Source organism: Humulus lupulus, chromosome 6 (assembly GCF_963169125.1).
Source record: "Humulus lupulus chromosome 6, drHumLupu1.1, whole genome shotgun sequence".
NCBI classification, from domain to species: domain Eukaryota; kingdom Viridiplantae; phylum Streptophyta; class Magnoliopsida; order Rosales; family Cannabaceae; genus Humulus; species Humulus lupulus.
Window position 1 is genome coordinate 8,849,408 of NC_084798.1, and position 144,179 is coordinate 8,993,586.

The window sequence follows — 144,179 nt, forward strand, 5'->3', positions numbered from 1 at the left end:
TGTACTCTTTATGTCATATTTAAAAAAAAACATATTAACATTATGAAATGATATATGTTATTTAATTATTTACTATCATATTTTATATTTTAAAAAATATCATATTACAATATCTAGCAAAATTCTCAAAAGATATCCACCAAACATAATTTTGTTTAAGATTATTGTAAATAAAATCATACTATTTGTACAAAAAAAATATACTAGTTTCATATTAATTATAAACAAATATATTACAACTTTATAGAATTATTTTCTAAATAATAAAGAAGAAATAGTATTTTATGATTATTTTTTTTTAAGACAAATGTGATTATTCATTTTATTTATATGTTATTGTTTTTTTTTTCTTTTAATTTAATTATTTTTACATTATTAAAACTATGTATGCGTATTAACTTTTGCTGGATATGTCTGTTATTGTATGTGTATTATTAACTTTGTAAAATTATCAAATAAAACATATTTTCTAAAAAAACATTAAAAATATATATTTTCACTAATTAAGATTTTAGCTAAAGAGTTATTGTATGTTTATACGCTGTTATGTGACATATATCTAAATTACTTTGAAATATATGCTTTACATACTAGATCGGTGTGATAAGTGTGTTAGTTTTCTTTTTATATTTTACTTGGTGTTTCCTTTCCAATATATTATTATGAAGTTTTTCCAATGTATATAGTTAGTTTTTTTTTTTAAAAAAAACTACCTAATGTTATAAGTGTGTTAGTTTTCTTTTCTATTGAATATCCTCATTTAATTTTTCCTTTACACATTATTGGAGTTTTTAAGAATAATTATATCTATAATTTATTAATTTGCAAGGTAGTCATTATTTTTTTTTAATGGGCGAATGCCGTCGTTATTTCTTCCAAATTGATAAACTGTTTGTGATGTTGTAAATAATTGAATTAAATATTTAGAAAAATATTAGTTTACAACTAAGTTATCTTCTCACAAAATATCAATTTATTAAACAAAGAAAAATTGTCATAGAATTAGAGGAGTGGCAAAATACATAATTGTTGACGCCGTTTTTCGTCAACAGTGAAAGAAGAGCACGAAAACAATAATCAGTAAATACATAATTGTTGACGCCGTTTTTCGTCAACAGTGAAAGAAGAGCACGAAAACAATAATCAGTAATGGCCAATAAAAATATGATAACACAAACGAGATTTTTTACGTGGTTCAGCAGTTAAATCTACCTAGTCTACGAGTCTTTGTTATTAAACTTAAGATGATCTCTGAAAATTCTTCAAGGATGAATTCTCCAGAGTTTTCTCTCAAGATCACAAAAATTCGGTCATTTACAATGGTGCTTGACCTCTCTATTTATAGAGAAGATTTCAGAATACTATCCCACATATTACGGGAAGTTATTCTGTATATGCAAATAAATTAAATGGCATTAAAAGCCTGCAATCCGATATACAAAGAAACGTCCCCTGAAGATCAGGGGGCGTATAACTGAACAATTAATATCCCCTAATTATAGGGGATTTATAGCAATCAATGTAGACCGTGTCTCTTATTGATCATTCGTAAAGATATTCAAAATCATTATCTTATATCGCCAAGGCCCCATTCACCCAGGCCTCTTATCGGCTTTCGAGCTATATCATCTTCCCGAGATCACATGACTTCGAGCTCATACTTGTGTCAGGCTCGGAGCCCTTGATCCGAGGCCCTCCTGAAAGCAGACGTACTTCGGTGCCAGCCTTTCGAGCTTGTGAGGATCTCGAGGTTACTATCTTCGAAGTCGCTTCTGCTTCGCAGGCCTGATGCCTAGGCTTCGGACGTGTTCCAGATATTACAAGTCCATTTATGAATCCAGCTTTCGAGGTCACAATTTTCATGGCTCGAAATCTGGGTGTAACAATAATAATAATAATAACACAGTCAATTCAATTTCCAAGCCAAGAGAAAAAAAATATTAATTATGAACTATTTGTTTATATTATCATTTACTTTCTTCACCTACAAGAATTCAAACCATAAATATATTTCTTTACTTATTCATTTTTAAATCACTTTGAGTTTTTTGGTAAGAAGCAAAACGTTAGAGAAAAAGTAACAATATTAACGGGTTGCTCGTGCCTTAGGCACGAGCCATACACTAGTATATATATAGAACAAAAAAGAAGAATGAGCAGTAGTTTATTCACGCATATATATATGTATATACTAGGCATGAGCAACCCGTTAACATTGTTATTCTTTCTCTAGCATTTTGCTTTTGGTCAGAAGACTAAAAATGATTTAAAAATAAATAAGTAAATAAATATATTTTTGTTTTGAATTCTTGTAAGTGAAGAAAGTAAATAATAATATAAACAAATAGTTCATAATTAATAATTTTTTTCTCTCAATAAAATAGTTTTTCCACAATTTTAGTGGAATAACTATTATATTAAAAAAAAAAAAACTATCCAATACAAGATTGAAAAAAACTTAATTACTAATTTTTGAACAATTTTTATTTATTTCATTCCTAATTTTTTCCTAATAATCGCTCTTATTCCTCTATAGTTTTATTTCCTTCAACTAAAGATCACATATGGGTTACATTTATTTCAAAGTCAAACCAAATATGTATACATTGAAGAGTGCAAGTTACAAACGTGTAGCCATAAGTTACTATAGTCGCAACTCTTCCATATATAAGTTACAAAGTGCTTTGTAACTTCTTATATTTGATTTATTCAATAAAATACTTAGCATGAGCTGTATTTGTCATTATGTCACATATATATAGGCGGTGGAATAGTGAACATAAAAGGAAAAAACAAAATAATAAATAAAAAAATAACACTTTTATATATAACCAATTTTGTATATAATATATAATAGACAAAACAAAAAGGCGAAACGTGTAATAGTGAAAAAAAAAGAGACAAAAGCAATATAATAAATAAAAGAATGACAATTTTAGATACTTGACAAAAAAAAAGATAAGCAGCAACTAAGAATGGGTCTCACTAACAAAAAAAAAAAAGATGACTAAAAATATTATCCATGCATATATATATTTATATATATATAGTATAGATATAGGAAACGAAAACAAATTACTTAAAATAAAGAAGAGGATCCACACGGTTATAGAGTGTCATTAATGCAATAATACACTGTTAGAGGACCTGCACTTTTCTTTAATTTTGCCCTCTTCAAAAGTTAACAATTTTATTTTAATAAATAACTTATCTTTTTGTGAAGGTTCATTAAAATAAATTTACTAAATTTTTCTAAAAACTACTGATTAAAGCCTGTAGATTTTAATGTACACTAGTAGTAATGTTAATATTTTAAAAGTTTAAAACAACCATTTCAGCTTTTGTTTTAATAGAAAATTATTAAATCTTATACTGATATGTATATTTCCCAAATAATGCCGAAAGTATGAGCAAACACCAAGTGGATGGTCCAAATTATATTTTCCTTGAAAATAAAAATAAGTAATATAGACAATTAAAAAATAAGGAACTCCATAGATTTTATAAAATAATACAATACTTTTTAACATTTTGCTGCTGTACATCTTTTATATTTGTAGAATACTATTTATTAGATATTTTTAAATATATTTTTATTTCAGTAATTTTATATTAAGAAACCACATTAATATAGAGTTTAATATACATTAATATTTTTTTTTTCAAATTATAATTTTTGAAACATATATTAATTTCATGCATTAAGAATAAAAAATAAAAAAAAGGAAATAGAAAGTCATAACTTAAGTATTACATATTTGTGATTATATCCTAAACTAGATTATTGTACCAAGGTCATTTAATTACATCTACTAATTATAATATTATACATAGTTATAGAGAAATTCTTAAGTAGAGACATCACTTTTGCCCTTATAGGCACATGGATAAACTATAACTCAATTTTTTTTATATGCTGTAGTTATAGTAGACATCCTACTAGTTTTCATGAAATTTTAAATAATTTACGATACTGCAAATAAGATTCAAACAATTGGTAGCACTAGCATGCTCGTTTTTTATATACCATGCAACTTACTCAGTAGAACATTGTTTTCAACACCGTAAATTATTTGAAATTTTACAAAAACTTAAGGGATACCTGTTATAACTACAATGTACATTGTCATATAAAAAAATTAGGTTATAATTTCAACACGTATCGAAAACATATGTTTTTACTATCGGTAGGGGCAAAAATAATGCACTTTAATCATATATATAGTTTATCAAACACTTCAATATAACTATTACAACTCGTGACACTTTAAAATCTATAATTCACCAAATACTCAACAATTTTTCTTCACAACACAGTTTCAATTGTTTTCTCCCACAACACAACTACGTTTGTTTGTCCCCCACAGCACAATTGTACCAAACGGGCCCTTAATTTCTAGCATAATTATTCCTACCCACGATAGAGAGGGAGAAGGTCATGATTTTCCCATAAGGTCCCACGCCATCGTTGGCTTGGTGCATTTAGTAGATAGCGTGCACCAAGCCAACGATGGCATTACCCACACTTGCGTGTTTGCACTCATGATGAATGAATTCCCCCCTAACAATTACCATCCACACACACAATTACCATCCACATAACAATTTTTTTTTTTAACAATACTGACTTTTGTAGTTCCAAGCTAAATCTTAAAATATAATTGTTGTCGTTTTTGTTGGGCAAACATAATCATTTTCCTGACTAATCACTAAACGTCTGTCCCGTTATTGAGCTAAACAAAACGAAAAACTACATATGTCATCTATCTTCTAAAGTAAATATAAAGATTTAATCATATGTAAATTGCGTATCGGGGTGGATAAAATAGGTTGCTCCTGTTGCTGCGACTCGCCCCCAAACTCACCCTATCTAAAATATGGTTGCTGCTGCGGATGCTGCATCGATCCTCCTGGAAAGTCAGTAAAGTTAAAATAGAGGGGAGGAGATTGGGAAAAGCATACAAACATGTACTGACTTTGATACTGCGGAGGTTGTTGCGGTGACATATATGGCGGATACTGTGGAGGAGGTTGTTGCGATGACATATATGGCGGATACTGCGGCGGAGGTTGGTACTGTTGATGTGGCGGTGTATGAAGGTCAGGATGGGCGGTGTTACCCCGAGAAGACGTACCACCTTCAGATTGTGATGGCAAATACATCTGTAGAAAGCTGTCAAACCGTGGGTCATACAGATTACTGGATTGTTGAGGTGTCACCATCTGAATCGTCTCACGCATTGCCTTCAACATCAGAGCCATAGTAATCATATCTTCTTGGGGCGTAGGAGCAGTATGTGCTTGGGACTAACTTTTATTTGTAGAGCTGGAGGTTGACGTTCTCCCTTTCCCTTTAACCCAATAACCCACTCCTCTTTGGTAGTCAGATCTCTCCCTGAGTACTTTACTTAGTATCTCGTATTGATCGACCGGGGACGAATCAACGCCAGATTCAGCACCAGACCCCTTACTCTGATGTTGAGACTGCCTTTCAAGTTGTGACCTCTCAAGCTCCGCTGCTACTTTTTCCTGTATAAAGAAAACATTAGAAATACAACACTAAGATAACTTTATGAATATGAGAACACAATAATATTGACTTAGATAATCTTGTTGGGCTGCCTCGTTGACAAAAGTTTTTGTCGATTTTTTCATATGCACATCCGTCCAAGTATCAACAACAGGCGCATCTGGGTGATCCTATACAAATCTAAAAAAAGTGTTTTAGAACGTGTTATTTTGTAAAATTAAATCAACTTCTTCACTTACATATTCGTGACACTTTTCTACTAACGTTTTTGTGCCTTGCGTTGTTACATACTTCATTTGTTTTCTATTTGCATGGTTTTTGGAGGAGCAAGCCAAAAACTTTCGCTAAAATACAACTCACAAATATCCTTCCATCTCTCCTTAGTGCAATGATCATGTGGCCTTGGAGAGTACATTCTCCCAATCTTTTGTTCTCGCGTAATGCTTTTTGAAGTGCTTATGTCTGATGGTCTTTCTCTCGCAACATCTTTCGCCCATCTCCTTATAGAGAGTTGCCAGAACTGACTCAGGTTGTGTATGACCGTCTATATTATAATAATGCTACATTAAGAATTAAAACACTTTAGATGAGTTTGTAAACAATGCCAATAAATAATATACAACATAAGATTTGTAATTTTTTACCTTCATTCGATCAACTACTTGATCCTAAAACTGTCAGGTAAATCAACAAAATCCAAATAATGTCCCGGACACAACATTGTAACTTGAGTGCCCATTAGTAATCGAACATTTTCATCTTGACAAAGCTCAACTAGCAATTCATCCTCTGCATCTGCCACTTCCTCATGTTCTAACATGTCACCTTCATCATCATCCTCTCCATTAGTGCCAACATATGCAGCAGGTTGATCAGATTGCATAATCAACTCTATGAGGTCCACAATCAAAACAAAATTTGATGAGCTTGTGTCATGTACAACATCAATAACATCATTAACCTCATTATAATTGTCCTTAATGTCCCAAATGTGTCGATGATTCACATCTTCCACAACTTTCCAATCATGACCTCTAAGTAGATCACCGAGATAGAAAACTTGCTTAGCTTCGCTAGCAAGTATATACGGCTCATATTTGTACCATTCACCATTGACTTTTATGCTGGTGATATTATTTTCAATGATTGTTTTCTTCCTTCTTGGATTTGTATTAAACCATTTGCACTGAAACAATGCCACTGAATATGCACCAGTGAAAAATAGTGTTACTACATCTTCAAGCATGCCGTAATAATTAAAACCTTCTATTCCGACAACAGACACTCCATTATTCTATGTGGTGCGCTTTTTTATCTCGGTCGTATGCAATAAATCGAACACCATTGACTATACAACCTTTGTAGTAGGTTGCAAATGATCGGACTCAGATGTTAAAGCTAGTAATTCATCACCATTTTCCAAAGACCCAAGCTTGTGCAAGTCATATATCTAAATATATAAAACTGTATTAGATTCATAAAAAATATCATTGATAAAAAGAAAGTTCAAGGTACTCTCATTTTACCTTCTTATGAAACCACGAACGAATTTTTTTCCTATGCAAACGGTCATGATCACCATTCGAGTAATTTTGTATAATCTCTTGTAGGTGTTCGCTATTAATTAGAATATTGTTACGATACTTGATAAAAAAAACTTAAAATAAACACATCTTCAAATTTAAAAGGGAATAAACTTACTCTAAATAAGCCTCAATTTCAGGAGAATTCTCAAGTATGAACCACTTAGCTATTTCACAAGTGTTATGATTGAGAGGCTTCAACAAAGTTCCCTTTGTCAGTGGACGACATTGAGATTGGAAGACTGCAAGATTTCGTGGGATATAAGTTGCATCTTCATTTCGATCAAGATGATTAAATCTTGTTTCAATGTCTTGGAAATACATTGAACAAAAGGTCAAAGCCTCATCTGCAACATAGCCTTCGGCGATCGACCCTTCTGGGCGAGCTTTATTTCCCAAGTAACTCTTCAATTTTTTCATGTACCTTTCAAAAGGGTACATCCACCTCATAAATATCGGGCCACCCAATATAGCTTCTTCTAAAAAATGTAAGACCAAATTAATCATTATGGCAATAAAAAGCTTGAGGAAAAATCAACACCATCTTGCACAATATCTGAATAAGGTCATTTTGTGCTTCCCCCATATCTTTAACATTTAAAGTCCTATAACATATTTGCCTGAAGAAATTGCACAATTCTGTAATGGTGGTCGATATAGATATTGGGAGAAACCTGCAAACACCCACGAAAAGTAATCGTTGCATTATCACATGACAATCATGTGACTTTAATCCAATAATATTTGTATTACTCTTGGACACTTTCTTCTTCAAATTTGAACAAAATCCATTTGGAAATCTAACTCTTTTTATAAACTGACAAAACTGTTGCCTTTGCACATGAGTTAACACATAAGGAGTGTGTGGCTTCATTAACTTCCTGTTCTCATCTTCATAAATCCACAATGATTCCCTCGCATCCATCTTTTTCAAATCATGTCTTGCATTAGTGGTGTCCTTAATTTATCATTGTCTAAGATGGTGCCAAGGAGACTATCACACACATTCTTCTCAACATGCATGATATCTATATTCACTACAAGAATTTTAGCACAATATAACACCTAAAAATCACAATTTAAAAAAACGCTATGGTTAAATATGAAAAATTAGGCGCGCTCTTGGTACAGTAAATTTTAAAGCCCGCCACTAGCTTTTCCATCTCCCCCTCTAATATTCTATTAGCCCTAACGTATCTCTCTCTCTCTTGTATCTTCTTCTTCACAGATCAACCCTAACCGCGTTCCCGTCTCTGTCTCTTTTTCTCTCCCTCTAAAAATAGCCACACACACTCCAATCTCTTGCCTTCTCTAAATCTCTCGTTCATCTCCCCCTCTAAAAATAGTGACTCTCTCTGGTTTGGAACCATCATTCACCTCTCTCTCTCTCTCATTCTCTTTCAGATGTGGGTGCTAAGGATCAATGATGAAGGGTCCCAGGAAAGGGCTTTGGGACGATGATGAAAAGACACAATAAGGGGCGAAGCAGATGCTCCCCAAAGTGCTTTGACCCTTTCTTCTCCCTAGCGCAAACAAGAGGCCTTTCCTCCATGGGCGATGGGCAACCGAGTCTGTCCATTATGTGAAGTAAGGTAACTTTAACCCATTTTTTAAATTTATGATATATGAAGTATGATTTATATGTAAACTAAGGTAACTGAGCCTGTCAATTTTGATTTTTTTTTTTTGGTGTTGATTTATGGATTTGAAAGTTTAAAATCCTAAACCTCAAACATTTAATGGTTCGAATTTTCTCAAATTTTTACAGTTTTTTCTTGCCATTATATATGTAACACTCGATCATGCTCTTTGATGTTTTTTTTTTTGCAGTTTATTTTAATATTGATTGTGTTCATGTTGCCATTTACAGACCAAGAGCAAGCCGTTGAAGCAAACCATGACCACACCCCTGCTGAAGACTCCCTCACGCAGCTGAAGCACACCACGACCACACCCGTGTTGAAGTCGTTGGGTCTCTCGTCCCTCCCCCTCTGTTTATCTCTCCTGTTGGCTATGAGCAAGAACAGAAGACCTCTGTTTATCTCTGTGAGAGGTATAGTTTGTGTTTTTTTTTCTCAGATTTCAATATCAAGTAAACATTTTGAATATTATCATTATATATATATATGTGTGTGTGTGTGCTTGTGTTAGAATTATTTCTAAAATCCTGACTTTCATATGTATAGGCTCGTTTATCTCTCATTTTTTAGATTGAGCGCCAAAGTATTTTATTCTTTTTCCAGCAAATAGAAAGTCTCCCGCCTATACACAATAAAGAACCCTACCCTTCCTCTTTTCCTCTTTCTCTCTCTTCAACACTAAACTCTTAGCTCATCTCCTCCCTAAAATTAGGGCCTTTCCCTTTTTTTCCTTTCCTCTTTAATATCTCATAGCCTATGTATTTTCTTCCATGAAATTTGTGTTTCTCTTCATGTAATTTGTATAATTGTTTCCTTAAATTGATCCATCTGGTCCCTACTTAACCCCCACGCACAAGCTCAAAGACATACTATCAGCTTCTTCTTTGTATGGGTAAGTTCTACACTTTTCAGATCTTTAGCCATTGCCCTCTGAAGTTTATATGAATCTATTGTTGGGGTTTTATGCCCTAATTAAAACCCAAATTCTTTGTAATCTCATTTTATTATCAATAAAAGAATAGAAATCATTTTTTGACTTGGTCAATCACTTTGCTCACATGTTTTATTTTCATGATTATTTGTTTAATATAAACTTCTATTAAATCCCGAGCATATAGCTAATCTTATTTATAGTGACGTAATCACAGTGGAATATAAATATGATTATATGTTCAAAATAAGTTAGTCCTAAGATTAGTCAGTGCACCAGATTTACACTGACTTGCCAATCTACGATATGATCTACTTACACATTACAATGTTATGTTATTTCCAGAACATTAGCAAAGTAGATAAGATCGGATGTATTTGTTACATCGGACATGACCGATATTGACAGTTGATAAGATAAGTAAACATACCGTTATTATCTATTCTAGTCATATCATACAGTTGACCATAGGTCAATTCAATCTCAATTCTGAGTGGTTAGTATTCTAACTGATTGTATTATTTGAGTTCTTTGACTTGTTCGTTACCAGCTTACCCTACGGACTAGCCCATACTTACATCTTGGGAACTCGGTAGTATAATTGAGTGGGAGTGTTAATCATAGATATGAACATCTATAGCTTCTGATGAAGAAGTGAAACGATGGTTTCCTTTTAGTTTGGTTCAAGGTGTTAAATGATAGAGATCTCATTTCAGTAATTAAATTAGTTTACTGAAATATCATTTACAAGGAACTAAGTGTTTTAAGGATATAATACAATGAGGGGTAAAACGGTATTTTAGTCCTATCTCATTATAGACCGTCTATAGAGGATTGAGTGACAATTATGGTTGTAACAATGGATAATTAATAGCGTATCTATATTTGTTATAGAGCGTTCTATGAATTCAAGAGTGCAATTCCAAGTCTATAGTGGAGTCACGAGGAATTAATTAGTTAGTAAATTTATTTGTTAGATTTATGATAACTTATTGGAGCTTGATTTCATAGGCCCATGGTCCCCATTGTACCTTGGATAAAATCATCTAGATAGTCTCAATTAATTGATTTAATTATCAATTAGAATTATCAAAGTTGACGAGGTCAATTTTGGATAGTTTCACAGAGTTGTGTAATTTTGAGAAGAAAAGAGAAATTATGACAGATTTATTAATTAAGATAAATTGGTATCTAAATTAATAAATAAATTTAAATCAAGGTTCAAATTATAAATAATTAATTTGATAAAGGATTTAAATAATTATTTAATTAATAAAATCAATAGAAAATAATACAAGCCTTGATTTTAAGTCCAATGGACTTATAATCAAATGGGAAATTTCACGGGCCTATAGCCCATGATAATTTCGACCTAGGGCTTCAAAATGGCTGTTATTTTATTGATTTTTTAATTAAATTAAATGGCCTAATTGAGTCTATAAAAGGAGTGCTTAGAGAGAAGATTTAAGGGACGACAGATAAGTCACAAGTCAGATTTTCTGATAGTTTTATATTCTCTCTAAACACAAGTCCTTTTCTAAGCCACTTTGTTATTTTCTCTTCTTCTCTCTATATCTATCTCATGTGTTGAGAATTTCCCACACTAGTCTAGGTGGTTCTAAGGATACATTGGAAGATCGTGAAGAAAATAGAAGATCGGTTCAGTTTCTTGATAATACTCTGCGACAGAAAGGATACAAGAGTTAGAGAAACTGAAGGAAGGACTCTTAATTCCGCTGCGTATACTTTAAGTATTCTATTATTTGTTTCTCTTTGAATTCAATTTTAGAAACATGCTTTAGGCTATCTCGTATTAATTTGTTTAATATTAGATATACATGAAAATAAAAAAAGATCCTGTAAAAGATTTATCCAACAACTGGCCTCAGAGGCTTTGGTAATCTTTATTTTCATGCATGAACATGTTTAAAATTAGATTATTTGATATGTTTGAATAATTGGATGGTTTTTTCATGTTTTTATGAACATATTGATTTTATGTGAATTTTAGCAATTTTTAGGTTATTTTGTTTTGTTTTCTATGCTATTAATTTTTATATATGCTTTATTTTGTGTAAAACATGTTAAAAATTAATTAGAAAATGGTTTTGGTTTGAAAAATTGTTCAAAATTTTTTTTGGAAAAATTTGGCCTGGCTCCCATGCGCGCGCGCGCACACGCGTGCGCACATACGCGCGCACCGCACCCCTCCGCACGCGCGTCACCAGCAACCAGAGGACTCGGGTGAACAGTACCCGATACGGTACTGTTCATCCAGATTTAAAAAATAAATTTTTTTTTTTGAAAAATAAATAAAATTAAAATTGTAGAAATTTATTATGTATAATCAAAACCTAAAATATCTTTTTTGTTTTATCATTTAAATTTTTTAAAATAAGATATTTTGGTTAGTTGAGATTTAAATAATTAGATATTTTCTACAAAGATTCAAATTCAAATTTAAAATTAGACTAACAACTTAATTTTAAATCTTTTAATATATTAAAATATTAGAATTATGATATTAGATATTTAAGATATTTTCATTTAAATTCTTGATATTTTTATTAAATCTTTATTTGAAAATATAAATATCTTTTTATTCTATAGTTTTTAATATTTAAAATATTTGAAATTTAATATTGTTAGTTAGATATTTTTATAGATATTTGAATTTGTTTAACTATTTGAGATATTTTAGGCTTGTTATAACTATTTGTATTTTATTATTTTTAAATGGTTAAAATATTAGATAATAGTTGTAACAACACAAGATATTTTTGGAAAATAGTTTAGATATTGATTTTAAAATTTAAAATTGGTTAAATTTTGAAAAATATCAATTTTTTTTTCAGCCAATTAATAAAATATTTTTTTTAATGGGATTTAAATTAACTTTGGTTAATTGTTGATAAATCCTATTTAAATTAAATTAATATTTTTTACTTCAAATTAACCTAAAACCAAGTTGATTGTTGATAAATGAAATTTAAATTAACTATTGTTAATTGTTGATAAATTTCATTTAAATTGACTTATTTTTTGTAAAAATTTAATTAATTTGAATTTTTTTTTATAAATTCTAGATAATTAATTGTGGTATTTTTGCATAAATTCATAGAATTGCTCATATAGTAACATGATTAGGCCCATCCAATTATAACATGTCTGTTTGTACTATATGTGGTATTTTTGCAATTGGGCTTAGATGCATATAGTGGCCTATATGTTTGTTCGATATATGGTATTTTTCCAAATAAAATATTCATAAAATGATAGGTTTTATTTGGGCCCATTAGAAAATGTAAAGTTTAAATTCCTCTCTTGTGAGTGATTCCACTTGTGAAGGCCCATTTGCTTTGCATGACTATAGTGGGCCTAATCAATTAATAACAATTAATAAAATGAAGGCCTCACAGTATATCATAAACTTCTCCTGATTTGTAGGAAGGCTCAAAATTGGAGTTGTAATCAATCTCTGCTTCAGTTGCTGGAAGTTGTTCTCATACCTGTCTGACCACACAAACTTCTGATTCTTGCGTGTTAGCTCAGTCAATGAAGTAGCAATCTTAGAGAACCCTTCCATGAAATGTCTGTAATAACTTACCAATCCAAGGAAAATTCTAACCTCAGAAGCATTCTTTGGCCTTGGCCAATCTCCGACTGCCTCGATCTTGGCCGGATCTACCTTAATCCCCTCCTTACTGACAATGTGCCCAAGGAAAGATACTTGTGATAACCAGAACTCACATTTCTTGAACTTGGCAAACAATCTGTGCTCCCTTAATCTCTGTAAAACCAATCTCAAATGTTTCTCATGTTCTGACTCTAACTGAGAATAAACCAGAATATCATTGATGAAGAAGATTACAAACTAGTCCAGATAATCCTTGAACACTCTGTTCATTAAATCCATAAAAGCAGCTGGGGCATTAGTTAATCCAAAGGACATGACTAAGAACTCATAATGCCCATATCTAGTGTGAAAAGTACTCTTTGGTTTGTCTCCCTCCTTGACCCTCAACTAATGATAACCAGAAGTTTTGTCTTTGAGAATACTCTTTTGCCTTGCAACTAATCAAACAAATCATCTATCCTAGGCAGATGATACTTGTTCTTAATTGTCAACTTATTCAGTTCTCTGTAATCAATGCGGTAATGCCCCAATACCCCAGGGACCGTTACGGTGTGCCTTATAAATAGTGCTAAACTCGCTAATCGAGTCATTTGGCCAAAATCGTGTAACTAAGTATGATTAGCGGTTTAGGGATTAAAAATTTTAGTTAAGATATAACGTTTTATTAGAACATTTATTATATATATTGGGATCCCAAAAATATAATTTAAAAGTCTATTACAAGAAAATATTTACAACAGGCCGATCTAAGAGGCAAAACAGGGTTTAATCCTAGTTCCTCTTTCAACCTTCGGCCGTGTGGTGGTCGAGCAGTCGCATATGTACACGTCATCACCTAAGCTTTCCAACTCAAGGATGGTCCAACTTTCTTTTGCCTTTACCTGCACCACATAGCACCCGTGAGCCGAAGCCCAGCAAGAAAACTCAATATGCTCTTGAACAGTAATAACATGTCATCAAATCATAAGGCACTTGCCTAGAAAATACAACCCTATCCGAGCAGACAAATAAGTTCAAACAATGAACGAGTGACTGATCAACAAGTCACAAACAGGGGGTCAATACCTTTAAACGAGTGACTAATTATCAAGTCACTAACAGGGGTCAATACCTTTAAATGAGTGACTAATTATCAAGTCACTAACATGGGTCAATACCTTTAAACGAGTGACTAATTATCAAGTCACCAACATGGGATTCCGCTCCCTCAGCCATGTGACAAAACAGTCACCTAGACCTTTGGCCCTGGCTCTGAGTAACTAGTCTTAGACTAGACAAGCGCTTATAATTTTCTTCGACCTTCGGGTCGGTCCAGCATTAATACCCCATATGAGTCATTCAATGTTGATATCGATAGATTTAATCTTTTATCGGCCCTGTGTTCAAGACGCTTATGCCATTTCTGACTCACAGGTCAGTATTATGTGGCCAGTGCCGTCCTTAACTAGTCAGTGCCATACACAAGTAAGCAATGCTACCAAAAATATATCATATGTCAAATATCTGAATACTGGGCATTCAACATGCTTACTTAATAATTACTAGCACAATTAGGATCATGCATAAACACAGAGGCTCAAGCTCTGAACAACCTCATATTCAATATACATAGCATGCCCTAATCACATGTTTCTCGTGCATTACATTTAAACATCCAACATGCATCAAGAATAACCATGCATGTCACATGTACACAGGTTGCAGTTTTCTTACCTCTGGTTCGAGCGAGAATTAGAACAAGAACGACCCTTGAGAACAATCGATCCTTAATCCTTTAGCGGTCACCTAGTCATAATCAAATACAATCTCTGATTAATGACAATCAACAATAATAGGGTCTTGATCTAAAACCTACTCTCGGGACCTCGAAACGTACCCACATGGTGAGTAAATTCGATCCCGGGCCTTAAGGAAACCCAAAAACCCTTAAAAACACACAAAACGGGGTTTTCAAGAAATAGGGTAGCGCTACAGTGCTACCCTCCTAGTGCCCCAGCGCACTTCACAGAGCCAAACCGCCCTAACATCCCCTGTAGGTAGCGCTACCTTCAGCCAGCAACTGCCCAGAAAATCCTTCCTTCGATTCCACCATTTCTAACCCAAACCAAAAGCTTCCAAACATCAAATTAAGTCCCAAATGAAACCAAATACCACCTCCACATGTCCTAGGCACCATAACTCCAAGAACCCTAACCAAAACTCCAATCAATTCCCAATTTTCCAACTCAAAAACCAGCTAACACTTAACTAGGAAAACAGAGTAAAAACAAGAGTTCTATTGGCTAAAAACTCACCTCAATCTCAGCAACACACCCTCTTCAATCGTAGAACACAACCCTAGATCACCACAGTTTGGTTCCGTAGCTTGATTCCTCAAAAAGTGCTTAAAATTTCAAAGAAAAATGAGGGAGAAAACCATTGGGAGAGAAGAGGAAATGGGACTTTATTTTTGGTAAGCTTCTACAGCATTAATGGCTGATATATAACCTTAGGGTGAAAAGACTAAAATGCCCTCAAGTCTAAAATAAACCTTAATAGCCACCAAGGGCAAAATCGTCCTTTCGCACCTATTTTGTTAATCATAATTAACACCCTCCTATTCCCGCTATTCTCAATATTCTCAAACACCAATAAATCATATCTCATTACCCATTAATTCCCAGTAATTATCTAATCATTAAAATCACTCCGAGACTCACCCCAAGCCTCGAACTTAATCCCGTTATGACCAGACCGAACACTTGCATTTTATGATCGTCTCATGCTGAATAGCTCGAACCAATCCACATACAATGTGGTCTTATCAATTAATCACAAACATGCACCAAAATACACAATTATGCCCTCAACGGGCCAAATTACCAAAATGCCCTTATAATTAAAAAAATAAACCCATATGCATGCATTTATCATCATATTATAATATAATTCACATAAACATGCATATAAGCATTTAATATCATAATAAATCAATTATGGCCCTCCTGGCCTCCTAATCAAGGTCCTAAACCTTATTAGGAAATTTGGGGCATTACAACTATCCCCTCCTTACAGAAATTTCGTCCTCGAAATTTATCTGAACCGCCCGGAATAAACATTCTACACAATTGCTTCCAGTTTCCAGGTCATTCCCTCAACCTCACTGTTTATGTATCATACCTTAATCCAAGGTAATTCTTGTTTCTCAGAACCTTATTTCTTCTGTTACAATCAGAACTGGCTATTCCTTACCGTAATACCTAGCCTTACCCTTCAGATTCTTATGACTCAATTCATGAGTTCCTTTTAACCCATGTCCATTGCATGGAAATACATAATACCCTGAATACAACTGGCAGTGCCAAAGATAAGGTTGATCCAAAGTCAATCTCACCAGTCCTATCCAGAACCCAACTGCCAATATAATTTAGGGCTTAGCTTGCCCTTAGCTCCTCACCCCTTTCCATGGTGATACTTTAAGGAAGATACATTCTCCTACTTGGAATTCCACATTCCTACTTTTCAATTCAGTAAAAAATTTCCATTTATTATGAGAAATGAGCATCTGAGCTTTAACCTCTAATAATCTCAATAGTCCCCTGAACCAGCTCAGGATCCAGATATATATTAACTCATTCATCTTATAAGATGTTCTTCCAATAATAATTAGATAACCCTCTCTCTCTGATTTACCATCAGTCTGAGAGTAATAAACTATACTGAATTCCATCTATATACTCATTGCCTTCTTAACCCTTCCAAAGCCTAGAAGTCGCAATAGAGTCTTCATCTGATAAGATAGACCTTGAATTCTCAAGAAGGCGCTCTATTCCTTTCTCACATAGAGATCTGAATACTGATCAGCTGTATTACTTGTCCTTACTGACAGAAGTGAACACACTTCAAATATTGGTCCATAATGACCCAATCCAAATCACACTAACCCATTAACCTGGGTAACCCCACCGCGAAACCCATCGCGATGCTTTCTTATTTCCAAGAAAAATACTCAAAGGTTATAATGACCTTACTGATTTCTAATACTTTGTCTTGACTTGCTAATAGGTTAAGAACTTTGCCACATATACCATTATACCCATCTCCATCTCAGGTCATCACTATAAAGCTTTCAAATTCTGATACACTGACATGATGCCTGAATGAAGAGAATATGAGAGTAATATAAGATTCATCCAGAGTCTCCCAATTAATCCCAGTGTCCATCGGATCCCAAATCCGATTTCTATACCACAATAAACTCATATCTAACACTGTATAATCCTTAGCTATTCCAGCTAAGACTTTCTCACTCAACCTTTCCTATCTGTGGGTCACTTAATTATCTTTCCTTTCGAAGTTCTTTGAGCTAGTAATCTCAAACATAAATCTGGCCACCTGACCCACCAGAAACTCTACTCTAGTTCTGGTCAAATCCTTTACTCAACATGTTGCATAGGTAATCACTTTTCTCTGCTGCTAAGGTGTCATAACCACCTCCAACCTGATTCTGATCTGCAAGAAGACTCAGAATTAATTCCCAAGGCACCTGGAATATCCTTACCATCCAAGGAAACTCTTGCTCCCAAGGCATTCCTTGACCTTGGAAAATTTCCGCAGAGAATACACCACAATACCATCGTCCAAGATGATCACAAATTCCATTAAAATAAACCTTTGAATGCTCTGTCCATCTGTCTCAATAAGACAACTCAACATTAATCAAACTCTCAAATCATAACTCAGCACTCCCAGTGCCCTTATCTAATACAAACACAGTCTTCTACATATTCTTCTCCCTGAGCTGGTACTAACTAGATCCAAGATCCACTTTTGAGAATTCAATCTCACTCAATATCTAAGCCTCGAGTTCATACAACCCTTCTAGGCCATTCAATACAGTGCCCTCAACCTGACTCCATCCCTGGCACTAATCAAACCACCATTCTATCTCTTCATATAAAAGAAACCCTGGCAAACCCCTGGAAACACATCCAGGAACTCACAAACTAATCCAGCCTGTCCTGATCCCACTGGTACAATCTAAGTGGCATCCATTACACTAGCTAAGAGTTCTATGCATTTCTATGCACTAGAATTCTAGCTCTCAATACAGATGTCATAAACATATCAAATCCATGCACAGTGCCAACTGCCACAAGGCGTTCCGCTCTCAAGCCCAACAGTTATCCTTTCCTTGTCATTTAAAATTGCTCCACGATTACTTAACCAAATCCATACCCTGGATCAAATAAAAGCCAGTCATAACCAGCTTTATCAAAATCATTGATGAGTCCTTTCCATAACCCAACTCATCTCTTAAGTTTCCAATACAATATGGCGTTCCCATCACAACATAACCATGTGATCGACATATCATCTTTATTCCCCTCTATATATGTAACAAACAAAGGAATAGCATGGCACCAGAACCAGTCAACATAACTCAAAAATCAAAACTAGAAAATTGACCTGCCACCCCTAAGGAACTAGTCTCAGTCTCAGTCTCAGTCTCAAATTCTGACTGCATCGGAATTAACACTTGAGCTGGGGTCGAGCTGCCCATCCCCTTTTGCGCATCCTTCCATCGCATTGGGGAATCCTTCTTATGATGTCCAAACATTTTACATGAGAAACATGCCCTTGCTCGGCATTCTCCTAGATGATGTCTTTTACACCGAGCACATATACCAGATATGTCTTCCGGCTTTCCTTCTTACTTTCTCCAATAAGTGGAGGTACCACTATCTGAGCTTCGTGCTCCCTGACACTTTTTTGCCCAATCTGATGTCCTGCGCTCTCAACAGCAAGAGCCTTCCCTACCACTTGAGCATAGGTAGAGATTTCATGCACTGGGGCCACTCTAATGCCCAGAACTATTCTGGGATTCAACCCCTGAATAAACCTTTCCTTCTGAGCTACATCTGTGGGTACCATATCTAAAGCAAACTTGGCCAACCCATCAAACCTGTTAGCATACTCGGTCACTGTTGCATTCCCCTGAACGAGATTCAGAAACTCATTCATCTTAGCAGTCTTGGCTACGTTACAATAATAATTCTCATTAAATAGCTGCCTAAATTCTTTCCAGTCCATCACAGCTGTGTCTCGTGTCTGGGATACTACTTCCCACCACGTCCGAGCATCATCCCGCAGTACACATGTAGCACAGATCACCCTATCGTGACCTACCAGTCCCATACTATCAAGAATGGAATTGATCATACCCATCCATTGCTCAGCTCTGAATGGATCTAGACCTCCCTCGAAGACTGGAGGATAATATTCCTGGAATCTCCCACAAAGAAATTCTCATCTATTCTCAACCCTAGACTGAGCCAAAGCTGGTGCCACTCCTGGTAAAATAAAGGAAGAGGTTCTCCCCAATAGATTTCGTTGTTGCTTCAAACACCTGATCTCTTCCTCATGCCTCTGCAATCTTGATTGCAAATCTTTGACCCAGTTACTGTAACTTTAGGGTACTGAAACTTCCGACCTATTTTTGACCCAGTTATGTTATGAATTTCGAAAAATAGTATTTCTAAAAAGTTGTAGATAATTTAATTAGCTTTCTAACGGTATAATTTTATTCTAAATCGGAGTCCTACAGCTCTAGATATGCTTATTTTACTGTAGGTTAGTTTAGAGTTACGGGATATAGAAAGTTAGAAGTTAGGATTCTATTTTATATAACCTTTATTTTCTAAACAATATATATTTCTAAACCTGAAATTCTAGAAATTTATATAACCTTTATTTTCTCAATTCTCTCTAGTTCTCATGTGTTCAGTACATCTAGAAGTCTAAATCAACATTTGAATCCTACGTGCCCGCACACGTCCTTGTGTATTAGAGGATTGACTTGGAAGACTAAGGTGTGAGCTTTCATAAGGATAGGAAGATCATTGATTTTTACGAAAAAAATTCAAGGACACTTGATAGGCGGGTAATCTCTTATCTATTTTATGTATAATTTAATATATCTATATATGTATGATCTTGACAGGTATTAATAAATTTTTTAAATGACCCATTCCATTGCGTATTCTTATTTTTTCTTATTTAATTCCAACAAATATATATATGAAAAGAAAAAAAAAATAATTATATATAAAAAAATCACAGCGGTTTTTTTAAAAAAACTGAGTGAAAAATATTCTTTCTCTACGGTTTTTATACTTTTCACTGCAGTTTTTTCGTAAATTTTTCTCTGCAATTGATTACACCGCGGTTCCCATTACTCCCAAAAACAAAGTGTATTAAGGAAAAAAATCGCAAAGAACGCTCAATTTTGTAGTAGTGTATCAAATTTCTGAATTGATATGCATGTACACTAAACTTTAGGGATATTTTAAACGAAATGAAATAGTCGTGTTGTTTCGTTTATAGTACTTTATATAAAGTGATCAACAATGCATGCTATATCACCTACAGACTATGAAATTTCTTATTGAAAAGTTTTAGAAGACTTTTCATGTCACACCATTTAGGGTCATGAAATCTTTTATATTTATGGAGTGTGGAAGGTGAAAGTCCCTACAATAAAAAATTTTCTAAACTTAATTAATAAAATGTGTTTATTATTATTTTATGTAAATAATTATATAATAATATTGATAAATTATAAAATTAATTAATTAATAAATAATTAATAATAAATTAATGAATAAATAACATTTTTGCTCCCCGAACTATGACCATTGTATGATCGTGCCCCCCGAATGATTTGCGATATTAAAAATTCTCCCCGAACTATGCACGTTACTGAAATAAGAGACTTCTATTAGATTCCGTCCTAGGTGGATAACAGATTGATGATGTAACATTTTGTCTATTGATGTGGTAGTGTCATGTGTAGAATAATTAGAAATTTTGCCCCCCGAACTTTGACTACTACCGAATTGTACCCTTTTTATTAAGACTAATTTAATTTTTTTTCTTTTTAAAAATGATAATTAAATCCTTACAAATTAAAAAACAAAATCATTTTAAAAGATTAAGAAAATTAACAATACTAAAAGTTTCAAATTAATTAAATAAAATTCAAAATCTAATTAATAGCAAATAATTTTTTTAGTACTTTTTCTTTATTTTACAATATAAAATTAATCTATTTTAATATAAAAATTAAAAAATAAATCATAAAACAAAGTTTTTCCTCTTTGTCCTTCTCCTCTTAAATTAAAATTTTTATTTATTTATTTAAGTTTTTCGTCCACTTCTTCAATTAAAAGTTTTTTCTTTGTTTTAGTATTTATTTTAAATGTTGATTCTAAAATAGTTTTAATTAATGTTGTAAAAGAAAAAGTAAAAAAGAATTATTTGTTGATAATTAAATTTTTTATTTATTAAAGATTTAGTTATTATTTTTAAGAAAAAATAAATATTTTTTTATAAAAGGAGTATAATTTGGTAGTAGTCAAAGTTCGGGGGAAAAATTGATAATTGTTCTACACATGTCACTGCCACATAACCAGACAAAATGCTACGTCATCAATCCATCAGTCACATATAGGACAGAATCTAACAGAAGTCCAATATTTTAGTAACACGCATAGTCGGAGGGGGGGGGGAGATTTTTAACATCGTGAATCATTCAGGGAACACGATCATACAGTAGTCATAGTTAGTATTAATTACTTTATTTATTAATTAAATATTAATCAAATTACCTTTTTTTTTAGTAGTAAAGGTCTTTAACTTTATGTATATGAACTAGTTTATGTATGAACTAGTCCATAGAAAAGAAGACGGAAATTAGTGTGACGATGATAGTCAATTATTAATTTATGATATTGAAAACAATAATTCTTTTATTCTCCGATTAAATTTATATATGAGCTATTTGACGAATTCATATCTATGTGGGCCAACAATGTCTCACCCATTTGCAAGGCAAAGAAAAGTATAATTTTAGACATAATATTTAAGTAAAATAAATAAATAACTTGGAGAGTCTTAAAAAGAAAGACTTTTCTCATATAATAATAACATATATAATGACTTGAAAAGTCGTGTTTTTTGTTCTCATTATATCTCGAGTAATTACAATAAAATGCAAATGCTAAATAGATACTAATCGATCTTTGATTGAAATGAATGAAAATTATATAAATATAGTTTTCTATATAAAATATGCACCGGTTAAGATATACACTGTAAAAGTATTCTCTCTCTATATATATATATATATTAAAAATTCTCATCCATACAATTCTATCTAGTTAGAGATTAAATTTTTAAAATTCTCATATAGTCTCGTATTAATTAATTACCTCTAACTTCCAATTAATACACAGTAATATTTCTCCAAAGACTTTATAATAAAGTGACAACATGATGTATATCTTTCTAAGAAATTTCTTTATTACTAATATTCAAAGTGACAACTTGGGAATGGGGCCGGGGAAGAGAGAAAAAACGGTGACAATCACAGTGAACTATTCCTCTATAATAATTTGAGCATTTATTTGTGAATGATGTTGAAAATTCATTACTCAGTCCAATTAAATTTATATATATATATATGAACTATTTAATAACAAACTTAATTAAAAGCAAACTCTTTTTTGAAAATTAGTTAATTTACACAGTAACATGCACGTAAAGCGTGTGTGGCAATCTAGACTAACATATGGTGTGAGTTGTAACAGAAAAAGATAAGACCGATCGAAAAAGAAAAGGGTCACATGAAGCTAATTACCTTCTATAATTAACTTGAAAATATTCTCTTCAATTTTGGTCATTTTTGATCGAATTTGCCACATAAAGCCAGTCTCCCATACTATTTAATAACTTGAATAGGCAATTCTCCAAGATATTATGAGCAAAATGTTGCCACAAACTATAACAAATCCAACTCCAATTCTCATATGAAAATATTTCATGTCAAACCATTTGTCACGCTATCTTCAACAATGCTATAGTTATACATATATGAAAATAAAAACAAATAATTAGAATAGAAAAGAAAATAGCAGACCTACACAGTTATAATAAACCAACGCACAAAACACAAAAGTACAAAGAAAGGATGATGGACAAGAGGAAACTCTTTCTTTTTAATTGGTTTACTTTTAAACCATATTTAGCAGCCACTGCATTAGCAGCTTTAAGCCTAAATAAGGTATCCAAACACCCAAAATGTTTAATATCCAACAAAATATTTTTTTATGCGTGTGGAAATCAAAATGTTTGAACCTAGTTTTCAGTACTGTAAACTATTCGAAATTTTCTGAAAATTTGCAAGATGCTCTAAATAGCTATAATATACACGGTCATAAAAAAAAATTGTGCCAAAAACTGTTCACGGGTCGAGAAACACTAAGAGTCCCACCGATAGGGCTTAAAGTGAAGCCCCCATAAAATAATTGTCATAATGGATCACCTTTAACCAATCCACTTGAGCATCAAGATTTATGATTTAATTTTATATATATTTAGATTTAAAAACACATGTTTTTTTTCATTAATTAAAATAGTTTTTATTTATCAATTATGTCTATACCAATTTTTAATGAATTAAAATAGGTTTATTTTTATTTTTTTGAACACACGTGATAAATACAAGAATATCAATAAATATTAAGAATTCTGTTTTTGGCACCGTAAATTATTCAGAATTTTTCGAAAATTTACAGAAAGGATGTTGTAACTACAACAAACATTACCATGAAATTTTTTTAGAAATAAATACTCGAGCATGTGTTTTTAGAGACGGATGTTGACTAAAAAGTTGAAATGGGAGGTTGATCATATCACTCACCTTCCTAGATATATATATTTTTTTTTAGAGTGATACACTATGCATGGCCTGTCACTTTAAAAGACCATAAATGGTGTCAATTCATAAAGAAGATATAATCTAATTAACGTGTTTTGACAAATAAATTAGTCTACCATGACGGATAATATCAAATGTATGGACCAAGTGAGAGAAGTAACCAAAGCCTTTTATTTTCCAAAAACAGGTGGTCCAAACATTTTTTTGTCATTAAAATATTATTAAAGAATTATGTCTCAATGTAATTTCCTGGAAAAACATGTATTCAATTAATAATGTATCTCATTTCAAGTGGGAACGACTCCAAAAGTTCCAATGGAAAGCTTGGTTATAAATAGTGTGTTTTCTTTGCTAGGTTCAGTCACTCAATTCAGAAAGTTATAACATAACAACTATTATAAGAGTGTTAGAGAACTTAGAAGAACATAGAAGAAAGAAAAAGAGCGTCTATAACATTGAGTTTTCAGGTCATTTGGCTGAAGGTACGATCTCTATTTTCGATCATCATTACAGTTTTATTCAGCATTTGGATTGTGTATATATATCTTCTTACATCTATAAATAGCAATTGAATTTTTTCCTTAGAACAGTTCAAAGCAATTCAACATGTTACATTTTTACGCAATTTACATTTGGATTTTGATATGTTTCATATTGAAGTTTTACGACCGAAGATTATAAAGTGTTATTTACACTTTTAGAGTGTCTTGTCTAATATTTACATATAAAAGATCAGATGGTTCAAACATAATATTGTAATTAGGTAAAGAATAATAAGAAGTTAAGAATATTTTATATCTCAATCAAGTAAACTAAGTAGAGATTATTTGGAAACGTCCTCATTTTAATGCCTTCTCCTTATGAAGTTAATATTTTTTGCTATATATATTGAAAACAGAAAGCATGTGTATTTTTGACATTTTGGGTCTTTATATTATAAAAAGCATTGTTATTAGGCATTGCTATGTGGTCTCCAACTCCAACACTACTCAAAATATAAAATAGTCTACCCTATATTATAAAATAGGTGCCTTTTAGTTGAGGGAGAGAATATCATTTTTTTTCAATTGAAAATTACATGTACATTAATATTTTATGAGTATGTATTCACATGGTATTCATTATTTTTTAGAAAGTATAATTTTGGTACTCTCTATTATCAATAATTTTCACAAATTTAAAATTTGGTCAACAACTTTTCAATATGACCAAATTAGTTCTGTTATAAGTAATTAATTGATTTGAAAAAATATATTGACATGTGCATGTTCTAATTGTTCCATCTTATACTTTTTTTAAAAAAATTATAATATAATAAAAACCATATTTTAACAAAAATATAAAAATAATTAAAACTTAATTAAACTAAATAATTAATTAGATTTATACTTAAAACTAAAGTAAACCAAATCCAAAATAAATTTTTTGAAAAATTTGCAGACAAAATTCAAACGAAAGGTACTATTTTAACTAATTTTTAAAATTAAGGATACAAAATGAATATTATTAATAATAAATGGTAATACATGTATACTCTATAAAAACAAAAGTATATACCTGATGCATAATTTCACATGTTATATTCAAATAATCATATTAAATAAATGAAAATTATTCAATTCTTTTGTATTATAATTTTATTAGGTGCAAGCAACATGCAATGTACGTTTGGTTAATTTTAATAATATGATAGCTTTTTAGATGACAAACTATCCTATTCAAGGTACAAAATATTTATGATATTATTTAAAGCGTACACTTCAGTGAATGGAGGAAAAACTTGTTTATTCTTGATAGAAGAGAAATGTTATTATAATTTTTTATATAGTTATACAGTCATTTTATTTCTACACACATGGCACCAATATATAATGTATTTATAATGTTTATTGTCATTTAATATGAATATATATTTATATAAGTTAGATTAAGTAATAAAAAAATAGCATGTTTTCCTTTTAAATACAAATGAAATTTTTTTTTAATAAAAATTAAGATTATGTATTATGTATTATATATTATTATAATAATTATATTTTATAACAATTAAATTTATATTAATCTAATTACTAAATATTTATTTTATCAAAATTTTATAAAAATTAAGATTATGTATTATATATTGTTATAATAACAATATTTTATACATTTGAATTTATATTAATATTATAAAGGTTTATTTATTAACTATCTAGTTTTGTGTTAAATATTATTATAATAATAATATTTAATTTATATTAATTTTATAATTACTAAATATTTATGCTGTCGTATTAATTTTTTTATTTTGTATTATATATAATAATAATAATTTATAACATATGAATTTATATCAATATAATTATTAAATATTTTGTTTTGTATTAAAAATTATAATAATGATAATATTTATAATAACTGAATTATATTAATATAATTACTAAAAATTTAAATTATTATATTATTAATTAGTTTTAAATGTATATTCAATCTGTTAAGTACATTTTTTTTATAGAGAAAGAGATATTAAAAGCAAAACAGATGTACATGTATTTTTGACATTTTTAGTTTTTGTTCTTATTTGATTTACCGAAAAGTCCTAATATAATTTGGCACTATTACACTATCATTTATTTATTAGTCATAACTTTTGGCAAACAAGTCTATATTATGCACTGTTTTGTAGCACAGAGACCAAGTGAAAGCCTGTTTTGGATTATACATATGTTAATTAGTCCATATACATATAAATATATTTTTGTACCAGAGACCAAGTGAAAGCCTCTTTTGGATAAAGCATGGGGAGGCATCGTAGCACAGAAATGTTATTGTTCCTGGTTCTTCTCTGTGCATGCATATCAAATATGAGTGGTATTACCTTTGGCTGCATCGAAAAAGAGAGACAAGCTCTCCTAAACTTGAAACAAAGCTTTCAAGATCCTTCACACAAGTTGTCCTCCTGGCAAGGTCAAGATTGCTGCCAGTGGAAAGGAGTAGCCTGTAATGAAACCACGGGTCATGTTGTCAAGCTTCATCTCAGATCCTCATCAATGGATTTCCCATATTCATATTCAAATCCTGAATATGACTGTTATTATGAACCCATTGATGATTATTATGAAGATTATGATCATCAGCCTGACTTACAAGCTAATGAGTTGAGCTCTAATTTGTTGGAGTTGCAACATCTCAACTACTTGGATCTCAGCGGAAACAACTTCAGTTATAGCAAGATTCCCAACTTCTTTGGCTCAATGAAGAATCTAAAGTATCTAAATCTGTCTCATGCACATTTTGGTGGATTGATTTCTCTTCAATTTGCAAATCTTACTAGCTTGCAAGTGCTTGATCTTCAAGGTCTTTATGATGTTAGTACTCGTACTTTCCAGTGGGCTTCAAATCTTTTGTCTCTCCAATACCTTGATATGAATTCGGTAAATTGTTCGAATGCATCAGATTTAATGCAGGTACTTACCAACCTTCCTTCTCTGTCACATATCAACCTATATGATTGCAGTCTAAATATGGTCAATTTTCCTTGGCGTTCGATCAATTCCACCTTCTCTGCTAGTGTTCGATACCTAGACCTTTCCGATAATCATCTTGGAAGATCAATTCTTAATGATCTAAAAAATATGACTTCTCTTGAAGTACTTGACCTTTCGTCCACATTCTATGCTACTAGTTCCTCAATTCCAACCTGGTTGGGTGATCTTAAGAGCCTCGTTTACCTTAATCTTAGAGGGAATAATTATGATAGCTTTGAAGGAGAAGGTGGCTTGCTTTACATAATAAATAATGCTTGTTCCTTGAAGTTATTAGATTTGTCATATAACAAAATTAGAGAAGTGTTAGAGCCTCATCAAAATTCAAGAAAATGTGTCAAATATAATCTAGAGATATTAAGTTTAGGAGGTAACGAAATGGGTGGTCCTTTGCCTGATTGGTCAGAGCAACTAAAATTTTCATGGTACCTTGACCTTGCCCAGAATTTATTTCATGGTCCAATACCATCATCACTTGGAAGACTTTCATTTTTGAAAGTATTAGATCTATCCTTCAATCAATTAATAGGGTCAATTCCAGAATCTTTGGGAAGATTGTCGAGTTTGAGAAGAATTCATCTTTCAGACAATGAATTGACTGGGATTATTCCAAAAACAATCGGGAGATTGTCAGCCTTAAAATGGTTAGATCTGTCACATAATAATTTGAATGGGGTCATTCCAGAAACATTGGGAAAATTGTCAGTCTTAAAAAGGTTACACCTGTCATATAACAATTTGAATGGGGTCATTCCAAAAACATTGGGAAAGTTGTCATTGGTGAGGGGTATAGATCTTTCTAGAAATCAATTAAATGGAAGCTTGCCTAAATCAATTGGAAAATTAGAATCCCTACAATCCTTGGATATCTCATCAAATTTATTGGAAGGTATTGTATCTGAGGATCACTTTGCTAACCTTACAAGGTTGGTAGCGTTGGTCATTGATTCCAACAATTTCTCGTGCCAAGTTAATTCAAATTGGATCCCTCCTTTTAGTCTCTATGAAATCAACATGGCTTCTTGCAAAGTTGTAGGGTCTCATGGAGTCCCCCAATGGCTTCAGACACAAAGGAATGTCGTTCACTTGAATCTCTCAAATGCTAATATTATTGGAACATTTCCAAAATGGCTTCAGAACATGTCAAGCATCCACTCTCTGGATCTCTCTATGAACCAAATCAGCGGGCACCTTCCTATGAATATTGGTTCTTTGTCTTTTCTGTGGCAACTATATCTCGGCAACAATCAGATAAATGGTTCACTTCCAGAGTCATTATGCGAGCAAAATGATTTGCTCGAATTAGATCTTTCGAGAAACAAGCTTTCTGGGATATTGCCTAATTGTTGGAGAGGGAGCCAATCCGTGGATGTCATCAATCTTTCATACAATAATTTGTCAGGGACTATTCCAAGCTCAATGGGGAACTTATCACAACTGATGCGATTGCATATGAATAATAATAACTTTAATGGGGAACTTCCTTTGGCCTTGAGGAGTTGCTCTCAAATGAAGATTCTTGATCTTGGTGATAATAATTTTTCTGGACCTCTACCAACTTGGATTGGAGGACATAGCTTCCGGAACATAAGAATTTTGAGGTTACGCAAGAATATGTTTAGTGGAAGTATCCCTTTAAATTTTTGCAAGCTCTTGGCACTGAGCATTTTAGACCTTGCAAATAACAATTTGAGAGGAGAAATTCCTCATTGCTTTGCCAAACTCACTGGAATGATGGTAAAAGATTATCCACAAGTGAATGGAAGTATGGCTGATGCGAAGGTTTCACAAGTGATAAAAGGAAGAGACTTAGAGTATACAAAAACACTGCTACTTCTTGATAATTTGGACCTCTCAAGCAATAAGCTAGTTGGGATAATTCCAGAAGAGCTATGTGTACTATCTGCCTTGCGTGGTTTGAATTTGTCCCATAATCATTTGTCAGGCAATATTCCTAACAATATTGAAGAGTTGAAGTCCTTGGAGTCTCTTGACCTTTCAAACAACAAACTTGTTGGTGCAATTCCCCAAAGTATGGCCAATTTGATGTCACTAAACAAGCTCGACTTGTCTTACAACAATCTGTCAGGCAAAATTCCAACAGGACCTCAACTTCAAACACTGAATGATCCAAATATCTATGCTGGCAACGATGAACTGTGTGGAGACCCATTGCCAAAGAATTGTTCTGGAGATGATGATCGGAGAAAAAATGCCCACGAAGATGATGATGACTACAAAGAAAGTAGGATCGAAAGAATATGGTTTTACTGTGTGGTAACACTTGGATATGCAGCAGGATTATGGGGAGTAATTGGGAGTCTGGTTTTCAACAGAAACTGGAGGCATGCTTTTTTTCGTTTCACGGAAAACACCATGGATTGGATTCATGTGAGAGTAGAAGTCAAAATTGGGAGACTGAAGAAGAGCATCATGAAGTGGACCAACTAATAAAGATATCTACAGATAACATGTATTTGTCTATGTGTATGTACGTACTTCATAGGACGATCGATCCTCTCAGTTTGTGTATTTCATCTTAATTTATGCTGTCTTGTATTGTTTAGGTTGTAACCTATTGCCACAATAGTTTGTCAAAGATTCCTCATTTGCTTCAACTATGCTCATCTGTTGGAATTGACAGAGATTCCTCGTTTGCTTCAATTATGCTCATCTCACAAGTTGTATATTTTTGCCTTCTCGGGACAACATTTGATGATGCTCCTGTGGTGAAATTTCCACCGAGATGCCAGGTCATATTGGTTGAAATTAACCTGCCAACTGATATTCCTGTGTATCAAATTCTGGAGCAACAGGGGCATTGTACCTATGCAGTTTCACCCCTGCTCCAATGCACAAGTAAACACAAACACAGAAGAAAAAAATCAAATAAATAACATGAACTTTCTGTTTACTCATACAAAAAATAATTACTCTCACATTCAAAGTCATGATTCCACAAAATCAATACCCAGACACCATAAAGAAAGCACCAAAAACACATGCATGCTACAGAGAAGGGGAAAAAAGGAAAACACCCACTAACCTACTGAAGAAGTCTACTCGGTGGCGATGGATTTGGTGTCCGGTGGCCTCTTTCGCAAACCCAGGTGGGTGCCTCTGTTCTTCTTCTTCTTCTTCTTCTTCTTCTTCTTCGTAAGAGAATACCCACTGCCTCTGCCACTGCCTGCCTTGTTTTGAGTTTAGTCACTATTATTTTAATATATAATATGTTTTCATTATCTTTTTAAAACTATTATTTATCTTTTTAAAGCATCAAAACAAATAAAAGGTACTATTTTTTTTCCTGATGTTATTTATACAGGTACTTGATAAAAAAATTTGGTATTAAAGGTTACCAAAGTTACATTTCAATAAAATTTAAGTTATTAAATGATTATATTCCGTTTAATATATGAAAAAAATTTCACTGACATGCCTAAAAAAATTTTAATTGAAACAAATTATATATTATAAAAATATTTTTCGATGACATTTTTAAAAAAATGTAAGTACTGTAACTTATTAGCATTTTTTAAATATCACTAAAATTATTTTATGATTATAAAAATAAATAAATAACAAATGATTTAGTGAAATTTAAAAATTATTACTAATTATAATTAATTGATATTTTAAATTGCCCCTAAAAATAATTTAATTTAGTGACAATACTTTAACTTTTAATAGCACTAAAATAGCAAATGTAAAATGCCACTAAATATTTATAATATTAACATTTAAAAATATCAATAACTCATATTTTCGGTAAAGTTAGATTTCTATCCAAACACATAAGTTTTAAAATCGTATTCAAGAATTGCTGAGATAGTTAGACGATTAGACAAAACCAACTACATATCGTGAATATAGATTTCTATCCATAAGTACTACTTCGAATGCAAACTTTAAATCCATAAATATAGTATTATTATTTTTTGAAAGTTCAAAAGAGAAGAAATAAGCCACATTTTAAATCCAACTAATTATGTTGTAGCAAAGTAAAATAAAAACTTTGCGAAGAACATATTTTCAGTTTAGGAATTGTATAAAATCTACCTTTGATAAAATAGAGCATAAACATCAATTTGAACACTAAATTCACGAACGAAGTTAAAAATAAAGAGAATTTTTATTATGTAACTTGAAAAGATAAAAATACAATTACAAAAAGAAGAGAATTTCGGAGCCATTGTAATTGATGAACTTCATGGAGGAGTATCCATTAGTACTACTTGAAATGCAAACCTCCACCTTGTGACATTTGATAGACACCACCAGTTGATGAATAAGCTTTTCATAATAGATTTCTGAGAAACAAAACATGGAAACAAAATTATGTAGGGGAGAAAAAGAATTGATATATAACTAAAAATAGTTAAATTCATCTTAACTACTGAAATGTTTGTGAAAAATTATTAAAAATTAATTACCTGCTACTTAGAAAGCCTTCTCTTCAATAAAGTCATTTTGACACAAATTATCACATATAAACAATCTCCAAAAGAATCAACAAAATTGAAGAAGGCAAGTCTCCCTGAAGTATTAAGCAATAAAATACCACAAACTCCAGCAAATCCAACTACAAATCCAACTCCAATTCCCATATGAAGCCCTGACATGTCAAACCATTCTTCATTTACAACAAAACTTGAATGATCTTGATGATAATTTGGTGACTCATCTCCAAGACATGAATTTGCCAGTGGACGTCCACACAATCCATCATTATCGGTGTACATCAAAGCATCAAAACTTTGTAGTTGAGTGCCAATAGGATTTTTTCCTGATAATTTGTTATTTGACAAATCTAAGAAAGACAAAAAAGATAAACTGGCCAAGCTTGTTGGAATTACACTAGAAAATTTGTTGTGTGATAAATCTAGTGACTCTAACTTCTTCAAGTTCCCAATATCCGCTGGGATAGCTCCACTCAAATTATTCTTTGAAATGTTCAGTTCAATCAATTCAACAAGATTTGTTAACTCCTCGGGAATTTTTCCATTCAATTTATTACTTGATAGATCAACTAGATTTATTAATCTCAGAATCTCTTTGAATTGGCAGTTGACTCCTTTCCACATAATAAATGTATCCATGTCATAGTTTAGACCAGTATTATCATCTAAGTTAACATGTATCTGCATGTTACTTGAAAAATGTCTCTTTTATCTATCATCTAGGAGAAATTTTTTATGCATGAAGGAATATGTCCACCTATATTATTCATGGAAATGTCAAATATTTGAACAGATTGAAGATGGCATAGCTTTGATGGTATGGCTCCAAAAAGATTATTTGATTTTAGTCGAAAGAAAATCAAATTTGTTAGTCTTTTCCCAATCCAAATTGGTATATTTCCTTCAAGATTATTATCCTCGACATCAAGAACCTTAAGTTGCGTACAATTTTGTAAGGATGAAGGAAGATTTCCAAAGAAATTATTGTGCCCCAAAAGCAAATATTGAATTCCATGTAACAAACCAATTTGGAATAGGACCATATAATTATTGTGCCCCGTTGGATGGAACCCAGGTGCAATAGTATTGTATTCTTCTCCGTATACTATGTTTGGACGAAGATTAAGCATAATAATATGATGAGTTAAGTTATCACACCTGATTCCTTTCCATGTACAACAGTCTTTTTGGCTGCTTGTCCATGAAGATAGAAAGCTGTGTGGATCAACAAAGCCTTGCTTCAAGCTGAGAAGAGCTTGTTTTTCCTTCTCTATGCAATGATGAACTTGAGAGTTGTCTTCGCTTGGTCCATCCATACTACTGCTCTTACTCCATACATGACGCGTGGCTAGCACCAGCAGAAGCACTACAACTTTGATCATATTGAGAATTTAAAGTGAGATAATTATTACAAGTAAAGATCTTTACCTCATTATAACTTTGTCGGCGAGCCAAGCAGTAACACTTCCAACACTATCTTTGATACTAATTATACCTAAAAAAAATACAATAAGAAAACAAAACTCACATGTTATCTTCTTAACCAATAAGCATAATGGAAATGAGTATAACATGGATTTCATAAATGCGTCTCTTTAAAAGAATAATAATACAAGAGGAGTTTATTTTTCCTTCAAGATGACTTTCGCATATATGGTGATTCAAGATGACCACTGCTGTGTTTGGCGCATTATCCAAAAATCTTCCTTATCTATTATATATAATTAAACAAAATTCAGAAGTTACTTAATGAGAAAAGTAATATTCCACTTAACTTTTTTATTTTATTCTTGGTATAATGGCATTTCATATTTTGACTACCTAGCTAGATTCTGGTGTAGACAACCAAAACAAACAGATTTTTTATCATCAAAGAGAAGTAATGTAAAAAAGATTCACACTCACAGAGAACACTAGAATATTGCTAGCTATATGGCTCCTTTTTAGAATCCATATGTAACTTCAGCATACATGCACTTTTACATAATTTCATCATAAAAGAAGAGAGTTAGCATTACCATTAAAGTTTGGAAATAAACTCTATTGAATGTATGCAATGCAGGGAATACAATATAAATAACAAAAGTCTAACAAGGTAAACTATACCAACGATTTACTAATATTTATCAAAACATGAAAGATACATATAATGTTATCTAGTTTCTATGCCATAGATAGCTTAATTAAACATAAGCTATTGTCTTCATACTGCCAATGTAATATCTTGAACTAGCTATATATGTCTGAATTGCTTGATAAAATCTTAGCCCTATTAGTTGTCAACTAACAAAATCTTCTATAGAAATATTGGATTGACAGTACTAGTCCGAACTCATTAATTTTGAGCCTTTTTTCATAGCTTGGTAGGTACTAGAGACTTAGAAAGAGGAAACCAATTGTAACATAACTAGAGACTTGATTTGGATAAATACATCTTTTCAGAATAATTTAATTGCAGTTTGCATTTAAGAATCCAAAACGTCTAGTCAAAGAGAGCATTGAAACAAAGAATAAAAACCATCAAACATAATCATAACTAGAGACTTGATTTAGATAATGAAAGAGATCAAAGGTTCAACAAAATAAAACAAAGTAGAGTAATAAATTTAAGAGAATCCAACAATTATCTCAGACAAATAGAGTAACATTATATATTACTTTATTACTTTTATTTAAAGCATCCAGTGATTCTGGGTAATCCATAGCTTCATTTCTGGGCTATATTCATCTGCACGTATATATACATACATAATATTGGACAGGTTATCAATGAAGTAGTCCGGCTTGCATATATTGTGCCAGGAATCTTTAGAAAAGTTGTGAGTGATGTTCAGATAAAAAGCAAGTCTTCAGAATCAAATTTCTATTATGTGATCATGAGAAATAAAATCATTTCTTCCTCCATAAATAAAAAGAAGATGAAAAATTACTCACCAAAATATATATTATTGTCGTGTACTCATTACAAGCAGTAAGAATTTATTTATTAAATATAGTGATTCTGTAATCCATGCTAAAGCTAAACTAAGAATCTGTCATATATATTTGCATACATTATATACATAACTCTCTCTCTCTCTCTAATATTAATTAGATTTAGAAAGGTAAAGTAATATCAGTAAAACAAAAAATACAGACTGAAGACACTTTACCTCAAAGCTGAAAACCACTTCTTAAATTAGCAGCAATCACTTTGTATATTAACAAAGCCGTGTCAGCTACATATCCTATATTATATTTATGTCTTTGAGATATTTTATCAAACAGTTTTCTTGCACTGTAAATACAACAATTTTCAGAATATAACTTAAACAAAGAACTCCCCAAAAATACACCTACTTCCAATCCTATTATTTAATCTAACTTTCTCATGCTCACATTTTATCAAAATTATAGTATTCAAACAATGAAACTAAATTCAATTACATTTAAGGATATCAATCAAAATCCAATAAGGAAAATGAAATTGTTTCCTCGTGCTCCCGAACAAGAATCTGACGATCATTAATAATCAATCTAACACATATGATACAATGAAATGCAGAGCAGAGCAACTAGGCCTCTTGTGAGCAATATATCAATGACTAAAAATTCAATCTCTATGGTGAAATTGAACTATGGATAGTTAGGCATTTAGCTACTTGCCATATTATATTAACAAAACTCTGATGCGCTAAATCCAAAACGTAAAATGACATAAACAGAGAATAGTGATTAATTTAAACTTTAAAGTCAAAGAACATAATATATACCAAATTCGTCAAGAAGCCTCGTTGATCTTCTGAGAACAAAGTTGTGAAAAGGTTCATCAACCTCCCAAAATATCAAAATTGTTGGTTGAAGTACTTACCCATGCCAAGGAGAGCATCAGATTGTGAGAGTGATGGCGAAGTGGTGTAGAGCGATGAGGAAAAATGGGAGAGAGAAACAGAAATCGGGAAATGAAAAATTCTTTTTTTTTCTTTTAGAAATTGTTTTTATAAATGTTATTACAAAATTACTATAGTTATTTTATATTGATGTTTTCATTTTCATGGCAGCATATTGTACTATTTATATCTTATAACTTTTCATAGCACACAAATATTTCTGTAGTACATACAAGTACTTTGTACACAACTTTCGGTTGAAATTTTGTCTGTCTCGGGGGATATTGTCAGTGGAGAACTTCGGAGTTAAGGTGTTGGGCAAATTTTATTTTACCAGGTCGAATGATGCTTGGAAGATGGCTTCTCGGCCTGTTTCTCCTCTTAGTTGGCATCGCCAATGTACTAGGTAACATAACAAGTTCATTATATCTTGTGATCCTATCAAATTCTTGTCTGAACATGTTCCAAAAACCTTGTGTATACATTGAAAAAGCCCGAGGTGTGGTATATCGCAGGACGTGTACACATTATCGAAGTATCAATTTATTAACTACTGAAGTAGAGTTGGCACAATCCTTCAAAACATTATCAGTTGACATCTAGTGCTCGAAAGGGCTATTGCGAACGAAAAGATTTATGAAATGCTTTGTTTATGTATATATATTGTAGGTGCATTTGTGGGGGTAAACATTGGCACCGATGTTTTTAGTCTTCCATCAGATACAGATATTGTTGCAATTCTAAAAGCACATCAGTTTACACATGTAAGGCTTTACAATGCCGATGCTCAACTGCTGAAAGCTCTCGCAGGCAGTGGAATAGAAGTGATGGTAGGTGTCACGAACGAGGAAGTTCTTGGGATCGGAGAGTCAGCATCAACAGCCGCAACATGGGTTAATAAAAATGTTGCAGCTTACATGCCTTCAACTAATATAACCGCCATTGGCGTTGGCAGCGAAGTTCTTACTGTGATTCCTAATGTTGCTCCAGTTTTGGTTTCTGCTATGAATTACCTTCACAAAGCTCTAGTTGCTTCTAACCTAAATTTTCAGGTCAAAGTCTCAACTCCACATTCCATGGACATCATTCCCAAGGCTTTTCCTCCCTCCACTGCCACCTTTGACCCTACATGGAACTCTACTCTTTACCAAATCCTTCAGTTTCTGAAAAACACAAATTCCTATTACATGTTAAACGCGTATCCGTATTATGGATACACGAAAGGGGATGGCATTTTCCCAATTGATTATGCTATTTTTCGGCCACTTCCCTCGGTCAAGCAGATTGTTGATCCGAACACTCTTTTTCACTATAATAGCATGTTTGATGCAATGGTGGATGCTACCTATTACGCCATGGAGGCTGCCAATTTTTCTGGGATCCCTGTTGTTGTCACCGAAGCTGGTTGGCCATGGCTCGGTGGAGCCAAGGAACCTGATGCTAATCTAGATAATGCTGAGACCTTCAATAACAACTTGATCCGACGTGTTCTTAATAATTCAGGTCCTCCGAGCCACCCAACGTTGCCCATAAATACATACATTTACGAACTGTTTAATGAGGACAAGAGACCTGGACCTATTTCTGAAAAAAAATTGGGGTGTGCTTTTTACGAATGGGACTTCTGTTTATCCTTTGACTTTGGGGGCTTCTGGTCAAGTTACTGGAAACAGTTCTGTTGTTTTCTGTGTGGCGAAATCTGATGCAGATTCTGATAAGTTGCAAGACGGTTTAAACTGGGCATGTGGACAAGGCCGAGCTAACTGCAGCGCCATACAATCTGGTCGGCCGTGTTATTTCCCTAACACTCTTGAAAATCATGCTTCGTTTGCATATAACGATTACTATCAAAGAATGCAGAGTGCTGGCGGAACATGTGACTTTGATGGCACAGCCGCAACAAGCAGTGTTGATCCAAGTAAGTTTTCACTACACAATAATTTGTTAGCATAAGTTAGCAGGAAAGGAAGATGAACAATTTGAATTGAGCTGAGACATTTCATCATCATAACTATGTTCAGATACCCCACTTGGCTATTCCATTTGTGGAGCCAGCTTATGTTGAGAGGCTTATAATCTGATAGCAATTATGAAACTTGCAGGGTTTATTCTGCTGGAGAATGAACACATAATTTGTAATTCCCTGAGAGAAATATTTTCCAACATTGGAATGTTGAACAATTAAAATTCTAAATATGTGCTTTGATGGATTGAAATAGAGATGAATCTAACCTAGAAAGAAGAGAAGAACCATATTTTGTTCACTTTGTTACTGTCACTACTAATGCCATTGAAACACTCTTTTCAGCTTATTGAGAAATTTTACATTTTTCTTGAGCTTTATCTCTTAACTATTACTTTGTGGGAAACTTCTTGCAGGTTATGGAAATTGTATATTTTCAGGAAGGTGAGAAACCCAAAACCTTACTAAATAGTATGAAACCTTTATTTATTGTTCCAAAAATCTCTGTCTCTAAACATGAATGTTTTTTTTTTAAATAGTTCTAATTCAAGTATCCATGGCGGATTCGTAACTCCCTCGGCTTTTTCGCCTGAGGTTGCACCGGGATCGTGGAGCTCGTACCTTCAAATATCCAACTTTCAGATTCTAATGCCGGCAGCATTGCTCGCTTTGGTTTTTCTTTGACTCGAGAGACGCTACAGCCGCTCGAATGCTATCTATTGTGCAGCTGAATCATCAGATTTTGAGATTGTAAAAGCAATGGAAGTAATAGGAAATGCATCATTAGCAAGACTTGATTCTTTTTTGTCAATGTTGTTTGTATTCTTAGTTCTAGTGTAGTCATTTTCTTGAAGTAGAAATTAGACTATTTTTACTTTTCTTTTGGTAAACAGATTTGAAAAAACTTGGTTTTTTTTGTACCTTTGTTAATGATATACAGCAATTGAGATTATATATGTGCCTATTCTTTTTCCAGAAAATTGTTCATGCATTATTTTTGTTAGGGAATTTACTCATTTGGTATCCTATGTTTTTGTAAAGTATAATTTCGGTACATTCTGTTTTCAATAATGCTTATATGGTACCTTGTATTTTAAAATTATATATATTTGATACCCTAGACTCAGATTTGATAGATAAAATTTTGTCAATATGATCAAACTGTCATCAGTAATTTATAATTAAGTAATTAAATTTAAATTTGGAATTTACATAATTGACAATTGTTTGATTAAATTGGTAAAATTTTATTAATTAAATTTGAGTTTAGGGTACCAAATATGTACGATTTTAAAATACAGAGTACCATATGAGCATTATTGAAAACAGAGAGTATTAAAATGATACTTTGCAAAATCACAAGATACCAAATGGTTACCTACCCTGTTTGTTATGTTAACTTTTAAAGTGACAACACATATATTTATTATTTTTACTAATAAAATGAAGGCCTGTTGAACAAGTAAGAGAAAATCATAAAATTTAAAAGAAGAGTGGAAACAAAAAGAGAGAATTTAAGAGAAAAAAGTTGTTTTAGTTAAAAAAAATATAAATTCTTATTAATTTTAGTATCAACTTCTAGACTTTATTATTAACAACTTTTAAGTCTTGACTTATTTAAGATAGTGTTTATACGTTTTTAGATCTTATGTTTTATCTAATTATTTGTTTGGACCCTATATTTTGACAAATAACTTTTTGGACCCTGTGTTTTGTAAAATGGTTCAAATAAAACCATAAACTCGATTTTGGTCAAAGTTTTATGAGCTAAAATTACAAATAATTTACAAAACTAACAATTTAAAATAAAAACAAAATCGTTTTGCCTAACAACCGTGTTGTTATATTCAATTTATCCTTTATCAAAATTGAGTAATGAGTCTATTTGAATTATTTTACAAAACACAGGATCCAAAAATGAATTTGTCAAAACACAGGAACAAACAGGTAATGAGACAAAACACATGCTCCAAAAAAAATATAAACCCTTTAAGATATTTTGTGTATTAATTTTTTACATTTTAATATTATCCTAAACCAGTCTACAATTTATAATTTTATTGGGTTTGTAATGTATTTTTTTTTTAAATTACCCACACTGCAAACGGCTATACCCACACATACATCATACACCATGAACCCCTTATATCAAAGTTTATAGAGATTTTTACAAAAATGCCTATTTTTTATATTTATGTTTTTATAATTTGTTATGGTTCCTGAATGTTTTTTTTTTAAATACATTTTTTTATTACAAAATTATGATTTTTATCTACAAAAATACAGTCTCTTATACCCAATATCTACTAAACATCAACTACACATATAGTAAATTTGTACTAAAAAAACCTGAAAAATCATATTTTTGAAAACTCACCATCATATTTATAAAAAAAAACCTTCAAAAACCATACAAAAGTAAAAAATAATAAAAAAAATAGTCATTTTTGAAAAGAGAAATAAAAATCATAAAATAAAAAGGGCCCAATTCTGGCAAAAAGCCCAATCCAAAACACAATTAGCTTAATCGCTAAGCAAAATATGCTTTTTTTTAACCATATAAATACCATTTGTTTAGCCAAAATTCTTAAAAAGATTCTTTCAAAAAAATTATATAAATAAATAAATAAAAAAATCTTAAAAAGAGGAAAAAACAAAAACAAACTCTTCTCAGTTCAGTTCTCTTCGGCTACTGACTTCTTCTGGAACTCAAAAAAAAAAAAAAAAAAGCTTCGATCTTTCCTCCAATGGCGCCCGTTGACCCACACTCATTCACCGACTCAACTCACCCCTTCGCCACCCACATTTCCCTCTCTCTCTACCTCGACTTCCCCTCCTCCACCATCCACGGCTCGGCTCTCCTCTCCTTCCCCAACCCCCACTCCGGCCCTCTCTCCCTCGACGCTCGCTCCCTCACCGTCCACTCCGTCGTCGACCCCAAATCCAGCGCTCGGCTCTCTTTCTCCCTCTCCGCACCCGATCCAATCAGAGGCTGCCACCTCACCGTCTCCCTCGAGAACCACGACTCCGTCCTCGTCGTCTTCTCCACCTCCCCTTCCTCCTCCGCTCTCCAATGGCTCTCTCCGCCGCAGACCTTCAACAAGACCTACCCGCTCGTCTACACTCAGTGCCAGGCCATCCACGCACGCTCCGTCTTCCCCTGCCAGGACACTCCCGCGGCGCGCGTGCGTTACAGTGCCCTCTTGAACGTCCCGCGCCAGCTGTCCGCGGTGATGGCGGCGCGTCACGTCGAGAAGCGCTCCCCCGTCGCCGGCGAGGGCTCGCTGCTGAGCTGCGGCGATCAGATGTGGTGCGCCGAGGGAAGGGCGGTGGAGGAGTTCGTGATGGAGCAGCCGGTTCCGCCGTACCTCTTCGCCTTCGCGGTTGGCGAGCTTGGGTTCAGGGAGGTGGGGCCGAGGACGAGGGTTTATGCTGAGGCGGCGCCGGCCGTGTTGGACGCGGCGGCGAGCGAGTTCGCCGGAACTGAGGACATGATCAGGCAAGGGGAGAGGCTGTTTGGGCCGTACGAGTGGGAGCGGTTTGATTTGCTGGTTTTGCCGCCGAGCTTTCCGTACGGTGGAATGGAGAATCCGAGAATGGTGTTCTTGACCCCAACTGTGATCAAGGGCGATTCTAGTGGAGCCCAGGTGGTGGCTCATGAGCTTGCTCATAGCTGGACTGGGAATTTGATCACTAACAAGACCAATGAACACTTCTGGTTGAATGAGGTATGATTATCATTGCTTTCTCTTGGTTTATGCATTTGATATGATTGAAAGTGATTTGAATTTAGCAGTGAATGCGTGGAAGAATTGAATGAAAGGGTTTATTGGGTTAAAGATTCTCCAAACTCTTTTGTAGATTTCTGTTTCTTATTTTGGAATTATGAAGCTTGAGTTGCAGGTTATGTATGGTGAGGAGCTCATGCTAGATGATGCTATCTCATGTTATGGCTAGAAAGACTAGAAAAATGTAGGGTTGAGCATAAAATTGGAAAAACCCAAAAAATCGAGTACACCTACCTTACGAACACCAAAAAAAACCAAAACCAATTAAACGGAATATTGAAAAAACCATTAACTGTGTAAATTGCTACTGTTTGGTCTATTTGAAAAATTCGAATGGATTGACCGGTTTGAACCGAAACCGACCGAAACTATAATATATATAGGTTATATTATGCATATAGACTTTTAATTATGTTTTCACACTTTTAAATTTGTGAACGTTCTATGTATTTATGTTTTAATAAAGCACAAAAATGGATTCCAACAATCCAAATGATTTAGTTTTTTTTAACTAAAACTTTCTAAAAAATTATAGAATTTTTTTTTAAAAAAAAAAAATGAACTTCGGTCCAAAACGGTTGGGTTGGGTTTTTTCTTTAATTGGTTTGGTCGGTCGGTTTTTGGATCGCACCAATCCATTCAGAAAATCGAATTCTGGATTTAATAATATGAATGAAAAGACCGTCCAAACTAACTGATGTTCAACCCTATAAAAATATATGTTGTGTGGGACGAGTCGTGATTGAGAATCAACATAAATTGGTTTGGTTGGTCGGTTTTGGTTTTGGATATTTATGTTCTTTGCTGCAAATGTAAGTGGGATTTTGACATGTTTATCTATTGTTAAAAGGGTTTTACAACTTATGCTGAGAGGAGAATTGTTGAGGTGGTTCAAGGGGAAGAGAAAGCTGTTCTGAATATCGGAATTGGCTGGAGGGGTTTGAATGAGGAAATGGAGAGATTCAAGGACAACATGGAGTTTACAAAGCTCAAAATGAATCAGGAAGGAGTTGATCCTGATGATGTGTATTCTCAGGTTCCATACGAGAAAGGTTTTCAGTTCCTATGGCGGATCGAACGCCAGGTGTGTTCATGTTCGTGTTGATAATGTTTTTAAATCTTTTAGATAAACAATACTGCAATGAATGGACCTAATTCTGTACTGGGGTCGTCTGTCTCAGGTTGGAAGGCCTGCATTCGACGAGTTTCTCAAGAAATATATCGCGACATTCAAGTTCAGCTCGATTGATACAGATACCTTTCTTGGCTTTCTGAAAGCTAACATTCCTGGCATTGAGAATGAAGTTGACTTGGTTTTGTGGACTGAGGGAACCGGTATCCCCTCGGATGCTTATGAACCGGTATCGAGTTTATACACACAGATTGTCACCCTTGCAAATGAGTTTAACCTTGGTAGGATGCCGAGGGAGGATGAAGTTGCCGATTGGCGAGGACAGGAGTGGGAGCTGTACTTGGAAAACTTGCCCAAATCTGTTGAAGCCTCACAGGTACTGTACCATACATATATTTTACCATTTTTATCTTAGTTATTATTCGTTTCTATTTTGGATAAAATAGTTTCAAATGATGCTTTGAAAAAACTGTTTAAAGACTTGTGCTTTCAGTTTGAATAGTGCCATAAATTTCTTATGGAGTGGCAGTTTGTTGAGTCAAATTAAAGAATCTTACACCTTTATATATCAAAACTCCAGCTCTTCCTCATCTAGATTTCTATAATCCTATGTTTCTGAAAATTCCAACAACAGATCCTTACAGAGATAGCCTTTGATCTAGTTATAGTCAAATTTTTAACAATGTTTTTATGAAAAAACCCAAATTACCCTTCAACTAACTGCATTTATGTTTAAATTTTTAATTTTAGTTTTGATTTTTTTTTTTTAAATTTTAGCTATATTTTGTTAGTTTGTTTTATTTGATTTAATTTTTAAATAAGGGTGTTTTAAAATTTTCATTAAATTAATGATAAATGATATGTGCACCAAAATATTACACAGTGTCATTGTTTGACTCAATTTTAATAAATTTAATTAGTTAGACTAAACTGTCATATCACTATGTGTAATGTTTGGCTGTATATTTTAGGTACACATATTATTACTCAAAATCTTATCTATGTTAAAGGTTATTTCTTACTAAATAATGATATGTGCACCCAAACATTATACACAATGACGTGTCACTGCATTTTAAAACAGTGAGTCCTAGTTTTAATAAATGTGATTCGCTAGGCTAGATTGCCACATCACTGTGTGTAATGTTTGAATGTATATTTTGTATTTAACTTAACCTTAAATGTATAAAAGGTTTAGTTTTTTTATTTTATTTTATTTTTTTAAAATCAACCTCATTATTACTCTTATACATTACATACCTTCCTCATTCTATGTGAAAACTTCATCACCTTTAGCGTTGGATTTGCAGATCTTAGCTTTGGACGAGCGGTACAGGCTATCAGAATCGAAAGATTACGAGGTGAAGGTGGGGTTTCTGCAGCTAGCCATTACCGCCAAGTGCAGAGACTACTACAGCGAGGTGGAGAAAACTCTCAAGGAAGTGGGGAGAATGAAATACCTTCGTCCTCTCTACACCGCGCTCGTCCAAGGGAACGGGAAAGAAGAAGAGAAGATTTTCGCCAAAAGGGTGTTTGCAGAGGCTCGCGATTGTTACCATCCCATCGCACAAGGCGTGGTCGAAAACATCCTCACCAAGCACATGTAGAACAGTGTATGTATGATGATACTGTAAATAAATTATGAACCGAAATATCCGAAGCTAACAGTTGTGTTTTGCTTCTGTGGTAGTGTTCATCTCCATAGTTGTGGGGTTTTTCGTTTAGAGTGTGCCGTTTGGTGATATGATAGACTTGTTTTTCTCACACTAATTAAGCAAAATGGGACTTAATTACCAATTAGAATAATTTTCATTCTAATTGCAAGTCAATGTAACTTCAAAACAGCACAAGATAATAGTTCGTCCATTAACTAAACGATGCCACAATTTTATTGATGTTTAACGTTCCTTGTTTTTGTTGAATTAAATTCCATGTATTAAATTTAGGGGGAATTCTCGTAGGGGCTTCACTTTAAGCCTTACCGGTAGGGCTCTTAGTGTTCTTGACCCGTGAATAGTTTTTGACGTGATTTTTTTATGATTGTATATTATAGTTATTTAGGATATTCTGTAAATCTTTAGAAAATTCTGAATAGTTTACAGTATCGAAAACTAAGTTCAGACATGTTGCACACGTGACTAATTTTTTTTATGCTCGTAGAAAACATATTTGAATATAGTTTTCGGTACTGTAAACTATTCGGAATTTTCTGAAAATTTGCAAAATATTCTAAATAGCTACAATATACGAACACTGTTCAGGGGTCAAGAAATAGTGAGAGTCCTACTGATAGGGCTTAAAAGTGAAGTTTCTATAAGAGAATTGTCCTTAAATTTAGTTTATCAACTTCAATACAAAACATTTTATGCAACACTTAAATCTTTTTTTTTAAAAAATTATTTTAAAACAAAAAAAAATGATAAAACAAACTTATTTTTATTTATCTATTTATTTTAGATTTATATATATATATGTAATGAGAAACTTGTATTTATGTATTTTAACAGAAATCTTCACATCATATAAATTTATATGATGATAAAGCATATATTATATAAGGATACATATTAAATAGAAAACGCTTGATGCCAATACAAAAGTGATAACCCTACTTAACAAACAATACCATGCCACATCAAAAGCTACATTATCCTCAACTTAATAATTGTCTCATTTATTAAATATATATATATATATATATATATAATAAAAAAAGTATGATATACTTTTTTTTTCCTTGTCCTGGCCAAAGTGGCTGAAGCTACATTTGTTTCCTTATAAATTATACATATATGTGGAGCTTGTGTGACTTGTGGGTCTACCCACAACCAATGATCATTATTTTAATATTTTATGATAAATTAATTAACTTTAATCTTGGTAAACATATACTTTTAAGATAATGAATGATAGAGATGGAGCCAATTCTAGAGGGAAGACAAAACCCTTTGTGAATGCTTATATGGTCAATATGATGTTACTATGTCATAAGATAGGGACAAAAAATATTATATTACTTGTTAAAAGTAATGATTGAAACACACTTAAATTTCACGTAAAAATTATGTTAGAAATATGAAAAAGTCGAGAAGGAAAAGAGGTTGAAGTATTTGAAGAGTTTAGGCTATTAACTTTAGAAATGCTTTCCATGAAAACATTTGAAAGCTTTTACTTAGAGCACTTCTATTGGGTGTTCTACTCCATTTTTTAAAATACTTCATCAAAACACATATTTTTCTATTTTATCTCTAAATTTTACATTATACCATACATTAGCTTCTCTACATATTTTTCTACATCATTTAAATATTATATCTTTAAACATATTTTATTACTTAAAGTAAAATAAAATAATTGAAAAATAAAAAAGAAATAATAAATATATACTAAATAGAGAGAGAAAGCTTATAAAGAAAAATAATAATATTAAAATATTATATAGAGGATATGTAAATGTAGAAATAAATTAATTGGAGTTTGTGCATAGCTATTATAAATATATGTATAAAGAAGCTGATGGAAGATGTTTTTATGAGTTTTAGCTAAATATTATAAAGAAAGTGTATTATAAAATATATCACAAAAACATATATTTTTATAATTTACCTCAAAACTTTTACATTATACTATACATATACTTCCTTGTATAAATATAGCCTCATTCGAAAAAAATATATGTTTATATATTTATAGGTACGTAGTTAATGACCATTGTTTTTTCTCAAATATCTCGTGAATTATCTTGAATAAAGAAAACTAAAAAATAAGGTTGAAATTTTGGTTCCCAAAGAATCTCATCAACTTATTAGCTTCCAATTTTTTTTGTATGGCTACAAATAATTAATATTAATAATACTATGAAAGAATTTATAGAATCTTTTTTGAACCAATTTGCTGGCAAGCAAGAATTGCCAACTGGGTTTCAATTGCAATTAAGATTTGGAAGCTGATAATGAAAAAGAAATGCTCTCATTTTCATTATTGTTTTTTTAAGACACAAAATACATATCTAAACCCATATTTATATATATATATATAAATATAAATATATATAAACACAATGTGTGGTTGACTGGTCGCCCACGAACTACCCTTTCTTTTTGCCAACGTTTCCCAGGCTGTTTATAAGTTTAATTCTTTTTCAAGTAACATCACAAAACTAAACTTCTTACAGTAATTTTTGACGAATTATATAAATAAATAAATAAAAAATTCTTAAAAAGAGGAAAAAAAAAAAAGAAACTCTTTTCCTCCAATGGCGCCCGTTGACCCACACTCATTCACCGACTCAACTCACCCCTTCGCCACCCACATTTCCCTCTCTCTCTACCTCGACTTCCCCTCCTCCACCATCCACGGCTCAGCTCTCCTCTCCTTCCCCCACCCCCACTCCGGTCCTCTCTCCCTCGACGCCCGCTCCCTCACCGTCCACTCCGTCGTCGACCCCAAATCCAGTGCCCCGCTCCCTTTCTCCCTCTCCGCACCCGATCCAATCAGAGGCTGCCACCTCACCGTCTCCCTCGCGAACCACGACTCCGTCCTCCTCGTCTTCTCCACCTCCCCTTCCTCCTCCGCTCTCCAATGGCTCTCTCCGCCGCAGACCTTCAACAAGACCTACCCGCTCGTCTACACTCAGTGCCATGCCATCCACGCACGCTCCGTCTTCCCCTGCCAGGACACTCCCGCGGCGCGCGTGTGTTACAGTGCACTCTTGAACGTCCCGCGCCAGCTGTCCGCGGTGATGGCGGCGCGTCACGTCGAGAAGCGCTCCCCCGTCGCCGGCGAGGGCTCGCTGCTGAGCTGCGGTGATCAGATGTGGTGCGCCGAGGGAAGGGCGGTGGAGGAGTTCGTGATGGAGCAGCCGGTTCCGCCGTACCTCTTCGCCTTCGCGGTTGGCGAGCTTGGGTTTAGGGAGGTGGGGCCGAGGACGAGGGTTTATGCTGAGGCGGCGCCGACTGTGTTGGACGCGGCGGCGAGCGAGTTCGCCGGAACTGAAGACATGATTAGACAAGGGGAGAGGCTGTTTGGGCCGTACGAGTGGGAACGGTTTGATTTGCTGGTTTTGCCGCCGAGCTTTCCGTACGGCGGAATGGAGAATCCGAGAATGGTGTTCTTGACCCCAACTGTGATCAAGGGCGATTCTAGTGGAGCCCGGATGGTGGCTCACGAGCTTGCTCATAGCTGGACTGGGAATTTGATCACTAACAAGAACAATGAACACTTCTGGTTGAATGAGGTATGATTATAATTGCTTTATGCATTTGATATGAGTGAAAATGAATTGAATTTAGCTATGAATGCATGGAAGAGTTGATTGAAAGGGTTATTGGGTTAAAGATTCTCCAAACTCTTTTGTAGATTTATGTTTCTTATTTTGGAATTATGAAGCCTGAGTTGCAGGTTATGTATAGTGAGAAGATCATGCTAGATGATGCTATCTCATGTTATGGCTAGAAATATATAGGGCTGAGCATAAAATCTGAAAAATCGAAAAAACCCGAGTACACCAATCTTCCGAACACCGAAAAAACTAAAACCAATTAAACCGAACATTGAAAACCCGTTAATGGTGTAAACTGCTACTATTCGGTCTATTTGAAATATTTGAAAAATTCGCGTAGATCGACCGTTTTGAACCGAAACTGATTGAACTAAAACCGACTGAACTTATAAATATATATAGATTATGTTCTGCATATGACTTTAAATTATGTTTTAAATTTATGAATGTAACTATGTTGTATGTATTTATGTTTTAAAAAAGCACAAAAATGGATTCCAACAATCTAAATTTTTTGGTTTTTTTTAACTAAAACTTTCTAAAAAATTATGGAAATTTAAAAAAAAAAAAAAGAACTTCGGTCCAAAACGGATGGGATTTTTTTTAATTGGTTTGGTCGGTCGTTTTTTGGATCGCACTAATTCAAACCGAATTCTGAATTTAATAATATGAAAAAACTGGCCAAAATGCTCAGCCCTAGAAAAATGGATGCTGTGTGGGACGAGTCATGATTGAGAATCAACATAAATTGTGTGCATATGTTGTGTGCGTGTGAGTGGTTTTGGTTTTGGATATTTATGTTCTTTGCTGCAACTGTATGTGGGTTTTTGACATGTTTATTTATTGTTTAAAGGGTTTTACTGTTTATGCTGAGAGGAGAATTGTTGAGGTGGTTCTAGGGGAAGAGAAAGCTGTTCTCAGTATCGGAATTTGCTGGAGGGTTTTGAATGAGGAAATGGAGAGATTCAAGGACAACATGGAGTTTACGAAGCTTAAAATGAATCAGGAAGGAGTTGATCCTGATGATGTGCATTCTCAGGTTCCATACGAGAAAGGTTTTCAGTTCCTATGGCGGATCGAACGCCAGGTGTGTTCGTCTCGATAATGTTTTTAAATCTTTTAGATACAAACAATACTGCAATGAATGGACCTAATTCTGTACTGGGGTCGTCTGTCTCAGGTTGGAAGGCCTGCATTTGACGAGTTTCTCAAGAAATATATTGCGACATTCAAGTTCAGCTCGATTGATACAGATACCTTTCTTGGCTTTCTGAAAGCTAACATTCCTGGCATTGAGAATGAAGTTGACTTGGTTTTGTGGACTGAGGGAACCGGTATTCCCTCGGATGCTTATGAACCGGTATCGAGTTTATATACACAGATTGTCACACTTGCAAGTGAGTTTAACCTTGGTAGGATGCCGAGGGAGGATGAAGTTGCCGATTGGCGAGGACAGGAGTGGGAGCTGTACTTGGAAAACTTGCCCAAATCTGTTGAAGCCTCACAGGTACTGTAGCATACATATATTTTACCATTTTTATCTTAGTTATTATTCATTTCTATTTTGGATAAAATAGTTGAAAATGATGCTCTGAAAAAACTGTTTAAAGACTTATGCTTTCGTTCTTTGACTGCTTAATTTAGGACTTTGATATGCCATGCAAATGGCTGAATAGTGCCATAAATTTCTTATGGAGTGGCAGTTTGTTGAGTCAAATTAGAGAATCTTACACCTTTATATGTCAAACTCCAGCTCTGCTTCATCTAGTTTTCTGAAAATTCCAACAACAGATCCTTACAGAGATAACCTTTGATCTAGTTATTGTCAAATTTTTAACAATATTTTTATGGAAAAACCCAAATTACCCTTCAACTAAATTATAACTAAATGATACTGCTAAGTATCGGTCGGATTGGACAGTTTTTTCATATTATTAAATGTTATTTCTTATTGAGTAATGATATGTGCACCCAAACATTACACACAATGACGTGTCACTGCATTTTAAAACAGTGGGTTCCAGTTTTAATAAATGTGATTGGCTAGACTAAACTGTACTATGTGTAATGTTTGAGTGTATATTTTGTATTTAACTTAACCTTAAATGTATAAAATGGTTTAGTTTTTTTATTTTATTTTTTTAAAATCAACCTTATTACTACTCTTATACATTATTACATACCTTATACTTAGCAAAATATAGTACTTTGGTTCTCTACTAGCCTCATTCTATGTGAAAACTTCATCACCTTTAGCTCTGGCTTTGCAGATCTTAGCTTTGGACGAGCGCTACAGGCTATCAGAATCGAAAGATTACGATGTGAAGGTGGGGTTTCTGCAGCTAGCCATTACCGCCAAGTGCAGAGACTACTACAGCGAGGTGGAGAAAACTCTCAAGGAAGTGGGGAGAATGAGATACCTTCGTCCACTCTACACCGCGCTCGTCCAAGGGAACGGGAAAGAAGAAGAGAAGATTTTCGCCAAAAGGGTGTTTGCAGAGGCTCGAGATTGTTACCATCCCATCGCACAAGGCGTGGTCGAAAACATCCTTACCAAGCACATGTAGGACAGTGTATGTATGATGATACTGTAAATAAATTATGAACCGAAATATCCGAAGCTAACAGTTGTGTTTTGCTTCTCTGGTTCATCTCCATGGTTGTGGAGTTTTTCGTTTAGAGTGTGCCGTTTGGTGATATGACAGACTTGTTTTTCTCACACTAATTAAGCAAAATGGGACTTAATTACCAATTAGAATAATTTTCATTCTAATTGCAAGTCAATGTAACTTTAAAAACAGCGTAAGACAATAGTTCGTCCATTAACTAAAACTATGCCACAATTTTATTGATTTTGATATTTGACAAAGATAATATCAAAATAGCATGTTTAATGTTCTTTGTTTTTATGAATTAAATTAGATTAACCACTTTTGGTTTTGAAAGCGGCAAATTCCATGTATTAAATGTTAGAATTATTATTATTATTATTATGGACTAATATAATTAAAAATATTATTTCATAATCACACTCATTAACTAAAGTGTTTATTAATTACCAATAATTATAATGAGATGGTTTACATTTACTAATTGCATTAGAGGCACACGGTGATATATGTTAGTTTATTAAATTATAGTCCACCACCACTATTACAATGAGTCCAATTGACCCACTAATACAAAGGGTAAGATGGCATAATAAATAAGAGGGCATATAGTTGCATTAACGAGTGTGGTGGTATTTTGGTAAGGGTTACTCTCCGTTGATTTTCTATAACCATTGCACTTGATCTTGTGTATTGTGTGTGACTTTGGCAGATTTCTAAGCGTGGAAATGGGTTAAGATGAGATGAGCAATACGAAAGATATGTTATTTTCATTGCCTAATTAATGTCCTAAATAAAATGTGTTTTTGGATTGATTATGAGCATCTGTTGATTGTGTAGTATCTGTTTTGACCATTAATGATACGTTTACAAACTAACATTAAATTCAATTTATAAACTTCAATACAAAACATTCTATGTAACACTTAAATCTTTTTTTTTTTAATTTGTTTTAAAACAAAAAAAAATGATAAAATAAACTTATTTTTATTTATCTATTTATTTTAAATTTATATATATATATATGTAATGAGAAACTTTCATTTATGTATTTTTAATAGAAATCTTCACATTATATAAATTTATATGATGATAAAGCATATATTATATAAGGATACATATTAAATAGAAAACGCTTGATGCCAATACAAAAGTGATACCCTACTTGCCACATCAAAAGCTATATTATCCTCAACTTAATAATTGTCTCATTTATATAATACACATATAATAAAAAAAGTATGATATACTTTTTTTTCCCTTTTCCTAATTGGTTAATAAAATATAATGGCTAAAGCTACATTTTTTTTGGGCCAAGGTGGCTAAAGCTACATTTGTTTCCTTATAAATTATACATATATGTGGAGCTTGTGTGACTTGTGGGTCTAACCACAACCAATGATCATTATTTTAATATTTTATGATAAATTAATTAACTTTAATCTTAGTAAACATATACTTTTAAGATAAGAATGATAGAGATGGAGCCAATTCTAAAGGGAAGACAAAATCTTTTGTGAATGCTTATATGAATATTATATTACTTGTTAAGAGTAATGATTAATACACACTTAAATTTCACACAGTTTTTACACAAAATAATAAGTATTATATTAATGGTGAAACCATATTAGTTAGAAATATGAAAATGTCAAGAAGGAAAAGAGGTATTTGAAGAGTTTAAGTTATTAACTTTAGAAATGCTTTCCATGAAAACATTTGAAAGCTTTTACTTAGATGGAAATAACATTTTTTAGATGATGAAAGAGTTGACCTTATAATCACTAAACAAGTAAACAAGAGACTCTCTCCACATATGAAAATTTTATACACAATGCCTAGATTAAGATGAATAAGAATATTTAGTGGTGAGGAGGATAATAACAAAAGAAATAAAAACAAAAAAAACAAAAAGTTTTGCTCTTAATGAAAAATACAATAAACACCTTGTGAAGTGGCTGAAGAAGAAGAAGGGCATAAATGTAATAAGATAAATCATTATCAAGCATGCTAAAATTTTGATTTAATCAATACAGAAATAATTTATATTTTGCTGAAAAATTAAGTCATAACATTTTTGTTACCTTACAGTAATTTTTGAAGACATAATAAATGGCATTTTATGGCTATAAATATAAACTGGTAATAGTAGGAACCACAAATCAGAGTGGCGCAGCGGAAGCGTGGTGGGCCCATAACCCACAGGTCCCAGGATCGAAACCTGGCTCTGATATATCTGAGTAGCTCATCCGCATAGCCAAAACCATTTTTATAGCTTTGCGTTTAACCTCAAACGATGTCGTTTTCGTCTTTCTTAAGTTGCGTTTCCCATCACACAACGTCGTTTTGATGCTTTAAGTTGCTTTCCACATCACACGACGTCGTTTTGTCTTTTTTCCGTTTGCGTTTCAATCACGCGACGTCGTTTTGTAATAATATTTCTTCTAAGCTAAGCTAAAGCTCACCTCCTCAGACTCGTAGCACTGAAACTGTGAAACGGCACTACTCTACTCTGCTCCTTCAAAATGGTGCGTTTTTAAAGAGATATGAACAACAGAGCGATGATGATGATGTCGTCGACGTCGGCGTCGGCGTCGTCTTCTTCGGCGTCGACTTGGGTATCGACCACCTCTGTCTCATCTTCGGGTAAGCGGATTCAGAGGGAGATGGCTGAGCTTAACAACAATCCTCCTCCTGATTGCTCCGCTGGGACCAAGGGCGACAATCTCTATCACTGGGTCGCCACCGTTATTGGCCCCCAAGGTTTCTCATTCTATTTTACTTAATTTGGGTTTCGATTATTTTTCTAATTTTATGATTTGATCTCACATTTTGGATTGATTGAGATTCTTAGTAAAGAAATTGGTATTATCTTCAGTTTTAAAGAACCAATTTTTAGTTTTTTTTTTTAAATTTATTTTTGGAATGGTGATTGAACTAAAGAAAGTGGTGGCTGAAGTTTAAGCTTGCTTAGATTTGTTTATGAGTTGATTATGGAATTGTTGTTTTGTTTTGGGTTACTCGGTGCCTTTGTATTATGTATCACACACATGCTTTTCGTTAAAGCTTTCTCTTCGAAGTGTTACATTAATATAGAAAGATAGAAAGATGAACTGGAATAGGAAAAGGAAAAATAAACATATGCCATAGACTAAGAATGATCATTATTTTTAACTTGGACTCAGAACAATATTACCAGTTCAGCTTACCAGGCCTTACTTTTGCCACTTGAAAGAGTCAGTGCTTTCAATTTTGTTTGGTTGAAGCAGATTGTTGAATTGTTTTTTTCTTAAATCATCTTCTTAGGGAGTAGCTGGGATAGATCCTCAATAACAGAAAATCACTTCTGACTATTAGTAATAGAATGTTGTTGTCTTGTCTGAGATTTTTTTATCACAGGTTTGTAGTTTGTCTATGTCTCTTTAGACAAGAGAAAAGTTAGAAGAATCTAGGCTATTGCATTGTAACTGTGGCACATTTGTTTTGGTTTATGCTTTTGTTGCTCAGAATATTTATGGATTGAAATTTTACTTCTAGTTTTTCACATCTGGCATGGGAATTAAATTTCATTTTCATATGTTATAATTTACACCCAACTTTGTAATGAATACTAAACGCGTGACAGTTCTTTTGGAGATGATTCATTGATATTTTGTTTTGTTATGTTCTTTCTGTTTCTTATGTTTTCTGCACAATGCTTCTTACTTAGTCTATTGGTACTTTATCTATTTATTTTTCTTCCACACCTTGCAAGAATATTTTAGTTTAAAAACAATGTTGAATCTGCTTAGTTGGGATGGTCAGCAGTATTTACACAGTGTGTTTATGTTTGTAGGGACACCATATGAAGGCGGTATATATTTCCTCGACATAACATTTCCCAGTGATTATCCATTTAAACCTCCAAAGGTATTTCCCTATTGTTGGTTACTTCCAACTTTTAAAGATAAAACATCTCTTAGTAGTGTTTTTTTTTTATCCAACTGTCCTCTTTTTCAGCATTGAAAGCAAATTGGTTATTTGGTGTTTAACTGTTCAGTTTTTGAATGGAAGTGCTTTCTTCAGAGATCCCTTTTTGTGTTAAACATACAATATGTCTATATTCTTCTGTAGTTAGACAATGCAGGCTAGTGAAGTTGTGTAACTTAATTTGGTTGTCGTTAGTATTAATCAATGAAGGTTTTCAGGTTGTGTTTAAAACCCGAATCTACCACTTCAATGTTGATTCTTCGGGTAACCTTAAATTGGAGATCTTGAATGATGGTTGGAGTCCAGCTCTAACAATTACAAAGGTGTTGCTTGAAATTCAAAAACTTTTCACCCATGCTGACCCTTGTAAGTGTTCTGGACTAAACAGTATTAATCCACTAATCTGTGTCTGTATTCTTTTTGTTCTCTTTCTCTTTCTCTTTTGGTTGTGATAATACTATTATTTCATTGGGATTTAGATTAGATTAAAATTATCTACCTGTGCTTTTGCTACAAAACTCTGACCTTAAACTTGTTCTAGAGAGGTTCTTACATAGTTTGGCATATCCCAAAAATCTTATGCCACTTGAAAGCGAGAATTTCTTACAACAATTTCAAGAACATTCACTTTCTTATAGGTAATAAACCTCTCGTTCCCGGCATTGCACAGCTATACTTGGCAGACAGAGCTAAGCACGATCAAATCGCTGCGCAATGGACATTGCGATTTGCAAAGTGAATCTGACATAAGAGCTAGAGCACTTTGTGTGTAGCATGCATTCAACAATTTTGTATATATACAATTTGAGGATATGAACTTTACAGTGTAAGTGTCAGCATTTCTAGCTTATAACCAAAGCTTTACTGTGTTCTTTAAGCAATAGCAATCACAAGGGAAAAGCACTTCTTGTAGTGTATCTTTACTTCAATTTTTTCTGTTTGGTACTAATCACGATTAGTGATCGTATTTTGTTATCACCTCTTTCATTTTATGATAAATTATTTTTCAATAGTCATGTATAAAGAGAGAAATTTCTCACCTATTGCAATGCAACTAATAAATATTGAACATATTTCAGTTTAGGAAATTATATATAATCTAACTTTATAAACAACAATAATTAAAACACTAATAAATTCACAAGTAAATCACGCAGAGAATCCTTTTATGTAATACATTCAAAGATACAAATACTAAATAAAGATGATGATTTTATTTGGAGCCATAATCTAATGGATAAACATCTTGATACTTCCAATTGCAAACTCTTGAAACTTCAAAGCTACACCTTCTGGCATGGGCAAGACATAAACATAATAATGAAACAAAATTAATCTAAGCAATAGAAGAAATATGAAAAACCAAATTAAGCTAATACTTTATTACCTTCTAATTAAGGAACCTCCTCTTCAATAAATTTGTTTTGATAGAAATGGTCACATAAAGCCAATCTCCAATGGTGCCCATGTAATGGAAATAGTTACGTCTCCAAGAAGCATTGAGTAATAAATTACCACAAACTCCAGCAAATCCAATTCCAAATCCAACCCCAGTTCCCATATGAAACCATGACATGTCAAACCATTCTTCTTCATCGTTAAAAGAACCTTCAGTACCACCCGAGTGATCTCGAGAACCATTTGGTGACTCATCTCCAACGCATGATTTGGTCAATGGAGGTCCACACAATCCATCATTGTCAATGTACATCGAAGCATCAAAACTTTGTAGTTGAGTGCCGGTGGGGATTCTTCCTGATAATTTGTTATTTGACAAATCCAAGAACGACAAAGAAGATATGCTTGCCAAGCTTGTTGGAATTACACCACAAAGCTTGTTGTGGGACAAATCTAGAGAGTCTAACTTAGTCAAGTTCCCGATCTCCATAGGGATAGTACCATTCAAATCATTCCTTGAAAGGTTAAGTTGAACCAATTGAACAAGATTGAACATCTCTTTAGGTATTTTTCCAGTCAACTTATTGCTTGAAAGATCAATCACTCTTAATAATCCAAGAGTGCTACTATACTCACGAAGAATACCTTTCCACATGATCGATATAATAACATCAAACCAAACAACGCCAGCCATTGTGCCAATGTCCCTCTCATCATCAAATTGGTTCCCCTTGGCTACCATAGAGGTGAAACTTTTTATGCATGAAGGAATATATCCAGATATAGCATTTATGGAAATGTCAAATATTTGAACAAATTGAAGATGGCATAGATTTGATGGTATAATTCCATAGAAATTATTTGATCTTATTCGAAGCAAAATCAGATTTGTGAGTCTTTCCCCAATCCAAAATGGTATATTTCCTTCTAGATTATTTGATTCTACATCAAGAACTTCAAGTTTTGTACAATTCTTTAAGGGTGAAGGAAGATTTCCAGAAAAATTATTATGCCCCAAAAGCAAATGCTGAATTTTAGATAACAAACCAATTGTTCTCGGAATTACTCCAGACAAATTATTGTTATCTAATTTCAGAACAATCAAATCCTTCGTATTCCAAAGACAATCAGGAAGACTTCCATTCAACATATTATTCGAAATGTCAAGAAGTCTTATTGATCCATGTATTGGGTAACAAAGAAAAGTCTTTAGATTAATGAATCTATTATTAGAAAGAATCAATGCCTCCACATTCGATAGATATGGTGGAATAGGACCACGAAAATGATTTGAAGATAGATTTAGAAAATCCAATGTCAGAGTTTGACTGAAAAACCAATTGGGAATTTCATCATGAATTTCAGAGTTTGAAAGATCAAGTGTTGAGATAATTATTTGGGTTTTGAGCCAAGTAGGAAATTGTGGACCTGACTTGCAAGACCTCAATGATAGAATATCTAGTTGAAATGGTGGGATCCAAGTGGAATTGATCCTCAATGTTAAGGAGTTATCGGATAAATCAAGAATTTTCAATTTGGAAAGATTTTGAAAGTGGACTTCAGTCACAAGCCCACTGAAAGAATTTGAGTAGAGATATAAATACTTGAGTTGTTGGAGCTTACCAATACTTTTAGGTAAAGCACTAGTGAAAGAGTTTGAGGAGAGATCTAATTCCTTGAGTTGTTGTAGCTTACCAATACTTTTAGGTAAAGTACCGCTGAAAGAATTTGAGTAGAGATCTAAATACTCGAGTTGTTGGAGCTCTCCAATTCCTTCAGGCATAGTACCATTAAGCTTATTATTAGAGGCATCCAACCGTCTAAGGTATGAACTAAATGTTGAAATATTGGGCAGTGGTCCTTCAAATTGGTTGCGGCTCAATTCCAAAATTTCTAAATTATTAGCACAACCAATAAGGCTTCCTATAACATCACAAATTGTTTCATTGAAGTTGTTCTTCCTCAATACTAATTCTTGAAGATTACAAAGATTCCTCAATGATTTCGGTAGCTCACCTTCGAATCCATTCTTAGTCAAATCAAGGCGTGCAAGAGATCTCATGTTTTCGAAAGAATTTGGAAGTGGACGAGGACCTTCTATTTTATTTTCCCTGAAGGTGAGATTAACTAGATTGGTACTCATATTTAGCAACCAAGGAATTGTTTTAGAAGGTATGGTACTCTCAGAAATATCAAGATTGGTGAGAGAATTTGAAGAATTTTTGTAGGTGAATATATGATCATCTGTTGGTGGGAATAGGCAGTAGAATAATTCTATACTTGTTAAAGATGGTGCTATTTCTATTGAATGAAGCCAATTTGTGGATTTAGTTGCATTGATGTATGTCAACGTTAAGAATCTCAGAGAAGAGAGATGAGAAAGCCATTCAAGATTTGTACTAATATAAGAAAATTCAGTACCTCCTAGATGAAGAAATTGCAACCTGGTGAGGTTCCCAAGCTGGGAAGGAATGGACATAATAGGATTCAAGTAAAAGTCGAGAGATATGAGTCTAGTTAAAGAACCAATAAACTCAGGAATTTTAGTAAATTCATTGAAACCAAGATCCAAGTATCTCAAATATTGCAAATCAACCAAGGAATGACCAATTTCACCACCCAATCCTTTAAAAGAAAGATCAAGACTTGTAACATGATGAGTTAAGTTATCACACCTGATACCACTCCAGGCGCAACAATCTCGTCTAGTGCTTGTCCACGAGAATAGAGTGTTGTCATTATCAACAAAGCGTTGCTTCAAGCTGAGAAGAGCTTGTCTCTCCTTCTCTATGCAATAATGGACTTGATCAGAATCTCCAATAGTAGCACTACTCCACACATGACTCGCCACTAGCGCCAACACAAGCACAACAACTTTGATCATATTCAGAACAAATTAATTTAAAGTGAGATAATTATATTAGGTTAATGCAAATCTAGTTACACCATATATCACCAAATATATAGGAAACGAAAAAACACAACTCAATGAAAATAATATCACATTTTTTTTAATTGGGAAGACTTCGAAAGTCAATATTTTATTTAGTGCTATTTTTTGATTGGCTAATGATGTTTGAAAACAAATAACACACCCCAAAGTTGACTACATTTTTCTTTTTTGAAAAAACTTTAATTAGGTACATTCTTTTTTTTTTTGTTGTTGTTTAACTAATAATAAATTATTGTTTGAATGCGTGTTTGTGGCTAATTTGATTTTTTGAGTTGTTGCAGATTTATTTTATACATGATAATATGCGATACAATTGTAGAAGGGTAATTAATGATTATTTACCCAATTAAGTCTTCTGTTAGTGGAGTAGGACCAACAACACATTGAATATATATATATATATATATAAAAGGTTATAAATTCTTAAAATAAATAAACAAAGTAGATTAGGGTATTTGCAGTCAAAATATCTTATCTTTACACTTGTTATAGTTAAATACTCAATATATGTTAAAGATAAATACTTATTATTTTTTCTTTGAAAAAAAAATACCTAAAATTGCTAAAATATTAATTTTGTCAGTACCTCCTGTATTGGAACTGTTAAACATGTTGACTAAGCAGATATTTATCACTCTGTAATTGGTCAATTTCATATTTATTTTTTTTAATATTTTAAATCATAAAAATTAATTAAAAATACATTTTAAATTAATAAAAATACATATTTTGAGAACAAAAATACATAAATTACAAAGTGATACATATCTGCTGAGAAAACACTTAACAACTCCAACAGTGCACGTATTGAAAAAAGTAATGTTTTAGCAACTTTAAGTATTTTTGCTACAAAGAAAACATATTAAGTATTTATCTTTAACATATATTAAACATTGATTAATTTTACCATAAAAATAAAAAAAAATTAGGTATTTAACTATAACAAAGGTAAAACATTAAGTATTTATGCCGCAAATATCCTTTATGTTTATTATATACAAAAATAAATTAAATTAAAAAATAACATTACTGTAAAAATAAAGGAAGAATACATTTTTTGGTTTATTATCCTTGCCAAAAAAATAAAATTTGATCTTCCCAACCAACAACATAAACTATTATGTTAATGCTAAAATTTTATTTAATGCTAAACTATACAAAATAAATATTACAGTAATATAAATTTTATTTAATGCTATTTTTTGATTGGCTAATGTTTGAAAACAAATAACAACAAGACTTACTTGAATAAATCTTTTAGGAGCACATCCAAATCCCTATAAGCACTAATCTGCTTGAGTCACTCATCACAACAAGATTTATGATTTTATTTTATATATATTTGGAGTTGAAAATATGTGCTGCCATTTCATTAATTAAATTATTTTTTTATTAATTATTTCTACATCAATTTTTTATTATTTAAAATATAATTATTTTATTATTCTTTAATTTATATCAATTTTTAATTCATTTTTGGTCATATTGATAAACTTTTTTATCAACATTGAGCTCATAGTATTATTTTGATCTATTTTGCACAATACATGATTTGATTAATTGTTATTTAACAAAATACGAGGTCCCGTTGCGTAATTGAAGAAAAACTAGTGTAGTAAAATTTAAAATTTTCTTTATTTATTTATAGAATTACTATTTTTATTTGGTGGTTTCTACTTTTTTTCTTCTCTTTTATATTTAACCTCATTTTGTACTTTTATCTGCTTGATTAGAGTGTAAAATTGCATTCAGGATTTCATGTTTAGAGTTTTGAAATAACCCTCAACTACAAAGAAATAAACTCCATAATCACATTCATATTCACAAACATAAATATTCAATGAAAATAAATAAGTTTTTGAGAAGAAAGAAAACCTAGATTGAAAATTGTAGATGCTAGTGTCTTTTCTCATCCTCTGCTGCTCTAGCCTCTAAAATTCGCAACCCAAAGTTATATTAAAAGTTAACTCTAATCCCTTTTATAGCCCATTAAAAATGACATTTAAAAATTAAAATTTAAGAAAAATTATATCGCAAGCTGCAGGCACGGGACTGTTCTGGGTAAAATACGCGCTCTGGCTGCGACCAGGAGTTTATGGTGACTGCTGCCACTACTCTCTGACTCCCAGGCCGCGGCCATTTACCACGCGTGCTTTTTTCTTCATTTTTTCGTGTTTCTTCAGCTGCAGCCACTGACGATATTTTAACCCAAACTTCCTCAATATAGCTTGATATTGGACGATTCAAAAAGCTATGGACAACTAAGAAAAAGATCTAAAACTTGTATTTATTGAAATATTTTCAAAAGAGAATTGGAAAATTATCAAAATCAAGTGTGAAGTTTCAGACTTGTAATTTCGAGCTTAATCATTACTTGTAAAACATTCCATATTTATTATTTTTCACTCAAGTGTGTTGGAAGTCCTAAAACACAAAGCAAACTTATTAAACATATATAAACAAATGATCATGTGCATAATCATAAAAGAATAATGAATTAAAAATAGACTAATTCGACACTTATCATGTGGGTTGACCCAATTATTGACTCATGGCCCAATCCAATTGAGCAATACTAGTCATGAAGTGATCTTGACTCCATAAGACCCCTTAGCCCTTCAAATGAAAGAACAAGCTCAAGTTCAAGTCCAGTGAAACACTTCATCCGTACGTATACAACAAAGAAGTAGATGGGCCCACATGCTGATGCATTTACTTGTTTTAGGTGATAAAAATGAGTGAATTATTTTAGAAATATTGGTGAGATTAGAGTATAGTTCTTGTACTTCTCATTCTTAATAGTGATATTGATTCTTTTTAGGGGCTGTTTGGTATGAGGAATTCACAGTTTTCATATTACTGGGAAAGTTGAAGAGGGTAATCTGATAGTCTGGAAACTTACATCATTGTGTTTGGTTGTGCACTGTAATCTTATCTATGATTCCTGGGAATATTACTTTCTATGTTTGGTTGTGCATATGAATCTGTTAAGTTTTCATATTTTCATAAAATTATTATAATAATATATTTCATCAAAATAATTTATAAACAATTTTACTCATGAAATATTTTTTAACAGAATTAAAAAAATACATCTATTGAATACTAGAATCAAGTATAATTTTTTAAATTACAAAAATACCCTTATTTTATTTTTAATAATATTTCATTTGTTATTTTAAACTAAAGTAATGATATAAAGGCTTTACAAATTAATTTCTTTAAATAAACAAATATTATTTATCATTTTATAGTTTGATATATGTATATATATATATTTTTTTTTCATATTTTCATAAAATTAATATAATAATATATTTCATCAAAATAATTTATAAACAATTTTACTCATGAAATATTTTTTAACAGAATTAAAAAAATACATCTATTGAATACTAGAATCAAGTATAATTTTTAAAATTACAAAAATACCCTTATTTTATTTTTAATAATATTTCATTTGTTATTTTAAAATAAAGTAATGATATAAATGTTTTACAAATCAATTTCTTTAAATAAACAAATATTATTTATCATTTTATAGTTTGATATATATATATATATATATTTGTTTTTATATTATAAGTTTCAAAAATAAAATAAGTCATTAGCTAAAAAATTATTGGTTTAAGATTTTTTTAAAAAAATAATAATAATAATTTTGAAGTGTTTCACATTCCTGGGCATCTGAAAACCACTTGTCAGATGGTTTCAGATGAGTTTTACTTGAACCTAGAATCTGGAAAAGTTAAAACCCTGGAGTACAGATTCCCAGGTTAGAAAAACTCAAACCCAGTACCAAACATGGGAAAGTGTTCAGATTCCTATTCCCGTGTCCAGACTCCTGCATCCCAAACGACCCCTTAGTGTTTCATCTTCATATCTCATTAATTATTTTATTTCTCATCTTCTAATTTTTTTTCTAAAATTATTTTACATTTTTTACATAAGTTCAATCACTTTTTTCTTATGTAACTTAGATTTTTAATTAATTTTGGTTTATTGATTATATTGTATGTCTTTTATTGCACATTCTGCCAGTGGTATTTTGTCGTTCTTATATATATATTTATATATATATAGTATGATATGTTATGAAATTAGAAGTTAAATTTAATTTAATCTAGATCAATTAATTTGTGCTTTTAACATATACATTTTTTAATTGCAATTGATGGTGTAGAATTGCAATTGTGTTTTGAATTAATATATCAATATTAGTCTCTTTATGTATTTTTTTTCTCACTTGAATATGTTAATTATTGTCTAGAAAATGAAATAAATACCCTCACAAAAATATTATAACTCTTGTTTGTTAAATTAGATTAGAACATTTTTCATCTAAAAATAGATGTAGAATTGGTTTTTTTTTTTTTTTTTTTTAAAAAAAGTGTTCTATACACACATACATTAATATATTAAAATTTATAAAAATATTTTTCTTAACCTAATAAAAAGGAATAGGTTTAATATATACACACTTCACACTGTAATAAACACTGTTAGGTTGAATTGATCAAATAATTACCCAAAATTAAAACACAAATTATATACCTATAAGAACAATCTGATTGCAGTAGCATGTATAAGACATAATTTAATACATATACATTTTTTTCGAGTATTAAAGAGAGAAATTTCTCAACTATTGCAATGCAACTAAAAAATATTGAACATATTTCAGTTAGGAAATTATATATAATCCAACTTTATAAGCAACAATAATTAGAATACTAATAAATTCACAAGTAAATCACACAGAGAATCCTTTTATGTAATACATTCAAAGATACAAATACTAAATAAAGATGATGATTTTATTTGGAGCCATAATCTAATGGATAAACATCTTGATACTTCCAATTACAAACTCTTGAAACTTCAAAGCTACACCTTCTGCATGGGATAGACATAAACAGAACAATGAAACAAAATTAATCTAAGCCATAGAAGAAATATGAAAAGCTAAATTAAGCTAATACTTTATTACCTTCTAATTAAGGAACCTCTTCAATAAATTTGTTTTGACAGAAATGGTCACATAAAGCCAATCTCCAATGGTTCCCATGTAATGGAAATAGTTACGTGTCCAAGAGGCATTGAGTAATAAATTACCACAAACTCCAGCAAATCCAATTCCAAATCCAACCCCAGTTCCCATATGAAACCATGACATGTCAAACCATTATTCTCCATCGTTAAAAAAACCTTCAGTACCACCCAAGTGATCTCGAGAACCATTTGGCGACTCATCTCCAATGCATGATTTGGTCAATGGAGGTCCACACAATCCATCATTATCAATGTACATCGAAGCATCAAAACTTTGTAGTTCAGTGCCAGTGGGAATTATTCCTGAAAATTTGTTACTCGACAAATCCAAGAAAGACAAAGAAGATATGCTTGCCAAGCTTGTTGGAATTACACCACAAAACTTGTTGTGGGATAAATCTAGAGAGTCTAACTTATTCAAGTTCCCGATCTCCGTAGGGATAGTGCCATTCAAATTATTCCTTGAAAGGTTAAGTTGAACCAATTCAACAAGATATGTTAACTCTTCGGGAATTTTTCCAATCAAATTATTACATGAGAGATCAATCACTCTTAATAATCCAAGAGTGCTGCTATACTCACGAAGAATACCTTTCCACATGATTGATATAATAACATCAAACCATCCAACGCCAGCCGATGCGCCAATGCCCCTCTCATCAACAACCTCGCTCCCCTTGGCTACCATAGAGGTGAAATTTTTTATGCATGAAGGAATATATCCAGATATAGCATTTATGGAAATGTCAAATATTTGAACAGATTGAAGATGACATAGATTTGATGGTATAATTCCATAGAAATTATTTGATCTTATTCGAAGCAAAATCAGATTGGTGAGTCGTTCCCCAATCCAAGATGGTATATTTCCTTCTAGAATATTGGATTCGACATCAAGAACTTCAAGTTTTGTACAATTCTTTAAAGATGAAGGAAGATTTCCAGAAAAATTATCATGCCCCAAAAGCAAATGCTGAATTTTAGATAACAAACTAATTGATCTAGGAATTACTCCAGAAAAATTATTGTTATCTAGTTTCACAACAATCAAATCATTCATGTTCCACTGACAATCAGGGAGGCTTCCATTAAGCATATTATTGGAAATGTCAAGAAGTTGTATTGATCCTTGTATTGGGTAACAAAGAAAAGTCTTTACATTAATGAATCTATTATTAGAAAGAAACAATGCCGTGACATTAGATAGATATGGTGGAACAGAACCACGAAATTGATTTGAAGATAGATTTAGAAAATCCAATGTCAGAATTTGACTGAAAAACCAATTGGGGATTTCATCATGAATTTCAAAGTTTGAAAGATCAAGTGTTGAGATAATTATTTGGGTTTTGAGCCAAGTAGGAAATTGTGGACCTGACTTGCAAGACCTCAATGATAGAATATCTAGTTGAAATGGTGGAATCTAAGTGGAATTAATCCTCAATGTTAAGGAGTTATCGGATAAATCAAGATTTTTCAATTTGGAAAGTTTTTGAAAGTGGACTTCAGTCACAAGCCCACTGAAAGAATTTGAGTGGAGATCTAATGCCTCAAGTTGTTGGAGCTTACCAATACTTTTAGGTAAAGTACCACTGAAAGAATTTGAGTAGAGTACTAGATACTCGAGTTGTTGGAGCTCTCCAATTCCTTTAGGCAGAGTACCATTAAGCTTATTATTAGAGGCATCCAACCGTCTAAGGTATGAACTAAACGTTGAAATATTGGGTAGTGGCCCTTCAAATTGGTTTGAACTCAAATCCAAATTTCTAAATTATTAGCACAACCAATAAGTCTTCCTATAACATCAAAAAGTGTTGCATTGAATTTGTTGTTGCTCAATACTAATTCTTGAAGATTACAAATAAGATTCCCCAATGATTTTGGTAGTTCACCTTTGAATCCATTCCCAGACAAATCAAAGCGTGCAAGAGATCTCATGTTTTCAAAAGAATTTGGAAGAGGGCCTTTTATTTCATTTTCCAATAAGGTGAGATTAACTAGATTGATACTCATATTTAGCAACCAATGAATTGTTTTAGGAGGTATGGTACTAACACCAACACAAGCACAACAACTTTCATCATATTCACAATAATTTAATGTGAGATAATTATATTTGGTTAATGCAACTATACTATATATCACCATATATATATTTATATAGGAAAATAAAAATACAATTAATTGAAAATGACCATTTTCTTTAATTGGGAAGACTTTGAAGTCAATATTTTATTTAATACTATTTTTTGATTGGCTAATAATGTTTGAAAACAAATAACACACCCCAAAGGTGAAATTAAAGGTCCCTTATTTTATTTACTATGACTTACTAGCTCATACACTTGAAATTTAATATTATGATCAATCATTATTTTTTTAATAAATAATGGCGCCTTAAAATTTCCACAAGAAATAAAGCCTTTAATTAAGCCTTAAAAGAAGGCACTGTTGACCAAGACCAATACCAAGACTGACCCAAGTCTTCTGGTCAAGCACTTTATGTGTTTTGATTTTCTTGTGTTAGAAAATAAGAAAGGGCATATGTATAATATAAATATATTTTGAAACCACTTTATATAAACCACAAGATTGTTAATTTTTTTTTTTTTTGTGATTAAATGAATATATGTGTTTGATTCATTGTGAATTTAAGTTGCCCAAAAAAAATGTCTATATTTGATTCCAATAAACAAAACATTTTATAAAACAAAAATGTATACGTGAAAGTTTAGTATTGAATATGTATAAAAAAATGTTATAAATTCTTAAAATAAATAAACAAAGCAGTATTAGTAATATAAATATATAGGTAAAGGAAAACGTTTATAATAAGAAATAAAAAGACATAAAAGTCTAGCATTGAGCAATAAAAGAATATTATGTTTAGGAATATTTGTGGCAAAAACACCTAATGTTTTATACTTGTTATAGTTAAATACATATTCTTTTATTTTTACGGTAAAAATAAAAGATGTTTAATACATGTTAAAGAGAAATTTCTAATATTTTTTCTTTGCGGCAATAATATCTAAAGTTATTAAAACATTACTTTTGTCAATCAACCTATGTTGGAACGGTTAAACATGTTAACTAAGCAGACATTTGTCACTCTGTAATTAGTCAATTTCATATTTGTGTTTTTTTAAATATTTTAAATTAGAAAAATGAATTAAAAAGACATTTTAAATTAATAAAAATACATATTTTGATAACAAAAATACATAAATTACAGAGTGATACATATCTGGTGAGAAAACACTTAACAACTCCAACAGAGCAGGTATTGAAAAAAATAATGTTTTAACAACTTTATCTATTTTTGCTACAAAGAAAACATATTAGATATTTATCTTTAACATCCATTAAATATTGAATATTTTTACCGTAAAAATAAAAATTAGGTATTTAACCGTAACAAATGTAAAACATTAAGTATTTATGAAATATCCTTTATGTTTATTATATAAAAATAAATTAAATTAAGAAAAAGAGTTGTATAAAAATAAAAGAAGAATAAATTTTTTGGTTTATTATCCTTGCCAAAAAAATAAAATTTGATCTTCTCAACCAACGACATAAAGTATTATGTTAATGCTAAAATTTTATTTAATGCTATTTTTTTATTGGCTAATGTTTGAAAACAAATAACACAAAGAACTCTCTCTTTCCAACTAGCTAATGCTTAACAAAGTAAATCCGCTTGAGTCAATCAGATTTATGATTTAATTTTATATATATTTGGAGTTAAAAATATGTTTTTCCATTTCATTAATTAAATTAATTTTTTTATTAGTTATTTCTACATCAAATTTTAATTATTTAAAATATAGTTTTTTTATTATTCTTTAAGTTTTATATCAAATTTTAATTCAATAATATTTTATTTGGTATGATTTAATTCATTAAATAAACAATATGGGCTATTTTAGTCATATTGATAAATTGTTTGATCAAAATTAGGCTCATAATTTTATTTCGATCTATTTTGCAAAACTATAGATTTACTATTTTTATTTTGTGGTTTCTACTTTTTATTTCTTATCTTTTATATAACTTCCTCTTGTACATTTATCTTCTCATTGTTTCATCCCTTCATATTTACTTTGTATATTTTTAACTTGGTAATATAACTGCACCTCGTGAATCTTTATCACAATTAAAATTCTGTAACGCCCTACTAATCTAGGACCTTTACACTGAGTGTTTAAAATAGTGCTTAACTCATTAAGTGAGTTATTTGGACTCAAAAAGTGTAATTAAAAATAAAATAAGGGTTTAAGTACTAAAATTTTTTGCCAAAAAAGTTTAAACTTTTCATTAAGGTTATAAAAAGGTTTACATGAGATCCCAAAACGTTTAACAAAATACATAATCATAACTAGACTTTACAAAATAGTCAGCCTATACCGGGCGGGTGTGTACAACAATCCCATAATGGCCCTGCCATCACGACCTGCATTTTGCATGTTTATCGTCGAATACGACCCATGCCAATCAAAATCACAGATAATTATAACGCAATCAGATGCAACAAGCACAAATATAAAACGAGTTACATAACCCTAACTTAAACATTCAAGTATAATGTCATAACCATTCGCATATCAATATTGGAGCCAATGCCATGCTCTATGTACATATACTAGTTTTCTTATCTCGAGTCACATGCACATGTTACTGTTATGAGAAACTAGAATCGACATAATACCATTGACAATATGCAGGAAAAGTCTATCCACAAAATAATAAATTAAGATCTCATGCTAATACTATTGTTATGAGAAATCCTAAATCGACACTATACCATTTTGACGATAATGCAGTAAAAGACTATTCACAAAATAATAAAATTAATATAAAATATTTTTATATAATTACATAAAAAAAAAGCTTGACTGAATCTATATAAAATTAATAATAAATATTAATTGCATTAACAAAATTATGAAAGAAATAATAAAACTCAAATATTAGGCTTTGAAAAATATTTATAAAATAAATAGAGATTACAAAATACAAAGTTTCACCCTTAGTCTCACCAAAATAAGCTCTAGCCTAAGTTAAAAGTCATTCTCACATTTTCCATTGAAAATGTGAGAAGACTACGCTTAAAGAGAATGGAGAGAAAGAAAGAGAGAATTGAGAGGTGTAAGAGAAGGTGGTGGTGAATGGTGTCTTTTACAAATGAAAACTACATCTTATTTATAGATGTAGAATACAAATAAATTATGGTGGAAATGACATGTGGCAAGCTACCATTGGTTGAGAGGGAAGCATATGCATTGCTAATTTTTGTTGAAAAGAAGACACTTCTATTAATTAAAAATGAAACACTACAAGAAATCTGACATTTACCTACCAATTTCTTATATATCTATATATATTGGTAGGTAAAGTTACTTTTACCTACACAAAATTTAATGGTACGCATTATTAGTAGATAAATATTAAAATTTTCCAGAATTATATTTTCTGTACCAATAATATTGGTAGGTAATGGGTTTTTCCTACGAATATATTGGAGGGAAAATTTTTCAGCTTTTGGAGCTCATTTTTCCCACCAATTTTATTTAAAGTTTTAATTTTTTTAATTAAAATTAATGCTGATGTGGACAACATTAACATTATAATATTCATTTTTTCTTCATAAAATCACAATCATATACATTTATATATAAAAAAAATAACATAAATATTATTATATAAATATATTTTATTTAATAAAAACATAAATATAACTTTTATAAACCTAAACCTAAAACTATCTATCTCTCAAATCCCTCTTTCTCTTCTCTCTTCTTAGTCACGAACCAGTCCCTCCCAGCCGCCTCCCTCTTCATCGGGCCTAGCCGCCACCTCCCCATCGATGAACCCAGCCACCTCATCTCATCTCTTCCAAACACTCAGCCAACCCTCTCTTTTCTCTTCTCTGAAACACCTCATTTCTTCAACCTCTTGTTGGAACCCAAACGCCTCTTAAGCCACTCATTGCAGCATCTAGAACCACCCATCACTGCCTCTAGAGCCACCCATTGCTGCCTTTTTTATCTGTTTGCACGACCTTCGATTTTCGACTTTATCTGTGGTTGGTCCTTAATTTTTTTTAATTTTATGTTTGTGGTGGGTATTGTTTTATCCAATTCTAATTATTGTGTGGTTTTGAGTATATGTGTATATGTGTTTATTAGATTGCATTTTTGGTTTTTTTTGGAGGCAGGGAGCTCGGGCCTGGCTTTGGATTGCAGTTGCTGGGTTATGGCTTTGGATTGCAGCGATTAAGGTGCGGCTTTGGAACGAGTTTGAGGTTTTCATATTGGTTGGCTGGTGGCTTTGATGTTTTTGTATTCGTTGCTTGGTTTTCAAACCTAATTATGGTTTATTTTGGTTAAGTTTTAATATGAGTTTCGACTTGTGGCTTTCAGATTTTTGGATTTGTGGCCTTGGTGGATTTGAGATTTTTCAGATTGGTTGGCTAGTTGTTTGAGGTAATATTTATGACAATGCTGATGACATCCCCAATAATCTGAAGGGCTTATGATGAGTCATTGTTCTCAGATTGTTTGTGTTGTTTTCTTTATGATCATGTTATGTGTATTTAGCTTTACAATATGTTTGTGTTATAATGTTAGATTTATATTTTATTTTAGTGATTCATTTTTCTGATTAATTGATTTTAACACATACATGTTTTCGTTGGATTCATTTTATATGAATTTAAATGTGTGGGATTTATAGGGATCAAATTTATGACTTTGATGCATTTCTGTTTTGGCGATTTATGTGTTTCATTGTTGTTCTGAGGCTTGAGTTGTGTTTTATTGTTTTGGAGGTTTGTTTCATTGTTTTGAAGCTTTATTTTTTTCATTGTTGAACAATCTAAAATATATAAAGATCTCCATTGTTGTAGACCTATGTGTTTCTAGGTTGGGTTTAGTCTTTATTTTGCTCCTCTGATTGTGATGCTATGTTAGTATAAGATTCAAATTTCTAGTATTTTTTTCTTTCAAGATATTTAAAATCTGTTTTGTGGATTTATGTCTTTTGTAATATGAAGAATTGATGATGGCGACTTTTTACACTTTCTCTTATATATATCTCTGTTTTGTTGTTATTTGGTAGTGAGTTTTAGTTAGTCTAAGTACACTTGCTCTATTTTTAAAGTCTTGCATTATAAGTGTTTTTCTGAAGCATAAATGATATTTATAATCTGGTTTTTTAAGTATGAGATATTTATATGTTTGAATCTGATTTTTTAATCTAATTGGAGTGTGTTTTATGATTTGTGTCATGTTTGTAAATTTTCTAACATACTTGTAAATATTTCATTGAAAAATACCTTAGTCATTTTGTTTGAGTGATCTTATTTGATGTTTGCTATCTATATATGTATATAAGAAACTAGTTTTTATGATTCTTTTGCATATTTAAACTTTATTTATTGTTTTATTGAGATAAGGTTTGACAAATTTATGTTTTGATGATTAGTGTGTTTTGGCTTTGAGTTGTGTAGAGTTTTTCAGTTATATTTCATTGTTGTAATCTGGTTTATGTGTTTCATTGCTATATTCTAGTTTATTTGTTTGATTGTCCTTAAGCTTTGAGTTGTGATTTATGGTTTTGGGGTTTTGTTCATGTTCAGGGAGTTTGTCATATCTGATATTGTTTTCCCTATGCTTTCATTAGTTTTATTTTGATGAAAAGTTAGTTTTACATGTAGTTCTATATAAATCTGATTGATTATACTTTAATGCAGTTTCAAACTTTTATTTATTCATGTATAAACTTTAATGGGAAACTTAGGAAATGTATATTTATTTATAGAGTAACCAATATGTTTCAAGTATTAGTGTGTTTCACTGTCCTAAATCTGATTGATCAAGCTTTCTTTTATATATTATAGCTGATGTAATTGACTAAGGATGAATTTTTTTTAATAGTTAAGCACTGATTTGTTTGGTACTTTGTTTCTGATATTTGTATTTAGCTTTGGTGTTGTTATTTGAGTGTAGGGTGTGGTTCTGTTTTGAGGAAGGAATCTGTTTTAATGCCTATATATGAAGGGATCTATTTTAAGCTATATTTTAGTATATTTTGTTTGATACTTTGTTTATGATATTTGTATTAAGATTTAGTGTTGCTCTTTGGCTGTAGGGTCTGGTTCTGTGTCTATAATCTGATTTTTATAGTTTGTGGATTTTCGCCATTGTTACTTTGAATTTATTTTGCCTATGATGTTCAAGAATAAGTGTACTCATTCTATGTTGGTGATTATGAGACTTGATGTGCTCATATATTTGTTTTTAATATATGCTGGTATGTCAAGTGTCATAAATGCCCATAATAATAAGTCATATATAATCTAAAATCCTTATGATGATTAAATTGAGGATATTTTTTATGTTGAAGTTAATTATAGTCATTCCCACTATCGCCAACCCAAACCTCACCTCTCAAAGCCATCATCGACATTCTCAAAGTTCAGTTAGAGGAAATAGGCTCTTGTGCAATAATTCCAAAGTGAAGAATATCAAGAAAAATGTAGTTAGAGAAAAGAGAATTGTATAGAATTGTTGATATTTTATTTTATGAAATGTAATTAGTGTAACACTCATCATTTAATAAGCAATGAATATTTTATAATATATGTTTGTTTATTTTGTTATTCATGTTAAATAATTTATTTGAGGAATAATGACAAATATTTTTAAAATTAATTACTTTCATTTATTGTTGATATTAAATTAAATTTAAAGATATAATTAAAATTACCTACATATAAACATTATCTTTACTCACAAATAAATAAATGTAGGTAAAAATAGGTATACCAGCTCATGCCATGTGGACCAGTTATTTAGTGCTACGTAACCAATAAAAAGGGACAAGTAACCCAATCATTCAGTGTCACGTGGAGTGCCACGTCACTTGCCACGTATAATGCCACGTCAAATGATGGACCCAAAACGGGTATGTTTTAAATATTTATAACTCACAAGCGCACGAATCATATTTATAGAATAGTGTTCGTGTAAGCACGAAATCGAACCCAAATGAGTTGTCTAAAATAAAAAAGAAAACTATTTTAAACCAAAATTAATAAATTCTAACCTAGTTCCAAAGATTGATGAGAATTTGTAACAATAAAAATAAAATAAAAGATAATAATAAAGAAATTAAAGACAATATATAAACATAAATTAATAATTGTAAACAATGTGGTAAAATAAGATTATTAAATATTAGAATCCACAAAATATAAGTTTAATAATATTTATAAGTACATTGATTCCCAAGTTTTAGTGATAGTTAAAATAAATCAAATTATCATTTTCTTAATAGATTTATAATTTTAAGCACAAATTATTTCTAAAATGATAGGATTTTTCTTCACTTTTCAAAATTATAGTTTCAAAGCATTTAGTGTAAATCAATCTAATGAAATAACAAATAAATCAATGAACATTATTTATAAGGCAAAACATAATATTTTTGTTCTAAGCATGGATGTGTACAATTTTATGACACATCTTACACAAAGAATATTATGTTTTAACACTAATGAAGAACAAAGTGTAAATATGTGCTAACAATCCAAAATACATGATATTTAAGATGAAAGAAGATATTTGAAGAAGAAAATTCCATAAACTTTGTTGCACAAAATGGGAAATCAACATATAAAATAGATACTATCTAGTTACATAATGTTTCATCATCACCTTAATAATCTTAAAAAGATTAGAAACACATAACTAGAATAACAAATACAAACATAAATAGGAAAATTTGGAGGAGAAACCCCCAAAATTTCCTCTAAGAATACATAGAAAATAACCAAAAAGAAGAAGAAGAAGAAGAGAATTGAGAGGTTTTGAATGTGTAGAAATTATGGTATAGTAATGTTGTGAAAATTAATATACGCAAGTATACGCAGTCACACAAGTAATAAAGTGATAAGTAAGATCGTCTCCACAGGGATTGCAAGTAAAATTTAATGCAAAATCAATTATTTAACAATTTGGATTTTAAGAAAATAAATTGATTGGATGTTGTGAACTAGAATAAAATTGATTGAACTGGAATTAAGATTGAAATATTGCTACAAATGCTGGAAAATTAACTGCAAGGAAAAGTAATCAAAGGACAAACAGACTTGAATAGCTAAATCCCCCTATGTCTAAAACTGCCCAGTTGCTACAGCAAAACACACAGAGTTAACTAGAATTCCTATATGTTCATGAGATTTTTCCAAAACTCATGAAATAAGTTCTATCATCTAACCCAATATATTCCTATATTAAATCAGATCTAAGAACACAATCCAAGCATCAATTCTCAAAGTTATGCAAGGTAGTAAAATACTCCTATTCTACTTACTAAGAACAACCTAGAAAATGGGTGTTCTCTTGCATCACTCAAGTACCAACTACTAGATTTAACCTTTCCAGTATTAAATCTAGCTTAATAACCTGCCATTGATTTCCAAACAACAACAGTAAATAAACATGAAACTCACTTGAATGAACAATGGCAATTTAGCTTAAGTAATGCATTCAAACTTGAAATACATGAAAAATAGGTTTTTAACTATTCAAGTCTCAAAAGTTTAGCTCATAACTAAAGTAGCAAACATAAACCAAAATAGAAAATTAATATCCATGAGTGCTAGAATAGCTATGCAAAATAAGAAAATACAAAATAGAGAAGAAAGGAAGAAATGAGAACAAAGCCTAGATTGATGATGTTGTAGGTTGGATCTTCTTGTCCTTATCTTCCTCATTCAATTCCTTGTGTTTCCTTCTTTTTCTTCTTCTTCTTCATGCTCTTTTTTTTCTGCAACTTTTCTCCAACGATGGCAGCCCCCTTTTGTGTGTATTCAATGTGATGGTGGCTGGTACTTAGTTGCCTCCTCTCTAGGGTACAATTTTCATTTTACCCTAATTAGAAAGCCCACTTTCTTCTCTTTGGTCCACTAGTCCAATCCACATCAGCCAGCTGATGTAACTTTTAAGTAACTGCCACATAAGCGCTGAGTTAGATGAAGAAAAGCCTGCTGGTATTTTGTCCACGTCATTTCCCAGTACCCAGAAATGCTATAGCATTTTGTTCTCCAGCAATTCAGCAGCATTTCCAGCTTAGTGTTCTCTTTAGCCTCAGATTCCTTTCTTTCCCTTAACGATTCAAAAATTCATTTCCTAAACAACAAAACAAACAGAATTAATTAATTAATTACATTTAATACTAACAACTTAAAAGACTCCTAAATTAGTACACTAACTAGACAAGAAAGATAAAAACTAATCAAACTTACAAACAACATCACATTCATTACTCTTTTCACTAAAAATCAAGTTTAAAGTTAATAAAAATAACTCTATACCATAGAGTTATCAAGTAACCTCCCCTCTCAAAATGGACACCAAATCTCTTATTTATAGCCAAAAATGAGGTATTAAAATAATCAATTTAAATTAATTAAATTGATTAAATTAATTTAACTAATTATAATATGGCAAATAGGAGTAAATTATAGGATGTAATAATGATGTTTTTGGGTAAAATGTGTAGAAAGTAGGGTAAAAATGTGGTATTTTTAACAAATGGGACAATGGGACAAATTGCTTTGTTGGGCTCCAAAATAAATTGGCAGCTTTGTGGCACAAAAATGGGAAATTTGGGGGCTTGGTGGAGCTGAAGTTGTGCACGGCTGGTCAGGCGTGGGAAGCAGGCAGCTTTGGTGAAGGCTGGAGTGGCAGGTGGCCCAGGCGTGTGGAATGGAGCAGCTTGGTTGATTGTTGTTGGCAGGTGGCATTTGCTTCGGTGGGATGCTGAATGAGAAGGCAGCAGCTGGATGCAGGGAAGAGGCCCAAGGACATAGGCCCAAGTGGCTTGGCTTGTTGGTGATGTTGGGCCAATTGTGGGCCTTTTCTTTTAAAAAAAGAGAAATTATAGGAAATGGCACAAAATAAAGCCATCAAGAAGCTAATGTCCTCATTTTTAAAATTGTAGATAAATGACTCTTTTACATTGTTGATTATCTAAATTGCCATTTTTTATAATTTATTTATTTATTTAGGATTGTATGACTTTAATATAGTGGTATATGTATATTAGTTTTGTTTAATTAGTTTTTATTTTAAAGTTACATTGATTTTTTAAGTTTTTTATAGGTTGTTGGTATATTATTTTCCAATTAATGTATATGTTTTTTTGTGGTATGGTATATAATTTTTTTTTTTGTGATATTTAATTTCTATTTTATTATACATAGTGGTAGTATATAAATTTATATCATGGTATATACATTTTAATGGTAGTATATAACTTTGTTAGCATAGTATATACATTTTTGAGTAATAATTTTACAAGTTTTGATGGTATATTATTTTTCAACTCAGTATATATATTTTGTGGTATGGTATATCATTCAACAACCCATAAAAAACGAAAAAAAATCAAAATAACTTTAAAATAAAAACTAATTAAACAAAACTAATATACATATACCATAATATTAAAATACTTAGAATAAAATAGTAATTTGTTAAAGGGTGTATTTGGTAATATGTGATATTAAATAAATGATTAGGCTATTTTATTACAAAATTAAAAACATGGACATTTACTTACTTTCACACAATATCAAGGGTCATTTTGCACCGTGCCCCTTAAAAAAATGAGAAAATTACATAATACACCGTATAAAGCAAAAAAATTTGAAATATACGGTTGCCTACTTTTATACGGTTTTTTATTTCAAATATACGGTTTTTTATAAAGTCTTTTTTTCAAATTTCAAACCCCGAAGTTTTTTTGTATTCTCTTTCTCTTTCATCTGTTTCATTCTCCGTTTCTCATTTTTTCTTTGGCCGAGTCCGAAAACCTAACTGAGTTTCTTCATTTTTTTTCAAAATCGTTTGGCATTGACTGGTTAAACAATGGTTGTCACTCGTGCGGGGTCTGCATCTCCTGCTCGGTCGGGTGCTGCGTTCTCTGGCCCAGCATCCTCGAAGCATTCCGACGATCAAGAGTCTTCCGAAACGAAGGGGAAACTTCTGAAGAGTAATCTTTCTCCTTTGTCTAAAGGGAAAGCTGTTTTGAAGTATTCATTGGATTCTCCCCTTCCTAATGTGATCGAGGATGATGTTGGTGGTTCAAATGAGTTGAAGGAGGGCGACATGCATGCGAGTGTTGACTTAATTGGGAAAAAGTTGAAGCGAAAACATGTTGCATTGTCAAAGAGCAAAGTCAGTGCGAAGAAATCTAAGAAACTATCTATTGAAGGTTCTAGTCGAGTAAAGTGCAAGGCTAACAGAAAAATTGCGAAGAAGAATGTTGGTTTACTGGATAAACCGAAGGTATTTATGTTTGTGTCGTTTAAATTCGTTTTGTTCTTTTTTTTCTGTTTTTTATGGGTCTATTTGTCTTGTTGCTGTTAACAATTGTTATTTTTTTGTATCAAAGTGTTACAGGTTTGTTAATGGTATTTCTGATGTTTGTAACCTTGTTTTCCATTTTTGTAAACATATGTTACAAGTCATAATTTGGTAGTTTTGTAACGAAGTGTTACAAGTTTGTTAATGTTCTTTCCGACGTTTGTAAATATGTTTTTCTTTTCTTTAAATTTATGTTACAGGTTCTAATTTGGTAGTTTGTGTATTTTATATATTAGGTTTTATATTCTTGAAATATGTTTTCTATGTTGTTCATGCTCTGATCTGATTTATGTTTTTAATTTTGTTAATTTTTGTTAGGTTTTTGTACCTATATGTTACATGTTTGTTAATGGTATTACTGAAACCATGTTTTTGTTTTTTTGTAAACATATGTTACAGGTCCTATATTGTTAGTTTTGTAACCAAGTGTTACAAGGTTGTTAATGTTCTTTCTGATGTTGTAAATATGTTTTTCTTTTTTTGTAAACATATGTTACAAGTTCCTATTGTTAGTTTTTGTAACCAAGTGTTACAAGGTTGTTAATGTTCTTTCTGATGTTGTAAATATGTTTTTCTTTTTCTGTAAACATATGTTACAAGTTCCAATTTGTTAGTTTTTGTATTTAAAGATAATAGGTTTTATATTATTGAAATATGTTTTCATTTTTTCAAGTTTTGATTGTATCTGTTTTAATTTCATTTCATCAATTTGTGTTTTTCTTGTCATCTAATCATTTGATTTGTCTTGTTTTAAAATTTTGTTGGTTGTCTATTATTCTATGCAGCATATGGAATGTTTTATCAAACATGAGGATCATTATAGAGCAAGAGTCAATTTTCACTGTGGTTTTGAGAAGATCAATGTGATCTCAGAAAAATTGACTGACTCTCAACAGGTTTTGTTTAGTAAGACTTGCTTTGGTCATTTTCTAAACCTTAAATCTTATGCTAATCAAGCTAAATTGGTTCACCATGTTTTGTTGAGAGAAGTTAACCAACCAAACTTAAATGAAATGTGGTTTAAAGTTTGTGGAAAGCTGATTAGGTTTTCTTTGGGTGAATTTGGGTTATTGTCTGGGTTAAATGTGTTTGGTGATATTGATAGAGGTGGAATTAAGAATAGTAATCCTATTGGATTGTATTCGAAATTTTTTGGTGACCATACAAGGGGCATTTCAAGAATTATTGTTGAAGAAAGGTTTAAGGCTGCCAATTTTGATAATGATGATGAGGCTGTTAGGATGGCTGTACTTTACCTGATCACTAACTTTTTGTATGCTTGGCAAAAAGAGAAGAACATTGAAAAAACTGACTTGTATCTTTGTGATAGTGGTGGTTTTAATCATTTTCCATGGGGAAAGGATATTTTTAATGTGACTCTCTCATCTTTGAGAGATGCTTTAAGGGAAAATGAAGTTGTTATTACTCGGCAAGGTTCTTACCCAACCTATAAGTTGAATGGTTTGCCATTTGTTTTCCAAGTTTTCATTTACGAATCAATTCCTAGTTTAGAGGGAACTTATTGTGAGAAGGTTAGTTGTGGTCTGCCTAGGATTATAAATTGGTCATCTGTTGCAATCCCATCTCATAAGGAGCTTGAGAGGAATGTGTTTTCATTACATAAGGTAATTTTTATTCTTTTTGCTTTTCTTTATATATGAATTTATTTGATTTTTTTAATATTGTAAACTGATTTTTCTGTGTTGTTATTTGCAGACCAAAATTGTTAAAGTTTTGCCCACTGATGAAGAGAACAATGCCTTCAAGCTTGAAGGTTTTTTCCAGTGCAACAAGGATATGAATGTTGCTGATTTTGAGGATGATGATTTTGTTGCTCCTCCAAAGAAACCAACCAGTGAGGCTCCTTCCTCATCATATGTTCCTTGTGTGACATTTGGTTTTTCTGATATGAAAATTATTGTGGATGAATGTCAGAAGAAGTGTAACATTATGTCTAAGGAAATTGCATTTTTAAAGTCTGCTAGTGAATCTAGACATAGGGCATTGATGGAGATGTTGGTTAATCTGAAAAACGATCAAGATTTAAAACACAAGGCAGTTATGGAAATGTTAGGTGAGTTGAGGCCAAAATCATGTGGTATTAATGATGATATTGATCATGTTGATGTTGGTTTTGTGGGAGCTGATGTTGGTGATACTTCTGGTGGTGGTGGTGTTTCAAAGGAAAAGGATAAGTTTTTTGAGAATGAAAGTTTTACCCAAGTTTTTGATGAATGCATTCAAGCAATGCAAGAAGATGCTGCTGGAGATATGGTAATTGCAGATGATAAGAATGATACAGTAAATGAGAATGAGAAGACTACTGGGAATGATGTTGAAGAAACAATGGTATGTATTCTTATCTAAATATTAATTTTATTGCTTGGTTGGTTTGTTATTTTTTATTTTATATTTTATAGATGTTTATATTTCTGTTAATATATATAATTAATATTTTCTTTTTATTAATTTTTGTTTTCCCTTTTTGATAGGAATCTGATTTTGTTTCCATTGGAATATGAGAAGTGGAAGAGAAAGTTTAGAATTCTTGTTTTGTAAACCTCTTGTTATTAATTTGTAAACTTTTTTTTTCTTAGTTAGTTTTGTACAAGACTTTTCCAGAGCATGTATAAACTCTGTTATGTTTTTGTAAACTTATGAATTTTGGAATTTTTTGTTTGGCAATTATTATTTTTTATTATATATACAACTTTTTTTTCCAGAGCTATGACCAGGTTATTTTGGTTTCATGATTTGTATTTTTTTAAGGTAATGTATTCATGTATTTCTGTATTAATTTATAAAATTTTGTTTTTCCATAGAATATTGTCAAACCTCATGATGATGTAGCTGATGTTGTTAAAGATCTAGAAGAAGAGGCTCATATTTTTAACAACATGAATGTGGAGATTTTTGATAAAGTTGTTCATGCAGCTGTTGGTGATTTGGCAAAGAAAAAGGTAACTAAACAAGGCAGATATTGTATTTTGTTTTCTCTTTTTGCAATATGTTCCAATAGTTGTATTATTGAGTTTTTCATATTATTTTTGTTTCTAGGAAGTTATTATGGCAACACCCATTGCTGGTTCTTTGATGAATCCAGTAGTTGTGTCTACTCCTGTTGTTGGCAAAAGGAATCCAAAGCCTGCTACAGTTTTGCAATCTCCTTTTGTTAACCAATTTGGATCATCTTCTTCTAAGGATATGAAACATTTGGAGGTTGTGAAGTCTAAAAGGAAGGTTGTGGGACGATATGCTTTTGGAGACAATCTTTTTGATCTGCCTAATCAAATTGACCAAGACTCTTTTAACAAGTGGTTTTCTCTGGGGCTGAGAAAAAATAATAAGTATGCTTCTATTTTTTAATTGTTTTTTTATTTATTTTGTATTTCAGTTTCTGTTTCACCATAATTCACTTTTAAATGTTTATAATTGTTATAGGTATAAGAAATTTGATGATAATAATAGTATCATTAAGGAGCCATTTCAGTTTTGTGTAACTGAGATTGAGAGAAAAATTTGGTTTTATGATTTAGTTAAAGATGGGAGGGATTTGGACAATGAGGTATTTTTTTCCCTTATTATTATTAAGTTGTTTTAGTTTTACTGTTTTCATTATTCTTATTATGGTTTGCTTCTTGTTTTTTCAGCATATTAATGTGGCATTTTATTACCTTAGAAAAAAAGCCAAGTATTGTGAGTTGATAAATGTTAGAGTTACTACTACAGATAACTCTTTTGATCAAGTTATCACTTCTCTGTATGATGTGTATCTGTCAAGTGACTGTGATCGATCTGTTATATCGCATAACAGTGTTATTTTTGAGTATATTTGTGGTTATAAAATGCTTTGTAACACCCCTTGGTCGCTAGTAGATTTCATTTTATTCCCTATTAATATGACTGTTGTTGGCTGTAATCATTGGATTCTTGGGGAGTTCAACGTGAAGCAGAGATTTTTTAAAGTCTACAACTCAATGAGGAATAGAGTTATGGATAAGAAAGTGTTGAAAGTTGTTGAAGCATATTCTACTTTGTTGCCCTTGTTTCTTTCTTTAAATAATTTTTATGAGTCAAGGGAAGATATTGATCTAAATGCACAAGCATTCAAGGGCATTGATATGTGTCACCCGTTGGACATTGTGTTTGATGATGAGGTTCCACAACAGAGTAACAAGTAAGTGGTTTTTTTTTAGTTATTGTTATTTTTTGGTTGCATTATTTTGTTTATATGCATTTATGTGTTACTGATTTTGTTGTTTTTTTTTTGTAGCGATTGTGGGATTTTTATCATAAAGTTTGCTGAATTTCTTATGCATGGACTTATTGAAAATATCCCCAATCCTCTGAATGTTAGTTTCCAGAGAAACAAAATTGCAGTCGAGCTATATGTCCATGCTAAAAGAAAGAAAGATGAAGGCTATCTATCTGATGGGGAGTTCAGAGGAAGAATGAGCAAGAAGATGTTGAATGTTAATGCAATGGAAGTATGAGAGCATCAAAGTAGTTAACATTTTGGCTTTTATCTTGTAAAGAAGATACATACTTATGGCAAGATAACTTTTGTGTCTTTGTTTTGCAAACTTTCAAGCAAGTATCATGTTTGAATATTTTGAATACTGTGGCATATCATTGAATTTTGATATTAGCCCTTTTTTATGAGGAATGTTGTACAGAGGTGTCTCAAGTTTGTAACTTGAGTTCACAACTTTATTTTTATATTTCATGTTTTAGTTAACATCTGTTAAAAGTTTGTAACCTAAGTTCATGCAAAATTGCGTAGCATTACTTAACGTCTATTAATAGTCACGATAACTTCAGTTTCAAATATGTATCAAATCGTTTCAAACTTTTGAAGTTAATCCTTTTAAATGGACTGGAAATTTACAAATGAAAATCAAATATTTTTGTTTCAAAACTGTAACATAAGCTGATAAAAGAACTTATTTCACATTTATTTGATGTTGGAAGTGTCTGTGAGAAACTAGTAACATATCTGTAACAATTATGTAACAAAATGTTACATTAATATTCATTTCAGATATATCTGTATCAAATATGTAACAAAAATTTACAGATAACGCCCTGAACATTAATTCTGATATATTTATGCAAATTTTTTCCTAAGTTTTTATAATATTCCATATATTCAATAAAATTTCATAATTCTTTATCACAAGTAATAGTGATAAGTAATGTTCCAATCACCGTACTGAAACATACAAAGTTTCAAAATTCAAATAAAAAGTATTTTTAATCTATAAGCTTTGAGTGCTTTTTTGTTTTTTTGTTCTCAATAGAGGCTGGTTTGTGCAGGTTTTTCGGTTGTGCCCAAGCTCTCCACACCTTCCACATTTAAGCTGATAAGACCCTTCTCTTGCTGAGACAAACCTTTTTTTCCTTGGCCTTCCACTTTTTCTGTTTCCCTTTGGAGGTAGTACTTCTATTTCCTCAACATCAGGCGGAACTCTCCATGTTTTTGGATCTCCCAATGGATGTATTGATGCATTATAGGTGTTCAACATGGCTTGTTTTGTGAAATAATATGAGCAATATTTTTTATACTGAAGGTTCATCTTTCTAATGACTGCCATGGCATGTTCACAAGGTAATTCATCCAAATCAAACTTGTTACAAGAGCAAGATTTCTTTGCAATGTCAACAATGTTTGTTGTTAAACCATTGTGTACACTGTAAATGAGTGTGCTAGCTGGTTCTACCTGCAATGAAATTATAATAATGAACAAGGAAGTATATTAATACAGAGGTATTTATAAATAAAGGAAATAGTTGTACTTACAGTCATTCTTAATGACTTGACAAAGTTCTTTCTTAAGTATTCCTCTTGTTTCTTTGGCAATTCTGTAAATGTTGCTTCTGCTTCTTTTTTGTTGTTGTAGCTCCATTTTTGAATCAGGTTTCTAAGGCACTCGAGTAATGTTGTTACTGGAAGCTCTCTCATTTCTTTTAGTGCTGCATTAATGGATTCAGCTATGTTTGAAGTCATAGCTGCATATCTACGACTTTTGGAGTGGATTCTTGCCCACTTTTCATATTTAACCTCATTGGCCAGAAAAGGACGGATTCCTTCATGTAAACTGTCCAAGTCCTTCATGTATTTTTCAAAATCTTCCATGTTATAAGCTTTTGCAGCAGCATGAAATGCAATACTGGTTGCCTCTGCGTCTGTTTTAAACTTGGTCTTTATGTTGCAGAAAAGATGGTAGGAGCACACTCCATGAGTTACATTTGGAAAGACATTTTTTATAGCATTCTCTATGCTTTCGTGTCTATCTGAAACTATACACAACTCTTCTCTTTCTCCATAACATTCTTTTATTTTTCTGAAGAACCACTCCCATGAATCATTGTTTTCCGAATCTGTTATAGCAAAAGCCAATGGGAAGATGTGTCTATTTGCATCTTGTGTTGAAGCTGTGAGAAGTGTACCGCCAAATGCAGCTTTTAGGAATGTTCCATCAACAACAATTACTGGAATGCAATGTTTCCAACCTAGAATTGATTGTCCCATAGCCATATAAAGATATTTAAATCTGTTTATACTATCAATTTGCAAATCTGTTACAGTACCTGGATTTTTGTGCTTCAAAATGTGCAGATATCGTGGAATGTCTCGGTAGGAATCTTGACTTGAACCATGTACATAATTAACTGCTTTTTCCTTAGATCGCCATGCTTTTTGGTAACTCATGGAAACTCCATATCTGTCCAACATGTCTTTAGCTATATCTTTAGGTCTATAATTTGTTTTTGGATCTGTGAACTTGGTCTTCACAACATTCCCAACCATACTACTTGAAGCCTGTCGGTGATCTCCAAGAATAATGTCCAAGGAACATGTGTGGGCACGATTGAACTTCCTAAGTTGGAACATATCTGTCTTTCCATATCTTGCAGCACGAAATGACCACGTACATTCTGAATCAAGGCACTTCAACTGATATTCTTTTTTGCAAGATTTGTGGACCTTGAACTGAAAATTGTTTTTTATGGCATAGAGACCAATTGTTGTTGTAAGAACCTCTTTGTTTTTGTATACCTGTTTTTCTCTTATTCCATCAGAAATTGCATGAGTTATAATTGTAGTTTCTGTTCCAATATGTTCAGGAATTGATTCATGTCGTTCCTTCTCCAAAATCAAATCTGTAATTTGATCTGCCAACTGAATAAAATTTGGTAGTCCTTGAGGTTCATCTATAGAGAATGTCGATGTGTCCGAAATATCATTCTCTATATTATTACTACTTGAAGCAACAGTAGAACTCATCTTTTGAAGTGCTCCACAGGTAATTGTTTGGTTGTTCTCTGTTACAGAAACTATCAAAGGGTATTTTGTGAGTGTTTTGTCATTTCTTTTGCACTCCAAGTAGAATTGTATAGAGCTATCACTTTTGATCTTCAATGGAGGCAATGTTTCTGCAATCTGGTACTCAATTGTTGCATTTTCTGTTGACAGAATGGTAGACAACTCTGTAGACAAGATATTCATTAGTGTTGTAAATGAGCAATCTAATGGTATTAACACTCCCAGCATTTTGAAATCCTCATACACATTATTTTCATTCCAATGACCATCATAATATACCAAAGATGTTATTGGATTCATGGCTGCAGATGAATAAAAAGAAAAATTAGATTGATATGTAGAAATTTTATATTTTCATTATAAAACAAAATAGGATATAAACTACCTTATGGGTTAAAAACTACCCAATCCAGCACAAGCTATTCAATAACACATCCCCCAACAAAATGAGAATTTAGCATATAAACTCGTCCCTTTATTGGTTTTTAAATGACCAAATTCTGCACAAGGAAGAGCAAATAACTTAAAGATGAGACAATCTAAGAAACATCTTTATAATATTGTAACAGTTTCTTTTTTTTATAAAAGGTTTTCAGGATTTTCAAATGTTTCTATGGTAAAATTTGTTTATGATTCTGTGGAGATATGTGTTAAAATATATGTTTTTGCTATAATTATCTTAATGATTTCCGAAAGCTATAAATTATGTTCCAAGAACAAAATAGAAGACCCATCGATTCAAGGAAACTTACCACAAAACAGATATCGTGTAATTTGTTTTGTAGACCCATCGATTCAAAAAATTTGCAGTAGATTGCAGAAGAAAATTTCTCATTTTTTCCCAGTTTTCTCGGTTTTGTTAGCTGAAATCCATGGAAATGTTGAGTACAGCATGTTACAAAAACTTTGGCCGAGTTGTGATGGTTGGGTTGGGTCTTCGGTATATAATGGTGGGAAATGTTGGGTCTTCCGTATTGGGTTGGGTCTTCCGTGAATTGTGGGCTTCACTTTTACCGTAATATTGTAAGAAGTATGGATTACCGTATTTTTCGAATTCTTTTGGTGAAATGCCGTATATATAAAATTTTCCCTAAAAAAATGTCACTTTGCTTTTCTTGTTATTTTCTTTCAAAACTACCACTTTTCTTTTCTTTTCTCTTCTTTTCAAGAGCAAAAGTGCCATCAATTCCCTACAAAATAAATATAAAATAAATAATAATAAAATATTTTCAACTATAAAATAAATCAATTTAATTCTTTGAAAATATTAATTATAACTTAATTTATATTTAACATTAATTTCAATAATACAACATTTTTTTACCACTAACTTAACAATAATAATTCAAATAATTAACTACAACATTACAACAAAATAACTATAAAAACACACAAAAATATATAAAATCAAAATAAGACTAATAATTTCAAAATTACTTAAAAACTTAATAAATCAATTAAAAACTCAAGAATTAAGCAACAATTAGCACATAAAAAGTGGTAAAATAACTCTATTTTGTAGAGTTATCATCAAACACTAAGTCAATGACGTTGACTCATTTTTTGTGGGGTCCACACGATTTTTACCTACCAATATACTAATCGTAGGTAATAATACATTTCTCAACTAACTATTACTTACCAATAGATTATTGGTCAAAATTGGTAGGTAAATGGATTTACCTACCAACGCACCATTTTTACCTACAAATAAAATTGGTAGGTAAATACCGAATTTCTTGTAGTGAAACACATGGATTGTCAATGGGTGTTAGAATGAGTTATAATTGACATCTTTTATTGGTGGAGAAAAAATTCTATGGATTGGTGACATGAAATCTTCATAAATTAGATTGGGCTTGACCTCTTCAAAATGTCAACTTTTTTCATTTTCTAACACTTTTATCTCTTTTTCTTTTATTCAACAAAAAATGTATCATTTTCCTACAAAATAAAAACAAATCAAATCAAAATTAAATATTTTCAATTATAAATATATATCATTAATTCCATAAAAATATTAATTAAAGTTTAATTTATTTTAACAATTAAACAAAAAAAAATGTGCATTTTTGACCACTAATCAATAATCAAAGTACTTAGGAGTTTCGAGATATTACAAATTATATATTTTTTAAATTACTTTTATGTTTTTTTATAAAAAAATTTAGATTGGGGAAGTTATATCTTAAGTAGTTAATAACATTTTCACTGAATGATGATCTAATATAAATCATCACATTTTGGGCTCGAAAAATAATCTTTTATTATATATAAACTTTTTGATTTTTTTTAGATCAACAATTAATATTATATATAGTGAATAAGTGAAAGACTTAAATCATGATTTACAATTAATTTGAGATGTTAGTATATAATAATGTAAATACATGCCGCCTGAAAAATAAAATTAAAAAAATAAAATAATTGTTAAGAATGGAATACAAAATAAAATGAGAATTTATTTAAACAAATTGTACCATTGTGAAATTTGTACCTTAAGAGCTAAAAATTTGAAGCAGGGACCTTTATAAGGAAATTGTATCATTTTTTAGAATAAAAAGTTTGTTTATTTTATAGTTTTGTCTGCTGAATATAAGACCCACCTAAAATATAAGTTAGAGACCTTTGTCTTAATATAAAAAAAATTAAGATTATACAATACTAAATATTCTCACAAGATAACAATAGTTAAAATCTAATGACTGCAATAAAATATAATATTGGGAACTTTAATTATTAAAAAAAAATTAAAAATATAACTGCAACAAATTAAAAACTATTATGGACTTTTGCAGAAAAAATAAATGACAAAATTTTCACCTAATGCACTTGTCTTGTTTTACACATGTCTTTTTCCTAACAATAGTTACCATCTTTTCATGAATAAATTATTTTCATGTGATTGGAATTTGGATCTATACAGTAACCATGCTAACTAAAAGACAAGGGACAATCTTGATACTTACAAAAACCACACACATCGAAATGACAGTGTCATTGTCATTAATTATGATAAGCCAAACTTTAAGTTAGCTAAAAAACAAGGGACATTATTGATACTATCGAAATGGTTGACTAATTGAAGAGTTTATGACTCAACAATGGAATGCACAGAACCTGTGCTTCTTAATCACCACAGTAAGTAAACTTATCTGAGAGAAAGAGAGAAAGAGAGAAAGAGAGAAGAGAAGCATGTGTGAGGTGGGAGTAGAGGACTTGGTCAAGGCTGGGCTAAGCACTGAGGAGGCCAAGTATTTCCAAAGGGTCCTTGAAGATATAGTGAATGGAGCCAAAGGGTTGGAGCCAAGTGAGGTCTGGAGAGAGGTGGTGGCTCGGAGACTGCTCAAACCATCACACCCACATGAGCTCCACCAACTGCTTTACCACTCTGTCTATGCCAACTGGGATGTCTCAACCAGAGGCCCCCCTCTCTACTGGTTTCCTTCTCTGTAATCTCACAACTTAATACTTCACTTTGACTCTCTTACTATGTTTAATTAAGTGCTAATGTATTCAAAATTTGGGAATTTGTTGGATAGAAATGTTTGAAGATAAAAAGAAACTAATAAAGTTCAACTCAGCCTCTTATGTTTGATGATTGCAATAGTCTAAATTTGCTCCTCTTAGCTTAACACACACAATTTAATGGGTTGAGATAAACTTAATCTATGCTAACTTCTATGTTTTCTATTTCTAAGACATCAGTCGAAAAAAACGAACTTGGGACGTCTCATGGAGAAGTATGGTTCAGAAGTTTTAGGGCCTTCGTATAAGGATCCCATAACAAGTTTTAGCCTCTTCCGAAAGTTCTCTGTTCAGCAACCTGAGGTACAATGCATATTATTTACTTTAAGATAATGCTTACTCAGTGTTAATCTTTTTGACATGGTGCATATCAGGCATACTGGTCAATTGTTCTGAAAGAGCTTTCAGTTTCATTCCAAGAAGCTCCAAAGTGTATTCTAGACAGTGCAGACAAGTCAAAGTGCAGCGGATCATGGCTGCCCGGTTCGGTTTTGAACATTGCTGAATGTTGCTTGTTGCCCACTTCATATCCAATGAAAAGGGATGATAGTCCTGCAATTGTATGGAGAGATGAAGGTTATGATGATTCTGAAGTAAATGTTTTAACACTGAAGGAACTCAGAGAGAAAGTAATGTATGTATGCTCTTAAATCAGATTCATTCAAGTTCTTATGTAAACAACTCTTGATGATTTCATGGTCATGTTTCTATGAAATGATTCTCAGGTTGGTGGCGAATGCACTTGATGCAATGTTTTCAAAAGGCGATGCAATTGCAATCGACATGCCAATGACAGTCAATGCTGTTGTTATATATTTGGCAATCATACTATCTGGTTTTGTAGTAGTATCCATAGCTGATAGCTTCGCTGCAAAGGAGATTGCTACTCGCTTGCGCGTGTCAAATGCCAAGGCTATCTTTACTCAGGTTATTTTTTATATTTGTAGAGATAGTTTGTATGTTTAGAAAAATGTATTAACTGTTTTGTTTCTTCATTAATTGATACACTATATATGAAGAAAAACACATTGAGAGCAACCTGCTAATATGTTCAAACATACATATACATTATTAGAAATTTTCACTAAGCATTTACTTGTCTCAAATTTGTGTTTAGGATTTCATACTGAGAGGAGGCCGCAAATTTTCACTATACAGGTATTATACTATACCAAAGACTACACTGTATTGAGAAATCTCTTATAATAGACAATTCAAAACAAGTGAAATGACCAACTGAAAATGAACATTCTAAATTAGCTTTGAACCTATTCCAATATGTGAGTGATTTGAACTAAAGAAACTTTATGCTATAAGTTGGGAACATGTCACTATATAAAAGACTGGTTTGAGGCAAGTAGAAGATTTTTTATGTAATGTTTATTACAATGCAAAGTCTAGAATTTGTGTGAGCTTGTCTATAAGCCTTTGAGTTCAAGTTTTTTATTTGCCGTTCTTATGCTCACAAGATGAATAGCATGCCTCACCTGTTATTCCTTCGTGCAGTCGAGTTGTCGATGCTGCACCGCATAAGGCTATTGTCCTCCCTGTGAATGGCAGTAATTTAGGACTTCAGTTAAGAGAACAAGATATATCATGGGAAGAATTTCTTTCCAATGTTAGTAACCAAGCAAGGTAATGCATAACAAGACTATATTACTTGACATATTTAGGACAGCCTTTTGAACTTTTCCAGACTAATCTCTTCTTTTGTGGCAGATCAAACCATTACACTCCATTTTATCAGCCTGTAGACTCTCTGATAAATATACTATTCTCTTCTGGAACCACAGGTAAAACATTTGTCGATACTAATAGTTAGTGTATAGTATGTTTGAGCCTCTTTAACCTCAGTTTCTTTATCTTCCCATATTCCTTAGGAGAACCGAAAGCCATTCCATGGACACAACTTTCTCCGCTTCGTTGTGCAGCTGATACATGGGCTCATATTGATGCTCAAGTTGGAGATATTTTCTGCTGGCCCACCAATTTGGGATGGGCGATGGGTCCAGCTTTACTATTCTCTTCATTTCTAACTGGTGCAACTCTTGCTCTTTATCATGGTTCTCCTCTAGGCCATGGTTTTGGAAAATTTGTTCAGGTAACAACTGCTGCAATAGTTTCCATCAGTGACTTGGTTTATTCTTACTTAAACACTTTCACTAGAACTTCTACTTGATGCATGTCCAGGATTCAGGTGTGACTATTTTAGGCACAGTTCCAAGCCTTGTTAAAGTTTGGAAAAGCACACAGTGTATGAAAGGCCTGGATTGGACAAAGATAAAGTAAGAAAAATCTTACAATTCAAACTCTTTTATGGTAACTTTGCTTGCTTGACATGGAAGTATGAACCGATGTATAATATGTACAGGGTGTTTGCTTCCACCGGGGAAGCTTCTAATGTTGATGATGACCTTTGGCTCTCTTCACAAGCTTATTACCAACCCATCATGGAATGCTGTGGAGGGACAGAACTTGCATCATCTTACATACAAGGAAGTCTAGTGCAACCACAAGCTTTCGGAGCGTTTAGCACAGCAGCAATGACAGTTGGTCTTGTCATTCTTGATGACAATGGAATTTCTTGTGTAAGCTGGTGTTGATTAGTTTCCAATTTCAAGTTCCTGTCAGTAGACCATATCACACTTCAATTTTGTTATGCTAATAGTAAAATAAAAAAAAAGCATTTTGATCAACTTGGCAGCCAGATAAGCAAGAATGTACCGGTGAAGTTGGCTTATTCCCTCTGTACTTGGGAGCAACTGATAGACTACTCAATGCAGATAATGAAAAAGTCTACTTTAAGGGAATGCCTTTATATAATGGAATGGCAAGAGCTTAAAATTACCCTTTTCACTTTTCTTTGTAGAGAGACCAAGCTCTTTCTGTGTTCTTATAATCTAAACTACAGTAACCTGTGGTTTTCTGAAGAATCATCTTCTAAAAGCTGAGATATGTATTGCCAGAGCCTTAGGAGACATGGAGACATCCTCAAGAGAACTGCTGGAGACATGGAGGCTGATGACACCATGAACCTTGGTGGCATTAAGGTGTAACATGGTGTAGTTTGAATGAGCTTAAACACTTGTGATCATTCCTCTCTTCAATTTGAATTAATCCTTTAACTTACTACATTGATATTCTTGATTTGTAGACAAGTTCTATCGAAATTGAATGAGTATGCAACCGAGCTGATGAGAGTGTCATGGAGACAGCAGCAGTTAGTATAGCTCCAGTCAATGGAGGTCCAGAACAGCTGGTTATGTTTGTAGTTTTAAAAAGTGGACATAACAACGAAGCAGAAAGGCTTAAGAAGAAGTTCTCAAAAGCCATTCAGAGCAATCTTAATCCGTTGTTTAAGGTTTGACTCTCATTTTCCAATTTATTATATATATATATATATTTGTATATTGCCTAGTTTTAATTGCCTCTTCCTTTGTGTGATTTTCCAACACTTGGATTATAACAGGTGAGCTTTGTGAAGATTGTTCAAGAGTTTCCTCGAACAGCATCTAACAAGTTACTAAGGAGAGTTCTGAGGGACCAAATGAAGCATGAACTGCTGGTTCGAAGTAAAATTTAGTGTAAACATTGTTGACTCTGCTGATTACATTTATAACCAATAACCAATGTGTAAAGTGATCAAACGCTTGGAATTTAAATATTCATATGATAATAAATTATAAAATTGTCAAATTATAAATATTTAAACAGAAACTGAGAGAAAGTAGACATTATCTAAAACAAAAATTATAATTTTGTATAATGTGTGAATAATAGTGAATGATGATATATGGACAAATTCTTTTTATGGAAAATGATTGACCAATCGAGCTTGTATTCATTAAAAGTGAAGACAACAATGATTAAATGAAGTTTACCAGAAATATGAAAAGGGGTAATCAATGAGAATGAATTAAGATGAATATGCTGCAATCAAAGGGCCTTTAGTTTCCCCTGTTTTTAGAAGTGTAGTTGGAGTTTAAGGAAAATGGAGAGCAACTGCAACACTACATTATAAGGTTAAAAACATGGAATAAATAAACCAAAAAAAAAAGTGTTAAGAACAAGGACCAGTTACCCCGAGGAGAGAGCTTCATCCTTGATTATTATTATACAAAGAAATGATTCTCAAACTTGTCCAGTTACTCTCGCAGCCTTTCCCTTTTCGTCTCCCGAAGGCGGTAGAGAAGAGAGCGAGTTGCTATACTTTCTTCTTAATGTTCTCTATCAACGGGTTCGCTGTTGCAACAACATTTCTAGACGAACCTCGATATTTAACTAATTCTCTTGGATCCTTGCAAGTTTTCAATATAGCCGACATTGCTTCAGCTTTTCGAAGAATAGAGGATCTCCGCGCACGAGATGCGTCTCCATCTCTTTTATAAGTATCTGGCAACTTCGTAGAGTGGGGAACAGAAGACATCAGGCCACATACTTTCCGTGCCATCTCAGTCATTCCTTGTTTCTTTAGTTCATCATTTAGTCTCTGGAAAGTAAGATACTGAGGAACTATGCCCCTTCTGATCATATTTCCAAATTCCAAACTCGCCTCTTCGAATTTTCGCATATCACAAAACAGATGGATTAACATTGTGCTTGTAGCTAAGTCCATATCACATCCCCTGGATCTCATTTCTTCAATAACTTGAACTGCCAACTCAAGTTTCCCATCCTCACACAACATCTTTAACAACAGATGGTATGTGAGTCGATCAGGAGAATATCCAGATTCAATCATCTTAGTATACAAGTTCATTGCTTCCTCAATTTTTCCCAACTTTGAAAAGTACTTAAAGAAATAGTTATAAGTTGTTGGTGTTGGGACGAATCCCCGACCTATCATCATCTTAAGAATCTTACTTGCCCCAACAAGATTTCCTGCCTTGCAAAAACCCTTCACCAGAGAATTGTATGTTGAGATAGTGGGTCCTGATTCCAGAACCAAAAAGCGCTCCATCATGCCCAATGCCTCCTTGAACATCCCGGCTTCCCCCAACGCGTCAATTATTGGGTTATACACAATAGCATTCGGCTTAATTCCTTCTGTTTTCATCTCACTAACTAGTTCAATTGCCCTTTCAGACCGACGCATCCGACAATAACCTTCCACAAGAGTACCATATGTCACAACAGTAGGCTTCACATTCTCCTTTTTCATCTCCATCCAGAGTCGCTCTGCGTGTTTGAGCTTCCTCATTCGAAACCAACCATTCAACAGGATGTTGTAAACTCGAATCGACGGAATCCAATTCGAGTCTGACTTCTTTTTCCTATCAAAATAAGCTGAAGCATCTCTAACATGCCCTTCCTTGCAAAGAGAATCCAACAAAATCTCAAACAAACTCATTTCTGAACCCAAACTAACAACTGTAGTCAAAGTACTCGCAAATTCAAAAGTTCGAACTGCAGATTCGGGCATACCTGCACGACCATATCGTCTGATCATGATCACAAACGTATCCACAGAAACCAAAGCGGGTTCATCCTCTTTGTCAATTTGATCCTGAATCAAAGACCACGCTGAGTCAAACTCCCTTGATTTCGCAAGCACATTGACCATGGAGTTAAAGAGCGCAGCAGATGATTGAAATGTGGTTTGCTTCTCTGCCCAAAGAAAGAGCGAGTACAATAACTTGGGGGAAGAATCAAAGTGGTCGACCACAGTTTGTAACAAACTTGAATCGAGCTTGATTCCTGTCCTGTCCAAGGCATCATGGAGGGAAGGACCAGAGGAAATGTCAGGGTTGGTGAGGAGCTCAGAAACCGCGAGGAACTCATTCTGAGAAACTTTAGTGCCTAAGTCAGGAACCGGGGCTAGTTGTGTGGCTGGTGGAGTGAGGATGTCGTGAGGCCACTTGATCAGGGGCTTGCCAGGTATGGACAGCCATGACTGATCGGAGAAGAAGACCTGCAAGTAGTGAAATTGAAAAGGTTTGGAATTAGGATTTGGTCCAAAGAGAAGAGGGGTTAGTAGGATAGAGCGGCAACGTTTGAGAACCATGAACATGAATTACACCTGCAAAATATAAACAGTGCAAATCACATAAATCACTTTGAAAAGAGCAAAGAGTATATTTGTTATAAATAAATTGAAAAAATACAGCACAGAAAAAGAGCAAGAACCATCCACATACATCTAGCCACATTTGTTCATTTGAAGGAAAATGCCTCCTAAAATAAGAGAATACCAGAACATGCCATTAAAAGCCACAAAGGCAGCAAACATACAAGCAAAGCAACAGAGAAGAAGCCAAAGTCTAGAACTAGATTCAATCCAAGAAAGAGATAAAAAAAAACTACACCATATAACTACAACACACCACTACAAATTGACGTGGGATGACAGTTTTAACATAATCATTGAGCATAAAATAAATGTTAACTTGTTCTTTTAATTTAAATTTGATACCGTAATCTCAGTCATTCTTCAATAAATATGTCTGTCAAAACAAAGCAAAGCTTGCAAAATGAATTTAGCCACTTTTGGCTTTTCCATTTTAGCCTTGAAACACTCATAACCTAACCAAAAATAAAATAAAATAAAGGTCAAACAAAAACTAGTTGGTACAATATCTCAAAACAAGAATCTAACAAAGAAAACTGTACCATTACAATACCTGTCAGCAAGAGGTAATAACGCTAATAAATAGAGGAAAACCAAGAGTAATTCATAACATGAGTCAAAGTCACTAAATATCAATATTGGTGGTGAAGTTCTGTAAACATCTTACAGCTAAAGCATCCATTGTGATCCCTGACTCTCTCCGCTAAGAAACAATTCCTTAATAGAGATGACATAGTGGAATATTGTGCCAAGTCATCTACTACTACACTATATTACACAAAAGTATGGAAAACACACAACCAAGATCATGACATATATATAATATATTCTCTGAGATATTCTTAATATTCAAACAAACAATCAGTTCAAATATGCTTAAAATTCCCTGAGACATTTTGTCAAACACCTTGTGTGCTTTTGAAATGAAAAGCTGAGCAGCATAGAAGACGTGAAATCAAATGAGCAAATGAATCTTTTCAGCAGAAACATATAAACCCATTTCAATGGAAACAAGAAATTAAGCAACATATAATTATAGACCACAAAATATATTCACATCAATTATTCACAAGCTATAAACCCTATCTAAAGCTTATCACCATTAACAATATTATCACCTAAAACTCACTACTCAAGAGTCAATATTTGTTGGAGTCCACGATCGGAGCTTGTCGAAATTCTCGACTGGAGCTGGCTTCAAGGAGAACCGGAGACAAAGAAGAAGAGCAGAAGAATTCTCTGGCTCTGCTGCTGCCGTGGTGCCTGTGCAGCCTCTGCCGTGGGAAGACCGCTGCCGAGAGAGAAGAGGGAGAGAGTTGAGAAGAGGTCGGCGTTGGGATGGAGAGAGTCGAGAAAGACAGAGGGACTGAGGGAGAGAGTTTCTTTCTTTGCCGGTTTTTTTTTTTTTTAATTATGTAAATTATTTTTTGTTTTAAAAATATAAAAACACATATTCTTATTTATAAAAATTATAATATTTTTTATTTGAGTTAACTTTTGTTGATCTTAATATGTATTATTAATATAATATACTTAATTAATATTAAAATTACAATATTATAAAAAATTTAACAACTAATTAATATTATTTTTTAATTATTTAAATAAATAATTTTCAACTAACATCTATATTTATTGTTACAAATTATTAATTAATGTTTTTTTTTATATAAATATATTTTTATTAAATGAGTAAATTAGGACTAAAATACTTAATATTTTAAAAATAATATACTCAAAAAAATTTTGTAGTAAATATACTTAATGATATTGAACTTTTACAAAAAAAAATTGACAGTAAATATATCAAATATTTTCAAAATATTGCACTTCTATACTTATTTTTTATTTTTATTTTGAAAAATAATAGAAAAGTAAAAGAAAAATATAAGAGAGTGCTTGACTGTTTAACTAAAAAACTGTTTTTTAATTTTAAAATCTAAAAATTGTTTCCAGAAAACAAGTATGGAGTTTTAACATTATTTGAGTTATTCTTAAACTTTTTTTGTCAATTTTTTTCTCGCATAACCTTTTTAATTATTATTATCGCACATCACTTTCTCTCTCATTAATTTATCTCTCATTTTTGTCTCATCACTTTCTCTCTGGTAATTTTTAATTTCCTTATTTTTTATCTCATCACTTATTATCTCATTATTTTTTGTCTCATCACTTATTATATCTCATCACTAAGTGATGCAATTGCTTGCTTAATTTGACATGAATTACTGCAGCGGGAAGATGTAAAGCTTCCAAGTTAACTAAGCATTGGAATGTTAATGAAGACGAGCTTGATTTTGGAGCATGTGAAGGTGAGATTTTGGGATGATGCGGTGAGTTGATATTGTGGTTCACAATTTGAGCAAAATACTAAACTTAAGACACTATTTTCAGTATTTTCTTTTCTTTGTTCATTTTGGTTAATATCAGTTTACTTTATTCCACAGAGATTGCTATCCTAAGGAATAGCAATTCAGATTATTAACAACTCTTTCCCCATTTGTGTCCCCTGAATTCTTTACTTAAGATGTTCTTGTTCTCTATCAATCTACTGCAGGTTTTCAGTCTTTTCTATATATGCATACTTGATTACAAACTTTTGGAGAGCATTTGCAGCAAAACTGTGTCGACAATTCTGACTAATGATAGATTATTAGCATTAATGACCACAATTCTTATAAATAGGGATGGAGTATCTCCTTGTAAATGGTTCCGTCTTTTAGAGAGAGAGAGAAATAAACTCTATAACTCAGTGCAATATACACATTGTCTGAGAATTACTATAAAATCTTGTCATAACAAGCTTCCAACTCCCTAAATAATAGAGATTTGTAGACTATGACTCTTTTATAGCCTGAACCACGTAAAATCCTTGTGTTCTTTCCTAATTTTTCCTTTAATCTTTCAAAATAAGTTGATAGCGAAAAATGCAGTCAACAATGTTATTTTTTTATTTGATCTAATTTATATATATATATATTAACACAAATACTTTATTATTTAATAAAAACCTATTTCAAAGAGTAAATAGGGAAATAAATTAAGGATATTATTGTTGTATTAAAATTAATTTCTACCAAAAAACTTTTGCAAGTATTTGATTAAAAAGTAACAAATTTTTATATTATAATTATCTAAACATGAAAAATAAATGAAATCTTTTATTGCAAAACTAGGATTTTTCCGAACTGGGCCTCAATAGAATGTTAAGAGCTCAGAACTAACTACTCTTTCCGAACTGGGCCTCGATGTCGAAAGAGCATATTTTTATCCGAGAATTTGCATATTTTAAATAAAGCTTTTATGTATTCATCTTAAATGTTCAATTTTGAGTTTTAAAGTGTAAAATTATATATATAAATATATATATTTTGAGTTTTAAAGTGTAAAATTATATATATATATATATATATTCCCAGAATACTTAAGTATTAACTAGTTTAGAAAATTGGGGTGTTATAGGATATTTTTTAAATTTTAGTCATTTGTATATATAAAAAAACAAAGATAGTATTTTTCTAAATTTAGGAGTCTCTTTAATTGAGGACTCTAGACACAAACTTATTATATGAAGTTAACAATCCGAGTCATTGCTATTTCTAAGTTTGAATTTATTTCTAATTTTCCTTTTAATTTTAATGCTGAATTGAAGTAGAGGAAAAACAATAAATTTGCAAAAAATTTAATACAATAGAAACAATAACTTGTAAAACAATAAATATTTACAAAAAATTTAATACAATAGAAACACCTCATATTATTACTTAAAATAATAGCTTTTTCTTAGAACAACATGTGCTTTACTCCATTCCATTTTGTATCTTAAGTAAAGGCTTATTGGATATATTAAAATACACCAACATAAATAACATCAACATATTCTTAATATTGATGGTACCCCATGGCATTATAGCCATGCCATAAATTATTACCAAAGGACTATAATGATTTTGAATCATCACCATTTCTTTTCCCATAATAGTTATAGAACACCATATTCTTATTCGGCTCAGAATTTTCTTGTGTCTGTTGTCTAGGACGAACATCATCACCTTGGTAGACTGTAGCTAAACCTAAATTCTCAGGTGTGACTTTTGTCAATTTTGAATCACCATTTTCTTTCCCATGATAGTTATAAATTAGCATCATGTTTTCACTTGGTTCGAAACTTTCTTGTGTCTATTGCTTATTAGGACGAACATCATTATCTTGGTAGACTGTACCTGGACCTAAATTCTTAGGTGTGACTTTTGTTGATTTTGAATCACTTATTTTTTTCCCATAATAGTTATAGAAAACCATATTTTTATTTGGTTCAAAACTTTCTTGTGTCTGTTGTTCATGATGAACATTGCCAATATCTAATTTCTTAACAAAGGAATTTCCCATTGGATTTTTTATTGCTTCAGTAGTAATACTCACAAAGTACTGCATCAAAAGAAAAAAATATCAAAAGTGAAAAGAGTTATAATGAAGTAATTATATAAATTGACTCTATAAAAATTTTAGTTTGAAGATAATATTGTATTGTGCACTTGTTTCACTGTAAAATCACATCACAATTGTCAAACCAAACCATTAGTTATGATGAAAAATTTAGGAAATTCTTAGTTGTTTTATTTACTCATTTATTTATCTTATTATGTTAATTAATGCTTAATTAACTCTAGAAAAAATATGTATAGAAGTTTAGTTTACACTATTTGTTTTTATATAAGAATAATATTTTGTCTACACTATTTGGGAACATCATTTTATTTATTAATATATTTTGAATATGTGTAATTTGATAAGATATGTACGATATAAATTCAATGATCAAGATTAAAAAAAATACTAACTTAATATTGTTTTTAAATAAGAATAATATATACTTCAATTTCTTAAGAGGCACGAACAAATATGTAAACTAATAAATATTGATTAAATAAATCAAAACGAATAACACATAAAAAATACATTTTTTTTAAAAGAAAAAACCATATTAGATGTAAATTTCTCTGAAATTAATTATAAAAAAAATAATCAGAGAAAGATAACACACTAAGAAAATGAATATATATATATATATATATATATATATATATACTGACCAGAAGAAGGAGTATAGTAGCAGCGTGAGATTTCATAATTTGTTTTGTGTACCCAAAATCTTATATGTTTTGTTGTTTTTTGTGGAGAGATATATGAAACATGTCAACCTTATTTATAAGAAAACAAAAGCAGATTTTTATTTAATTTTTTTTTATACAATTTCAACATTATTAGTTATATCCCATTATTGTAATTTTGCTTAGAAAAAAAGTATAAGAAACATGTTGATATTGTACAAGAATCCCATTTTGAAGAGGAGTGTTCTAACCTCAACAATCTCAATTACAGCTTACAACCACAACAAAATGATGACAATGTTATTGGACAGTGTGATCATTTCATGAGTTTTTAACTATCTGTCATGTTAATTTATAATATAATGCACCTTAAGAAAGCCCCATCAAACCACCATCGATCTTTTTATAAAAATCTTGATTTTGAAGGCCCCATTGAGTTGGTATTGAACACCATCAAACCACGTTGATTTTCTGTAGATTTCAAAGTTTCAAATCTGAAAAAAATCGTAAAAAAAAAACCCAAAACCATGCCAGATCTGTTCGAAATATAGTATTTTAGTGTCCTAAGTGAGGAGTACTTGCCGTTACATTGAGTTCTCTTATATTTTACTTTACCCATAATTTTTTTTAGAGACAGAGTTGAGGGGAATGGGTTAAGGGAGAGAGAGAGATGGAAGAGAGAAGAGGAAGTGGATGAGAAAAATTATGAGAAGGGTATTTTGGGTATTGTCAAAAGAATTGACATTTTTTTTTAAATGATTTAAATGACTAACATTTTTTTTTTGACTTAGAACCCCTAGTTAAGCATAAAAACTCTAATTTCCCTAATTAAATTTGTTTTTAGTCATAATAAATTTTATTACTATATATAATAGTATGTTGATGCAAGTTTTCATCAACAAAAAATAAGATAACATTTGAACTGATTTTGATGATAATAATACTAAATCGTGCTAATAGTTGCATTTAAGTACCACTTCAATTTATTTAGCAATAATATTATTAAATTTTTGTTAATAATTGCACAAAATATTATGTGACATGTGACCTTCTAGTCGGTATATACTTATCAAAATTGAAATGATACGTAAGTAGATCTATTAGCAAAGATTTATGTGTTTTTAAATTATTTAAGGAATGTTTCCACTTTTTTTTTTTTTTGTTGCCAATGGACTTATTTCTTTCTTTTTTTTCTTTTATTTTTTTTGAAAATGGTCACGCATGATAGTTATTGGTATTAACTGCCTTCTCCAATTTAAATATTAAATATAAGACATTTCAACAACAAAGGCAAAGCAAGCCAAGCCAGTATATATAGTTGGCCCTTTCCCAAATTTGCCTAAATAATTGAAATAATATCATACAATTATATATTTTTCTCTCTAACATTGTCCATTACGTACTCTGCCAAAATATTACATGATAATAGTAATAAATTCAAAAATAATAATAATTACAAACATATTTCTATTTATTGATAATTTTAATAAGTCATAAAACTCAAATTTTCTATGACTTTACATGTCATTTTTAGTCACATTTAAAGACTAAAAATTTATTATTCATCATACCAAATAATTATTCTTGTCACAAATTGTTGTTTTGATGATAGTCTTAGTCACAAGCTATTGCTAAAATAATTTTAATCAATCAAATATGTTTTATGGATAAAATAACATTTAAGTGATGATATCTTTTTGCTTAGATAGTTTCCAATTTTAGATTTGGCCAAAAACTAAACTTTTAATTCATAATAGAAAAGCAGCTATTATTGTAACTTTTATTGAACCATATGATAACTGCCGAATGTCCCCTTAAAAAGACATAATGGTAGGTTCGATCTTAATTTGTTTTTGGAATATAGATGAGTTTTTACTCCAATTTTTTTTATATAAGATAAGAAATTAAATGTTCCCTCTCGTGGAAGGAAATGTGGGTTAGATGTAGACACATGTTCAATATATCATATAGTTAGTACTAACTTTCTATCAGAAAATTGCTTGATTTTTCGTATAGAAAAGAATAAAAACAAGATTATAAGAGTCACCATATGTGTACTATGTTTAGCTTTAATGTCTCGATGAAGTTCATGGGTCAGCCAACATTTATTTCAACATTTGAGTCAGCATCGATCTGTACTATGGAGTCATTTGATCATTATTGGAGATATTAGTTTTCAATAAGACACACAACAACGTAATATGATTTAAAAATGATACAGTAAAATTCATATTTCACAATTTAAGATTTGACAAATATTTTTGATTTATTGTGTTTATTTTCAGTTTTTATAAAGAAAATTATCTTTGATTTTATTGCTTTTAATTTATGATATTTCTTCTTTATTAGCTTTGTATTTTTGGTAAAAATAAAATTTCTTTATTCTCAATATCCTTTTAGACTTTATTTTTCTTTCCAAATTTAACTAATTGATTATCGGTTTTATAGTTAAATGAATATATCTAGACAACTTCCCGACTGCCAAGAACGGTAAATGATGAACTTGACCATGAACAAGTTCAGATTCGTACAGTTTTACACTTATAGATATGATTGGTGCATCATTGATCGAGATGTATTGTGGAAGATGATAAGGTAATAAACACAGATATAATATTGATGTATATACTACATCCCTTAGAGGACGGCCAAATAAGGGGGACGATGGGTAGGAGAAATGGAATTTTTGGCTCTAGAAGGATTAATTTGGTGTTTCTCATATTTTTATAAGAAATGTTTACTTATAAATTGGATCATATTAAAGCTCGCCAAGAAGTGCTTGATACCACGATCATTGGAGGACCAATATACCTAAACCCGTGGATGTTCCAAAATCTTTTCGATTTCTTGTTCGAGAATTACGATATTTGGCTCCGAAATTGAATCATTTCCTTCCATCTGAGAAGAATTTTCATGCTAATAGGAAGGACACTTGATCAGAAGGAATTGTAATTTGTTTTCTATGATCGATTGATTTTAACATCAACAACTTCGAATTAGATTAGTTTATCCTCAACAAATAAGTGTTTGGGTAAAAAATAACCTGCCTAATGGAGAAATAATTGGAGAGTTGACAAACCCTACACTTTTCATTACAAAACCAATAATTTAACTTAAGAAAAGGATGGCTTATTTTGTGAAAATTATCCAGTAAATAATTTGATACATAACATAGAATATGATAAAATTAATATTGGGTTCATATGATGGTAGATAGGGATTAGATGTTGGGTTGAGTAATTATATACATATGTTTAAAATGATCCAAATGTTTTGATAATTTAATTTTTTTATGTACAAATATTATAAATTAGATGGAAAATAATGAAAAATTATGGAGGTGTTTTTGGTACATCTTTTTATGTAGTATCGCAAAATCTTATTTTTGACACGTGATCAAATAAGTTATGACTCCAATTTTTTTTTTAATTTTTTGTTATTTTTTTTATATATGACGGTGTTTATTGTAATAATAATAAATTACTTCTTGCACATTTTTAGAAAATTCTGGATTATTATACTAAAAATAGGTTTCAAATAGATACTATCTTATCAGATCATAATATATACTTAATTTATCCCACTCCAATTAGGCAAATGTTACCTCATATTTACTGAATTTGAAACTATATATGCTTCAGTTGATAAATATTTATTTACCATGCTTATAATATTTTTGGGCAAAAATAATATAATCGGCACAGTTTGGTTTCAAAGAATGAAAAATCCATACTTTAATAATTTATTATTATTATTTTCTTATATGCTGGGTATGCATTTAAATGGTTTTGATTATTAATGATATTTTATGGGTAAATTTATAAGATTGATTTTTTATTATCCTTTTGGTTAAAATTTGATGAAAATGAATTAATTATTATCACAAAATATAATAAAAATTATTTTTTTTATTAATTAACATACATATTTATTATAAACTATACATAATGAGAATCACAACAATAAAAGAATAGATAGAATGGAAGTAAAATATAGAAAAATGAGAATTATAGTTTGTATTATATATGATGTTTACACTGCTAAGAAACACGGAATGTTTTAAATTGATTAAATTTTCTTTCTTAACATAGAATTGTATTTTGGTGAAACAAACTTTTCAAGGACAAAATTGTTGTTTATAATCTTAAGAAAGAAAAAAGAAAAAAGAAAAAAGAAAAATAGAAATAAGTCATTCGAGGGCAATGCAATCCTTAGTTGATTACGTAGTAGGAGAGGTATTCTCCTTCTTTTCTTTCTTATCTTCCATGATTTAGCAAATATGTGAATTAGAATTATTACTACACATAAATGATTTCTATTCAATTTTGAGTGTTGCTATTTGACACGTTAAGTTGTCTAACATCACATGAGGTGTCATCATTAGTTAGCAATACCTAATAATACTTATTAAATTCAAATGTGTGAAACTCGATATTAGATTACACCAATAGCAATATGCCACATCCTTGTAATGTTTGGCACCAGTAATATTAGCATTTTTCTTCAATTTTCGGTATCCAAAATCATGTAATATATAAGTAAAACATGCATCAATATTGTCCATCTTTGTCTTAATTACTTCATCAAAATTAAAAGGGATGAACAACACTTAATAACAATACCACAAGAAAGAAACCACAAATAGTAAATACTATTTCTAGAAGAAAGGGCCGTATATATAAACCCTAAGGTTTATTGGTGCATGCTATTTTTATATATCTTACCTATTATATAAATGACTATCAAACAGTATTTTGTATTTAATATATTTTAGTATGGTTTAACAGAATTTGGTATGACTTTAACAGAATATGCTTAAAAAAAAAGTTAACATTTAACAGTAATGGTAAATAACCTTTCGCACCTTTTCAGAAGTACACATCATTTCAAGAGTACACAACCTTTCACATTCAGTACCACATTACAAATAGATAAACATTATCTCATCAAACATCATCTCTCATCATTATAAACACTCAAATAATAAAAAATACATCCGAAACATACTCTCCTATCAATTCCACCTACAATATATATATATATATATATATAAATTAAGAAAAAAAAACGCAGCTGTTGGATTTGCAACTCTCTGTTCATTTATCACACTCAGATCAAAACTCTCAAATTTAAAGCCTTGAAAGATCTTAAAATCCAGCATTGTCCTCTATGATCGTTCTCTCTAACTCTGGCAAGTATTGTTTTTTAATTTTATTTATTTTCATTTTGTAAAGTCTTAAAATTTCCATGCACTCTTTTAGTTTAAGATCTGGATTTTGTCTCTTTATTGGTTTATTCGAATAAATGATGCTGTTTAATAAGGCTTTTAAAAGATATAATTTCACTGTTTGTATATATATGAGAAGAGTGAATATTGTATTATAGTATTTTTATTTTTTTTAACAAAAAAATTGTTCGGTGAAACCAGGAACTATAACCAGATTTTGGTTGAGGAGGCTATAAGTAAATATTCTCAGGTAAAGATTATTATGCTTTTTCTTTTTAGTGACATGAACAAGTGTAGTTCTTTGTCACTATAGACCACCAAAGTAATCAACCATAGTAAGAACTATTAATAAATTGTGCTATATATTGCTGTTCTCACATTTTGTCTGAAGATTAATTTTTTTAAGTGCTCCTATTTGTGAGTACTGCATGCCTGAGTTTTATGTTCTTTGAGGAAATAAATGATCGATTACTCTTGTACGCCCTGGTTTTCCCACGGGCTGATTAGCAGGCCGAGCTGCGGCCTAATCCTGATTATCTCAGGAACGCCCCCAAGACCGGAGCTTCTGTCATAAGGTCGTACCTCCTTAGCTCGAGGAAACCCCAAGGGCTCGCCAAGACTGCCTAAGACTGGAGCAAGGACTCTGAGGACCGAAGGTCGAGTCAGGTATGAAGCTCGTGGTACGAGCTAGATATGGAGGCTATGGCCCTTTATAAAGTCAACACACGCAAGGTAACGTGCATATATCAGACATCAAGTGTCTGATATGCCCCTGACTTCTCGGACACGCAGCAGGAATGTGCGTATTCAGACACCCACGACTGGGTTGGGCCGTGCGGCCCATTATCTCCTTACCTATTGATTTGACCACACTTATGTGTCAGGTTTAAGAATTAATCATGAATGTCACAGAATTGATATGACAGGTAAGAAGGTCACGGGATGACCTTCTTACCAACTTCCAAGTGCCTTCTCCTATAAATATGGAGACCCTGGGAGTTGATAGGGGTTGGTTGAATGATCTCTTGTAAGAAATACTCTGTAATCAAATACCCAGTATATGTTAATAATATTGACTAGTGGAGTAGAAGGATTTTAACCTTTGAACCACTTAAAAAACGTGTCTTGAGTCACCTCTTTCATTCTCTAAGATCATATATCTGTTACGGTTCTACATTTAGCACTAATCCCTTTCTCTTCTTCTCTTAATTACCTGTTGGCGAAGAACCTCGTCAACAGTTTGGTGCTTTCATTGAGAGCAAGTTCGATTAGTGCTGCTGCAAACATCCAACTATGGTGACTACTCGGTCCAGGCATGGTAACGAGACAGAACAACACGATGGGCAGGAGGCTCATCATACTGCCATCCCTGGTGAACAAGTTCCTGAAGTCCAGCAGCGGCCAGGAAAACAGCCGGCGGGCCAAGGTGATACTGGTAGTTCGGCGCCTCGGCCGCCTAATCCTAACCCATGTTATTATACTGCGGTGGAGATGGAGAACGCTCAGCTGAGGAGCCAGTTAGCAACAGCTAGCCAGCAAATCCAAGATATGCTGGCCCGACTACCCCCTTTCACGACCGACGTTAACGTTGGAGAGAGGCAAGGCGAGGCTCCTAAGTCTCGCCAAGGTAACCGGTCTAGGCATAGCCGTTCGGATAGACTTCCAGCAGCCAACTCCACCCCTTCATCACACCATCAAGAGGCAAAATTCAAGGAAATGCCTAGGGCCGGACAACAGCAATACAACCGTTCGGTCAGGACGTCGACTCCTAGCTCCTAACCATCCTCGAGAACGCCCAGGGGAGCTCGAGGAAATTCCCGAAGGAGATCCGGGGAGGGCTCGCGACGTCAGCCCGTCCCCGACGACCGTCCTGCGCCTCGTCCAGATTGCCAGGCGCGGGACCAGCAGGGTAGTAGGGCCGAAAGGCCCCCACCAAACTTTATCCGTCCAGACGGAACTAGGATCGCCTCTCCAGTCAAACATCCTCCTTCTCTAATCAGATATCCATCTCCTCCTCGGCCCGTCCGAGACATCCCAGCCTATGGGAGTAGTAGGAGAAACCCGCCATCAGCTGGGCCTTCCCGGCGTAGCAGGGCGCTAGGGGAAAGCTTAGGTCCTCACCACCAAAGGCGAACTCCAAGCCTATCCAGCAGGAGCCGCTGGACCGGCAGTCGTCGGAGTGATCTCTCTGGGGGAGACCTGCGTCAGCGTTTAAGTTCGGCACAAAGTCACCAAACCACCCAGGGAGGCGACCTGCGAGATCGCCTCAACTCTCATAGAGGGGACCGAGCAGGAGGAGATGGCCAGGCTCGCTCAGGGGGGGCTCTGTCCGAAGTACGTAACGGAGGGAATGTCCCAAATAACCTATCTCAAGATAGGAGGGGCAATAACCCACCAAATATGTACAATGGATCCAAAGCTGTTGAACAGCCCTGGAATAACCAAGGACATCAGGACCAAACCCTCGACCGCCTGACTCAGATGGAGGAGTTGATGAGGAAGCTCCTGTCAGAAAAAGAAAAAGACGAATATGATTTAGGGGACGAGATGAAACTCTTCACACCCAATATAGCAGCAACGGCATACCCATCTGGTTTCCGTATGCCTCACTTGTCAAAGTTCAAGGGGACGGAGACCCGTCGGACCATTTAGGGATGTTCAAGCCCCTGATGATGGCCCATAACATTGGCCCCGAGCTGAGATGCTTAATCTTCCCTTCCACACTGATTGGACCTGCCAGGTAGTGGTTCAAGCAAAGTAAAAGACAGTCAATTAGTTCATGGAAGACCTTCTTAGCTGACTTCAAAAGGGCATTCCGAGCCTCTCAGGCCGCCCGTGTTTAGGCCGACTCCCTGGCTAACGTGAGACAGCAGCCCGGTGAGACTCTGAAGGCCTACCTGAGCAGATTCGCGAACGTTGCTGCTCGAGCTAGGGACGCGGATGATAGCTCCAAGCTCATGGCCATGAGAGCCGGAATCCTTGTCGGAGGAGACCTCTGGAAGGATATACAAAAGAAGGGAGTCAACTCGGTTAACGAATTCCTTAACAGGGCCCAAGAATGGATAAACTTGGAGGAAGCCGAAGCCTCAGCTGCGGGAACCAGTCAGGTCCCCGAGCAGCCCACTGGAATAGGGATGGAGGTCGTGGCAGCGACCCAAAATGTCACACAGAACAACCAGCCCAGTGGAGGCAAAAGAAAAGGAAATGGCGAAAACAGTCAGCACGACCAAAAGAAGAATAAGTCCATAGACAAGTTTAAGCCCGTCTTTGTGACTTATACCGAGCTCACCCAATCCAGGGAGAATATCTTCCTGGCCAACTCTACTCGAGTCCCCTGGAAGAGGCCGGAGCCATTGAAGCACCACAAGGGAAAGGGAGACACTTCCAAGTTTTGCTGTTTTCATAACGATGTGGGCCACAATACCGACGATTGTAGGCATTTAAAAGATGAGATTGAGACTCTCATTCGAGCCGGCCCCTTGGCTCAATACTCACGGAACAGGGTTCCAGCAAGTCGACCTGCTCCAGAAGTCCCAGCCAGTCAGCCCGGGTCTCGGGTAGATCAGGATGTCCCTCCTCCTGTGGTCGGAGGAGAGATATTCACCATCTCTGGAGGTCCGCACATGGCCAGCACGAGAAGAGATATGTCAACGAACTAAAGGCTCATAACGGAGTGGAGTTTGTCCTGGAACAGCGTCAGTCAAAGCAGCAGCGATTGGAGAGGCAACCAATCATTTTTATGGAGGAAGATGCAGGCCATGTCCAGTTCCCTCACAATGATCCCTTGGTTGTAGCAGTCCAGCTCGCCAACCGGAGAGTGAGGAGGGTACTGATAGACAACGGGAGTTCGGTGAACCTCCTATTCCGATCCACCTTAGAGAAGATGGGTTTGACTGTCGCCGAGCTAAAGGCAACCTCCATGATGCTGTATGGTTTTTTGGGAGAAGGATCAGCAGCGATAGGGACGATCGAGCTGGTGATCACCCTAGGAGAAGAATCTCGGACAGTCTCCAAACTCCTCGAGTTCGTGGTCATTGACTGCTCCGCTGCCTACAACGCCATTTCGGGACGACCTACGCTCATAGCTTTCGAGGCTATCACTTCCGTTCGCCACCTCGAGATGAAGTTCCCTACTTCGACGGGAATCTGCACTATCCATTGCGATCAGCTCGCTGCCAGGGAATGCTACAACATTTCCATGAAGGGAAAATCTAAACCCGGGCAGCTGGCAATGGCCATTCAGGGCGAAGAGGAATCTCAGGAACCCTTAGCAGATCCTGAGATTGAAAAACCTCAAAGCGTCGAGGGGGAAAATGTCGTCTTAAGTGAGGATATTGACCCCCGAATAGGCGAGGACAGATCCGAGCTCCAGGCTATTGAGGAACTCGAGGAGGTGAACATTGATCCGCAGAATCCGTCACGGATGGTTAAGCTCGGGAAAAACCTCTGCGGCAAGAGGAAGGCGGAGCTGACTACGTTTCTGCGGGATAACTTGGACGTATTCGCATGGTCGCACGAGGACATGGTGGGAATTAGCCCGAGTGTCATCATGCACACACTTCATCTGGATAAAAGCATTCCTGCCAAGTCTCAGAAGCAAAGACGTTTAGGAACAACCCGGGCTGAAGCCCTAGAAGAAGAAGTAGCCCGGCTCAAAAAATGTGGCTTTATCCGTGAAGCCAAATTTCCAATCTGGGTCGCCAACCCCGTGCTAGTTCCAAAGCCTAACGGGAAATGGCGGACCTGCATCGATTTCTCCGACCTGAATAAAGCCTGCCCCAAGGATTGTTTTCCATTGCCAAGGATTGACCAACTGGTGGATGCCACGGCGGGCATGAGCTCATGTCCTTTATGGACGCGTACTCAGGCTACAATCAGATTGCGATGAATCCAGCGGACGAGGAACACACCAGCTTCATGACCCTGACTAACGTCTATTGCTACAAGGTCATGCCGTTCGGTCTGAAGAACGCCGGAGCTACCTACCAAAGGCTAGTAAATAGAATGTTTACGGACCAGATCGGAAAAAACATGGAAGTGTACGTTGATGACATGCTAGTCAAGTCAAAAACTGCCGATAACCATGTTTCCGACCTGGAAGAATGTTTTAAAATACTACGAGAATATGGCATGAGGCTCAATCCCCAGAAATGCACTTTTGGAGTCGCGTCAGGGAAATTCCTGGGGTTCATAGTCAATACCCGAGGAATCGAGGCAAACCCCGACAAGATCAGATCATTGCTCAAGCTTCCTTCGCCCAGGTCGCGAAAAGATGTCCAAGGCCTGACAGGAAGAATGGCAGCCCTCAACCGGTTTATTTCCAAGTCCACCGATAAGTGTTTGCCCTTCTACAACCTGCTCCGAGGAAATAAGAAATTTGAATGGACAGTAGAATGCGAAAGCGCATTCCTCGACCTGAAGGCACATCTGGCTGAGCCGCCCGTGCTATCCAAATCCAAGGTAGGAGAGCCTCTTTTTCTCTACCTGGCTGTCACTAAGGATGCAGCTAGTGCCGTACTGGTACGAGAAGAGGATCAAGTTCAGAAGCCAGTCTACTACATCAGTAAGAGACTTCTCGGGGCGGAATCCCGATACCCAATGATGGAAAAATTGGCGTTCTGCCTAATCACGGCCTCGCGAAAGCTCAGGCCGTACTTCCAGTCCCACTCAATACACGTCATGATTGATCAGCCTCTAAGGCAGGTTTTGCAAAAACCTGAAGCATCGGGACGTCTGTTAAAGTGGGCTATCGAACTCAGCCAGTTCGAGATTTTGTATACCCCACGGACTGCGATAAAAAGTCAGGCCCTGACCAAATTTGTGGCAGAGTGCGCGGGATTCCAGGAGGATCCAGCAGAAGACTCACCCCGGGTCACCTCGCCCCAATCGTTGTGGAGGATCTTTGTGGATGGTTCATCCAATGAGAGCGGCTCCGGGGCTGGAATCATTTTGATATCCCCCGAGGGACATAGATTCCACTCGGCGTTGAGGTTCGGGTTCAAGGCCTCCAATAACGAGGCCGAATACGAAGCTTTGTTAGCCGGGCTGAGGATAGCCCAGGAGTTGAAGGCGAGCTCCGTCCAGTGCTTCAGTGACTCCCAGCTCATGGTAAACCAGGTTCTGGGCGAGTATCTAGCACGGGGACCCAAGATGGCCGCCTACCTGGCAAAGGTAAAATCTGAGTTGTCCGCATTTGAGCGAAGCTCGATCGAACAGATACCTCAGGAGCAGAATGCTAATGCAGATGCTCTTGCCAAGCTCGCCACCTCCGGAGAGACGGAGACCTTGGGGTTGGTACTAATAGAATTCTTGGAAAAACCAAGTATAGAAGGAGACAGGACAGAGGTCGAGATGATCGACATCAGGCCGACCTGGATAACCCCCATCCTTGAATATCTCATCGAGGGCAAGCTGCCTGCAGCACGTAACGATGCACTGCGAGTCCTATATCAAGCTCCTAGATATACGATAGTCGATGGGGTGTTGTACCGACGTGGGCACTCCCCACCTCTCCTCCGGTGCGTTCTTCCAAGTGAAGCAAAGGCCATCCTGCAGGAAGTGCACGAAGGATTTTGCGGAGACCACACTAGGGGGCAGAGCTTGGCCTTAAAGGTTCTCAGACAAGGGTATTACTGGCCAACTCTGTCCAAAGACTCGATCTCATACGTGAAGAAGTGCGACAAGTGCCAGCGATTCACTGCAGTTGCCCGAGCTCCTTCAGTCGAGTTGAAGATGATCTCATCCCCATGGCCGTTTGCCATTTGGGGGGTAGACTTGGTTGGTGCCCTCCCCACTGGAAAAGCCGGGGTCCGTTACGCCGTGGTAGCCATCGACTACTTTACTAAGTGGGCTGAGGCGGAACCTTTGGCAACGATAACGTCCAAAAAGGTGCTTGACTTCGTGGTTAAAAGCATCATCTGTCGATTCGGCCTGCCCAAGAAGATCGTCTCCGATAACGGCACTTAGTTCGACAGCGACCTGTTCACCCTGTTTTGTGAAAGGCTTGGAATTGTAAAAAGTTTCTCCTCCGTGGCCTATCCTCAGGCTAATGCCCAGGTCGAAGTTGTCAACAAGACCCTAAAGGCGAGCCTCAAGAAGAGATTTGATGAAGTGAAGGGGGTCTGGCCAGAACAGCTCCCCCAGGTCCTATGGGCATACCGGACCTCGCATCGGACTCCTACGGGTCATACTCCCTTTTCCCTAACTTTTGGGAGTGAGGCAGTCCTCCCCGTGGAAATTAAGGTTCTTTCGCATAGGGTTCAGTCTTACGACCAGGATCGAAACCACAAGCTCCTGTGCCATTCCCTCGATCTGGTTGATGAAAGGCGAGAGGATTCGCAACTCCATCTCGCCCATTATCAGCAGAAAATCACTCGATACTTCAACACCAAAGTCAAAAAACGCGCCTTTAGCATTGGCGACTTGGTCCTAAGGAGAGTTTTTCTCACCGGGAAAGATCCCAAAGATGGAGTTTTGGGACCAAACTGGGAAGGACCATACCAGGTCATCGAAGTCATCAAGGAGGGAACTTATAAGCTAGCTCGACTTGATGGAGGGGCGGTCCCTCAGACTTGGAACGTCATCCACTTAAAGAAATATTATCAATGATTCACTTGTAAGGCTTGGAAGGCCACTTTTTATGTATTAATGAAAATCAGCTTTTTATGCATATTTGCAAGTGTAATCTAAAGTAACCACGAAAGACCCTTTCCCAGTTACTTGGGGGGCATATGGTACCTGGGTATAACCAGGTCTCCTTAACGACTTAGAAGTTGATTCATATCGATTGACCGTTGTTTTCTTAAAAATGCGAGATATTGATAAGGGTTAACGATAACTAAGTCATATCCTGGTTTTAACCGGGTCATAAAACTTAGAAGTTGATTCAAATCTATTGATCGTTGTTCTTCTTAAAGAGCTCGAGATATGGATAAAAGTTAACGCGAACTAAGTTTTCAAATTAAGTTCCTGGTTTTAACCGGGTCATAAAACTTAGAAGTTGATTTAAATCTATTGATCGTTGTTCTTCTTAAAGAGCTCGAGATACGGATAAAAGTTAACGCGAACTAAGTTTTCAAATTAAGTTCCTGGTTTTAACCGGGTCATAAAACTTAGAAGTTGATTTAAATCTATTGATCGTTGTTCTTCTTAAAGAGCTCGAGATATGGATAAAAGTTAACGCGAACTAAGTTTTCAAATTAAGTTCCTGGTTTTAACCGGGTCATAAAACTTAGAAGTTGATTTAAATCTATTGATCGTTGTTCTTCTTAAAGAGCTCGAGATACGGATAAAAGTTAACGCGAACTAAGTTTTCAAATTATGTTCCTGGTTTTAACCGGGTCATAAAACTTAGAAGTTGATTTAAATCTATTGATCGTTGTTCTTCTTAAAGAGCTCGAGATACGGATAAAAGTTAACGCGAACTAAGTTTTCAAATTAAGTTCCTGGTGCTAACCAGGTCATAAAACTTAGAAGTTGATTTAAATCTATAGATTGTTGTTCTTCCTAAAGAATTCGAGATATGGAAAAAGATCAGCATAAACTAAGTTTTTCAAGAAATTGTAACCGAAATGCGTAGAGGCAAGAAAAAGGATAAATTAAAAACATTAACTCAAATTGTCTCGAGGTGAAAACACCTCATGCAAAGGTTACATAAAAAATACTTAAAAATATTGAAGGGCACAAGAGAAAAAACGCCCTAAGCTCCGCCAGATGGCCCCTGGGAGGTCGCCGTCTCGCCTTGCTCAGCCGCACCAGAGCCTTCCCCAGTCTCCGAGGGCGCCTCTTTATCAAGGCGAGCTTGGAACTTCACCAGCAAGCGTGCCCAGAGACTCGCTGACATGAAGGAAAAGTCAGCATCCGGATTGTAGACCCAGAAGTGGTAGAACAGATCGTCCATGGAATGTTCCGAGGTGGTCCGCTCGGCCTCAAGGGCAGCCTGGGCGGCCTGGATCTCAGTCTTCGCGGCATCAAGGTCTGTCCGCGAGATGGCAAGGGAGGTCTCGAGCCCTTGGACCTTCAGGCGGGTCTGCTCCAACTCAGCCTGCAAGGCCGCCAAAGAATCCTTAGCTGCCTGCAGGGTAGTCTGGTGCTCGTTCCTCATGTCCTCGAGTTGAGTTTTGGTCCTGACGATACTCCGCTGAAGGGCAATGGCGCTCTGCAAAAGTGAAAAGGGAATGGCTTTAGAAAAGCAGAGCAAAGTGTAACGATAAAAACCACAAGGAAAGTAAGTTAACTTACCGTCATGGCCATGCCCAGTGAAGATTCCAGCCCGCCCACCGGGCTCATCGTCTTGATGGCCCGGAGCTCCTTCTCGGTGAACTTGTATATGTGGCTGACGGCGTAGTTCGCCGACTCATACACCGTTCCTCGGAAGGCCTCGGGGATCTTCCCCAGGTCCTAGGGGTTAACTGGGATACGCACTTCGGAGGGCACCACCGCTGAAGTCCCGAGCTCTGTTCCTGCGTCCTGGGCGGCGGCTGGAGCTCGCGGAGGGGGTGGAGGCATTTTACTTACTCCTGCAGCAGGAAGAATCGCTCCCGCGACCTGGGCAGCCGGGGTTTTCTCCTTTTCCTTTGCCGGAGACTTGGTGGGGACCCCAGCGGCGTTCTTGGACGTCCGGAGCCTTTTCATTCTTGGCTCGGCTGAGGGGTTCCCCCCGAAGACCGCACCGCGCAGGCTCTCCTTGGGCTGAGACATCTCTTTTGTCAAAACAAAACATGGTTAGTACGAGTTAGCAACCACACATAGACAAAAACAAAGGGGTAAAGATAAAAAGTATATGAATACTAAGGGAATCCTACCCCCCGAGCTCGAGGAAGAATCTAAGTCGATTACTTCTCGAGCTGGCGCAAGTTCTGGGTCCGAGTCTGACTCAGAGCTAGATTCCTCTACATACTGCCTAAGCCCCGGAGCTACATCACCCCTCCGGAGTGATGGCCATGTGCGAAGGATGGTCCCATACTCCTCGAATAGGATCGAACTAAAGGCTAGGGTGTTTATCTACTACTACGGTACCCCTAGGTCGGCTATCTTGGTGGTCCAGCACAAGCCGGTCGACACAATGGAGCAGGGTTGTGTTCAGGTCTAGATCACTTCGGTGACGATGGACGAGCTGCCTAGGATTGAACCTAGCCAGCCGGGGGTCTGCGGTGGCCCTATCTAGACTCCTAAACATGTAAGGGTTACCTTGGCCAGAAGGACCCGCGACTGCTCCGGATTGGATCCTCTCCTCGCCCATCCTCTGGGCGACCTCCAAGGCCCGCTTCCTGTTCCTCACAAGTGGAACTTCATCACCCTCGTCCTCCTCATCTTCATCTCCCGCGACCTCCTCCAAGATGTTGGGTCTGGTGTCACGAGCTAGGGGCTGCCCCCGGGGCCTTTTTAAGTTCACGGTCTGATTTGGGAAAATCAGCTTGCAGGCCACCATCGTCTCGTCTGTCACGAGCACGCGATAATCCTTCTCGCTGGGGGGCAGGCCCGCCAGCATTTCGTATTGGCCCCTGAGGGTCACAGATTTCTCTGTCCTCGCAAAGATGGCTGCAAAATTAGTCTAAGTCAGAAAGGGGACGGGAGGAGCTAAAATGATACTTCACGTACGAGCTAAGGTCGGAGAACACGTACGAGGACGATTGAAGTAATGGTGCTCGCAGCTCCGGAACCCCGTTGACATGAAGAATTGGTCCTTGAAATCATTAGGGTGGCTAGGCAGCTCGATGACCGCCGCCGTATTGGGAAACCGGGTTAAGTAGTAAAACCCGTCGCCTCGCCCCCGCTGGTCCGGGCTGGCTTTGAGGCAGAAAAAATATAAAATGTCCGCAGGAGTGGGGACCTCCCACTCGTGCTTCTGGAACAAATACTTCAACCCTGCCAGCAAGCGGTAGGAGTTGGGGGGAGCTGAAATGGGGCCAACCCCACGTAATTGAGGAAATCAGCAAAGTACTGATCCAGTGGGAGGAAGGCCCCTGCCTTAAAATGTTCGCCGCTCCAGGCCACGAACGACTCGTCGAGCGGCGCACAGCTCCGCTCGCCCTCTGCAGCAGGTCGGGCCACCACATATGCTTTCCCCAGGGCGATGTTGTGGGAGAGAAAGATTTTGTTGATCTTCGTCTGGTCGGTGACCTTTGAGAAGATCCTCTCCGCCTCAAAGAATGCATCAGGGGCCACCTCGACCTCCTTCTCCACTGCCGGCCCAAAGCGGGGGATCGGGGAGTCAGACATCGTTGCTTTTTCTTTATCCTGCTGGGAGGCTGAGCTGCCGACGTTCTTCTGTGGGAGATTCCTCTTCGGAGCCATCTGGTCGCCTAACGAACAAAAGAAAACATTTCAGAAAAGACGACCTAAGCATGAGGAAAAAGCAATTATTATTTGCACGAGCTGAGGTAAGCCCAGCTCGTGGAGAGTGGGACCACGCGGTTCGATGAACACGCGCCTGTGCTCCCAACAGATCCCCGATTACTCGGAATTCGTGTGTCAGGAGGGTCAGGATAGAATTCGCCTTGGGGGGAAAGTCTCAGTAGGCAAAAATTGCAAAACTGCTTGTGAGGCGTGTTCCCTAAGCTACCCGGTTTTGCACCCAAAGTTCCAAAACTCCTACCCAGAAATTTTCCCCAGAAAAAGCATCCTGAAAACCATACTCTTAAGTGATTTCCTACAGCAAAGATACCCTAACCTAAAAGGACTTTCACCCTCTGTATCCACAAAACCCAGTAAACCCTTGCATGCGGCTACAGTGAAATATATTTTCAAAACACACAGGGTCAGGAAACTTACAGTGTTTGGCTGGGAGGTGGATGAAGGTATCTCCTTGATGAAATCTGCGTCGGTGTATTGGTTTCCAAAGCTTTGAAGAAATCCGTGCGTCTGAGCTTCTTGAACGCTGAAAGTAGCAGTCACAGAGAAGAAGGAGAGAAGTTTGGAAAAATTTCAAATGAAAGGGTGGCCCATGCGTAGGGTGGCCACCCCTTTTTATATACGTGAATGATCACGTGTAGAGGGCCGTTGGATGGCCTTGATGAGGGATCCAAGGCCCTCCACTCGAAATACGAAACGACGGCTGGGCATAGGCTAGGCCATTAAATGCGGTTCTCGTAAGACGTACCGTCACCAACCACGATGTTCCACGTATCAGGCGCCTGCGTAAGAGGTGGAATATGAAGAGTTCATGGGGAAGCTTAAAAGCCCCTATTGTGGTCTTACACGACGTAGTATACCACGAGCAGGAGCTTAGGGGGGCAGATGTACGCCCTGGTTTTCCCACGGGCTGATTAGCAGGCCGAGCTGCGGCCTAATCCTGATTATCTCAGGAATGCCCCCAAAACCAGAGCTTCTGTCATAAGGTCGTACCTCCTTAGCTCGAGGAAACCCCAAGGGCTCGCCAAGACTGCCTAAGACTGGAGCAAGGACTCTGAGGACCGAAGGTCGAGTCAGGTATGAAGCTCGTGGTACGAGCTAGATATGGAGGCTATGACCCTTTATAAAGTCAACACATGCAAGGTAAACGTGCATATATCAGACATCACATGTCTGATATGCCCCTGACTTCTCGGACACGCAGCAGGAACGTGCGTATTCAGACACCCACGACTGGGTTGGGCCGTGCGGCCCATTATCTCCTTACCTATTGATTTGACCACACTTATGTGTTAGGTTTAGGTATTAATCATGAATGTCACAGAATTGATATGACAGGTAAGAAGATCACGGGATGACCTTCTTACCAACTTCCAGGTGCCTTCTCCTATAAATATGGAGACCCTGGGAGTTGATAGGGGTTGGTTGAATGATCTCTTGTAAGAAATACTCTGTAATCAAATACCCAGTATATATCAATAATATTGACTAGTGGAGTAGAAGGATTTTAACCTTTGAACCACTTAAAAAACGTGTCTTGAGTCACCTCTTTCATTCTCTAAGATCATATATCTGTTACGGTTCTACATTTAGCACTAATCCCTTTGTCTTCTTCTCTTAATTACCTGTTGGCGAAGAACCGCGTCAACAACTCTCATATCAATTTAGTATGGTTTAACAGAATTTAGTATGACTTTCAAATCTGAAATGATTTCATTCTCCTAAAACAAAAAAATCTGAGGTTTATTTCACTTGCAGAAATTGTTGAAGTAATACAGTTTGATTTCATCCATGAAAGTTTTACAGAAACATTAAAAAGGTTAGTGAGATTTCTTTCATATAGTAATAGCATAGTAAAATTAGATGAGTACATATGCAAGTTTCAAATTAGTAATCCTGCAAAAACTGAAAAAAAACTACATTAATTTAAACAAACAGAGAAAAGAAAACTAATTCTTATTTACATAAACATAAAAAACTAAATTCAAAGGTAAGAGTTACATCTCATATTGTTTCTTACAAAAGTACAATCATCAATTCAGAAAACATAATACTCATGCATTGAACTATTTTTCTCTCCTCAATGGTGTTAAAGAAATGCATTGATTTCTTTTCTAAAAGTTTGAAGGAACAATCAAAAGATTAGTGATTTTTTTAATATACTAAAAAGATATCAATTTTAGTTCGATAGATAAAATAATTTAAAAAGTATAAAAATTTGTTCCAAGTTATGATGTGATGTGGTAGTTTGTTACCAAAATCGTCACCACTCTTTATTTTTACCAAAATCGAAAATAAAATAAGAAATGAATAACTCATAGGTTCAACATCATCCAAACAACCTTTAAATTAAATAATTGTTAGTTGTGCTTTTTAAAGTTTGTTAATTATAAATATTTTTTTAAAATAATTTTTATAAATTACTAATATCATTATTATCAAACACAATTTAACTTTTATGTTTTGACTATTAATCAGAGTTTCGTGACTATTTAAAAAAGAATGTTTAAAGATAGATAAGATAGATAGAACTTTGAGACTGTGAGACATACATGGCAGTTGAGGATTGGTTTCCATATTGGAATAATATGGAGATTGTAGATTTGATTCTTATTACTTTCATAGTTGGAGAAGGTGATGAAAAGATAGGGTAGAGCTGTCCTGTGTGTTTGGAGGAATTTGAAGTGGGAACGAGCTATGCACATATGCCACAATGTTTACATTTGTTTCATGTCGACTGTATTGTTAACTGGCTTCGTCGAAATCCTTCTTACCCAATTTGTCGAGTTCAATTATTTCATTTTAGTTGGTTTTAACCAGTTATAGATTTAATATATTATATGTTATTGAAGCAATCACTATTTGAAAATGTGTCTCAAAGTAATTCTTCACGTAGACAACAACTTTCTACTTAAATAATATTGTACATTTTAATAATCATGTTATTTATTATCCAATTAATTTTTTTTAATATTACATCGTTTCTAAAAAATATAAAATATAACGTGCATTGCACGTATTTTATACCTAGTATATATATATAGCTAGACTAGAGGAATATAGGAAGGAAGCCATACGAAATTAGTGTGGTCACCAAAGAAATGACAGATAGGTCCCATCCCTGGCCCAAACCCTAGGGCCTTGAAGGAAGGATGATCTGATTCCCAGTTGGAGGTGTCCATGTGACAAACGACAATGGTTTCAACTCTGTCTCCCATTTGGACACTCAACGACACCTTGAAGAGCTTCCTGTATTCCATGGCCATGTTGTGGCAGACATACACAGCGTAAGGGAATTCCATAAGATGGCATGCCACCATCTTGGGGGTTACTATCTCTCTCAGATCATCCAAAACGGTGTAGTTTTGAAACATGGTGTTGGAATCATTGTAAATGGTTGTCGTGAGAAATTTGAAGCCGTGGCCCAAGCCGTCCAATCCGAGGATGCCACGTACGAACTCGAGCATGGAGTCAAAAGAAGTGGCACACATCCTTGTCTCTCCTTCTATGGGGTTAGACTCACAAAATTTGAGGGTGAACTCCATGGCTTTGGCTTGTGGTGAGCCTTGAGGGACTGAGAATAGGCTGAGAAAGTTGGGAAGTTGTTCTGAGGAGAATGGAATCGAGTTAGGATCTCCTAATAATACCTGTCTTATTCCTAGAAATGGAGGAGAAGGTTTCCTATTCTTTGGAAAATAGATGGGCTTTGTTAAACCCACTTTTAGGTCATTCAGGTTGAGAAAAACCGATTGTTGCATTATTGAACGGTCAAGATGAGTGTGTGATGACCATGATGGACCATGATCATCAACATCATGAACATTATGCATATGCATATGGCCATGATGATGATGATGATTTTCTTTGCTAGCACTTGGAATAAGTCTTTTTATATTATTTGAGCTGTATCGATCTCCATTCGTCTCTTGATCACATTCACTACTCCAAGAAAATAAGTACTGCAAAATCCATATATATACTCATATCAATATCGATCTTCAGGCCGGAACAGCTAAACACAATTACGTAATCGATCAAAGAAGTTAGTAGAAAAGATTATAATTAAGAAACCTCTATAATTAGATTTCATGTAGTACACAAATAGTGATGATATTTCATGAGCTAATAATGTTAGAGAAAAGAATAATAATAATTACCAGGAAGACAAGAAACAACAGACACCAAGAAGCCAATCCCATATCCTTTAAGTATATATCTTTGGCAAATATATCAGATTTTCCACAACAGAATAATTATATGGTGAGAAGATAGATAAGTTGACCTAATTATTTATACATAGAGTTTTTTTTTTTAATTTATACATACTATATATAGAGATATAGTTGGTAAGCTGTCATATTCGGCCTCATTTAACTTTTATTAAAACAATAATAAGTAATTATAAACTTTATCTACACGTACTTCACATGTGTATAAAACATAATAAGGAAGAGCACTAAGTTTTTCTTAAATAATAAATTAAATAAGTTTGAATCGATTTTTTAAATTTCATTTAATATTTGTAATCAAATACAATATTATATCGATGAGTACTCCAATCGAACCCATAAAGAGCAGAAACGTGAGATTCTTCTGTTTATAGCATCAGATTTAACATTTCTTAACTATTTTTTTTTAATTTATATATGTTTGTAGGACCTAGTTGATTAGTTCAACCTCCAATCACATGTTTACCACCGTAACATTTCTAAATGAACATAACAACAACTTCTTCTTTAACATAATGAACCTAGGCTTCTTCAATCCCAATTCCATTTCATCTTAGAAAAAGCCTCAAACATTTATTACAGACTAGAAAATAAAGAATTTGAATGACGATACTTTTCGTGTATAAACCTTTTGGTATTCTTCCCAATGATTTTGTTTTATGATATAGGGATGTTTGGTTTTTGTTTTTCCGTCTCCCCTTTGATTATTTGCTCACTTTTAAGTATATTGGATTGTCTTTTTCGTTTAGAATCTTTCTACAGTGGTAGTGTAATCTCATTCTCTCCCATTCACTACAAGAAAAAATGTTATTGATAATTATGAAAAAGTGTTATAAAAGACAGTTTATAACACTTTACCCAATGTTAACATAGCTCATGCTATTAAAAGTCTGAACATTTTTATATAACCATTTTCAAGTGTTATCAATAGTGTTTCAATTGACTATAAAGTTTTTCTTTGTTACAAAATACATACACTATCTATTTATCAAGCTTATAAATATTTTGTCAAGAGTCAAACATTATTCAATTATAAAATGTTACATTATGTCACAACCCGAGCCCTAGGTTATTGTAACACCCTACTCCTTTAGAGCCATTACTAAGTGGGTTTAAAATGTGCAATTAACTCGCTAAACGAGGTTTTAATAATAAAAGTGTGATTAAACCAGAATCAAGGCTGTAGTTTTTTCAAAATCCCTTAATTCATTGAAAATTTAAAGTGTCTTACATTTGGGATCCCAACACATGGTTTATAAAATATTTACAACTCAAAAACAGGTTTACAGATAATTAACCATCAAACTATAGTTTAATACAGCCATTTCTCAAAAACACCCCCAACCAAAGTAGTCGGGCAGGCCAAACATGTACGCGCCGCCCCCACGCTCTCCGTACTCATGGCTGGTTGACTTTCTCTTTGCCCTTACCTGCAACACAGAGCACTCGTGAGCCGAAGCCCAGCAAGAAAACTCATACAGCAAATAACACACGCATAATATATAACCATTATGTCAGATAAATCCACAGATTAACAGATAGTCCAACATATTAAACATATACGACCATGCCGTCCCAGAAGCATTATCAAAGCCTGGGATCTTGGTTCTCACCGTAAGGATATCCCATGTATCCATTGGGGACTCACCCTAACTATAAGCACTCCATGTGCTAAGTGTTATTCCCGGCCCCACTGCCGTTCTCGGCCTTCTCCGTTCTCGGCCCCTCGCTGTTCTCGGCTCCTTGCCGTTCCCGGCCCCTTCGTCGTTCATTCCACTATAACCACATATAGCATACCTAAACCGCACTCAAGCATACAATCTGGGGCCATGCCCTGCTCTACGGGTGTTACAGTTTTCTTACCTGTATCCCGAGCTTTCCGATGTACCAACGTCACGAGCACGGTCCTCTAACCCGAGCCTCTCCGAAATCCTAGTCACAACACACAAGAAGTACTCTTTAATACTAACCAATCCAAAACCACCTCTCGGGACTAATCTCATACTCTCGGGATTCCCAAATTCCTAAAACAATGTATTGGAAACATCCCCCGAGCCCCAGGAACAAATGCCCAAAAATGCAAAATTCCCTGTCCTGAAAATAGCCTAGCGCCACGGCGCTACCCTCAAGGGCCACGACGTCCAGCAAGTCAGAGAGTCCCTCAGCCTTGATGTAGCCTCGCGCCGCGGCACTAAAGAACAAGGCCACGATGCTCCTTCGCGAACCCAGAATTCTGGGTTTTCCCCGAGCAAAAACACTCCCAATTCAACCTAAACACATACCTAAACCCCAAAACCAATTTAAAACCACAAATAAACCATCTAACAACCTATAAACATCATCCACAAGTATAAACACATAATCACTCCCATAAATCACACTTTGATTCCAAGTCTCAATAGTTCAAACCAGTAAGTTAGAAACTTAGACCAAAATCTACAAAAACCTAAACCATACTTCAAATTCCTTAAACCACAACAGAAGTAAACCTTATAATTGCACAGAATCCTTACCTCAAGTGGAGAATTCAACCTTAAGCTTCCTTAATTCTAGCTTCAAGCCACTTCCCCCTTGATTATTCAAACTGAATTTTCCCAAACCAAACCAGCCATACTTCCTTTAAATTCCCACACTTAATCTCTAAAAATCAAATTTAAACTCAAGCAAACACAGAGCATAACTCTTACCTCTGAACAATCCTAGCTTAAGCTTGATTTTGGTTGCCTCAAACCTCTTGAATTTCCTCCTAGGTTCCAAATTTAAGCTCTCCTTCTTGTTTCCCTTTCCTTCTAGTTTTTTCTTCAAATTTCAGCATAAACCAATATGTGACTAAGTGTTATACGTGAATCTCTTTTTCCCTCTACTGAAGTTTATCTAGACTTCTGCCTAATGACCATTTTACCCCTCCATAAAAACCCTTTTCCTAACTAAACCTCAAGGGCATCTTGTCATTTCACCTTTCCTACAATTTTACCACTTTCTCATCTAAAATTGTTACTCTTGACAGTTACCAATGATTACTCAAGTTACTCAATCTCCATTAACCATTAGCTCCCAAACTCACATTATAAGATCCCCAAAATACCCCTAGGCTCCTCCCGAGCCGGGTATCTAATCCCGTTGTGACTATTAAACTAATTAGCTCCCTAGAATCGTCTCGACACGTGCATCACATTAATATCACCACACACACACGTGGTACAAATCACATAATACAATTATCACATTTATGCCCTCAGTGGCTAAAATTACCAATTTACCCCTAACATACAAACGGGGTCCACATGCATATTTATACCACCCAAACATGCATTCTAATCACATACTCATTTAAATTCACATATTATCATGTTAACTCACTTATTGCCCTCCAGGCACGCTAATCCAGGTCCTAAACCTTATTAGCAAATTGAGGTGTTACAATTATCCCCTCCTTACATGAATTTCGTCCTCGAAATTACCTGAACAGCTCGGGATGCCGCTCCCACATATCAGACTCAAGTTCCCACGCCGCCTCTTCAACCTTGTTGTTCCTCCACAGCACTTTAACCAAGGCGATGGTCTTGCTCCGCAAGACTTTGTCCTTCCTATCAAGGATCTGAACAGGCTTCTTCTCGTATGATAAATCCTGATCCAACTCCAAGTTCTCATAGCTCAACATATGAGTAATATCTGATACATATTTCCGGAGCATGGATACGTGGAACACATCATGGACCCCTTATAGAGCTGGAGGCATCGCTAATCTGTAGGCTACCTCTCCAACCCGTTCCAGAACCTCAAAGGGGCCAACAAACCTAGGACTCAGCTTGCCCCGAACACCGAATCGTTTCACTCCTCTTAGGGGTGAAACCCTGAGGAATACATGATCGCCGACCTAAAACTCTACACTCCTGCGTCTCAAATCTGAGTAACTTTTTTGGCGACTCTGGGAGGCGAGCATACGAGCTCTAATCTTTTCAATTGCCTCATTGGTCCTCTAAACCATCTCTGGACCTAGATATCTTCTCTCACCTGTCTCATCCCAGTGTATCGGTGATCTGCACTTTCTCCCATACAGTATCTCATACGAAGCCACTCCGATAGTCGCCTGATAACTATTGTTATACGAGAACTCAATCAATGGGAGATACTTACTCCAAGATCCCCCAAAGTCCAACACACAGGCTCGTAACATATCTTCCAATATCTGAATCGTCTGCTCAGACTACCCATCTGTCTGAGGATGGTAAGCGGTACTGAACCATAGCTGTGTGCCCATTGCCTTCTGCAGGCTCTCCCAAAACTTGGAGGTGAGGGTGGGGTCTCTGTCGGATACTATCGACCTCGGAGCCCCATGAAGTCGAACAATTTCCTTCACATAAAGCTCAGCATACTGCTCCATAGTATAAGTTGTTCTCATAGGTAAAAAGTGGGCGGACTTAGTATACTTGTCCAAAATCACCCACACTGAGTCATGCTGACCCACGGTCTTCGGCAATCCAACCACGAAGTCCATGGTAATATCCACCCATTTCCACTCGGGAATCCCTAGAGGCTGCAATAAACCTGCTGGCCTCTGATATTCAGCTTTAATCTGTTGACAAGTTAAACACCTAGCCACATAGGCCACCACATCCCTCTTCATGCCTAACCACCAGTACAAAACTTTCAAGTCTTGGTACATCTTCGTAGTACCTGGGTGTAAAGAGTAGGGAGTGGTATGAGACTCATCCAAAATCTCTCGCCGAATATCTGGATCAATCGGAACACAAATCCGTCCCTTGTACTTCAATAGGCCCATCTCTGAGATAGAGAAGTCCTTAATCGTTCCAGCTAGGACGTTTGCTCTACGTTCAACTAACTGGGGATCCCTTCCTTGTGCTTCCTTAATCCTCTCAAGGAGCGTAGACTGTAGAGTTATGTTGGCTAACCTAACAACCACAAACTCTATACCTGCTCTGGCCATCTCCTCAGCTAATCTGTCCGATACCTGCCTCGAACTAAACAATTGTCTTGGGCCCTTCCGGCTCAATGCATCAACCACTACATTAGCCTTCCCAGGATGATATAGGATATCACAATCATAATCCTTTACCAACTCTAGCCACCTCCTTTGGCGCATATTCAAATCCTTCTAGGTAAATAAATACTTTAAACTCTGATGATCAGTGTATATCTCGCACCTTTCACCATACAGGTAATGTCTCCAAACCTTATGTGTGAATACCACTATAGCCAATTCCAGATCATGCGTGGGATATCTCTGCTCATACTCTTTTAGTTGCCTTGATGCATATGCTATTACTTTCCCAGCTTGCATCAACACACAATCCAAACCCTGTTTGGAAGCGTCACAGTAAACCACGAACTTCTCGTTGTCTGTCGGCAAGCTCAACACTGGTGCAGTAATCAATCGTCGCTACAATTCCTTGTAGATGTTCTCACACCGATCTGTCCACACATACTTGGTTTTCTTTCTTGTCAACTCTGTCAATGGAGTAGCAATTCTGGAGAACCCCTCTACAAATCGCCGGTAGTACCCCGCCAATCTGAGAAAACTTTTAACCTCAGGAACACTGCTCGGTCTAGGCCAATCTCTCACTGCCTCTATCTTACTTGGGTCAACCAGTATCCCCTCCTTACTAATGATGTGGCCCAAAAATGTAACTTATGGTAACCAGAACTCGCACTCGCTAAATTTAGCATATAACTTATGCTCTCTCAATTGCTGCAATACCAGGCGCATATGATGCTCATGCTTTGTCTCTGACTGGGAGTATACTAGTATATCATCGATAAATACAATCATGAACTTATCCAGGTAGTCCTTGAATATTCTATTCATCATATCCATGAAAGCTGCTGGGGCATTGGTTAATCCAAAGGACATAACCAGAAATTCATAGTGCCCATACCTTGTCCGAAAAGCAGTCTTTGGTATGTCCTCCTCTTTAATCCTCAACTGATGATAGCCTGACCGGAGATCGATCTTTGAAAACACCGTACTCCCCTGTAGCTGATCAAATAAATCATCAATCATAGGCAGTGGATATTTATTCTTAATAGTCAACTTATTCAACTCCCTGTAGTCAATGGACATCCTAAGCGACCTATCCTTCTTCTTAACAAATAACACTGGAGCACCCCATGGTGAGAAGCTCGGTCTGATGAACCCCAAATCCAATAACTCCTGTAACTGGATCTTTAATTCCCTTAACTCTGCTGGAGCCATTCTATAGGGTGCCCTGGAGACTGGCTCCACCCCCGGTGCCAACTTTATAACGAACTCAATCCCCCGCTGTGGCGGCAATCCTGGCAGGTCTGCTGGAAACAAGTCTGGAAACTCACAGACCAACCTAGTTTCATTCGGTCCCACTGAAGCTGCTCTAGAGGTGTCCATGACACTTGCTAGGAATCCTATGCAACCTTCCTGCATCAGGTCTCTAGCCTTCAGTGCTGAGATCATAGGCACGCGCGGTCCATTCACTATTCCCACAAACACAAAAGGTACCTCGCCTTCTAGTTCAAAAGTCACCATTCGCCGCTTGCAATCAATCGTTGCTCCATACCTCGTTAACCAATCCATCCCTAATATCATATCGAAGTCATCCATGTCTAATTCAACCAAATCAACAAACAATTCTTTACCATCTATCTCTACCGGTAATGCTAAAACCCATCTCCTAGAGACTACCAGTTCTCCTATTGGTAACAAAGTCTGAAAACCCCTAGCATACACAATACTAGGTCTACAAAGCTGGTCTATCACCCTAGCAGATACAAATGAGTGGGTAGCCCCTTAATCAATCAATGCAGTATACAAAGAACCAGCGCTAGAGATCTGACTTGTCACAACTGAGGGACTAGCCTCCGCCTCAATCTGAGTCAAAGCAAATACCCTGGCAGGAGCGAGACTGCCTCCCTGCTTCAGCTCCTCCTTCTTGGCATGTGGGCAGTCTTTCTTTAAATGGTTGGCACTCCCACAAACAAAACATGCTCTAATCCGGAAGTCGCCCTGATGTTATCGTCTGCACCGAGGACACACTGGAAAACTCCTCCAGTTGTCACCTCCGCCCTGACGGCCACCAATAAAACCTCGTACCCTCCTATCAGAACTAGGAGGAACAAATGAATCTGGAACCCTTCTTTTCTGCTCACTGGGGCCACTGCCCCAAATAGACCCAACAAAAGGAGGCACCGTCCTCCTGGCATTGCGCCTAACATCACTGTCCTTCTATATCTGATCCTCAGCCCTCTCTGCAGTAAGGGCCTTATCCACATCTTGAGCATAAGTAGTAGTCTCTAGAATTAATGTAATATTCACATCATGAGCGATCATCACATTCAACCCTCGTATGAATCTATCTCTCCTGGCCGCATTCGTTGGCACTAGGTCTGGCGCAAACTTCACCAATCTGTCAAATCTCAGGGCGTACTCAGTAACTGATAACCTGTTTTGAGTCAGGTTGATAAACTCATCAACCTTCGTAGCTCGAACTGCTACGCTGTAGTATTTCTCATTAAAGATACTCTTAAATTCCTCCCAAGTCATGAATGTAACATTCCTCCATTGACTCACTACATCCCACAAAATACGGGCATCTTCTCTAAGCATGTAGCTAGCACAAGCTACCCTTTCATTTCCTTCAACCCTCATGAAATCTAAGATTAAGGAAATCATATTCATCCACTGCTCTGCCCGTAGTGGGTCTGATCCACCCTCAAAGGTAGGAGGTTGCTGCTTCCTGAATCTTTCGTACAAGGGTTCCCACCTGTTCTCAACCACAGGCTGAACCGGCACTGGTGCCACATTTTGCTGAATTGATAACCCTGTAACCTGTGAAGGGGTCTGCTGCCTCATCTGACGAAGTTCTTCCTCTGTTCTCTACAATCTAGCCTCCATCTCGGCTAATATCTATTGCTAGTTCTGTGGGGCAGGTGGAGGGTCCTAACCCTGATTGTCATCCTCGGCCCGACTACCGTGGAGTCTAGATGATTGCCGAGGCATTACAACTATATGCCTGCAATCAGTGACACCGCTCATCAGGCATGATAACAAAATCCAATTCCACCTCCTATTCTCAACAACCAACCAAAATCCACAATCCAGATAACATACCAATAGCATATAACACACAACAGGCCATGCCCTAACATCATGCATATGTTATTTCATTCATCATGCTCTTTCAAACTAAACAGGCAAACAGGACATTCAAGCACATGTTCAATCATAATAATCAACCATACCAATCAACCCTGAGTCGAGCTTTTCAATGGCAGCGAGCGTACATATTCGGTCAATCTCCAGAACCAATAAACCTTGGCTCGCTCTGATACCAAGTTGTAATGCCCTACTCCCTTAGAGCTGTTACTAAGTGGGTTTAAAATGTGCAATTAACTCGCTAAACGAGGTTTTAATAATAAAAGTGTGATTATACCAGAATCAAGGCTGTAGTTTTTTCAAAATCCCTTAATTCATTGAAAATTTAAAGTGTCTTACATTTGGGATCCCAAAACATGGTTTATAAAATATTTACAACTCAAAAACAGGTTTACAGATAATTAACCATCAAACTATAGTTTAATACATCCATTTCTCAAAAACACCCCCAACTAAAGTAGTCGGGCAGGCCAAACATGTACGCGCCGCCCCCACGCTCTCCGTACTCATGGTTGGTTGACTTTCTCTTTGCCCTTACCTGCAACACAGAGCACCCGTGAGCCGAAGCCCAGCAAGAAAACTCATACAGCAAATAACACACGCATAATATATAACCATTATGTCAGATAAATCCACAGATTAACAGATAGTCCAACAGATTAAACATATACGGCCATGCCGTCCCAGAAGCATTATCAAAGCCTGGGATCTCAGTCCTCACCGTAAGGATATCCCATGCATCCATTGGGGTCTCACCCTAACTATAAGCACTCCATGTGCTAAGTGTTATTCCCGGCCCCACTGCCATTCTCGGTCTTCACCGTTCTCGGCCCCTCGCCGTTCTCGGCTCCTTGCCGTTCCCGGCCCCTTCGTCATTCATTCCACTATAACCACATATAGCATACCTAAACCGCACTCAAGCATATAATAATTCAATCAAGGCTACATCCTAACAATAATACAATCTGGGGTCGTGCCCTGCAACAACACTATGGGCCCATGCCCTGCTTTACGCGTGTTATAGTTTTCTTACCTGTATCCCGAGCTTTCCGATGTACCAACGTCACGAGCACGGTCCTCTAACCCGAGCCTCTCTGAAATCCTAGTCACAACACACAAGAAGTACTCTTTAATACTAACCAATCCAAAACCACCTCTCGGGACTAATCTCATACTCTCGGGATTCCCAAATTCCTAAAACAATGTATCGGAAACATCCCTCGAGCCCCAGGAACAAATGCCCAAAAATGCAAAATTCTGAATAATTTTTAAATTCTAAAGAGGAATCTAAAGAGGTAGGGACTCAACTAGACTATTGGACTTATTTTACTTGTATTACATTGCATTCAACATATTCTAATTTTGATATTTATAAAATGTTAGAAAAATTGAAAACTTAACCTGCATGTTTTCTGAGCTGTTTTGAGGGCACTAAGTGCCAAATATATATTTTTGTTCACTTATTTAAGCAGGTTATGATTTTTGGGTTCATTCAAATGTAGCTGTTATGCTGCCCAATTTTCTAAAATAAAAAGGGAATATGTTTCTTTCTTTTCATGTTTACCTGCATTTGGTTATACTAATGAGAGCCATAGTGATCCTGATTAGTGCACGTTGTTGTTTCACGACCTAGTCTCTGTGTCATCATAGGTAGATCATGTGTCCACTCACCTATAGGTGTAAAGACCTAGCATATGTATACATGAAGTGTTTTGAGCCTCCCCCTTGTGGCGATTATCAGGTTTGGCTACCCGGTTTAGGATGTCGGATTTTCTATGGTGGGTAACGGAAACTAGGGATCTAGTGGATGGTGTGATGTGCACTTGTAGCTATGCTCTTATGATTATTTGTGGTTTCTCTGTTTTGGTTTATACATGACGATGTATGTTTTGTTTTCAAAGTTAACCATGTGGGGGTTGTATTAAACTTTTGGGTCCTATGTTATTAGTTGTTTTTCTACTGGGCTTTATAAGCTCACCCCTATCTCTCCCATTCTAGGAGCCTAGTGATGCGAACGTGGAAAAGATGAATTATCGATGGAGCCAATGTGTTTAGCCTATTTCTATTTCGTGTCATTGTCTTATCTTTTGAGCATTATATATGTATGCAACTTCGAATTTAATGATTGGTATATCTGAATGAGCTATGAAATAGTTAGGGATGAGGAATGGTGGATGCTAAGTATTATTTTGGGTGTTTATGACTTATTAAATTTAACTATTTGGTGATTACATAACTGTGGGAATATTATTGTTTTATGTATAATGATAAATGATCATACTTTTATCACTAATATTTTTATATATAATTATATGAGTTATTTCATTATTTTAACTTATAATTATAGTACGATTTAATATAAATTAAATGATAATTTATAAAGACTATTTTCCAACAAGGGTCAAAGTTTGACCTTTGACCACCCAAGTTATGGATATTACAAATTTTCCACAGCCTAGGGCTTGAGTCGTGGCAGCTCTAATATATGAATTCTTACCAAATGATTCGCTAGAGAAGTACATATCAGTACAACGACCAGCTGTCACTAAATGTTGTTCTCTAAGTTGGGAGCAACTATTTAAAATTGCTTTAGGCACAGCTAAAGGAATTGAGTATCTTCACCAAGGTCGTGATAAATAGATCCTTCACTTTGATATTAGGCCCCATAACATTTTGTTAGACCAGAATTTTAAGCCAAAGATTGCAGATTTCGGTCTTGCTAAATTATGTTCAAAGGATCAAAGCATAGGGTATATTGCACCTGAAGTATTCTCTAGGAACTTCGGAAATGTGTCTTACAAGTCAGATATTTATAGTTTTGGAATGTTGTTACTCGAAATTGTAGGAGGTAGGAGAAATGATAGCACGAATGAAATTTACTATCCGGAATGGATTTTTAATCTTTTAGAAGAGGGAGCAGATTTTCGAATCTTTATTGATGAAGCTGCAGATGGTAAGATTGCAAAAAAACTCGCAATTGTTGGACTTCAATGGATTCAATGGTACCCAGTAGATCGTCCGTGCATGAAAACTGTAGTTCAAATGTTGGAAGGAGAGGAAGAATTAAGTATGCCTCCTAATCCATTTTCTTCAACTGATTCATCCAAAATAAATCTCAAGATGCAGGAGAGAGTTATGAGCACCTTAGAATTAGAAACTATAGCTGTAAAGAGTGAGAAAAAAAAATATTTTAATGGGTGGGACCCACTTAAGTGAAAAGAGTCAATGGACTCTTCCTTCTTTTTTTCTTTCTCTTTCCCCGAATGCCCTCTCTCTCGTCTCTTTCTCTTATCTTCTCTTTTTTCTCTCTTCTCTTTTCTCTCCACAGCAACACACCACCACCACTAAGACCCAACCTCCGGCAACCACCATTTTTGACATGCAGTGGTTCATTGGATTCGCCTTGCTCTGGCGACCTCAACCACCAAGCGGCACCGCCCAACTCGCCGTAAGTTGTTCGGAATAGTCAGTCAAAGTTTTGGTCCGTCAATTTTGACTGTATTTTTCGACCAACTCCGACCACCCCTCGATGAGTGGTTGGTACCTTTGGAACCAGCATGGAGAGAGGAACAAAACTCACTAAACCATTCCAGTCAACTTGCCGTTTTTCTCCGACGAGATTTTGGGTATCTCCGCCCCTTTGGAAGCATTTTCCGGCGACACCAGAGGTCATTTTCTGGCGACACTAGAGGTATATCTGAATGAGCTATGAAATAGTTAGGGATGAGGAATGGTGGATGCTAAGTATTATTTTGGGTGTTTAGTACTTATTAAATTTAACTGTTTGGTGATTACATAACTGTGGGAATATTATTGTTCTATGTATAATGATAAATGATCATGCTTTTATCACTAATATTTTTCTATATAATTATAGGAGTTATTCCATTATTTTAACTTATAATTATAGTACTATTTAAAAAAAAATATTGGAGGTTATTGGAGTTAAAAAATTGTTTGTGATTAAAATGTAATATTTACACATAATTATTACTAATCTAAGTTTACTCCCAATCTATTATTTATATATAGTGATAAAAAAAATATGTGATTAGGTCACAATAAATTATAATTTTAGTGATTTTTTTCCTGCAGATTTTTAGTGATAACATAAATATAATGATATTTTTTATTACAATTTTTTCATTTTTAGTCTCAAATTTTATTGTTTTAAAAGTATGATTTTTTGTAGTGTGTTTTGCTCTTGGTTGTTGCTTTTTAGGTGTCTTTAATTACTATAAATAAATAAATAAAAAAGAAGAACAAGAGGGGGAACATGGAAGGCTACAAATCTTATCTAAATATAGGGTAGCATGGAAGGATTATTATTATTATTATTGTTAGTTTTTAAGGAACTTTCTTATTTATTCTAATTTAATAAATATACGAATATCTTGAAAATTTTGTGACTATAAGATATGAACTCAATAGTTAAGTTATTTCTAAATAATCGATGCCTCCAATTTATTGTGACTTAAAAGTACAATTAGTTAAATCAATTTTGCTCTTAATTTGGAGGATGAGGATGCTTTGGCTCCAAATCAGACAGAGATGGAAATGGAGGATTATGTTTCTCAAAAGATTAAAGATGCTAGGGGAGGACCAGAGGTTGGTATTGGAGAACTGGAGTGTAGATCAGTGGTTAAACAAACCCTTAACGACTGGTTGGGGGTTCTGAAGGGCGACATTTCGGGCTCTAAAGGAAAAGCAGGAAAATCAGGTAACTCTGTACCTATCTTGAATATAGAGTCTGATGTTGTCAAAATAGAGGTCAATGACATAGAAGAAGAAGTTCAATTTTGGAATTCATCTCTAGTGTGTTATGTTTTGGGAGCCAACCCCCCTCTTTCGGTGATGGAAGGTTTCTTTCACAGAATATGGAGAGACAAAGGGGTAGATAAAATAGGGCTTTTGGCTCAAGGAATTTTTCTGATTCGGTTTCAATCGGTAGAAGTAAAAGATGGAGTTTTGGCTACTGGATATTATTTCTTTGACAGGAAACCTATCATTATGAAACGATGGGATCCGGATGCTAAATTCACCAAGGACATAGTTTTGACAGTACCAATCCGGGCTCAATTGAGAAACTTAGAACTTAAGTATTGGGGGGGTGATCTATGACCAAAATTGTGAGCACAATTGGGAAGATGGTGCGTCAGGACAGAGCAACAAGGAATCGAGAGAAACTACAATTTTTCTGGGGTGCTTATTGAAGTGAGCTTGACTAAAGATCTACCAACCCAAATCAAATTTGAAGATGAAAAATGGGAGTTTGTGTATGTGGAAGTTTACTATGAATGGAAACATGAAGTTTGTTCTCAGTGTCATGGGATTGGTCATGTCAAAGAAGATTGTAGGAAGAGGATGATTAAACCAGGGGCATCTCCGATTTGGCAACCGAAACTTGCCAATCTGCATCAACCAGATAAAATAAGGAAGGATACAATAGCACAGGGACAGAATGAAAGAAAGGAGGTCATAGATGGTTTTTACCAAGTTAGAGGGAAGAAAATGCAGATGGAAAGAGACAAAGAAGTTAATGTGAGCAATTCTTTTAAGGTGTTAGATCAGCTATCTGTAGCAGAAATGCATGTGGGAGAAGTACTACAGGAGATGAGGTCCAATATTAATGGAGGGGGAGATCCTCCATTAACTAATGGATGGATTGTTTGTTTGGAATGTTAGGGGACTTAACAAAAACAGCAAGCAAAATGATGTCATGAGAATGATATCCAATCACTACAAGAAAAAATGCTTTTAATAACACCGAAAATGTGTTATCAAAACATACGATAACACTTTTTGATGTGTTAAGACCGACTATGTTATCGTAGGTCAGGGTACTTTACATAACACTTTATCATTGTTATACAGATGTGTTATTATACTGTCAACGATAACACACTTTCTATGTTATTTTAATAAATAGATAAGTGTTTAATTATATTATTTATAGTCGATTATATAACACATTTCAATACTTATAAATTTGTGTTATACTACACTTTAGTATAACACATTTTTTGTGTTATACTACACTTTAGTATAACACATTATTTGTGTTATATAATGAAGTTTGCATAACAAAATTCTTTACTTATAAAAAGTGTTATTGTAATAGATATTATAACACATTTTTCGTATTATTTTAATATTTAGATAAGTTTAAATTCTCATTATATATTCTATTATATAACACTAATTTATTCTATTATATTTTAATTTTTTTTATATAATTAAAATTAGCTTTCTAATATATATTAGCATCATCAAATGAACTTGATTTTCAAATAACAAATAGTAAAAACATTCAACATTATATTAACAATCCACAAATTAGTTTAAAACATTCAACACTGTCATCAACAACAAAATATTCTTAAAGTTTTCCACATTCAGGGAAACCAACAACTTCTCTATACATGAAAATAATACTTGGAAATAGCCCTGTTATAACAAACCAAAATATACCAAATTAGTAGTTATTCTTCTTTTGCTTCTTAACATTAACAAAAAGAAAACTAAAATACTAAGAAGAAGAAAAAAAATCAAAGTTTCATTTGTTCCTACTTTGGTGTTCTCTAGTTGTCGCCACTATGGGAAGCTTGACTACCTCACGACCAAATATCCTAAGAAGACCAGCTGATACAACAATAGACCTGTGTGGATGGATGCATTTGCAGAAGAAAGGTATTATACTCGTATCAATAACCAATTGAAGAAAGAACATTAACATAACATATTTCCCAATATAATATTAGAAAAGGCGTAGTACCTCACAATTAAAACTACACAGTACATTCTTCCAAACTCTTGACCATAAATGTTTCTTCTGCAAATTTACAAAGCAAAAGACATCATAAATTAAGATTCTTTGCTTGCCAATATATTATCACATAAATCACAAACTAATAGGCTAACTTTGCTTACCCATACACCATAACAGGAATCAAATCACGACCAGATCTTGCTACAATAGGATCAAAACACTCCTGTGCATTACAAATCAGAAAATTAGATGCTATTTGTGAGAGCCTATGGAAATTACAGAAACTCATGACACATACAACATATTTTTCTCCCCCAAAAATTAATCCCCGCTGTCTAAATGGGTAATGTCGTAAATATGTAAAAAGGATAAGTTAAACAAAAAAAATACACATTTAACAAACACTTAAATTGATAACTCCAACAAACATTCAGGAAAAAAAGAAGAAGAAAGCAGAAATTGCTGCCAAATTCAATTAAAAAACATAATCTTATTTTTTAATAAACTATTTTCAATCAATATATGTATATATTGAAATATATATGTGTGTGTGTGTGTAAGCTTGAAATGTAATTATATATGTGGTGGAGAGCTCTCAAGAGCCATCCACCATAAAGATAACATGAACAGAATTCTTAAATGTTGATAAAAAATTGTACTATTGAAGAACCCACTATGTCACATGAAATATAAATCAGTTTCATAGTCATTAGGAGAAAAGTATCTAGTACATATTTAAAAGAAAAAAAACATCACTTAAATGATAAAAATAAATATGTCAAGGGAAAGGGTGATTACTATTTTCATCACCGAAACATGATTCTTAAGCTATTTCTTAATAGTTCTCCTACTTGTTTTAGACAAACTTATCACATAGTTTCGCATCCATCAAAAAGCAACCACCAAATAATTTTTTCTTAAAAAAAAGGACCATTCAAGCAAAAAGTAACAGATTGAAGTCATATAAAGGATAAAGTACATTAATAAAACCAGAGTTTGCAAGCAGAAGCAACTAATGTCAAATGCAAACTAAAATCTTTGAATAGACTCCCAATCTTCAAAACTTAGTATCATCGCTACCCTTTAAATAAGCATGGAAATGAGTAGAATTTCTGGTACAATAATAACTTACCTGGAAAATAGCAGCAGACCTTGACAGAAATGGTAGATGTTCTGAATATCGCATGTAATATGGACATTCTTTCTCACCCTGCGATATAAACCATATAAGATGACCACAAGCAACTATTGCAGCTTTTATATGTTGAAAGGTTAAAATATAGACAGAACAATGATGTTATACCACTCAGATTGGAAGACCAACAAAGTTAAACTCTAGAACTGGTGCTAATGGTGCTGCAGAAGTCTTTCTTCTAGTGTGGTTATATTTACACGCTTTTCCAAATTTACATCCCCCTGACCTCAAATAATACTGCAAGAAGCTCAAGATTTTATAGCACCATAAATCTATTATTAGTCCAGAAGACACATTGCAGTCAAATATGTGGTATTAAAAGAGAGTAAAAAAATCTCCTGGAATCTTATAATATATAACTTTTAGTAGAGTACATCATGAGTAGAAGAATGGACTTAGTCAGAGAGCATGAGGGAAATAGTAAAAAAAGAGAATCATAATTTTTTGGAAAAATCTCTATTTCTCTTCTGAACTATAAGTGCTATAATAATGACTCAAAATCTCTATTTCCTAAACTACTATCTAGCTCTAGAAGACAAACAAGCTTCTAAAAATAAGCTCAGAAACTATACATACTCAATAAACTAACCTTGCATTTCCTAAAGTTTCATGAAAAGTTTAAGAGAAACAGTCAAGAATAGACATAAAAAGGAAGTGAGGAAAACAAGAGAAGCTTACATTACAGAGAATGACAGAGGTGGAGCCATTATAGCCAACCACAAACAAAAACCCCATGTGGCAGCAAGGTCTAGAGACTAGCTTAAACTTAAACTCTCCAGGCCATTTCTTTTTTTTTTCTTCAGAATTTTCACTTAAATGTAGTCAAAGCTCAAAGGCCTCCAAACATAAGGAATATCACCACAAATAGAATATAGATTAATATGAGTAAAGCATTAAAGGATTTAAACAAAAATTGGGTCACGACTTGATTATCACAATTTCCAAGTCCAAGAGCTAAAACTAAGAAACAAGCAAAACAAAAGCCCAAAGCTAGAGGTCAGCCAAAGCCACATTCAAGATGCTAAGATATATTAGAGCTTTGTTTTGTTTGAAGAAAAACAAGCACTTTCAACTTACAACAACAAGCTAATAACAGTATATATACCAAATGTGTCATTAAATAGAAATTCTTGTTTCTTCAAAGTAATCAGACTATAGACAATCAATAGGCACAAAGATGTACATATATATTTATAGAAGCTAAACCCACAAAGGATAAGAAATTAAATTAAAAGCAAGAGAACAAGCGTAATTAAATTATAGCCCCTACCAACTGTCTCAATTCATTTAGCATCAAATGCAACTTCAATAGGCCCAATACCAATTTAATAAGTAAAAAAGAACACCATAAAAGAAAAGTCCCATCCTCCAGCAAAAAAAAAAGGAGAAGCCACATCATTTTTCTTTTTAACGAAACTTGTATTAATGAAAAAACACGTAGATATGAGTTGCAAAGAGAACCCACCTCATATATACACATACCAATCATTAACCAATAAACTAATCTTATAACAATGAAACAGTACAACTTCAAATAAATAAACAAATCTATGCTATCTCCATCAGAAAAAGGGAACAGATATCAATGCCAATAACATGTTATGGTTACAAATTGTTTAAAGTTGATTGTTTCTCAAATCATCTCAAGAAGGGAGAATCTTAACAGTAGTTTTAATAAAACATTTTGCAATTGAAATAGCCAATTGGTTTCTTGCTAGAAATCATAGAGAGATAATTTGAAGAAAAAATTGCTCATGAAACATTACCCATGGCTGGCTAAAGCATAAACAGGTTAAAAAGCAAGGCAAAAACATATATATTAGCATTGCTTCTCTATGCAAAAAGCATGGGATTTCCATAAATAATGAAAGTAAGAGATCTCAATTCCCAACTAGAAAATCAAAACATAAATATACCAACCAGAATGGGAAGCAAGGAGGATTTTTTTAAAGATGTTTAGGTAGGAACACAAGTCCTTGGCAACCTAGAAAATTTCAACTTAGAATCAAGATGATAATTAGAAACAGAACAACTTACCTAGCAGATTTATAATGGAACAAACAAAACAACCAAATTGAATGGATTATAGGACCATTTGAAAAAGATACACAGTTGCCAACTTACTTCACATAAAAGGCAAAAGGGTTACTATTTAATTTAGAAACAAGATTGCAAAACTGAAGTTTAAAGACTTCAATATAACAAATTCCATAGACGAGCCTATGTGCCATGCTAAAAATCTGGCCCCCGACAATGACATGACAAATTCAAATGAGTAATTCATCCCAGAAAAGGGAGCAATAAATATATATATTTTAAAAAAAAAACCTGATCAAAAGCAGGGTAGAGAGTAGCTTTACTATTTTTACCCAAATTTGAAGCCACCTGGGGGTAGGGTAGGCTGGTTTGCTCCAAAAGGAAAACCTTGTTGAGTTCCATCCCCGTTATCCTGGATGTTTTGCTCTTCATCTTCTTCTTCTGCCCAATATCTCTCCAAGATCTTCACAGCCTTTTCATAAATCTCATGGTTGTCGTGGTTATGAAGATTCTCGATTTTATCCAATCTTTCACATTCATCAATTTCCTGACCATATATATTGGCTCCGCCATTTAGTCCCATTTCTTTGTCTGCCTCACCCACCTTCAGAATGTTCTCTAGACCCTCAAGGCATACAGTTACAATCCTTGCGTCTGGACAGTTTAGGAGATCACAGAGTGGGCCGATGAAACCATGGCTAACAAGAAATCTGCAAGGCAATGTCCATGTTAGTGAAATGTCATGCCAAATTCATTACAACTATAGTAGCTATATATTAGATGAATTTTTCTACAAGAGGCTGATGGTTGCATAATAATGAAAATGATCACCATCGAGAAATCTTAGTTTCAAGTGTTCAACAACAAAAATTGTTTAAAATAGGCTAACCACATGCATCAGGACCAGAAGTTCTTATATCTATATATATATATATTTTTTTACATGAGTTAACTCAAATTTTATATATTTTCTCTTTTTTTTTTGGTTGTAACAGAAGTGCATGTGTAAACAAGAAAGGAAGCACAAGTATATATTGGATTTGTTCATGAGAGCCACAGAAAGTGGCATTAGAGATGGCCCATGCAACCTCCTTTTTTATATCGAACTCTGAATGTTGGAGAAGATGTACAAGCGAGTGAATGATATTAGCCTCAATTACAGCCTGCAAAATCGAATTCAACAGAAAAATTACAAGCCGATCATCCTACTGGGAGTTAAATTAGGCCAAAATAGTCACCATAATTGACAGCTTGGACTCTCCCAAGGTGCCAAATCTAAGCATATGAATTTTCCACAAAACAAACAGTTAAATTCAGAAATGAAAGTGAATGAGAAAATTAGAGAAGATAGAGAATGAATGAACTGAACTTTATTGAAATATATAGAAGTGTTAAATAGAAGAAGAGAATACATCACTTATAATGAGCTAAAAATTAGAGTAAGACTAACAGATTCATAGAAAACCATAACAGATCTAGCAGCTACCACTTAATAGATAAAATTTGTAGTAATAAAAGTACTACAATCTTTCCATTAATCATTTATAGTGTGCATAAGGGAAATAAAAAGCCCACCTGTTAAGATGATGTTAGAATGCCCTGTATAAAGCCCTGCCAGTATATCCATGGAGATCACAAGCATTGCTTGTCTCAACAATAAGGGCAGGCCATACATCATATTCTACATAATTTCCAGCCTCCTAAGCATGGCATAAAAATCAGAAACTTCTTAGTTAAAACAAAAACTCATCTTATGCTAGTCCAATTAAAGTTTATTACATTTATATTGAGAGTCAATACTATTATGCTTAGATTCACCATTGCAATTGCTCAAAAGGGAGCACCGCTGTCGGGTTTTATTTGCATCGAAAAATTCTAGTTCTAATTTACATAACTATAAGATAGAAAATGGTACCTTAAGAAGAGAAGTATGAATGGAAAAAATTAGAAAAGCATACATAATAGTTAAAGTGTATGATTTGCTACAAATAAAAGAAATAAAGAAGGAAAGTCATGTCTATAGAAATCAAAAGTGCAAATAGGCTTGTGAGAGACTAGCTAAATATAGTTGGAATTTTGCGTTGATACTTAATTGAATGCTCGTGAGAAAGCAACCAAAATAAAAGGCTTACCATTATTTTGTACCATCAACTACTATTGATATAGTCAATCATATCATCATATACTTTGACATCCTTATGAGTTCAAAATAGATATTAATAAATCAAAATAACTATTTTACAAGAGCTTCAAACTAATTATAGACCACACGATTTTCCGTTTCCCTGTTTTCAAAATAAAAGCAAAAAGTACTAATAGCCTCAAATTTGATGTTCAATTGTACTTTATAGACCAGATTTTTTTTTGGTATGAACCAAGCCTCAAAGAAGAGAGCACTAACACTTCATTAATTAAATAAACATAGTGAACACTACAAGATCCTGAGAGATTTGGTTATGCAGATTTAATGGTCTTCTCCTTAGTGGGAGCAAGTGAAGTCCTTGATGATGAACCTAAGATTTTTAAAACTGCTATTGCTTGTAAGGACAGAAAAAAATGGCTTACAACCATGGATGAGGAGATGAAATCTCTATATGACAATAATACATGGAGTTTAGTAAAAAGGCCTACTGGTTCTAGATTGGTAAGCTGTAAGTGGATTTTCAAGATTAAAAAATGAATTCTTGGGGTTGAAAAAGGCAGATTCAAGGATAGGCTTATTGCTCGTGGGTTCACACAAAACATGTAGATATCAAACTACATTTTGTGAGAGAAGTTATTGCTCAAGGATTGGTGAAAGTTAAGAAGATTCCTACTGAACACAATCCATCTGATATGATTACTAAAGTACTTCCAGGCAGCAAGCTTTATCACTGCTTGGATCAATTTTCTTCTGTTTTGTGGTGTTCTTCCTGATATACTTGGCACAACAAAAACTATCTCTTTTTCAAGTTCCTCTACCAAAATTAGATACTATATGACCAAACCAAAACAACACTCAATATTGATAACCTTATACTAACAAGTCTATGCTTCTTTCTCACAAGTGTTTTACAAAAGAAAATATAGTAGTAGAAACAAATTACAATATCAATTATAATGATATAGATTATAATCACATAAATTTAGTTTGCCTTTCTGTTCATCAAATAAGTTTGTGTTTTAATCACCAGTTGGTCAAAAAATGACTGTAGTACACGCAATTGAAAAGTAGCACTTCTAGTAAGAAAAACATACCTTATCAAATGGAAGAGTACCAGGCTTGTCCTATAATTATTGTTGCAACCTTTGGAGAAGGAAATTCAGCCAAATTAAGGGATAATAATACAACAGCTTCTATATAAACTCATTATAAAGATATATGCTTTATAACCCCAACTAAAAGGATCCTATAATCCCATTAATAAATAAATTAAAAAAAACACTCAATGGATCCTATAAAACCCATTGAACTGAATTATAATACTTAAAAAAGTTGCATATCGCAATACACATTGGCTAATTTACAAATTCCATGGCAAAGAATTTCACATAATAAGTTGTTTGTACATACCAATTAAGTCAATGAAATGAGTATAATACAACATGCTCCCGGTATCTACGCTGACCGGACCAGAACCATACAAAAAATTAAGAAATTTTTTTTAACTCATCCCTGCATCTAACGCAAACTCAATTATGAGTTGATAAAATAAACCCTAACATTTATATGCTAATCCAATAGAATACTTGCACCCCAAACAAAATTGAATACGATTAGGATAATACATAGATAGAAGATCATCATCAAAGGAAGATTAAATACATTCAGAGTTCAAACCATTCCATTCCCAATTGCAACAATTAGAAAACACATACATTCATAAAATAACTCTAAAAAAAAGGCATATATTTGAACCATTCCAATCCCAATTTCTCGTCCTAGTTTATGCAAATAATACTTAAAAATCGAAATGCATTTGGCTTTAGCATGAAATGTGAAGATAGATAGATGAATGGAGGAGGGCAGAACCTTAGATTTTGGAGCTTGCCGAAGATAGAAGATTGCGCCTCAGAGTTTTGGGTTGAGTGAACTGGAGATGGTTAGAGCTGCACAGACTTTGGGTTGCTGCTAGGACTGGGAGGTGACTTGAAACTTGGTGCTTGGTGACCGATGGTGGCTACTGATTGGGCGGTCGGTTGGGGGGGCTGGGTTTGCTTTGGGTCCGTGGTTGCACAGAGAGAGAAAGGGCTTTGGGTGATGAGTATTTTTTGGCTTTAGTGTTAATATTTGGGATTAATCTTCCTCCTCCTAGGCACTCCTCTTGGGCAGATGTGGTCGAGAGGGGTAAACACAGAAACGAAGAAAGAGAGAGAGGGTAAACCGACTGGTGGGTTTTTTTCTTGGGACCGTGTGAAAATTTTTGGGGGGGCTGGGGAAAAATTAGGCGCCGAATAATTATTAAGTCCCGCCTTTTGATACACACTTATTTACCTATTATAATACTTTTTTAAGAGTGTTAAATTTTTGTGTTATGGAAATGGGTTTTTGTTGCAGTGAATAAACAAATAGGTTTTGTAAGTCTCCTAGAAATAAGAGTTAAGGTTTCTAAAATGGGGACTTTATACCTTAATATGTTTCAAAGTTTGTGTTTTACTTGCAACTTAGTTAATCATCCTAATGGTCAAATTGTTGTAGCTTGGAATCCGAATAGTTTTACGGTTGATATACGGGGAAGCTCAAGTCAATGGATGCATTTTCTGGTTCAGATTAATAATGGGGATCAGTTTGCAGTCACTATAGTTTATGCTTTAAATGATATGAATGGAAGAGAGAGACTTTGGGAGGATATGAAGAACCTACGTAGTGTAACTAGTTGTCCTTGGATGATAATGGGGGATTTTAATTCAGTTTTTTCCCCTTCAGATCGCTTACATTACCGTGGTAATGGATCTGAAATGGTTCCTTTTCAAAGTTGTGTGGAGCAGTTCGGTTTAGTAGATGTGAAGTTTTCAGGGAATTTTTTTACTTGGAATAACAAGCAAGAAGGTTGTTCCCAAGTTTATGCAAAGCTTGATAGAGTAATGGTAAAAGATCAATGGCTGGAGAAGTTTCCTAATGCTGAGGCTATTTTCTTTTCAGAAGGGGATTTTGATCATAGCTTGTGTGTAATGCCCCAAATTTCCTAATAAGGTTTAGGACCTTGATTAGGAGGCCGGGAGGGCCATAATTGATTTATTATAGTATTTAATGAATATATGCATGTTTACGTGAATTATATTATTATATGATGGTGGATGCATGCATATGGGAGAATTTATTATTGTGAGGGTATTCTGGTAATTTGGCTGCTGTGGGCGTAATTGCATAATTTGGGTGCATGATTGTGATTAATTAATATAGCCACATTATAAGGTGGATTGGTTCGAGCTAGTCGACATGAGACGATCATGAGATGTAAGTGTTCGGTCTAGTCATAACAGGCTTATTAAGTTCGGGGCTCGGGGTGAGTCTCGGGGTGAATTTTATGATTAGAGCATTACCGGGAATTAAAGGGTAATGGGATATGATTTATTGATATTTAGGAATATTGAGAATAGCGAGAGTTGGAGGGTGTTAATTGTGATTAATGAAATAGGTGCGAAAGGACAGTTTTGCCCTTGGTGGCTGTTAAGGTTTTGTTTAGACCTAAGG

General features: G+C 34.2%; 12 protein-coding genes, 1 long non-coding RNA gene, 1 other non-coding gene and 1 pseudogene across 19 annotated transcripts; 9 read left to right on the forward strand and 6 right to left on the reverse strand.

The window, feature by feature from the left end:
* The first annotated feature begins 27,109 nt into the window (after nucleotides 1-27,109).
* On the forward strand, nucleotides 27,110-30,764 carry LOC133784648 (receptor-like protein EIX2). The gene is made up of 3 exons (XM_062223940.1): nucleotides 27,110-29,995; nucleotides 30,172-30,463; nucleotides 30,580-30,764. The coding sequence occupies exons 1-3, from the start codon at nucleotides 27,110-27,112 to the stop codon at nucleotides 30,762-30,764; spliced, it is 3,363 nt and encodes a 1,120-aa protein (XP_062079924.1).
* Nucleotides 30,765-31,508: 744 nt separating this feature from the next.
* Nucleotides 31,509-35,066, reverse strand: LOC133781597 (uncharacterized). Its single transcript, XR_009870164.1, has 4 exons — nucleotides 34,731-35,066; nucleotides 33,493-33,559; nucleotides 32,038-33,430; nucleotides 31,509-31,897 (listed from the first exon to the last, which is right to left on the reverse strand). It is a non-coding gene; the product is annotated as an uncharacterized LOC133781597 (long non-coding RNA).
* Nucleotides 35,067-36,221: 1,155 nt separating this feature from the next.
* On the forward strand, nucleotides 36,222-38,832 carry LOC133781598 (glucan endo-1,3-beta-glucosidase 4-like; annotated as a pseudogene).
* Nucleotides 38,833-40,526: 1,694 nt separating this feature from the next.
* LOC133781599 (leucine aminopeptidase-like) lies at nucleotides 40,527-44,711 on the forward strand. The gene is made up of 4 exons (XM_062220638.1): nucleotides 40,527-41,624; nucleotides 42,535-42,768; nucleotides 42,866-43,192; nucleotides 44,127-44,711. Exons 1-4 carry the CDS (start codon nucleotides 40,644-40,646, stop codon nucleotides 44,421-44,423), a joined length of 1,839 nt encoding a protein of 612 aa, XP_062076622.1. The 5' UTR covers nucleotides 40,527-40,643; the 3' UTR covers nucleotides 44,424-44,711.
* A 2,302-nt stretch (nucleotides 44,712-47,013) lies between these two features.
* On the forward strand, nucleotides 47,014-50,858 carry LOC133781600 (leucine aminopeptidase-like). Its single transcript, XM_062220639.1, has 4 exons — nucleotides 47,014-48,052; nucleotides 48,951-49,184; nucleotides 49,278-49,604; nucleotides 50,368-50,858. Exons 1-4 carry the CDS (start codon nucleotides 47,072-47,074, stop codon nucleotides 50,662-50,664), a joined length of 1,839 nt encoding a protein of 612 aa, XP_062076623.1. The 5' UTR covers nucleotides 47,014-47,071; the 3' UTR covers nucleotides 50,665-50,858.
* Nucleotides 50,859-52,867: 2,009 nt separating this feature from the next.
* Nucleotides 52,868-52,939, forward strand: TRNAM-CAU (transfer RNA methionine (anticodon CAU)). The gene has a single exon. It is a non-coding gene; the product is annotated as a tRNA-Met (tRNA).
* A 226-nt stretch (nucleotides 52,940-53,165) lies between these two features.
* Nucleotides 53,166-55,691, forward strand: LOC133781602 (constitutive photomorphogenesis protein 10-like). The gene is made up of 4 exons (XM_062220641.1): nucleotides 53,166-53,469; nucleotides 54,542-54,615; nucleotides 54,894-55,041; nucleotides 55,314-55,691. The coding sequence occupies exons 1-4, from the start codon at nucleotides 53,253-53,255 to the stop codon at nucleotides 55,412-55,414; spliced, it is 540 nt and encodes a 179-aa protein (XP_062076625.1). The 5' UTR covers nucleotides 53,166-53,252; the 3' UTR covers nucleotides 55,415-55,691.
* A 59-nt stretch (nucleotides 55,692-55,750) lies between these two features.
* Nucleotides 55,751-59,050, reverse strand: LOC133781601 (receptor-like protein EIX2). Its single transcript, XM_062220640.1, has 2 exons — nucleotides 56,063-59,050; nucleotides 55,751-55,967 (listed from the first exon to the last, which is right to left on the reverse strand). Exon 1 carries the CDS (start codon nucleotides 58,955-58,957, stop codon nucleotides 56,066-56,068), a length of 2,892 nt encoding a protein of 963 aa, XP_062076624.1. The 5' UTR covers nucleotides 58,958-59,050; the 3' UTR covers nucleotides 55,751-55,967; nucleotides 56,063-56,065.
* Nucleotides 59,051-64,211: 5,161 nt separating this feature from the next.
* LOC133784650 (receptor-like protein EIX1) lies at nucleotides 64,212-66,091 on the reverse strand. Its single transcript, XM_062223941.1, has 3 exons — nucleotides 65,971-66,091; nucleotides 65,592-65,812; nucleotides 64,212-65,501 (listed from the first exon to the last, which is right to left on the reverse strand). The coding sequence occupies exons 1-3, from the start codon at nucleotides 66,089-66,091 to the stop codon at nucleotides 64,212-64,214; spliced, it is 1,632 nt and encodes a 543-aa protein (XP_062079925.1).
* Nucleotides 66,092-74,597: 8,506 nt separating this feature from the next.
* LOC133781605 (pentatricopeptide repeat-containing protein At5g11310, mitochondrial-like) lies at nucleotides 74,598-95,864 on the reverse strand. 6 transcript variants are annotated; one of them, XR_009870165.1, is made up of 6 exons: nucleotides 95,569-95,863; nucleotides 92,454-94,391; nucleotides 90,033-90,996; nucleotides 89,860-89,919; nucleotides 88,713-88,924; nucleotides 74,598-75,276 (listed from the first exon to the last, which is right to left on the reverse strand). XR_009870165.1 is itself a non-coding variant. In XM_062220647.1 (3 exons), exon 3 carries the CDS (start codon nucleotides 94,380-94,382, stop codon nucleotides 92,577-92,579), a length of 1,806 nt encoding a protein of 601 aa, XP_062076631.1. In that variant the 5' UTR covers nucleotides 94,383-94,391; nucleotides 94,785-94,894; nucleotides 95,569-95,864; the 3' UTR covers nucleotides 92,260-92,576. The 6 variants fall into 6 exon arrangements, 4 of the variants coding, with proteins under 4 accessions (XP_062076631.1, XP_062076630.1, XP_062076628.1 ...); XR_009870166.1 differs by lacking the exons at nucleotides 88,713-88,924; nucleotides 89,860-89,919; nucleotides 90,033-90,996; XM_062220647.1 differs by lacking the exons at nucleotides 74,598-75,276; nucleotides 88,713-88,924; nucleotides 89,860-89,919; nucleotides 90,033-90,996 and adding an exon at nucleotides 94,785-94,894 and having other exon boundaries at nucleotides 92,260-94,391; nucleotides 95,569-95,864.
* LOC133784651 (uncharacterized) lies at nucleotides 76,758-78,501 on the forward strand. The gene is made up of 3 exons (XM_062223942.1): nucleotides 76,758-77,439; nucleotides 78,303-78,413; nucleotides 78,475-78,501. The coding sequence occupies exons 1-3, from the start codon at nucleotides 77,020-77,022 to the stop codon at nucleotides 78,499-78,501; spliced, it is 558 nt and encodes a 185-aa protein (XP_062079926.1). The 5' UTR covers nucleotides 76,758-77,019.
* LOC133781603 (uncharacterized) lies at nucleotides 78,420-82,237 on the forward strand. Its single transcript, XM_062220642.1, has 7 exons — nucleotides 78,420-79,142; nucleotides 79,234-79,866; nucleotides 80,340-80,477; nucleotides 80,575-80,864; nucleotides 80,959-81,082; nucleotides 81,168-81,694; nucleotides 81,791-82,237. Exons 1-7 carry the CDS (start codon nucleotides 78,531-78,533, stop codon nucleotides 82,008-82,010), a joined length of 2,544 nt encoding a protein of 847 aa, XP_062076626.1. The 5' UTR covers nucleotides 78,420-78,530; the 3' UTR covers nucleotides 82,011-82,237.
* On the reverse strand, nucleotides 82,678-85,144 carry LOC133784652 (uncharacterized). Its single transcript, XM_062223943.1, has 3 exons — nucleotides 83,318-85,144; nucleotides 82,864-83,237; nucleotides 82,678-82,729 (listed from the first exon to the last, which is right to left on the reverse strand). Exons 1-3 carry the CDS (start codon nucleotides 85,142-85,144, stop codon nucleotides 82,678-82,680), a joined length of 2,253 nt encoding a protein of 750 aa, XP_062079927.1.
* LOC133781604 (probable CoA ligase CCL12) lies at nucleotides 87,990-92,036 on the forward strand. The gene is made up of 14 exons (XM_062220643.1): nucleotides 87,990-88,296; nucleotides 88,546-88,675; nucleotides 88,747-89,006; nucleotides 89,098-89,299; nucleotides 89,490-89,530; nucleotides 89,879-90,007; nucleotides 90,092-90,165; nucleotides 90,253-90,473; nucleotides 90,563-90,657; nucleotides 90,744-90,960; nucleotides 91,077-91,202; nucleotides 91,339-91,422; nucleotides 91,527-91,733; nucleotides 91,842-92,036. The coding sequence occupies exons 1-13, from the start codon at nucleotides 88,040-88,042 to the stop codon at nucleotides 91,548-91,550; spliced, it is 1,860 nt and encodes a 619-aa protein (XP_062076627.1). The 5' UTR covers nucleotides 87,990-88,039; the 3' UTR covers nucleotides 91,551-91,733; nucleotides 91,842-92,036.
* A 23,309-nt stretch (nucleotides 95,865-119,173) lies between the features above and the next one.
* On the reverse strand, nucleotides 119,174-120,328 carry LOC133784653 (BURP domain protein USPL1-like). Its single transcript, XM_062223944.1, has 2 exons — nucleotides 120,287-120,328; nucleotides 119,174-120,088 (listed from the first exon to the last, which is right to left on the reverse strand). Exons 1-2 carry the CDS (start codon nucleotides 120,326-120,328, stop codon nucleotides 119,174-119,176), a joined length of 957 nt encoding a protein of 318 aa, XP_062079928.1.
* Nucleotides 120,329-144,179: the final 23,851 nt, after the last annotated feature.

Excerpts from the sequence above, each read along its gene's own strand:
- LOC133784648 (XM_062223940.1), top strand. The coding sequence starts at position 27,110 with ATGGATTTCCCATATTCATATTCAAATCCTGAATATGACTGTTATTAT. Across the intron at positions 29,996-30,171 it reads ACACCATGGATTGGATTCAT|GTTGTAACCTATTGCCACAA; the intron begins GTGAGAGTAGAA and ends TGTATTGTTTAG. Across the intron at positions 30,464-30,579 it reads ACCCCTGCTCCAATGCACAA|ACACCATAAAGAAAGCACCA; the intron begins GTAAACACAAAC and ends ATCAATACCCAG.
- LOC133781599 (XM_062220638.1), top strand. The coding sequence starts at position 40,644 with ATGGCGCCCGTTGACCCACACTCATTCACCGACTCAACTCACCCCTTC. Across the intron at positions 41,625-42,534 it reads AACACTTCTGGTTGAATGAG|GGTTTTACAACTTATGCTGA; the intron begins GTATGATTATCA and ends TATTGTTAAAAG. Across the intron at positions 42,769-42,865 it reads TATGGCGGATCGAACGCCAG|GTTGGAAGGCCTGCATTCGA; the intron begins GTGTGTTCATGT and ends CGTCTGTCTCAG.
- LOC133781600 (XM_062220639.1), top strand. The coding sequence starts at position 47,072 with ATGGCGCCCGTTGACCCACACTCATTCACCGACTCAACTCACCCCTTC. Across the intron at positions 49,185-49,277 it reads TATGGCGGATCGAACGCCAG|GTTGGAAGGCCTGCATTTGA; the intron begins GTGTGTTCGTCT and ends CGTCTGTCTCAG. Across the intron at positions 49,605-50,367 it reads AATCTGTTGAAGCCTCACAG|ATCTTAGCTTTGGACGAGCG; the intron begins GTACTGTAGCAT and ends CTGGCTTTGCAG.
- LOC133781602 (XM_062220641.1), top strand. The coding sequence starts at position 53,253 with ATGAACAACAGAGCGATGATGATGATGTCGTCGACGTCGGCGTCGGCG. Across the intron at positions 54,616-54,893 it reads ATCCATTTAAACCTCCAAAG|GTTGTGTTTAAAACCCGAAT; the intron begins GTATTTCCCTAT and ends GAAGGTTTTCAG. Across the intron at positions 55,042-55,313 it reads TTTCACCCATGCTGACCCTT|GTAATAAACCTCTCGTTCCC; the intron begins GTAAGTGTTCTG and ends ACTTTCTTATAG.
- LOC133781601 (XM_062220640.1), bottom strand. The coding sequence starts at position 58,957 with ATGATCAAAGTTGTTGTGCTTGTGTTGGCGCTAGTGGCGAGTCATGTG.
- LOC133784650 (XM_062223941.1), bottom strand. The coding sequence starts at position 66,091 with ATGAGTATCAATCTAGTTAATCTCACCTTATTGGAAAATGAAATAAAA. Across the intron at positions 65,813-65,970 it reads GTCTGGGAATGGATTCAAAG|GGCCACTACCCAATATTTCA; the intron begins GTGAACTACCAA and ends ACCAATTTGAAG. Across the intron at positions 65,502-65,591 it reads CAAATTCTTTCAGTGGGCTT|ATTCCACCATTTCAACTAGA; the intron begins GTGACTGAAGTC and ends AATTCCACTTAG.
- LOC133784651 (XM_062223942.1), top strand. The coding sequence starts at position 77,020 with ATGGTTGTCACTCGTGCGGGGTCTGCATCTCCTGCTCGGTCGGGTGCT. Across the intron at positions 77,440-78,302 it reads GTTTACTGGATAAACCGAAG|CATATGGAATGTTTTATCAA; the intron begins GTATTTATGTTT and ends TATTCTATGCAG. Across the intron at positions 78,414-78,474 it reads AATTGACTGACTCTCAACAG|CTAAATTGGTTCACCATGTT; the intron begins GTTTTGTTTAGT and ends ATGCTAATCAAG.
- LOC133781603 (XM_062220642.1), top strand. The coding sequence starts at position 78,531 with ATGTGGTTTAAAGTTTGTGGAAAGCTGATTAGGTTTTCTTTGGGTGAA. Across the intron at positions 79,143-79,233 it reads ATGTGTTTTCATTACATAAG|ACCAAAATTGTTAAAGTTTT; the intron begins GTAATTTTTATT and ends TGTTATTTGCAG. Across the intron at positions 80,478-80,574 it reads GTGATTTGGCAAAGAAAAAG|GAAGTTATTATGGCAACACC; the intron begins GTAACTAAACAA and ends TTTTGTTTCTAG.
- LOC133784652 (XM_062223943.1), bottom strand. The coding sequence starts at position 85,144 with ATGAATCCAATAACATCTTTGGTATATTATGATGGTCATTGGAATGAA. Across the intron at positions 83,238-83,317 it reads TCAAGTCATTAAGAATGACT|GTAGAACCAGCTAGCACACT; the intron begins GTAAGTACAACT and ends ATTTCATTGCAG. Across the intron at positions 82,730-82,863 it reads TATCAGCTTAAATGTGGAAG|TACGGTGATTGGAACATTAC; the intron begins GTGTGGAGAGCT and ends TGTATGTTTCAG.
- LOC133781604 (XM_062220643.1), top strand. The coding sequence starts at position 88,040 with ATGTGTGAGGTGGGAGTAGAGGACTTGGTCAAGGCTGGGCTAAGCACT. Across the intron at positions 89,300-89,489 it reads CCAAGGCTATCTTTACTCAG|GATTTCATACTGAGAGGAGG; the intron begins GTTATTTTTTAT and ends ATTTGTGTTTAG. Across the intron at positions 91,203-91,338 it reads TGCCTTTATATAATGGAATG|AGCCTTAGGAGACATGGAGA; the intron begins GCAAGAGCTTAA and ends ATGTATTGCCAG.
- LOC133781605 (XM_062220647.1), bottom strand. The coding sequence starts at position 94,382 with ATGTTCATGGTTCTCAAACGTTGCCGCTCTATCCTACTAACCCCTCTT.
- LOC133784653 (XM_062223944.1), bottom strand. The coding sequence starts at position 120,328 with ATGGGATTGGCTTCTTGGTGTCTGTTGTTTCTTGTCTTCCTG. Across the intron at positions 120,089-120,286 it reads TGTTGTTTCTTGTCTTCCTG|TACTTATTTTCTTGGAGTAG; the intron begins GTAATTATTATT and ends TGGATTTTGCAG.